The following is a 121526-nucleotide window of genomic DNA, read 5'->3' as shown; positions in this document are numbered from 1 at the left end:
TACTCAAAAAAGCACAATGATGCAAAAGCACGAGCACTCGCCACCACAACTGTTTGAGAAGAGATGGATTTCTGAGTGGGGCAAGAACTCAGACAGAAATTCTTTTCCAAGCCACATTGTCAGGACCTTTTTCCCATATTTTTAATTTTTTATTAATAACCCTTTTTTTTCCAAGCATCTTGGGAAAGAAAAAGAAAAAGAAAAGAAAAATAAAAAGAAAAAGAAAAAGAAAAAGAAAAAAGAGAAAATTTAAAAAGAGAGTTCTGATATCCAAGTCTTAAAGAATTAAATAACAGTAGAGAAGAGGTACTAAGGGGAGATGCTCCTTTATATGTTGCATTACTCATCAAGGTGTGCTTTACCAAACAGAATTAGGACATCACTTTCAGTTGCCTGATTGCTCAAAGAAAGTCTGAGTGATCAAGTCTGCTCAAGGAGCCTTCCTAGAGTGTAGTCGTCTGCAGAGGACCACAGCTCCCCTCTGGATGGGATAGCCAGCATCAGGCTGTTTGCCTACAGTTGCCTCCCTCTATGGCAGGATGACCTCCTGTTGTTAGCAAGTCACTGTTGGGCAGCATCTATCAGCTTATGTAGGTTTTGTTACTAATAAACACAAAAATTGCACATGCCCACTGTGCCCCTGCAAGTGACCTGTCTCATTCTTTCCCAGCACAATTTGGTGAGGGAGCTACTCTGCTCTTTGTCCTTCATCACAGGACAGCTTTGCTTTAAAATCCAGCCTAGCACTCTTCTCTTGGAGTTCTTCCACTACATTTTACTGAGGTTCTTTTTCCTATAAGGATGAACAGACTTCTATTCTAACCCACCTGATCTTCTTTTCCAGCTAGAGAGACAAAAATTGATGTTCTCTGATCAGCTAATCTCAGTACCTATGTTCTTATGAGATTATATTCCCCCTCCCCTTTCACCCACTACTCCATAACCTTTGCTTTCCCTTGGAAAGGGGTGATCATTGCTACTAAATGGTAAAACATCTCTCTGAGATGGGAGTGTGGACAGCCCTTCTACTCCTTGCTAACAGGCACACAAACCTTCCTCACATCCCTCTATAATGATGTTGCCAGCACAACCCTTTTTCATGGAGTTTTGCTTCTTGATCCAGAAGAGCAACCAGAAGAGCAACCACTTTCAAGCTATCGAGCTGTGGGATAATGGCATGGGGAATCTTTTGTTTCTTAGCCTCAGGGTAACTATAGTGGATGATGTACCTGAGCCAAAAACACAGTAAGGACAAATTCCTTGTAGATGGTGGCAAACCTGGGTGAGGTCTGCTCTGATGATAGAGGAGCAGGAATCTTTGTCAGATTTATTTGGTAGCAAATCAAAATGGCCTCGTCCCTCGTGTTTTTAGCTCATACACATCAGTTCTCAACTACAAACAAACCCTTTGTAGGCAATGCAGGCCAGGCTTGGTGGGGAAATCTTCCTCATTCCAGAAGCACAACCAGCCCATAGCTATGCACAACCCCTTCAGGACTTTTGCCCCTGAGAGGCTGAGCGTAAGAACAGAGGTAGCAGGGAGGGCAAGAACACTTCATCTCCAGTGGGCAGAGTCCCAGTTAGGCTAATTTTGCATTTCTACATGTAAGTTGCCTTTGAAATCACTCCTAAGGATTCCTTCACTACTACAGGGTCTGCCCAGGAGAGGAAGCAGTGTCTCTGCATGGATCCTCAAGGTCTGTTCAGGCCTGGAAGAAATCACTCTGTTCACTGAGGGTTGAATCAATGGTGTGTCCATGCAGAAATACTCTCTTTGAGACTTCTACAGAGATGTCTGTGGCGTTGGGAGGGAGGGGGTGGTTTTGTCCAGGGCAGGAAGCATGGGGAAGGGAAGGCTGCAATGTAAGAAAAGATCAGCCACAAGGGAGGGGTTGACTAAGAGGAATGACCATGTCAACTGTGTTACTGTCCCGTCATTCTCCTGAACCCAGAATGGAAACTTCCAAGTGCTCTTCATGAGCTTACGTTTATTAGAAAACTATTCCTGGGTGTTCAAGGTTGTTTTCTAATGAAAATATACATAATAAAAAAAGCTAATGAATGACTCTTGTTAATCTTTTTCTCTCATCTGTTAACTTTTAACACACTGTGAAACTTACCTCCTTTCTTGTTTGTTTACTGCAATAAAAATTCTTTCTTTCTGGTCACAGTTCACACAGGGCCTTATAAAGTAAGCTTTCATCTTCTGTCTACACATCAGAGGCCAAGAATTCACGTAAGGAGATTTGAACAAAATGCCATAGCTCAATGTGTTATCACTTTGACTTATCATTTGTTTATGGCATTAAACAACAAAAATCGTTCAGCAAACATCACTCTAAGGTTCTTGTGTAGTGCCTCCCCTTTGTGCAAAAGAGAAGCTTGAGGCAACCATGGTAAGTACAGGCAAGCACTGAAAAGTGCTGCTATTTTCAGAATACCCACTCTGGTGTGCTGGGTCCTTCCCAGGGACGGTACAGAACTGCCCTCAACAGTGGACATCTGTCTAAGCAGTGCTGGAGTCAGTCCTTACTTCAGGGCTTTATCTTCTACAAACTGCTACGTGAACTCCAGACAGGGAATGCTCAGAGCAAGTATGCACAAAGAAAGGGTGGACAGTGGATGCAATACCAAAGGTGATGGTAAAGAGCTAGGCTAGATCTGGAGCTCCTCTCCTGAATGCTTGGCACATGACAGCAACCTCTGCCCCAGGACATCTTCTGAGGCTGCCCCTTGCTTCTGTAGTGCCCACTGAATGCCTAGAGCATCACTTTTCAAGGTGCAATTCCTAGTGCAATAAACCACACAGCCAACCTGTCTCAGGAGGAAAGTAGGGGCAGTGTTTATCAGCCAAAGACAGTAACAAGAAGCTCTGAACACTACTTATGCTGAAGCATAAGAGAATTTTCCATATTTGCACATGTGAGGATCCTGCTCTGTAAGACAGGTAGAGTCTGTTCCTCATCCTTCCCCTGGAAACTGGTTAAGTCCTTTTCTTTTCTTTTCTTTTCTTTTCTTTTCTTTTCTTTTCTTTTCTTTTCTTTTCTTTTCTTTTCTTTTCTTTTCTTTTCTTTTCTTTTCTTTTCTTTTCTTTTCTTTTCTTTTCTTTTCTTTTCTTTTCTTCTCTTTTCTTCTCTTTTCTTTTCTTTTCTTTTCTTCTCTTTTCTTCTCTTTTCTTCTCCTTTCTTCTTCTTTCTTTTCTTTTCTTTTTCTTCCCTTCCCAAACCTTCCCTTCCCTTCTTTTTTGTTGTTTTAATATAGATCTATTCAAATAAGTCTATTGAAATACACAGAGAGACAGAAAGGGAGAGGGGAACAAATAGAGAAAATAAAATGAGTAGGACAAGGAGCTGCTCAGAGAGAAACAGCTGTGCTAATCAGAAATGGATGACAGAAAACAAGGAGAGGGGCTTTGGCAGTGGGAGAATGGATAGGACTGGCAGAGAGAAGGAAGATATGTGGTGTGAAGAGGCTGGTGGCAAATATTGATTACTGCAGCAAAAACACTGATGGTTTGGAATAAAGAGGACAAGACAGGCCCTAGAGGATCCTCAGGGAAGGGAGGAAGGAGCCAGGAAACATGGACAGAACTGGACTTCATCAAGTCCTCTCCAACCAGTCTTTCCATGAGTCCAGTATGAATACTGGGTCTTTCACAGACTGCAGCCTGACAACCAACCTTCTTGCTAGATTAACAAGCCCCTGATTAACAAAAAGCTGCATCACCCAGGCTAGGAAAACACAAATTACTGCACACATTAACTTACCTCTAACCCAATTATTTCTAACGAAATGTATTGTTCCTAATTCAAGGTGGCCTCCAAGGGCTAGTTTTATTCTGTGCACACAGCTACACTGGTAAAAGCCATCATGTTGCCTGCACATGCTCAGACCCAAAGTAATTTCCAGCACCAGCCAGCCAGGGCTCTGCAGAATTGTAACAGCAATAAGACAATGTGGTCTTCGCCAGCTCAGTGGATTTTAGGAAAACGGGAAGGCTGAAACACTGGGTTACTCTTCAGAAATGTAAGGTAGTCTGTTACACAGGAAGGTTTGAGTGATATTGCAGCCTGGATTCCCTCACACACAGACAGGAGTGTTGCCAAAACATTGGGATCTGAGCCCAAGCTGCAAAGTTCACAGCAGAATTGCAAAAATCACAGACTCTAGAGTAAACAGCATCTGAGGCAAGGTGGTGGCAGGAAGATGTTTTCACCGCTGGAAACATGAAACTATCTTGCTTTAGAAATGGGTGGAAATTTCAAAACCTAACCTACAATGAATGTAGGTGTATCTGAATGGGGAATATATTTACCTGAATCTTAAAGAGAAAATAATGTGGTTTGAGAATTTCAAGCAGTGAACCAGTGTCTCCCATCCAGAAATGGCCACTTCTAGAGGCTGTACAACAGCTGTCTGCTCAATGGCCAGAGGATCCAGTACCTGAAAAAAATGTCCAACAACTGTCTGCAATTACAGTGATAAAAATCCCAATGTAAAGTAAATCTATCAGACAACTAGTTAATTAATTTTGAATGAGAACACCTAAGGGGTTGACATAAACCTGACTGAAATCAGCAAGATTTTTCCTCAGGCTTGAGTGGGCACATAAGATCAGGATTGTGCCCTTGGGGCATTTTGTACTCCCAGCTCCTCAGGACTCAGTACTTTTCTGGTTTTGCAATCCAGAAGCAAAAGCACAGGAGAGCAGTTAGTGGATTGACTCTGCAAGGTCAACTGAGTCAGTCTTACTGCAAGATTTGTAAAAATTACTATTTTTACCACCCACTACCAAAAAACCCTCTCGTCTTCCAATGAACTAATAGCCATTAATCTTAAAGTATCATCTTTGCAACAAAATTTGTGTGAATCTGCACACCTACATCCAGTCATGCTTACATGTGTAAATACATGCCTGTGTGAGATGGCACTCACACTGCTATGGACACACACAGAGCTGGTGCAGGGCAAACCCAGGGGTGTGCAGCAGCTACACTGAGATGGCTGCTGGCATGCATTGTCCCACTGCCCCACGAACTGGCATCAGCTGAAGTGGAAATGTAGTTGCCCTGCATCTACAGGGGAAAAGAGCCTGTTCACAGGCGGTTATGGTAGATTGGCTCAACCGTTGTGAGTTCATTACCAAGATCAGTTACTTACATATCTATAAACAAAGCCTCACATCCCCAAAAATAGTCAGCAGTAGCCCCATGCATCCAGGCTAGACACAGTCACAGAGTTGCACCCCTTACAGAGAATAAGTATTCCACTCACTCTCATTTCGAGTTTAGCTGGGAGCACTGATTACTTAATGTAAATAGTGCCCTGGTTATTTAATGCACTAAATAACAACAGACATCCATAAACTCACTTATTTTATATACTTTTTTAATGCCCACAGCCTTCTCTAATTTGTGAATGCTGTCAACTTTATTGCACCACTAAAGCCTTATCAAACTTTGGAGCTGTCTCAGGTCAGACCGTAATGGATCATTTTCAAAGCTATAACTGGAGTACAGGGAGGCTAAATCATTTCATTGGAGTCCCACTTTCACATGCAATCCATATGTTTGTCTTTTCAATTCAGATAAGGTTTCTTGGTAGTAAAAGATGCCAGATATGGAGTTGTCTGTGTTCACAGCATATGGAGTGACCCTGGAAGCTGTGTCTGTCCTCAATCTCCAGAAACCACTTCTATGAGCTGAGCAATACTTAAGACCACCTATTTCAATCTGCCTTTGTATTCAACGTGGGCATCCACAGCTACAGCTCACCCAAATTTATACATGTAAAGGCCACTTGTCACGTTCTAAGCTGCCTTAGTAATCATCAGAGAAAAATAGGTGCCTCCTAGGAATTATTCATCCTGATTGTATTCACCACCAAACTGCCTACACAGCTGTCTAGTATGATTTGAGATGCTTGACTGGCCTCCACTGTCTCAATTTTAAATTGACACCTCTCTCAAAAGTTAGGAATAAAGCACCTGCCCCTCTTTGGCATATACTGGGTATCCAGCAGTCCCATCAGTCATCTTTCCCATGACTTTTTTTAATCAGGGGGAGCAGGTTAGGCTTCTCAGGCTGATATGAGATGGGGTCCCCAAAGCATTTGTTTCTTTGCTTATGTTACTGAAAAAGGGAGAAGAAACCTAAGGAACTTGTGAAGTTCCACCATCCACAGTCAGTATAAGACTTCAACTACCAAACCTCTTTTCCCTGCAGTTAATTGTGCTTATGGTCTATAGCTTGATACATCTGTTGCTTGCAATGTCTCCTATTCTTAACTTCTGTTCTGAATTTGCAAAAAGCATGGAATAAAATACTGTTCAACTTTTCCTGGAAATAAAAAAAAAAACCACTTTCTAAACCAATTTAGGGCCTTAAAATTACTGTTACTTCCTAAAAATTCAAGCCTGAATTTCTAAACTCTCAGTGGAAACCCAGCATTTTTTAAACAGCAAATTCTGCAAGGCTGTGGATGAAGCCTGGCAAAGAGCTGTTCTCTAAGCAAGGCAGCTCAGTCCTATGCCTGTCACCATTTGTGACTCTCATCATTACAGCATGTCTTGTAACAGAAGCATCTTTCAGAGCTTTGGGGAATTGTTTGTTTTCTTGTTTAAAGACTGCAGTAGAAGGGAGAAAAATCCTGAGAAAACAGAAAAGGGAAGGTAGAAAGAGGCTAAGTACACAGGCAAAATGGAGCGAGTACAGCCACCATAGCCAACAACTGGCCTGACGGAAAGCAGAATCTCATGCTAAAGGATAGCCCCTGGATTAGAAAGCATGCCTGAAAATGTTTAACTAAGGCATTTGCCTGATAGCCAAAGCAAACAAGAAGAGGCATACAGAAGTGTGTTGAGGCTTTAAAATACTATTTGCAAGATTGGAGATCAGAGACTCCACAAGCCAAAGTTTTTGGTGCCCGTTCTATTTTCCAAAGTAACAGATCTAAGAAAGGAAATCACTCATGACCTCACACAACAAGCAACTGATGTTTTCGGGGAGAGCTCTGCTCCCAGCAGACATTCCTTGGACTGCTTTTCTCAGCTACCCAAACAGTAGTACTCCTCTCCCCATCACTTGACCTGCAGCCTGTCTCAGAGCCCCCTTCAGGAAAGCCAAGACATGCTGTTCTTCTGCAGGGCAGGGGCAGATGTCACTGGCTTCAATTCCCCCCCAGCAAGTGGCCACTGGGCCTGTGCACACAAGCACCAGCAGCTATGGTGGGATCACTCCTATACTGCACATGGACACCATCAAAGGGACTGTTCCTTGCAGTGGACTTGATTTGAACCCATCAGGTTACACTAAAACTACAGCCCAGGAGGCACTGGAAACATTCACAGTACATTCTAAGCACCCTGTTTCTGAACATGCGTAAAATAATCCCATTACTTTACTACTCCAGAAAAAAAAAAATCCACTGTTGCCTTTGGCATCTGTCTTCACACTTCTTCCACACTCTTCTCTGGCATGTGATGGTGGTGGTATTTGCTGCTGTTACTGAGATGCACGAGATTATGCAACTGTCTAGCATTTTGATTTAATCAGCTAGGGGGAAAAAACCTGCTCCAAATTCTATTAATAACTAGCAGCCAGCTCCCTCCTTCCCTCACTCCTCAAATTCCCTTAGAGGGAGGATCACAGACAGATCCCTGCGAGCACAAACTAGCAGCCTGACTGGATCAATAACATTCACAGTGCCAGGAATTTGCAATGAATTCTGGGTAATTAATCTGCCAGGGAAAGACAACCTTAATTAAGAACAGCCAAGCTGTTCTTTTCCCAAACCTTTTGATTAATAAAGCCACAGTATTGGTTTGGCCAAGGATTTTGGTCTTAATTTTAACACGTTTTGTGTTCCTAACAAATGTTTTGAAAGCAACCATGCAGGCAGCAGTAAAGTCTTCACACAACAGTCAGAGAGGTAACCCCTTTGCCTTCTTGACACCACCCTAAAGGTGAATGACCTCATTATGTAGGATGGCATCAGTGCTGGGGAGAAGCACTGGCTTCACAGCTGGGATGGACAGTGCCATGGAGAGGTTGCCCCCATCCTCATATAAAGGGACAACAGTTGAGATAAAACTACGACTTTCCCTCCACTTCTTCTCAGGAAGAGCATCCAGGACAAAAGGTTTCCTCAGTAAACCAAATTCCTTGCTTTCATATCCCTTTCAGGCAATCTTGGAAATACCATTTGGGAGCAAAGGCAGCTTGCCAGCACCCGTATTAGGCTGCAAGCAGTTATTTGGATATGAGCACTTGTACAGGTCACTCTAAAGTTCCTGAAGCAGCTGCTGTCACAAGGCAGTGAGAAATCCTCCCAGGCATCACATGATGATTCAGGAGGAGTATTGATTACATTTCAGAAACATAGGATTTAAGTTCTTTGTTCTTTTGCTTCTGGTTCTACTTCAAATTCTTCATTTAATGCATGATAAGTATCTATGGCAACACGTATCCTAGTATGCTCAGTGCGCTCAGAACCTTTTTCTGGTGCTGATGCCAACTGGTACAGACTCAGCCATGTCCAAACTCTTTTTCCTCAGGGCAAAAAAGTCCAAAGGGTGGCCACATCCAAACTGCGTATTGCTTCTGATCTGTGTTAACTCCTGAGCCTTGCTGGCTACTCTCATGGAGACAGCCTGGGCCAAAAGCATGTCAAAAGCTGTGCTAACAACTTACCAAGACAATCCTGGGAGCGTTTCCTGGGCATCCATTCATGATGGAGGACATGTCTCAAACGACTTAGGTAGAGTATATGCAGAAAGTCCCAGGAAACTCCTCCCAAACTGGCACTATACCCCAGCAAGGACTTAGCTGAGAGCAAAACCCTCCTGAAGCAATTTGCACATCCAGTTTTGAGGGCCTAAAAAGGTGTGTTCTTTTTATTACTCCAAGGTAGAAAGGCTGTTTTGGTCTGTGAAACATGGAACAGTTGACTGCATTTCTGTCTTAACACAGTGCAAACAAGGAGACCAGACGGTTCAGGACAGGATGTCTCTGGAGGCACTGGGTGAGTCACAAAGAAATTCCAGAGACTTTCAAAGGGATCACTAATTTCACCAGCCCTACTCATCTTTGCTGATCGAACTCCACTCACCTATCTGAAGCCAAGGAGGGTCTTCATATTTATTGGGGAAAATTAGCATTTTCCCTAATAGTATCCTGGATACAGGGTAATTATGGTAAAGACTGATGAAAATCATTTAACTCCTACTATGGGGACAGCATGATGACAGCTAGATTAAAGATGTCCTTTATAAACCATCACAAAGCAAAAGAACATGATAATGAATGAGTTAATTACACCAGCATTTGAGGCTGATACTACCCATCTGCCGCTTTGATTAATTAAAACTCTGATGGATAACAATGAGGCCCTTCTCAGGTCTGAAGGCAATTAATTGCCAAAGTCCTCAATAAATCTAACAGCATCACTGCCTGAACTGGCAGAAGAGACCACTTCGAACAGGCCCAGAACAGAGGCAGCAGAGCATATCATGGAGTTCAAAGCATCCCCACCATGGTGCATTAATCTTTTGATGTAACACTGGGAGCTGGGGCCCAGCAATTTTAATTTCTTGTTTGATCTCCTTCTCTCTCCCCTTTCTTTCTCTCCTCTCAACATCAGTGGAAGGTGCAGTCTCAGTAAAGGACATGAACTGCTGAGGAAATTAAGGAGGCTTTGGCCCTTTCTGTCCTTTGTCCAGACTCTCCAAGCTATAATGAATGGGTTAAATATTGTTCTTGAGTCTCTGTTCTCCTTGGAATAGTTGTAACCAGTCCTAACAAAGCAGGATTTTGGAAATATAATGGGGACCCAAACTCTTCCGATGCTTCCCATGTTCATCATTCAAAGAATGACAAAAAGCATCACCAGTTGCTCAAAAAGTGGTGGCAAATTAAATTTTACTGTGGGAACCTCAAGGAAAGACTCAGAAACCAGACATAGACTGTGTGTCCTGACTTGGTCAAGAGCAAAGAGAGGGCGTGAGAGACAGAACCATAGAACATCCTGAGCTGGAAGGGACCCATAAGGTTCATTAAGTCCAACAAGATGAACCCAATCAAAGGACTTTCTACTGTGAGAAATCCTAGACTCCAGAACCACTTTCCAAAGAAGGAAAAAGAGGAAATCCCTAATGCACAACCATTTAAATGCAAAAGATGTTGTCTGTGTACTGCAGGGAAAAATGGCCACAGCCAGCAGGAAGGAATTAGTCTTTTTCATTTTTCGCCCTCTGTCTGCACTGATCATCAGTCTTGCAAACTAAGCCTGGCTGGAACACAATGGGATTTTGAGGAAACAACATAAAAGACCATTTTATTTTGCAGCAAACAGGGCTGGATGACACCAGACTATCTTCAAAGACAGTGCAGCTCACATGTGTAGTTTGGAGACCTTGCGCTGCAAGGTGCTGCTTTTTTCAGAGGGAAAAAAGCCTTTTCTTCCATTTTTATCCTACTTATGCATTGTTAAGCAGTTCTTGCATTTCACCTTGAACAGTAACAATTGAGGAACTAAGGCTTCTTCCTACTACAGATCCAAGACAATAATTAATAACAATTATCAGCAGTGATTAGTTAATACGACCATAATACAACAATCCCACTGACTGCCAGTCAATCTTAGGCATCAGTGTGTTGAAGCATAACAGCTGTTCTCATTAAACACTGCCTCTCTCCTGAGGACAAAAAGAGAATCCTCTTTGCAACAGCAGCCTCAGCTGAGCATGATGCAGGCTACAACTTCCCATAACTTTCCATGCTGGAATGGGGCATGAAACAGTGGGATTAGACATGTTGAAGTCAATACAGAGATCATTGCTCTATAATCATAGAATGGCTTGGGTTGGAAGCAACCTTAAATGTCATCTACTTTCAATCCCCTGGCATGATCTGGAACACCTTCCACTAGCCCAGGTTGCTCAGAGTCCCACCCAACCTGGCATTGAACACTTCCAGGGATGGAGCATTCACAACTTCCCTGGGCAACTTGTTCCAGTGTCTCATCACCATCACCTTAGAGAGAAGGTGATTATATTCTGGGTGCATGGCTCTTGCTTATTGCTGGGTCTTTAGTTCAGTAATTGAAAACAAACCACCTATCAAAGAGTAAAACAGGAGCAAGTAAGCAGAAGAAAATAAATACAGGGCTTTTGTTTCAAACTACAGTAGCTGGTTCTTAAAGTGTTTCAGAAGGGTTCGCTATGGAAAGGAACTTTTAACATACAAGTAGAGTAAACAACAGACCCCTTTTCCAGTTACATAAAAAGAGGTAAACAATCAAGGAAAGAAACAGATCTGAAAGGGCAGTGGTAGGAAGGCACTTTCCAACAGATGCAGCGGCCATTTCCAAATACTAATAACTCTTTGTCTCCATCTAAACAAAGGAGGGTGAAAGACAGATGCCACATACATACCTAGATTCCCCAGGAGAAGATTGGAAGAGAAATTAGGACAGAGCAGATGTTCCAGGATTAACATTATTGAAGAGTAACAGAAACACTCAAGGAGCTGTCATTGCTCAGGTGAGCCCCAGCTGCCCCAAGGTATGTCTGTACCACGCAGAACAGAAGCATGCAGGTGTGCCCTAGGCATCTCAGAAAAGTCAACTAGGTCAGAGTCATGTAAGTATCTCTTCAGAACACTGTGATCCCCTGAGCCCAAAGGGCAAGAGGAGGTTAATCTTCTGCCAGTGCATTTTAAGCCATCTTCAGAAAGCAGATAATGCAGCATGTCTCTGCAGATCAGTTGATGTGACAGATATGTACAGACGTGTGCATCCACTGTGGAGTGAATCCATCACTCAAACTAAGATTTGGGTCAGATTTTCTGACTCCACCTGCAACTCAGCTAAAGACCAGAGAGAGCAAGGATGGGGGGGGGGGGTTGGGGTTTTTCAATTCTTTTACTTTCAACCCCTTCCCAGTATCACACATTTAAGTTGTCTTATTCTCCAAAAGTCCTTCCTCTCTTGTCCAGCCCCATAAGACTGCACATTCAGGAAAGGTACCAAGAAACAGTTCTCCAAAGGCAGGGATATTTTTTTGTCCCCGTTTTAGGTTTAAGCCCATTTCACATATTGACTTTTAATGTTAAAGCCATAACTCCCTCCAAAAGATCAGGTTAGAAGAAACAACTTTCATAACAACAGGAAAGTCCTACAGCATACTGCAAGCAGAACCATCATTCCAAGCTCCCTGCAGCATCTGGCCATTACAAAGTAAGATGGGGATGTGGGTATAACTTTAGCTTCAAATTTCTTTCTTACCACTGTCAGTTCAAGGTAAGCCCCAATGTTATTTTTATCCAATGTATAAACCTAGTGCTACAGAGGTACTTAGTGTAACCTGCCACACTGCAAAACAAGTGTCATATTGAATTAGCTATTCTCTACTACACTTCTGTCCTGTTCATCCACAAACAGGCATGTAGTAGAAGTGTAATAAAAATCACTTTCTAACTCTCATTTTATAAATCAATTAATACCTCCAATTACACAGCACTATTGTCATGGACAGTCAAGAGAAACATTAATTAGACTGGCACATTAAACACTTGTTAATTACAGTCTCAGTTCTCAATGTCAGGAGAGTCTCCCATTTGTACCTTCAGGAGCTGTGAGAGGAGGAAGGGAAAACAAAACCAACTCTTCTCTGATGCTGTTTGGTTCTTGGCTAACCAGCTACTGCAGTGTAGCTGCCTTATTTTCATATATATGTATGCATCTGGATATGCAGAGGGACTGATTTTATCCACAAGAATATAAAAAATAAGCATCCCTCTGCTGAAATCAGTGAAACTGTATTGTTATGTAAACCAGCAAAAATAAAACCAAATGCAACACATTGCTCCCAGAATTTTGATTTTGGTCTGAGACCTGCAATCATAGATTACGTTTCAGAGTATTTCACTCAGGTCTGGAGTTGAGCAGTTTGGTCCAGTTCAGCTGATAAAAATGCAGTTCAAGAGACAGAAGCATCATCAAGGCTTGAACGAACTAGAGATAATAATGTTTGATTGAGGCTCCACTCTAACTTGACCTATCTTCCCCTCACCCATGTATATGGTACATCTTTTAATATCTTCCTCTCCAACAAAATTATTACACTTTTCTCATGCCTTTCCATCTCATGTGCTTAACACTGCATTTTCACACATCCTTCACAGGTGGCCTCTGAGCTAAATGTGCCTTCTGAAGCACAGAAAGGGGAAGGATGTCTGTCCAAGAAACTGTAAAAGATGTGCTGAATTTAGCAAAGGGCTCAAGAACTGCCCAGTAAGTTGCTTTCAAACAAAGGAGCACTGAAAGTGCATTGTCCCTCTTGCACAGAAACTGAACGAAGCAAAGGGTGTACCAGAAACAACAGAGTGCATGTGCTGAGCAGCACTGAAAACTGCAGTTAACGTCCTGCTTAAAGCTCTGCATGGACAATTGACCTAAACTACCTCCCCTGGGGTTAGAAACTCACAGCAAAACTAAAAAGTAGAACTCATAAGCCCTAATTACAGGTACCACCAATTAACTACCAGCACATAAAATATGGCTGGCAGCACACAAGATCTTTGAAATCTTTTCATATGCTTTGATTTGCCAGGCAGAGAACAACACCAACTCTGATGACACATTCCAGCATTGTCTCCTCCATCAGCCAAGCTGCAGCAGATAGCAAAGAGTGCACAAACAATCTCTTGCAGAGAAGCAATTTTGTCTGGAGCCCTCTTGCATGCTCCCACGGAAATAAGCATAAACAGATTATTAGATTCCTTTAATAGTTTTGCAAATGTTCTTTTAGACATTTTAAAAAGCAATCAAGGGAGTGAAGGCCTAGTTGAAAGGGAGTATATTTGTTCCATTTGGAGCGAGGATCTAAGGCAGCTGCATGAGACAGTGAACCCCTACACACTGGGCTACAGCAGTGTCCTGGTTTCAGCTGGGAGAGAGTTAATGTTTTTCTTAGTAGCTGGTACAGTGCTGTGTTTTGGATTTAATATGAGAATAATGTTGATAACACACCAATGTCTTAGTTGTTGCTAAGTAGCATTTACCCTAAATCAAGGACTTTTTAGTTTCTGATGCTCTGCCAGTGAGCATTTGCACAAGGAGCCAGGAGAAAGCATGGCCAGGACAGCTGACCAGGGATATTCCATACCATAGAACATCATGCTCAGTATATAAACTGGGGGGTTTGGCCAGGAGGCACCAACTGCTGCTGGCGAACTGGCTGGGCATCAGTCAGCAACTGGTGAGCAATGAATTGTACTGCACACATGAAGACATGCCACCAGCATCACTGCCACACTGGCTTTGACTTGCCCAGCTCAAGGGTGCAGAGTCAGTCCACAAAGATCTGTGGCAAGGACATGACTTGTCTGCCAGCCTAGAGCCCCACCTGAGGACTGTGCCTGCCCTGCCTGCCCTCCTCCAACAGACATGGTTGGGGTAACAGTTGTGCAGGACGACAGCACTGAATTTGTGAATTTACAGATCCCCAGTTGTTGCTTGTAACAGTGAGTAGTTCACAAGCCAACTTGGTGCCAACAAATAAGGTAAGTTCCACAGTGAGTTTTCTTAGGATACCAGACCACCATATCACACATTGCTAGACCAGCTAAGCGCAGGTGCTCTCTCAGCTGCACTATATAAATTCAGACACAGCTCCATCCACACAACACAGTGACCCCAAAAACCTCAGCAGCATGGGCTCATCTCAAGGCCATCTTTTTTTGCTGAGTAGGTGGAGCCAGTATCAGATGAGATGGCTGAAGCTTTTGCTTTAGGATCACGATTCTATGCTGACTTCTCTGCAGCCTGTACCAGCTTTTGGCCTTGAAAGCATACATGGGTGACACTCTTTCCTTCCTCATGCTGATCTACAGATCAATATGAACCTCTTTATTATCTAATTATAGCTGCAGGGGGCTCTTCGCAGCTCGAGAACATTTGTCTCCCTGTGATGTTAATACAATCAGGCACAAAGATCACTTCATTAAAAGATCATCTATGCTCGATCTTATCTGAGCTAAAAAAATCACTCCTTTTTCATACAAACTGCATGGAAAAAAGTGCAAAGCTGGATGATTCGCTGTAGCCCAGCGAGCAGAGTTCAGCTCCAAAGAGCAGCTGGAGGTGGACCTGTCACTAAGTAAATGCAGCACTTCCACCATGATTCAGATGGAAGATCCATCCACTGCACAGATAAATGGGCACTCTGCAATCATGTACGGTGAGGAAGTGAGGAGTACATTGAATGTAAGGTGCAGAGAATCTTTGGCAAAACCAGAACAAAGTCTAGCTCTCCTTTACTGTAAAATTATGTCTTTTTTTTTTAAGTTCACCTTCCTACTACATATCCCTCCTGAAGTGCAAAATAAAGGGTTTGTTTATTTATAGTGCAGTCAGATAGACACTGTCCTCAGAGCAAATAGGCTCTCAGAGCAAAGTAGCTGGTGGTCCAGAGGGGATGTTGTCTGCAAAGGAGGCTGAGAGTGTCCCAGCAAATGCAGTTCTAGGTTGGTGCTTCACAGTCACCTGATAGATGTAGCTTCCAGCTGGTTGCCAAGTGAATATTACACTTATACAAAAAAGCACATCTTCAGTGGTAAAGACTAAGATTAGAGATTAACAGCCAAGAGGAATCAGGTAGAGGAAGGATTTGAATTTGAAATTCTGTTATTGCTAGAAAATGCTTTAGCCTCTTGAGTAGGATATACAATAAGGGGGTAAGGGAACAGCACAACCAGCTTGCCTTCACTAGATTTTTTTCAGATCTAACCTATTTTTGCAGACATCATCTGAGGACACCTACCCTCAAGGCCTGTGGATGGAGAACAGTTTCTTTGTAAATTCTGCAAGGAAATCAATGCAGCCTTTGGACACGGTAGCATGCACAGATAATCTGCAGGCAGAGCACAGCCTTTGCTGCTGTGTCCCAGTACAAAATGGACATCTTAAAAATCCTCCATAGAAACAATCTTGCCTTGCCTACATCTATATTTCTACCAATACTAACCTGTGTTCATATTTCCCTCTACAATATAAATCACTCATCTGAAAAATAGGAGCAACACAATGTTCTTTTGAAAACCTCAGGATGAAAGTAAGTTATTACAGCACTCTCTGTGCCACTAAGTTATTAATAAACACATGAAGTTCTGAAATCTTTTTAGCAGATTCTCACTGCAAAAACCCTGTACTCTAGTACATGCTAGAAATTCAGCAGCAGGGAAACCAGAATCCTTGGTTCGTCATTTGTAGAAGGTTCTGAACATGAATTAAATACACCTGCTTAAGATCAGAATTGCTCATATAGCAGCACCATAATGCAAGTTGCTTTCACCTTCTCACCCAAAATAATTTTCAGGAACTAGTGATCACAAGAAGACTCAGGGAGATACAATTATAGGTCACCAGGTTGACACTGGCCTCAGAAAACAAAGATTACTTGGACAGCAGGAACAAGATGAAAAGCTATAATGGAGCACCCTAGTGCTAAAGAAAATAAATTGGCAAGAGGTCTACCATGCAGCACTGGAGAAATAGCTATATCCCCAAAGAATGGTGTCTTGAAACCTCCTTGGTATCCTTCTGGAGAGGTGAATTTTGAAAAGACACTAAGACAGAAGGATTTGAGGGATCTCATTCCAGCCCCCAAGGATCAGAATCAGATGGCAACTTCCTGCAACCAGTGGCTGTGACTCCCAAACCTGGAATGCAGCACACATTGCTGAATTCATCTGAAGGCAAGAGCTGAGACTGGAGCACAGCAGCAAAACAGACTGGAGGGAGCTGTCATATGGCCGGGATGCATCCTAGTAAGAGTAAGAGAGCAAAGCTGGACAGACACCTGTAGCCAAGTTCACAAGTGCTTTGTATGTGCATATGGCACATGAAGGAGGCAGGGGAACACATTGAGAAGGTGCCATGCATGAAAAGAGATAGAAAAAGAAAAGTTACAGTGCTCCCATGTGGGGTCCTCTCTCCAGAAACCATCACATCTTCACTTTCTGCTGACCAGTGAGGTAGAGATGGTTACAGCAAGAGCCTCCATACATTCAGCCTAAGGCAGTTTGTAAACCACCCTTTGCTTATTATCCTCTAAGTGTAAATTGGGACCTCTGCATTCTCAAACACATATGCAAAAGCAGTGGGACAGCAGTTGTACGAGGAGCCAAATGTGCTGAAGGTAAGAGATACACAGCAGAGCCATGGCAATGGTAAGGGAGGAAAGAGAAGACGCTGGATATAGCACACAGAGCCAGGCCAGCTCACTTCCAACACATCTCTGCTAGTTCACAGTGGTGGCATTTCCCTAACTCTTCACAACAAAGCATGAAATTCTGGAGCTGCTCAAACACCAACCAGCAAAGCCACTGTCACTCAACACAATGCCTTCCCTTTAAAATCTCACAGAGAAGTATCACCCAGTTGAAGGGATTGATTTGTTTTCTGTCCTATACACGAGAGGCAAAGTATGTGAATACATTTTACGCCCAAAGGCCTGCTGAGCTTGAGATGAGTGAGACTATCCCCAAGTTCTGATAATAAATATAAAATATACATTTCATCCTAGGGTGCTAACAGTCAGCTGGTCAGCAAATGAGCCTGTTAATGATCTCAGGGCACCAGTAAAAAAAAAAAATCATACACACACAGCCTATGACACCTCATAAAGCACTAACTACTTCTTGCTCCAAATTAAAACAGCATGCAAAGACAGGAGAAGGGCATAACCCATCTATTTCATATTTTAAAAATTAATTTGGAGGATGTCAGTGTTTGTTCTGTACCACTGTGAAACTGTGGGCTTGTATGGGAGCATCTGTCACTTGTGCACATGCGTTGACATGTTCACAGACATCATCACCACAGAAGCAACCTTTCCCAAAGGAAATGAAGAAAGTGAGAGCCTGACTCCGGGTTACCAAAAAGTTCCCACCATATTGAACTCAGAAAAAACAACTGCACAGGGAGTGAAGGCTGTTTACATCATCATTTCAATAAACCTTTTTCTATATGTTAGTCTTGTTTTGCTGTAGGTGGAGCTTCCCAAGGATGGCTGCATAGGCAGGCAGGAAGGATAACTATGATACCCCACCCTGGATCCCCATACCTGCACCCTTGATACAGACAGGCCAGATGCACCTTTCAAGGTGCACCTTTCAGCATTCTACAGGAATGCAGGCAGAAGTGACAAATTTGGCTTCAATCAGCCCACTGAAAAAATACAAGACAATGGAACTGTCTGGTCTGGAATGCATGACTGCTTATGAAAAGTTTGGTGTATTAGAGAAATTCTATAGCCCTATGTTGTGACTTCTTTTTTTTTTTTAAATGCCCTCAGTGAGCAATGCAAGCCTGGGTAATCATTGCTTAAAGCATTCCATTAAGGAACTACAGCTCTAAGACACCTGGATGTTACCTAGAAACAGCTAATGGGTATTAATACAGACTGGTTTATACACTACAAATATGGACAAGCTCCATTCATAGAAGCTACAAGAACTCTCTATTACCAAACAGCATTTTGAGCTGATGACACACAACTGAATCCCAAAAGCCACAGAAAGTCCAAGAAAGAACTTCTTTTTTTCCTTTCTGCAGTACCGTGCTGCTCCTTAGGATCTGGGTGTGTCGGTCTAAATGAATCCTAAGGGAATGTTCTTGATATGATTTGCTCTCTTCTCATACTAAATTATATCCTTATCCATTCGATTTCATCCCTCCTTGTCTTGAAGCACTATTTTTTTCAGTTACTATCCCAAACTGTGTATGTATATTTTGAGTTATCTTTCCCTTCTCCTCTCTCAGTTCCCTTAATGCCTTTAATTCATGCAGGGAGCAATTCGTGCTCTACAGACATGTCTGGTTTGCAAATCCCCAAAAGAGCGTAGAGGAACAGCATTCACAGCAGTCATGTAAGCTTTCCTGCACCCTGTTGTCAGAGCTTTTAGAACCTGAGCAACCAGGCTGCCAGTTCTTGGCACACCTGGTGATTTTGCCTCAGTATCCTCTGTGCAGTCATTGCTATCCAGAGGAAAACTGGTACAATGAAGACATCAACTTCTGCCCCATTGGCTGGTTTCATGCTGTCTCTGAGAGCACACAGGAAATCCCCAGAGATTTCAGAAAATCTTTGTACAATGAAGGCTACAGACACAGGCAAGTTATCTTCAGACGCATTTGTTCTTCTAGGATTTGGAAGGTGGGGTTGATTCTTTAAAGAAACATGGCAGAGTGCTTGGACTAGGTGGCCTTTAAAGGCCCCTCCCAACTCAAACTATTCTATGACTTAAAGCCAAACAAAATACAGAATTGCATTCTAACAATTCCGGTCACTCTGCAGCTACTGAGTGAATCATAGAAGTGTATTTTCTTCCGTTTCACTCATCCCATTGGAGCAGTTTTTGTACCACTCTCAAACCATCTACAGCCTGGCCCAGAGTAATTTTTTAGATACTGGCAACCTAAAGGCCAGATTCCATCACAAGGAAATTCCTGCACAAAAACTCCAGCAGTTAAACCTAAGAGAAGGAAACAATTTGTTTTGAATACCTAACATATATTTCTCCACATAGCTGTGATTTGTCTTTCAATTCTCTTTACCCCACAGTAAATCTCCGAAACTGCCCACATCTTTTCTGTGAAGAACTACATTTCACTGTCCAGAAGGTAAAGCTGGTCCTGCCTTCCAGCCCACACTGACTGCGTAAAATATATGCATAATTTTATGTTCCCTTGATTTCCAGTGGTCCCCTTGGGTATGTGTTGTTCTTGTGTTTCAAGTTACACTGAACTGCTGGTAGCAAAAGGTTTTTCTCTCTTAATGTTTGTTCTTTTTCACATGCCCTCTGTTTCATCACAGTTCTTACTTCTGAGTCATCATCAGCTTTAAGTTAACAGGGATTATACACAATCTCATGTGTAGACCTTGAGCTATGAGTCATTCAAATGCTAAAGCTCCCATTTCCTGAGGATTGCAGAGAAATCTCTTGCAGACAAGCCACAACCCAATTACGTATTGTCTTGCTGGACTAACCCTATTCCTTCCACATTGATTTTGTCACTGCTGCCCAAAGGGAACTTTGTGACCATTTGCATTTTTAAGTAGGTCAGTGTGTGTGTGTCTGGGAGAACTGTAAGTAAATGTTCATTATGTAAAACAGCTCATTCTTTCTGGACTGTGAAAGAGATATAGAAAGGCTGTTCTTTTTAATAATAAGCTTTGAAACCTCATCTGTTTCCTCTCCTTGCCTTTCAAAGTCATTAAGTGGAATAACTGATCCTCCATTTCTCCAGAATATCTCGATCTTTGTCTGTTTAATGTCTGCCTCTCACATATTCCTGCTGCCTTTGAGACACTTAATGGAATTCCCGCTGCTCCACTTCTCCTCAAGACTAATGATCATGTTCTCCTCGTGTCCCAGGGAGCATCACAATAACTTGCTTTTTTCTTCATTTACTCCCACCTCCTAAATCTTTTGCCATAAAACTTTTGCACTGACATACCCTCTCTATATGAAGTCTCATCCAACTGAAGTCCCTCAAAAGTCTTTCAGCTGCCTTCCCTGTGAGACACCAAAAGTAAACAACTTTTCCCAATTGCAAAGGGAGGATAATCAAGAGGCAGAGAGAATGAGTAAGTGGCCCCAAATGAGTCTTCTGCAGAACTAGGAATAAAACCCTACTGTTGCTGTCCTCTGCTAGTGAACCAGATTAGCTCTCTTACATTCTTAGGACATAAGACAATTAAAAAAATTTAATGGAGCTACAGGGACACAGCCTGTTTCTCTGTTCAACTTCCAGGTTGATTTAGTATTATTAGTACATTATTAGTATTATTAGTACATCACTGAGGATTCCACCTGTTACAGAACACACCTCATCTAGAGTACCTTCTTTATCTCCCAAGAAGCCTGGCCACCAGATCTCACAAATTTTTGAATCATCCCTTTTGATAGAGCCACAGGCCCCTTACAAACAACATGCAGCAAACCCAACCAGCTTAGCTATGCATATGGTCCCTGCAAGGGAAGGTGTCCTCAAGTTTTCCATGTTTGCTAGCCATCAAAAGTGCATTCAGATCAGGGCCTTCTGTGCTGCTCTGCTTGGGACCTAAGAAAAAAAATTTCTCCCTGCCACCCCCTCCTTTTTTAGTAAGTAAAGGGTCCCTAAACATTCTGATACAGCTCCTGTAACTCTTGTGAAAAGTCACAGAGTACGGGGGGCTATTTCTTCACATTGTGGATGCACTGACTCCATGGGGAGAGAACCTTTATCATTTGACTACTTGCATTAGCAAGCTGGAGAAGGAATTCTCATACATCCAGCCATGTAAAACTCCAATAATCAGGTATTAACAGCTCTTTTACCTTCCTTTACCTAGCATTATGTCTGATCCACATGCTTCAGGCAAAAATATCTGCACCACAGTTGGTCTCCTCAGGGGCTTGTTCTCCCTTTATGCATTGTCTCAGACAGCAGATAGAAAATGTTTCTAGTTATACCCTCCACTAGAGGTATTTCTGTTTTCTGTTAATATCTTGAAAGCTGCAAGATTCACTCCCTTCTGGAGGAAAAGAAAATGACAGTTATTACTGCCTATTATTGCACATTAAAATAGGAAGAAAGGATGAGACAGTTGGAACTCAGTAAGATTGTGAAGAAAAACAATCCTTTTGTTTGATACATTTAAAGCAACAGTAAATACATTTCTATGGTCAACCTACTAATTCCATCATAGACTTCCCAAAGTCTCACAGGAGTGCATACACTTGACTTGATGCATACAGAGGGGTCCTAAAAATTAGTACACCAGTAAATATATATATGAGTTTGAGTACTTTTTAGTGGTGTGAAATAATTCATTATTTGGTAACAGCAAGAAGTACTGTGAGTTGCTGGTAAAATAGGTTGTTTTGATGGTCAGCAGTTGAGACTTGTATTGGTGAGGCATCAAAAAGCTCAGAATTCATTTTACTATGTCTTAGTCATGCTGGCTTTGCAAAGTTATTGGGAAGAAGCAGCAGATTAACTTCTGTCCAACTTGAGTCACTGAAGTACAATAAGTATGGCCAGAGAAAGTCAGATGAGTGAAGGTTCTATTACAAGGCACTCAGCTCACAGATGCACTAAGGTTATGCCTCGTCCATAAAAACTAGAAGAAGGGACAGCTTTTCTAGTTCCTGTTTAGTTATTTTATTTTCGTAAATGCAAGCACTATTCCAAAACACTATAAGGGGGAGGTTAGAGTGGGATAATAACCTTTCCACTTAATCAAAACCTGCTGCATGGAAAAATATGATTAAACTTTAAGCTAAGCTATGTTCAAATGTTTTCCAAGTAATTTTCTTGTATAGCAAAAACTATCTCTGCCTCTATTCTAAACTTTTACGCAGAGTTCAATGTGTTTCTTCATCCTTTGGAAAATGGAATAGAGGCTAAAAATCACAGCCTTGTCTTTTTTAATGTATCTGTTTTAGTTCTCCATATTAGATTATGACAGTATCACAAAAGAAAACTATTCTAGTTTCCTTTATTTTCTTTAGTATGTGTAATCCATTCCTCTAAAACTTTCAGGTTCAGTAATTGCAAGAAAAGAAGAGTCCAAACTGGTGCAGAACTTCTCCCAAAGCTGCCTTCAAAACAGTGCACATAAATCCTATATATATAAACACCACTACCCAGAAAGACAAGTCACCTCTTGCAGAAAAGGCTGCCTTCATTTACCAGCACCTTTACGTGGTGGAGGCTTATAGAAAGAACTGTTCTTTTCTATGCAGGAGTTCTTCAAAGCATTTAGAAACACAAGTGTGGGTGGGCCTCCAGTCCCCTGCTAGTACTAGGAACATATTGCTTTTTAAATAATCTTTGTAACCTGCATCTTAAAAGAGGGACAAGAAAACTCAGAGGTTTTCCACATCTGATATTCTTAAGTGCTGCCCCGCACTGCACTCCATTACTGTCCTGGTAGCAAGAGAAGAAGAATGAAGACAGAAGGGAAAAGGAAACAAAGCTGAAGGTTTGATTTGAAAAGTAATTCTATCTCATCTGAGGTCTTTACCAGGATTTTCTCGTCATCTCTACAATATGGTAAAAATTATTTTATTGGGTTGTTGTGAAATTTAGAGTTTGTAAAGAATAGCATAAGTAATTACACTCTGATTCTGTAGAGGAATTTTGATATTCTGTGTTCGTATTGTAGGCCCAGGAAAGGGGCTTTAGATTGTTTCTCTTAGGTACTGCATTGCTGGTCACCTGATTTTAGCAAACACAGTTCTGAAGACGACAAAAAACAATTTTTAAAATATTTTTATTAAACAAACAAACAAACAAAAATGAAGTGTAAAAAAAACCCCAAACAAACCAGTCCATGCTGTACTCCATAAATTGGCCTTAAAAGACAATCAAAACACTGATCAAATATTTCTTATTTACAGTTGAGAAATATAAAATGCTATAAAGATCTGCAAAGATCACTAACTCCCAGCCATCTGCATTTGAGAAACCCTTTCAATGAACTCACCTGGGACAGGATGCAAGAGAGGGGAGAGCAGGCTGCTGTCAAGGGAAGTAGGGGCAAAAAGCAACTGCTGTTTCCCACAGGGGAGCTGTTGGTCAGTATGAAGTGCAGATATTCCACAACATTTTGGAATTACAGATCATGATTTTTTTCTTTTTTATGATCTTAATACTGTTTTTTACACTATGTTTATACATTTATCATAATGGAATTAATCTGGTTGTAACAAACAAGCCTGTGTGAAGGTGTCATTACTGTCTCTCTCATCTGTAATCAAATTTGAGTATCTCTTTCTAAGCAGTATTTGACCACTTTGGATTGCTCTTCTGGTTCCCAGTGTTAACTATTATCAGTTATCTGTCACAGGTGTCAGTGCACAGTTAGTACCAGGTGTATCTGCAGTAACTGTACTACTTAGAAGTCTAAACAAATCAAAAATCCCAGCACATGAAACAGGAAAAAGTATAACAGAAAGGGACAGACTTAGAGTTGCTGTTGAGCTGACAGAATAGAGAACCTGTAATATAGAGATGACCATAATTACTGATTTGGGTACAGTGTGGCAAAATCAGCACACGTGGCTCTGCTGTGTGCTTTAGATTCTGTTGTGCATTTCAAACTATCACTTTGTGAGTCCCTGGCCTAGAATTTCCTCCTGTTCCCCCCCCCCAGTTTGTTTTTTGTTCGTTTGTTTTTGTTTTGGGTTGGTTGGGGTTTCTTTAAAAGCATGAAAATAGTGACTTTTTCCTTTCTGTAACCATAATGCTAAGGGGTTACCTCCACTAAAGATTCAGTATGACCTGGTAACCTCACTGTGACATTTCTGTCTTCCTTCCCAGGCAATGTAACAAGAATTTCAGGCACCAGAGCAGATTCTCATTAAATTTAGTAGTGTTTAGCTGAAAGCAATACCAAGGACAAGCTAGATTCAGTGTTCTTAAAAAAAAAAAAAAAAAAGATACCTTAAAGCTATTATTACTTCCCAAACACTTCATTTCAGTCTTCTTTTCTAGTTTTGAAAAGTCAGATGATATTTATACCAGCTGGAAGTGTTTCTGGGATTTCTGCTCTCATTTGAGAAAATAAAGATGGATGTACTGTCTTCTCGTTAGCTTCTTTTTTTGTGCCCCATCTCACAGGGAGATCTCTTCCAAAACTTTGGTTGCATAGTCACCATATATTACCCAGTCACATCATGTCCAACTGCAAACAGAAGAAACAGATTTGAAGGGAGCAGCAATGAATTCAAGTTATGTCTTACATGTGTTTAGCACTTAGAATACACAGCAAATTTGGAAATCCTTATCATGTAACATAAATGAATTGCACAGAGCTTATTACTAAGTTTCTATAAAGTACAAAAGCAAACTTAAAAATTTCATCTTCCTATAAACATATGTGCAATTTATAAATTTTAAAAAGTACAATCTAAAAGTAGAAATCTGTCTGTTATTGAAGCTTCTTTAAAACCATCTACACCATCAGCTTAAGCCTTGGAGTCAGACTTGTAATGACTCAGTCTGTAAAAGATGGCTAAAATATTTATTAAAAACCCTCTTGAAATTCTTGAATTTCAGCAAGTCTATATAGAGAAGTTTAATTGAGAAGATTAAAACATCTTTTCTTAAACAATTTTAGTTTTCAACCCATACAAATAGCTGATCAAGAAATACAAGCTTTGTTAAATGCTATTATAGTAAATTATAACAATCCACCATCAAATGAGCAGCCTCACTGCCTGTTTTGAAACACACTAGAGGATACATTTTGCCTATGTAAACACCTATGTTATGTAGTAACATAGTATTTGCCATCATGAAATTACACACCTGGTTAACTTTTACGATAGCAAATAAGTAATTTCATGTGGCTCTTTTCTGACTCAATTCCTTTAGCGTTTTCTAAGCCTTTAAGAAGTACTCGTGCTCTCCCATTGCACCTTTCAGTTACAGTTGAACTCTAAAGCCACATCATATCTTTGCGGTACTCACCAAATCATCAACATCACCACCTTCATCTGTGGGAGGCAGAGTTTCATTTTTACTTTCTTTCGGAGCCAAGAACTGAAAATACAAATGTATTTATGTGATACTGACAAAGCTGAGAGCATTTCAGGCTATTTTAACAGAATGTCTCCTCTCTGTATCAAAATAAATCCACCTGTAATTAAAAATCACAAAGAAAGTTTTTTCTGGTTTCCCCTCTCCAAAATCATCTTAAACTACAAGAAATTTCCTAAACTTGCTTTTTAAGGATTTTATGGTGAAAAAAAACTAGACAAAAGGATATGGTTCTTCAGACAACATATGGTTAAGGCTGTATAACACCCTACAATAAGGATGCTGCAAATATTAGCCCCCTAGGTTCAGGGGGAGATGGGGAAACTTCACAGAAGAGAAATCATCTGAAATCTACTAAGTTCACAGAAACAACCTCAAGCATAAAAAGTTCTTGAGATATCAGTGGCTGGAGCCTGGGATTGTACACTTTCCCCTACCCATCTGTTTTTGTCCGCTGTCAAATACGGGATTCTGGGTTAGACAAAATTTTGTCCCCTACCATTTGGCCATGTTTATGTTCTTAAAAAAATATATTTTTTAAAAGTAATATTGTATGTAGCTACAAAATACTCAAGGATAACAAACTGGTCCCCACTGATATAAATACATACATGAGCTGACCAATGACTTAAGATATTTCCTGTGTACAACATTCTAGTTCTGTGTAGAGCACAGAACTAGTTCTGTGTAGTTTCCCTGCTTAATTCAATTAACATTTAACAAATGAACAAAGACATGAACTAAAAAAAAACAAAACACCCTCAAACATGCAAGATGGTTAGAATGCCAGTCTTTAAAATTAGAAAATTCATTATGTAAAATTGTATTGCTGTAGCTGCTGATACAACTCACCATATGCCCTTCACTTAAAGCATGACATTCATAAACAGAACAAAAAGGTATGTTGCTCAGACACTACAACAACTGAAATCAAACATATAGACAATACCTGGAGTACTGCTGCCTCTGAATTATTTTTCCCTCAGCCTAAAATAAAAAAATTAGCTAGAATGGTAGAAAAAAATACCAATACTTGACTCCTACTTCAAAAAGCATCCAGTTGTCTACAAGTTTTAGTTACAATCTTTTTACCAATATCCTTAATATAAAATAATATTTTTTCCTTATTAAAATACACCAGAACAAACATACAGAGCCAGGAACAACCCTGTCCAGGATAAAAGACAGATGCAAAGCAGAGGAGGTAGAAAAGCCACATTCTGTGACTTTGAGTTCCATCATCCTTAAGAAACAACCTCACTGTAGGTCTAGGTGATGGAAGAGAACAGCTAATTAGAAAATAACCACATTAAACAGGCTACAAATACCCTGCTTAATGTAACTCTTTTGTGCAAACAGATGGCTTCTGAAAGCAAACTGCTGTTCAGCTGAGGACCTGAACTGTAACAGCCACGGAGCTTGTGTAAGAGGCCATGGGATACCTACCAGCACCACCAACCTCTGAGACAATATACCTGTACTGTGAAAAGCTTAAATGCTATTTTAAACAAATAAAATACTCTGATCCTTCTCTAGAGGACTCGTGACAGCTTCAGACACGGGATAAAATACTATGACATTACCCACTGCACCCCACCTGTGGGAAAGAACCAGATATCATATGCACTAGGATGAAAAGCAAATACATTACATTTGGTTAACACCAAAGACAGAGGATGTAGACAACCTCTGCCTAGTTGCCTCAGAAGCCAAAGGTCAGACCTTTCCTACATCCTAAAGAGCAACATCCAAGAGGAATATAGAAAGCTCACTCCACAGACAACACACGTGCGGAGTTCAACTTATCATAGAGATTTTGTAGCTGAAAAAAGAGAATGTGACAAGGACAGAAGGAATTAGAATTTCAAGATGCTGTATGTCTGTGTATCTTTTTTGTTGGAAGAGTTCTTAATCTACTAATCTAGTAGTAATATAAAGCACATACTATGAAACTAAAAGCTAATGACATTGTCAGTTCTCGAAGGCTTTTTGTGCCAGATCAAATTTCATTTTTACACACTTAATTAAGAGTCAAATGGCATTTCTGAAAGCAGCACATTTTTCAAAGTTTTCAAAATTAGTTTTCTCACACTAAATTAGGTAAAGAAAGCTAAAAGCTAGAGAAATGTATGATGAAGATTTGCAATAAATTGAAACCTGAAATTTCCATCAAATGCTGAATACTGAAAGTTGGGGGTTTTTTCCAAAAACCTATTTTAAATTTATGCAAAAGGAAATTACATATAATAGCTGTGCTGAAATCCATTATCTTCCTCAATGCAACCAGAAAAAGCACTTGACATTTCTGCTCTTTTAACCTATCATCCTCATGCTCTAAAAAGAGTACCTCCACTATTACAAAAAAAAAGCAAAACCAAACAAAACTATCTAAAATCATTTTCTCAGTGATTGGAAAACATGTATGGATAACCTACCTTGGTACAGATGAAAAAAGCAGTTTCTAAAATACAACCTTTTCCTGCTCATTAACTAATTCATGGAAAACCTACTTCTACCCACTTCTGGCTATTGCTACTTCAAGCAAAAAAGAAAAAGGAAACTTTTACATGTTACCTCTCTAATAAGCAGCCTTCCTTTCTCCTGCAGACAGCAACCCTATAAAACCTGAAATCTTAAGAGCCTAAACAGTCCTGAAACTACTATCAGGTAAGAACCAAGATGTAAGAGAAAAGGTTTTTGTGTCACATAAGACCACATTGACAGCCAACCTCGTGATCTACAGGCTTGCACATGACTTATTACAGAGGTGAAGAAAACTTGCCTCTTACCCTATTGAGGGATATTTGAAAAATCCAATATAATCTTTCAGTGAAGGATATTGTCTTCAGTAAAGAAAAAAAATAATTAACCACTTCTGCAATCTACTACAGACCTACGAAAATGCTGACTTTGTATCACACAGCAAACCTGTGACTGGGTTTAACTGGACCAAAGAGGACTAGATTTTAGACCAGCACCATAACCTCAAGATAAAATTTTCTATCCCTGCGCATCTTCTTCCAAGAATACAGTATAAGTAAAAAGTCATATGAGCCCCTGATGGGGCAAATTAGCATTCTGGTTTTAGTTTGGACAATGTGTGGGGAGGTGGCTATCTAGTGAGTAAGTAGGACTGCCAGCTGCCTAGTTAGGAAAGAGATGCAACCCAATTACTCTGGAATTTAAGGTAAGTGCCATGTTAGAGAACTCTGCTGCAGCACTGATTTCTTGCATTCTCTCATTCCCCCAATTTAATGGGAACATATGCCTATTGTATGACCTTCAATCAATCACAAAATAGTTTCCTGTACTGCAACATGAGGCTGATTGTAGGATGATGGTAAACAGAAATGTTAATTTGAAGTCACTCTATAAATGCTTTGTTTCAGCTTAGTCTGGCAGCTGTAAATTAGTCCTTGATACTTTATATTTTGTGTTGCATTCCTATACAGGCATAGTATTTTTTAGCTACCACAAGCTCACAGTTAAGACAACAGTATGCTGTAAGGTCTTGATGGTTAGTAGAGATTTCCTTACGGAACAGCTATTTCACAGAGCATTAGCATATTTTTTGAGCATCAATGGTAGTTTCAGACTAGAAAGTAAAGTTCTCAAGAAGAATGTTGTCTTAAGAAGTTTCCAAGTAAATTCATAGCACTTGAAATAAATAAAAAACCCTGATACTCTTTAAAACCACCACTGGGGAAAAAAGTTGCTCTGTACATTTATGTCTAATGAAAAACAGCCATTAGGTCCTTCATGTCTAGAAAAATCATCATACTTTGTCATTTGTACCCTGCACACATGCTCAGCTTTCTGGACTCCTAGTCTGTTGGCTTTCCATTTTCATGACATTTCTGTGCCTTCTTCACCTTGAGGTAAACTGTTAGAGATGAAAAAAGCAGTTTCTAAAATACCACCTTTTTCCGCTCATTAACTAATTCATTGAGAACCTACTTCTACACACTTCTGGCTATTGCTAATGGAAGGCCTGAAAGCTGCAAAAATCAATGTGGCTTCTTTTATAAAAGCTACTTCTCTGCAAAATACTTAGTGATTTTAGCCACAGGTTTACCTTCAGGGGGTCTGTAATACAAGGACCTTCTTTCTCCTAAACTAGCAGCCTGATACAATAATCCCCATCTTACCCTCTCCACACAAATACAATTTTTGACAGCAGCTCTGAATTCTGCTTTATTCCAAACAGAAGGCAGCATTCTGCCTGTTAGAATTCAGTCATTTGTAACTGTGACATCCTTCATTCATCACTGCAGTTACTGAAGTGCTATGTATCTGTATGAATTATACCTGCAAGTACTCCAAAACTCTCATTTCCAAAAGGATCTAATATGATCACAAATAACACCAGCATCACCTATGTCATCCATCAATCACCAGGGCTGCATAAAGTGGAAAATATTGGTATCATTGCATATATTATGAAAACTAGCCATAACAACCTTAACGGCTGGAGTTCCCAACAAGTTTAGACAATAAAAAGTATTTGATTTTGGAGCTCGCGCTACCCGTGAGAAGACATTTCTTTCTATGAAGTTTAAACAGTGATCTTACATGTGTAAACAGTATACTGCTGTTCCACTACACAGAGTTGCTGAAGTTTCTACTCTTTGTAGAGGATATTTTCAGATAATGTCAATACACACTACTTTCTAAAGACCAATTAAAGTAAAATGTCATTATACATGCTAAAGAATTATTTTTGCTCTGAATTGGGGCAATTTCAATCATGTGGCAAAAGGACACTCTTATTCCTTCACACTGATCCTGTTTCATTCATCTAAAGGTTTATCCATGTAAGAAAGTCTTCTATTCCACTGCAAGGTCTCTATACAAACAGATGCTTATTAAAAAAATGATACCTTTTGAGCCTCTTCGCTGGTCACTGAACTTTCCTGTGCTTCATCTTTACTGATCAAAGAAATTCTGTCTTAAAAATGAAAAATATATATAAAAATATCATTAGAAGGCTTCCCAAAAATGCACCTAATGTTACAAATGAAAAACATGTTCCAAATTCCAACTTCTGAATGTGTCATCATTACCAGCAAAAAAAAAAAAAATATTGCTCAAAGGAAAATGTGACTTGCATAAATGAGTCAACTATGATATAAACTATGATATAAAAATAAATTAATGAGCATATTCATAAGCTTGTGGAAGTATCCATTTAGGAAACTGCTAATATTATGACAATCAAACTAATGAGACACTGAAATCATAGATCACAGATGAAATGCTGAAAATCTATTAGAAATTACACTTTTAGTGATTCACAGCATGCTCTTAGGTCCTTAGAAGAAATTAACTCCTAGCATACAGACGCTTATGCTGTGATTACCTCGAGTCTTAACTACCAAAGTGCTGGTCCTGGCCCATCTGGCTCCTTGCTTGTGCCAGTACCTCCATCCTGTGCAGTGAACCCACCCTCTCCCACTCCCCCCAGAAAATCTCCTCACCACTTGGCCACACAAATGCTTGTGCCTAATAAGCAGCTGTGGGTGTGAGAGCAAAGAACTGTAGATTCCTAAAGGTTCAGCAGCAGCACAAATGTAACACCCGTAGAACCCCATGGCAGTTCCATGAAACAAGTGAACTTGTCAAACAGACCTGCCTTCCTCTTGAGCTCCTAACTCATTAACTTATATCCATCCTCTTTTGGTGACTGCAGTCACTCATGACAAGGCCCAATGCGCACCACATTTGGTAGAAAAGAAGGGATGGGTCATGTGGCCAGATCAGGGAAAAGAGGACTTCTCCTCCTGGTAGCAGCAAGCAAAACACAATTTCAGCTGCTTACTGAGAGCAGTTGGATTATGCATAAAGCACCATGATTTCACCATGCTCTCAAAAAGATACCATATTTAATATGAAAATATCATGTCTCTTTGTCTGTGGGTTTTTTTCCCCTGAAAAATATACTCCAGGTCGTCAAAAACTTGGATTCGTACTACCTAAAAATTATTCCAGCATGGCTTTAAAAGATCTAAGTTTCCTGCTTTCAAAGTTTATTGGTTTCTTTTTTCTAATTTCTTCAGAGAAAGTCCCTTACAACACTACTGAATATAATATTCTTGTCAGTGTTGTCTTGTGCTGGTTTTTTTGCGTTACTAAACAAATTCCCATCCTCTATTTTGCAGAAGTTGGATGAAGCAGACATTACAGTGTGCCTGGAGTTTATCACTTTGAAAGGTACTATACAAAAGCACATCACTGCATTTTATAGCATGCACTCTTAAGAGTTACATCTGGGCATTTAACACATTTTCTTAGCATTGGCTCCAATTAAAAACATGAGTATGATGTAAAAGATTGTTTTTTTAGTCTACTGTGTTTCGTATTTGTGAAAATGCTCCTTTATTTATCACTTGTGTAGTCTCTGAATGTCTTTTAGAATGGCACTGCCTTGTATCTCCTGGTTTAATCAGGTAGGTGTCATATTACTACATGTTCTGTCTTTTAGGTTACTTAAATACATAATGATCAGTGACATATTTCAATGCTATCTATGACTTTTGTGAAGCTTAAATTGGAAGAATCTTTTTAGATCTTTGCTGCATGAGTTTCTTCCATTTATTCTGAAATTCAGCTGAAATTGTGTCTCCTTCTCCTTACCCCGTAACATTTAATTTGTCTCTCTTCTTCCACAATTAATCTACCATTGCAACAAGACTTGGCAAGGCATTATGAATATTGCTGATATGAAACTATTAGTGCAGAAAAGGAAGCTGCAACATGAAAGATTTTTTAGACATTTTTAAACAGGCTGCAGGAATGAACCATATCAAAATACTGCTGTGGGGTAATTTAAGCGTCCCACTGCTAACAAAGTTTTCCTCTTACATAACGGATAAATGGAAAATACAACTAGAAATTGGGGTTTTTTTGGTTTTTCTTAATGCCATCCTACCTTGTATCATGATCTCCCAGAAATCAGCTAAGGCTTTATCTTCCAGCTTTGATTTCAGGGCCCGCAGAAAGTCATTAAAGCACTGCACCTTGGACAGCTGAAAAAAAAAACCGCAATGGTAAACAAGAAATACTTAAACTACTAAGGAGCACTGCAAACTTAATTCTTCATGAGTCATCTAACACAGTGAACGCAAAAGTCACTACAGAATTTGGGTTTATCTCTATTAAAACTACAAGTTCTAAGGAAAGGTGAGCCACAAAAACTGCCTTTCAGAAAGCTAGAAAGAATTCCTTGTAAACAGCTTTATTGAAGAAGAAAATTGTAGGATTGCTTATTTTTCTTACACCAGCATCAGGTCATAGGCCTTCTGTTTTATGTTTAAAAGAAAATGAACAACAGCAAATAATACCAGAGAAGCCAGTCACCATTCCAGTAAGAATAAAAGCCTGCATAAAATGCAACTCTTTCTAAATTTTCAAACATACTTTAACCTAAAAATCAATTCTTTTTGCTGCAGCAATAAATTATCAAGTTTCTAATGCAGCAAACAGGCCTATCATGACTTTAATTTGAAAGAGATAAGAGTATTCACATATTAACATTACCTTCATGGCCTCCTCTCTGAAAACTCTGATACAATCGATCCCTTTCATGTAGTACTGTGAACCTTTATTTTCCAGGAACTGATCAATGCGGTTTATCAACTGCTGACTCACTGGAAGACAAGGAGAAATAAATAAATAAATCAAAGGATGCACACTTTCAAGAAAAAAACCCCCACTTTTACATGTCTCTTTCTATTCCACATGCATCTAAATAGTTAATCATACCCACAATGCCTCAAGTTATACAAGTTGATTATTGTTATCTCAGCTACTGAGAATTACTTCAGACTCTCTGGAATAGCTAGATATACTAGGAAAAACCCCAAGCATGTCCAAGACAAAAGCGTTTTCCCTGAAAGCCAAGGAAAAAAGCGCTGGTCTCGCTTGTTTGATAAAAAGTAAAACCAGAACATTCAGGATCCTAAAGCTTAGGGAGATTATGTTCTACAACACCAGCATATACCCTAAACATCCTTTGAAATAGATGCATATTTCAATAAAAGCATTAAATTTACAAGGAAGGTGTAATAATGTCAAAACAACATCTGTAGGGTGATTGCAGTTAAAAGACTACCTTATTGTTATTGACATTAGAGTATAACTTGTCTCTGTACAGGTAGTTCAATGATTTTTTCATCAGGGCAACACTGTTTATCATTATAGAGATAAGTATTATAAACTGTGCCTGCGTGACAGAAAGAAGCAGAGGTAAACAGTGAGACCTGTACCAAAAAGAAGGAGAACACCAGTTTTATCCTTATGTTCAGCTCCTAAAAGGTAAATAGCTGTAAACCACTGCAAACAAGACAAGTAAAAATGTCACTCAAGAGCTCTGCAAGCCCTACTAATTTCTACTGGATTTTATTACTTTACTTCACATTTAATTACAAATGAGGAACTGTCCAATTTTACCCTCTGGCAGACACCTCAGCCTGGGAAAAGATAAATGTGAGGAGGATACAACAGTGATCTATAAACTCAGAAACATACTGAAAAAGATGAATAGGGAGTTGATAGTTCCCTGCCTCTCTCAAAACAAGAGCCAAGAGTTGGGTTAAGAACTAAAAAAAAAAAAAAAAAAAAAGTACCTCTTTAAACATAAACCAGTTAACCCCCTTCACCACAGGCTGCTGTCAGATGCTTGAGGTTTTAACAGCTTAAAAAATGTTTGAACAAGTTCTTATAATTCTTAAAAGAGGATCTCTATCAGTGGAGATTAACAGTGATGTTGCCATTGAGGAAGAAAATTCAGGACAGCATTCTGAACAAGTCACAGCATCTGCCTGTCCTGTTCTCGTACTATTAAAAACCAATTACTGGATTAGCAGAACCTTTTGCCTGACCTACAGCCCTTCCTATGTCCAGATGTTATGGGCACAGTTGTCACTGCAAGTCTTTCAGCTAAGGACACATCAACAGAGAAAATCATCTGCCAGAGTGGTGGAAGAGAAGAAGAACTAAACACATGGAGACATTGTTTAAGTACTGTATTCCACTCTGCTCACTGTGAGCATACACAGCACAGGTTGTTATATTATTTTCTATAAAATGCCCAATTGAACTGAATTTGAAGGACAGTATCTCTGAAAAGAGCAAAACAAGGCATGTTTGATATTCTCCCACTAGTTTTTGACAATTTTTAGAAAAGGAGGCTGAAATGGTCCTGCTCAACAACAGCTGTAGCACAAGAAAGTGTGTTGAAGTGCCTACTGCGCCAGAGGTGATCAGCTCACTCTCTATTTATTTCACCAGTAGCTGACAAACTAAATTGAAGCCTCACTACTTAAGCTCCCCAAGTTAAGTCAGTCCATTTTTTTCATGGTTAATGATTTTCTCATTAAATGTTCTAATTTCTTATGAATTGCACTAATAAAAGCAAGTCCTGCTGGTGTTTTCAGTGGTGATGGTGGTTTTTTAAACACTGCCTTTTCATTGATGTGTTAAATTAAAACCCCAGGCACTATGAGGGTGCAGTAGAAGTCCTTATTGTCAGAATGATTCCAGCACATACTGTTTGAAATTATCAGACACTCTACTACTTCTTTTGCATTTATTTTTTTTAAATCCCTTTCCATTTGATTGCCCTGGCAGCCATCAGAAGAAAAGACGTCTTCTTGCTACTGACTGTGAGCCGCCTCCTTTTGAAATTTGTTGTAAGGAACCAGAGGAAACCTACAGTGTTTTACTAGGCATTGAAATACCATAATATATGCAGCAAACAGGTTACATGGCAACAGTATTTTAAGTCAGATTCCTCTAACATCTTGAAACAGCCTGGTTGTTTCAAGCTTGGCTAAAGCTGGTTCTGTCCATTGGTCTCCCTTAAATGACAGGCCAATGAATCTAGAATAGAGAAAATTCCTGTGTTCTGGTTAGACTACCAAATTATTTCAAGGGGTCAAAGACAATACCAGAGACAGTAGATAAGGATTATAACTGGAAATTTTCGAAGTGGACTCTGTTCCTTTACACTTCTAGGTCTGAGAAGTTTGTTGATTTCCTGCTGTCTTTTCATTAGTCTGAATCTTTGGGTCTGGGTGCTGCAAAAAATAGATGTCCCTGTTTTTGGAGCAAGGCATATTCTGCATAAAGATGTCTTTTCAACTAAGCTGTGATAAGCATTAACTCTGATGCATCCCAGACAAATTTCAGGCATTGAAGTTTTGAAGAGTAGGTCCTTGAGTTACAAACTGATAGCCTATTCAGGCCACTGCTGTATAATTATAACTTCTTTTCCTTCCCCCCCAACTTACTTCATTCCACACACATATTTAAGGAAGTGAACTAACAGACTTCTACATTTTGCATTAACAGGAATTCCAGCACTCTTAATAACCACCACATTCTGTAGAACATCCCAAGAAATTTTAATCTCCTGTTTCCTCCTTCTACCTTGCCTGACTGGTTAGATAACAAATGTAGCTATTAAAGGTTGAAGAATGGCAGGAAAAAAAAAAAATCATAGAAGATCTTTTAGTTCTAACAGAATTTAATCCCTTCCCCGCTGGCATTCAGATACATTTGCTACTCTAAAATACATTCAGTAGTGCTGTCATTTCTTGTGAAATATGTCATGAACAATTATATTCACTTGTTATCTCTGAACAGTTATAGTACAAAAGTGTAGTTATATTTTCATGTTTTTTCAGTTTAGTTCTTGGTCTTGATTACTATGCCAACCAGATGACACAATAATAATAGACAAAACTGTCTATTATTACAGTCCAAGTTCAATTCCTTGGGGATTTTTTCCCCCCCTACAAAAATAGATTAGGTTAAGAAAACAGTTCTTCCTTAGACAAAAGTCTCCTGTTGTTGTCAATCATTTGATTTATCTGCTGGTTGGTGGTAATGATTTGTATTCAGGGACAGGGCTTAAACTAAGAATCACTGACAAATCAGTTAAAACATCTGATAATTTTAAAACACCGCTCTATAAGTATCACCTTTTTATAATTGAAAAGAAGAAAAATTCTGAACTGAAAACTGTCCTAATTTTTGAGGACTTCCTTCATCTTTAAGCCAAGAAATATGAATTTTAACATTAAGACCTGTTGAACTACTCCAATATCCTATGAGATGCTGTTCAATTTTGAAATGATCTCTCTAAATAGCCTGTGGGTATGGATCATAATGATTTAAGCTGGATGTCTGAAGGACATATGACCCCAATTCCCACTCAAAACAGGTTGCTGTGGATCAGGTGGCTCAGTGCTCCACAGACTTAAGCTCTGCGTAGCTCCAAAGATGGAGAGTCTCCAAGTTCTCTGGGCCCCTCTTTCTTTGTTTGAGTACCATCATTGTGATCTTTATTATCTTTTCCCCATAACATCTAATTCAAATTCTGTTTGTTGCAACTCAGAGCTTTGAGTCTCACCCAATTGCTGTGCCCTTCAAAGTCGAATCTAGCTTCATTTTCTCTGTGAAGCAGATACACAGAAAACTTCAAAGTGATTCTGTATACTCAAGTATTTGGTTTGCAAATACTCTTCTGATGACTGAATCATTTTCAAACCAGTCTGGCCTACCTAGCAATAGAGCATGAATAGTCTCGGAAACACACAAAAACATCCAGTAAGATAAAAATGCAGACAAACTGCAAAAACATGCCAGCAAAAAATGAAATTAAATATTAGCTTTTCTAAAAACTAACTTAGGTCCAGAAAGGTAATTAACTATACCTATTTCTACAGAAAATCTTGCAATAAAGTATCATCTTTGTTCTCCTGCAATTACTGACCCCTTTAACTATATTTTTCTAGAAGTGCCTAGGAGTAAAAACATTAACAAAATTTCTATAAATATAAAAATGAGAGTTTGGTACAGTTTGTCTCTGGACATTTTTCCTTATGTCCATAAACCGTTGAGTTGTCACTGCAGATTTCTCTCCCTGCTGACAATCAGTAAAATAAATAAAAAAAAAAGCTTTTCAACTGCAGGACTTCTGGCATCATGTTCTCAGACAGGAGTCCTGTAAGATGCAATGAAATCTGGCCTATAAACTCACACAAATCAAAGGAAACACTATGCATGTGTCAATATCTTTTTTTTACTCCCCTGATCCTTCTTCTACAAAAGCCTATGAAAATACAACCCACCACATCAGACACAATCTGCTCTCCAGAGATGCAGACATGGATGGAAACATCTAAATAGTCCAACAGGATGAACTGGTAGTCATGTGGCTACTCCTTTGGCATTAAAAAGACAGCAATCACTCACAGCATTCGAGAATCCTCTGTGCAGCCACAGCAATGAAGAAACTCATTGTACATCCTCGGGAGCAATGATTAGATTCTACTCAGGTAAACTAATCTATTTTATGTGCATTCTTTGACAAAAACATCAAGACATCTCTTTGTGATGACTGTGTACTTGTAACCTGCTCAAAATAAGACCTGCATAAAATGACATCTCTCTGGCCCTGAATGCAAATATGAAAGTAAAGATATCTACAGGGGAACACAATTCTAGTTACATGAACATCAACATTAACCACTAAGTGACACCATATAACACAACTCATCATGTAACCCTTAAGTAGGTCCCTACTGTAATAAACTACAGTTGTCAGTTAAAACCAAAGTCAATTACTGTTTCAGGAATTGAGCTGCCAGTCTCAGAAAACCTATCCCTAAGATCCTTAACAATTTAAAAATCTTTGATTTTCTAAAAATATGCAGGTACATATTAGTGGTCCAGTTCTAACTAACACTGAATGCATCATTTCTCCTGCTCTGGTCTGCTGTGGGACACAGCATCAGGCATGGACCAACTTGCACTTAGGTTTCTCCTGGGAATGGCACAAATCCTGACCATCAAATCCCAGTGAGGGCATGGTGGAAATGTATTGCTACTCGTTTTTTGACAATAAATACACCATCAGGACTTCCTACAAACTGTTTAAAAAAGAAAAAAAAATCCCCTTGGCATCCTCTGGTACTGCTAACTTTACAGTTTTGGTGAGAGACTTGCTGTGGACTGAAAAGGATGTGTGCCATTAACCTGTTTACATAACCAGAGTGCAATACAACAAGCCATTAAAAACATCCCTGCAATGTTTTATGTATTGAGCTACCTAAAAGGCCCTAAAGCATAAAAAGGATTAGCCAAAAGAAAGAGATAATATGCAGAGCATGTTTTTATTTATAGTGGCTCCTATCTGTCCTTTAAATGGGTGACTGCATTACATTCTGTTTAACTACACCTTATCATTATAGAGCAGATCACACAGAATAAAAGTAAATTGCTCAGAATTTCAGAACCTTCCAAACATGTACTGCAGTTATCTATCTTGCCCAGCTACCAAGTGAACATATTTAAGCACTCTTTAGTTAAGCCATCTCCAAGGGTAATCACTATACTCATTTCTGCCTTAAAGCTTTCCTACATGATAAAACTTATTACTGTAATGAAGTAGTCAACTGTTTCACAGTGTCTGTATTCTAATATGTTGCACAATGCTTTTTTACTGCATCTTAATATGTTTGAGATTTAAGAACATAATTCCAAATATCTTTTCCATAAAAAATTTCTTCTGGATCTAATACAAAACCCATGTAAAAAGCTAGCTAGCTGGCTTACAGGTCTGGAACTTCTGGAGAGAAATGGTTGTGTAGGCTTTAACAGACTATATCCCAAGTCAATATACTACTCAACACACTCCTCAACTATGTCTAAAAGGACCAAATGCCTTATTGAAATACTTAGCACATCACTTAAGCACCTCTGCAAATCTTTCTTTGAAAAGAAACATGACATTAGTGATCAAGTTTACGTTGCCACAACCTTCAAACCACCCTTTAAAAGATAAAGGACCCCATCCATCTTGTGCATTCTTTTTAAGATACCTTTGGATTACCTATATCTCTACATAGCTACTCTTCTAGGGAAATACCATACAAACAAATGATAGTTCCATTGCATTTTCAGACTTAGGGCATGCAAGACGGTGCCTGACCTGTGCTTTGTATTCTTCCTCTCCTCTGTATCAAAACCCTGTCTTGCTGTATCCTGAGGATAGAGTCAGTGCACACAGAGCCTCCTCTCATCTTTCATACACACATACTACCTGCCTATAACACCCTAAAGTCACCTTTGCTTTCTTTTGCTCACAAGCAGTAAGAAATGATTTTTGCATGTAAAGATTTAAATCCCAGGCATCACAGTCTTCTTTTTTCTACATGGAACAGAATAAGTAGACTATAGAAGACAGGTTTCTCACCCTGTGCATACCCAGCAGCCCTCCACACCAAGCCAGAAAGATCCTGGGAATGAGAAGCTGAGATTCAGTTGGAATGAGGCAGTCAGTGAGTACCAAGGGATCTTCTGTTAGAAACACCTGTGGGGTTGCTCAGGTGCCTCAGTGTAGCTGTGTAGGGCTGTTTCACTCAAACACAGGTACCTGAGACTTTTAACTGGGGAAGGTGACTATGGAAATGGGAATTATGAGAGACACCTTTCTTTGCTAAGTGGCACCAGAAACTAACCTGTAAATTCCAGAGCACCTCACATAGCACTAATTAATCATATTGCATTTACTGAACCCTGAAGTTGCCAACAATATAATTAAGATGTAAAAAAAGTCATTTACCATCTTTGAAGTCAGCGTTTTTCTTCCTCACCAGAATTCGGAAATCTTCTGCTGGGTTAACACTTCCTACCTACAAAGGTACAAAAATGATACAATTGTCTGCCAATATCCATCTCTCTGTTCTTGCAGAGCAACAAGAATCTTGGCATTTCTTTTAGTTTTAATATGGAAACAGAAGTTCTACACTTCTCTGCATGCAGACTCATAAAATGTAAGTCTTCCAATGTGTGTTAATGCACAGTACTCCCAGCAAAGGTTAGTTATGACATGAGCAAGATGAACTTACACTCACTATGCTGCACTGTTACCAGTCAGCCACATTCTCTGGTGCTGAGAGGACACAAGGACAGTAATTCAGATTACCTGCTAGTTCAGCTTTGAGACCTTCTGTAGCACAGACCTCTTAGACCCCCCTAATCCAGCCAGATGCCTACTGAGGAGTGGGAGCTTCCACGCACATGAGTACAGAATCAGTGATTTGCCATTCGAATAAGAAGCCCAAAATTAAAAGCTTGCCCTCAAGTCATCTACCATTTCTGGCACAAACTCTAAATGAGCATACAAGTGCAGAAACCTTAGAAAGGAACTAAAACCAGGTCAAATATAAATTAACACTTACTGAAAAACGGGTGCATTAACTCTAATAAAAAAAAAACAAACCCACACTGCTTAAAATTTCCTATCAGGAATGAAAATTCTCTTAAGTTTTTTTTGAAATTTTTATGCTTTGCTGTCAAAGTAATTTGTGGACTTTTCAGTAAGTTTGTTTGGGCTCATCATGTTTCTTCTAAATCTGGCAATGCTACTTTTCAGGAAATATCATAAATTTATATTAGGAGTACAGAATATTGAAATCGTTTTAGATTTTAAATCTTTTATAAGTATCAATAACGTATTTTTAAAAATGAACCTTAAAGAATAGCATGGTTGAAAACAAGGGAAATTATCTCAATACGAAATCTTTTTTTTTTCGCATCATAGGAAAAAAATTCAAGTAAAGGAAGGGCACAGTCATGATACAGGTTTCACCTACCTATAGAATTAAGTTAGATCTAGCAGCGAGATTAAGCAAATTTCTGATTTAGAACCCCGACTAATGCAGAGAACAGTGTCTAAAATCTCAGCAATATCTTTAATTAACTATAAAGAGGTAACTTCTATGTTGCAGATTATATGAAAGACAGTAAGAACAAAATTCAACCACTGAACTCCAATTCTGTTTTCTTCAGATCCTCAGGCTTGCTTTTTAGAGTTCTAAACACCGGGAAAGAATTCTGTCCTAAAATATCCAAGACTGACAGAAACCTATGCTAACATATGCTTAAAGGCAGAGAAAGTTGTCTTTATAATCTCTAGCAGAGACTCAAATGTACAAGTAGACAGTATTTCAGTCATGTTTCAGCTAGAAACCCTCCTTTAATCAGGAATTCTGCATATTCACTATAATAGACTTAGAGAATTAATACTCCCCCTTCATAATCAGATTTGTAAAAATATGCTTACAGAGGTAATATTGCCTTCAGCAAGTTTTAGGATGCTAAAGCCCTCTTCCTCATCTTCAGTTTTTGGCTTCTTAAGGCGGGGTTCATCTTCGCTGCTGCAAATGAGAAGGACAAAACTGAATATAAACACTTGAAGTAAATTGTCCTGCCTACTAACTAGGGAGTCAGTAAATTAATGAAATATGCACTGAACTAACTGTAACTTCATTACACAACTGTTCCAAAACCAACACTAAACCATGCCTCATTTTTCCCCATAGACTGCACAAAGCAGACAGTAGAAACAGAGATCAAACTTTATCTTAGCGTAAAGCAAAGGCATCACTTGTTGAAGGTATGAGATTATTCGTGCTTATTTCAGGTGTAAATTTACTTATACACACCTTCACCTTTTTAAATACAAAATACCTCCAATCACTTTATTTGGAACCTGTATGTTGAGTTAACCTTAATAATTTACACTATATATACATGACATTTGGTGTTCTCACCAGACTTGTTTTAAACATGAAATGGCAATGAAAATATAACATTTAAGTAAGCAATTAGTTTACTCTTCAGTCACTACCTGCTAGTTCTTGTCTTGGAATTTATAGGTAATACAAACCTGTTTACACAGTGGCTTTTGAGTCTAACAACCCCTATTCTTCATCAGCACATGACAGCTTTATAAGATTCCACTTACAGTCATCAAAATCTGCTAGACAAGCCCCAATTAAGCACATCACAACTCTCTTATGACATTTTAAGCTACATCTCAAAATGCTTTCAAAAGGACTATTTGTTATTTTTAAAAAGCTAATTGTGATTTTAGGCTTCTTTCTCGCTTTGTCCTTACAGATAACATATACCAAAGTGTACGTTCATGTTAGGAACTTAACTGTAACATGGAACATATTAAACTTTAGAGCACATCTTGGCAACAGGAGAAAAATCCAGATAATCACAAAAGGGGAAGAAAATCAGATACTACATTCTGTGTCACATAATGTGACAGGCTACTGATACAGAAAAATTGATTTTAGTTTAAGAATGACTGAAAGCTACTCAGCTATCAAAACAGCAGGATTTGTGTTCAAGCAATCTCAAAACAAAGTAACAAGTTTTTATGAAAAATTCTACTACTGTAGGGAAAAACAGAAACTGCTTGAGGACACAGGGACAAAGCCAGAGATCCTGGACAAGGTGCCACTTTCTATTCTACAAGGTTAGAACTGATTGCAAAAATTACATTGCACGTTACAGAAGCAATCAACTATTGGAAAGAACTTGTACAGTCTTCCTTTTTGCTTTCTGTAGCACACTCCTCCCCTACTTTATAATCAGTGTCTATCTCACTTTGTTTCTGTAGTCTTCTCATCCTTTACTTTATTTTGTCACTACCGAAATGAAATCCCTTCTCCTCAGCAACTCCTGTCATTCAGCATAACCTTACTTATCACTCCAGGAGGAATGATGACTTTAGTTATGCCTCAGGACAAGGATAGGATACCCTGCTTCATTCTCAACTCCGCTGACTTTCTGACTAACCTTGAACAAGTTGTTTGATTGTTTTGAACAGCCTCTGTCTCTCTGTAAAATGGAGAAATTGATACTTATCAACATCAGTGAGTTTAGAACTTCCACTGAAACCAAAAATCTTGTATATTGACGTGGTTTGATAGAAAGTGCAAAGAACAATGAAAACTCTCTTTTAGAATATTTTTCTCCAAAAGGTGTGTGGCAATCAACTGGAATGTCCTGAAACCTTTTTCTTCCTGCGTTATTTTTACTGATTCAAAATGCTTTGGGATTGTAGGAAGGAGAAAATAAATGATGACGCTACATTTAACTGCCTAGGACCAGATCTACAGTTGTCATTAATCAGTGCAGCACAGCAGAAACTAATGAATCCATACCCATTTATACCAGCCAAGGATCTGACATTTAGAATATGCACTGATTAGCGGTATTTTTAAACTGTAAAACGTGCAATTACTATTTGACAAAAATTAATAAAATACAAGATTAATTTAAAACACCCACTTCTACATTAATATAGAAGCTTCTCACATGCTGCAAAGCTGGATGAGGTAATAGCCTCTCCACAGCCAACCTAAGAAGGAAAAAGTAAAATGCTTTCTTTTTTACTGGATTTTTTTTAACTAGAGAGCTTAGTAAAAGTGATACAAATGAATGCTGAATACTGAAATCTGTATTAAGGTATGATGTCTACAATTATGCTGCCTTAGTCTCATTAGACCTTAAAAATTAAGCAGAGAAGAATCTGGTTAATATGATGACAGGGGACACAGATCAGTTTTAGGAAACAAAAATAATGGTCAAGAGATCTTCTAGCCAACTTTTTCACAATACTTCAGCGTGAACTGCCTATATATGATAGTTTTAATAAGCTGAATCTCATAGAATACAGAATTTAGAATCACAGAATGGTTTGGTTTGGAAGGGAACTTAAGTATTACCTCATTCCAACCCCCTGCCATGGGCAGGGACACCTTCCACTAGACCAGGTTGCTCAGAGCTTCATCCAACCTGGTCTTGAACACCTCCAGGGATGAGGCATCCACAGCTTCTCTGGGCAACCTGTGCCAGTGCGCAGTTGCAGAGTGACGTACTTGTCTTTATCAAGTGAATATCACTCAACTTTTCCCCAAACACAGAACAAAACCATACAGTTAGCACTACTGTTGTAGCAATGACAATACTAATGCTCCCATTCATTACTACAGCAATACCATTTTTATTTGCAATGTTTTAAAATCTTATTACCATTCATTCTTCTGTTAATAGTTGAGTCTGTATTCTTTCACTGCCTTTACAGATTTTTTTAAAAATCATTTTAATGCCCTACAATTTCTATCTCAATTACTCTCAATTAATCTCAATTTCATAGCTGCTTTTATCATCTCTCTAAAGAAAAACAGTTTTTAAGCAAAATAGATTTCCTTCTTCCTTGTCAAATAGATGCTTTTGGGAAGATATATTTTTAAGCAACTACCATGAATAGGTCACTGCTTCTTGTTTAAATTCTCTCTCTAGCTTGCTTGAACCCAAATTTGCCCCCCTCCTTTCGTTTTTTAAACAAAGGGTTGTATCTCTTTTTAAAATACACATATAAATGTATGTACGTACACACACACAGAGAAACTGGGGCACGGAGTAAGGAAAAGAGAATTTAATCAGTATGAATTCACAGACACGCCAAGGTAACACAGGCACACACTGAAATCAACAACAACAAAAAGTAAGGTGTTTCCCAGTCTGTATGGAGAAATGTGGTCATTAATCTTGAGCAGCAAAGTGAGGAGTCTTATGTCATTTTTTTCCCAAAGATAACTGGGGAAGAGGCTCTAGCCAATCCAAGGTAAAGGATATATGACAGGCAAGCTAAGCAAGAACTCAAAACACCTCAACAACGTTGTTCCTAGTGCTGAAATGATTGAACCAAAAACGACAAAAAGAAGGGAGAAGGAGCTAACTGAGAACACTCCAACATCCCAGGGGCCCCGCTAGTTATATTACAGATTTCAATAAGTTAAGCTCTAAGAAGCAGATTTTGTTTGAGCAAATTGATTTGGCCGGGATGACAGTAGCAATGCAGTAGCAATTCAGCATTTATTCTTCCTATTTGCAGCACAAATAAACTAAACACAGTATATTCAACAACAACAAAAAAATCCTACCTTGAAACTGTTCAAACAATAGGTATTCCAGGAAGAGTCCATAACAGTTTGATTTTTTCCAAGAAAACCACATTAATTGTACAGTTGATAATAATGAAGCTGCTTTTCTTGTAATTGGTATTCAAAATGAAAGCTACAGAATGACCTAAATAAAGCATGCTAAGATGACTCCACTTTATGGCTAATTTAAAGCTTCATGGCATTTATTCTAAACTACATTAGACTCCCTTAGTGCTGTTTGAACTACTTTATAACCACCAGTAGGACAAACTGTCTGATCAGAAGACAGTAAGCAATGCAACAGGTTGCCCAGAGAGGATGCACAGTCACCATCGTTTTCAAGATGGTTTTCAAGACCAGATTGGATGAAGGCCTGTTTAGACCTCACAGGTGATCTTGCTTTGAGCAGCAGGTTGTACAAGAAACCTCCTGAGGTCATTCCAACCTGATGGATTTTGTGATTCTGTGACAGGAAATACAGACATATGGAAGTTACAAACCGGTTGCTGGTGTCTAGCACTGTAACAGTATGACCACCACTATTCACAAAATACTCCAGACACACTGTGGCACCACAATATTCTCCATCCATCAGCACCTTTTCCAGTGTGTAACTCATTGATTTTCTGTTAAAAAGACTCTGAGCCTGCTTCATCCAGCAAAAACAAACTTGAAGTGTAAAAAAAAAAAAGTTTCAAAAAAATCCATAAAACATCTCCAACTTACTTGTCTTTGAAGATGTCTTGAGCAGTCTTCTCTTCTTTTTTCTTGCCAACTTCCTTCAGGGGAAAAAGTGCTTTTACTCTTTCCAGAGGAGCCTGACACCTTTCTTTTACCACAGAGGGTATCTCCAGCATCTCTAAAAGGTGCTGCTCTATTGGCGGCAGTGGCTTGTCAGGGTGAAAAGCCTTATGCTGCAAACACTGCGAGACAAAACAGTTTGAGCAAAGTAAAACTTTTATGTGCTTTTAATATAATGCCCATATGCCTGACATCATATGGTACATGCAAAATATCCTCCATATTAAAGAAACTACTTTTGTATTGCTAGAAAATATTCCAGCTCACGAGTGCATTAAAAGTGATCAGCTGTTTAAGGAGATTAATAGTGATATTAAACAAGAATACTGATGCATATGAGTGTTTCCACACTCACTGGAATGAGTTCTACAAAAATTATTAGGAAAATCCCAGGAAAGAAACAATCATCTGCAATTGTTCATATTTTTAACTTCATACTACCTTTAAAATTCAGTTCTATTCTAGTCATTAGTAGTGACTAGAATAGTCACATAGGAAAGATTTCCACACATTCCAAAATTAGGCAATGAGATATATCTCAACCATGTATTCCAGTTATTGTCACAGTCCATTGTCCCTCAAAGAAAATTTTTCTTCTTAGTAAGTAAAACTTGGTATGCACACAGGAGAAACTTTCACCAGTTTAAGAGCAAATGCAAAGAGAGAATGCTAGATGTGCACAGGTGAGGCACAGAATATATGTGTGTTTAGAACTTAGCTCTGAAAGGAGAAGGGAATGAAGGAGACTGACAAATGTACATCAAAGTTGGAAGAGATGGAAGGAGATACAGAGGAGGTTCTTTCACCAAGTGTGAAGTCAGTGCACACACTCAGGGAGCCAGAGGGCGAGAGACGAGATTAATGAGGAGGGCTACAGAAATTCCATTGTGAAATTTAAAAGCAAAGTAGGTATCTTTACAACTTTGTGAAGTGTGGGATAGCATTAGAGAGGTGTGTGCATTTACAAATATATACACAGATACCAGAGCACGCATACACATACATCGAAACATGTGACGTACATGGGAGAAAAATTTTTTCCACTACCATTGCACTGGGTGCATTAGACACCAGGGTGAAGGTAACTATTCAGTAAACTAGGAATACAGTAGATTTGCTCCCTTGTTGGCTGTCAGGCATGACATTAATTCAAAAAACAAAATCAAAGCAAGTAAAACCCCCTATTCACTTTGAAAAGCTGCCAATAAAGAAAATCCAGACCATATGCTACACATCAATACTAATGTGTTTTCATGCTGCCATTAAGATTCCAATCCATACTAGAGAACATAGTGTCCAAAGGAGGCAACCGTATAAGGCTACCCATTTGGAAACACTTGTAATGATTTAGGGCATAATTATTTTGAAAGAGAGTAAAAATGTTGCTGGAAGCTGCAGTAATGGCTCTTCTGATACAACCCCCCCCAGTATTAAAAAAACATTAGGGAATTGAATTAAACTGACAAAGCAAACAACCTAATTACCCTGTTGTGAACATGTTTTTCAGGCTTTCATATCTGAAATCTTTATGTGTGCAGCTGTAAGAGCTGAGCAAACTGCCACAAATAGCCACAGCCTCCGCTTGTACCTGTTTTTAAAGTAGATGATCTGAGATAGAAGGTACCATCAAAACTCAAGTACTAAATGGAGATTAAGCTAAACAGACAACCTGGGGTTTCTAAACCCACACAGTCCCCCTTGACCTTGCTTTCCCTTCCTTCTGTGCCCAGCAAGAACTATTCCTACCTTCACAGGCTAGAAGGCAACCCACACTATCATTGCCTTCCAGACTCGCTGTTCTATTCACACATGTTGTCACCAATGCACCAGCTCCTCATTGCTCTTCTTAATTTCCTTACATTTACACTTTAGAGACATAGCCAGCTTTCAGGAACAGAGGTCACACTAAGATACTGGTCAACAGATGTAAAAGTAGGCTTTTCACATCATTAATTCCATGATAAGGAATGGCACAAAGGCACGAACAGGCATAAATTTACTGCAAGAAAGCATTCTGCCTTGTTTCCTTTCGAACCACATCTAGGAACATGCTTTTGTAGAACTATATTTTAGCAAATCTATAAATTCTACTGGAATCTGATAGTACTTAAAGCCTTAGAAGATGGGAGAGAGATTCAGCTATCTAAAAGATAAGCATTTAGTCTCTATCAGTTACCTACTCACTCTAAAAAACCACAACTATCATGTACTTTTGATCTCCAAAATAAGAAGGATCAATCACTTGGCCCAAGTTCTTTTTCATAATTATGGAGTAGATCTGGACAACTCAGTTTACACTGCTAGCTGGCTTTTGAGGTTAAACCTGTGTGAACTGAATCCCGACACAAATGTCTTCAGAGTTCAGTTTACACCCAGTTTGTGACGATTTCAAAATGACCTTCCAACAACAATTCAACTAAAGATAAGATTACTTGTGAGGGCTGAAAGCCCTCACAGACATCCATGAGCAACCTCACCTCCCCAGTTGCTCTGGGTTTTGAAAGAGAATATTCACACCACTTATAAACCAGCTTAATCCTCTAAGGTCACTTACCTGTGGTTTAATGAGAGCCATGATGGCACATTCAGATGGAGACTCTGCAACTGGATTCCATGAACTACGAAATGCTACAGGGCACCATCCCAACAAACCTTTCCCCATGTCTGTCTCTGCACAACCACTGCTGAACAACTTGTTTATTTGGTTAGCAAATAAAATGCACTGCATTTCCCAAATATCTTAGGTGCTTCAAATCCCTGTATTTAAGAGGGACAACTTAAACAATAACGTTGGAAGTCTGTCACTACAAAGCTCTGGAAGTTCACTTAGGCTTTTCTGGAAGCAAGGAATAAAAGTTGAAACTCTGGATATAGGATATTCCTCATCTTCCACTCCAGCAAGCAATAACAACTACTTTCCACCCACTCTGTCATTTCCTAATGCCTACCACTACTTCCAGAGATATAATTTAGCTTGATGTTTCTGTTTAAATTCTGGCTCTTGTCACTTATCATTCCAAATATCTTCATGAGGCAACAAAGCAAGGAAATGAAGGAGGAGTTCATCCTTTTCTTCAGAGTTATTTTTCAAAACCATTTATAGGTCCTGTTCAGCCCAATCAATTTACTGGCTATAATCAAAAGATGGTGTATAATTTTTCTTCATAGTTCTTAAGGAACCAGCAGCGGCACTTGGCCTAAGAGCAAAATACTAAAAATCCAGAACATTTTTGCAGCAAAGGAAAGAACAACTTATATGGATTAATAGTAATTTTGTACAAAGACACACAAATGGGGCTGCGCATAGCCAAAAGAAAGCACTAAGAGGACTAGTAATTTAGGGCTTTCTAAACAGCAAGCATTGTGGACAGAAACTGTATCCTACCTTGTACATTCAAACAGTCAATAAATACTTTTTCCATCAATAGCATTCACCCTTACAAAACCCCATTATCCTCTAAGGAAACTGGTGAGCTATGCAGTTACTCTCTTCTAGCAGCACTTGACTCAAATGCTGGGACAACATCATCATACCGTTTCAGAAGACAAACAGCACACCTATAAAATCCTCTCTTTCATTGATAGGTGGCATCCACTAAACCAAAAAAATGCAAAATTGCATCTAGCAATATAACACAGGAAATTCTATCCCCTATGTGTTTCATTTACAAGAAAAGCCATATTTGTTTTGCAACACCCAAGCTTAACAATCCTTCCTAAAATAAGAGTTGTGCAGAGGTCAGTTCATTTTAAGCTCTTGCCCTGCAATAACCTTCTACTGATCAAATCTTGCATTCAGTTGCACACTTGTCTTGTCAATATGACTGGCAGAATTTGAAGAGAACACTGAGTTCTTCAGGTGTCAATCAGAGTAGGATTTGAAGACTGGGCTTACATGTGTTCCTAAAACACACAATGACCTTCAGATCCTTTGGTTCTTTTGACAGTACGAGGTAGCAAGGCTTTGGGAAGTTAAGGTAAGTTTTCTTAACTTAAAAAGTATCTTCTTCCTACTTGTAAACTGAAATAAATAATTCAGAATTGCTGAGATATGATGAACATAGTTGCTATAATACCATTTTTGGTCAATTTTCAAAGAAGAGTCACACATTCAGTATATCTCCATGGTTCTGTATACTACACAATTCTGCAGCTGCATAAATTGCAACATAATTTTCCTTATTTTTAAATTTGCTGTGTCATTTTTTGAACACTTGAATTCCAATGTATAATTAAGTCTCTCATCCTCACAGTTGCAATGAAAGTCTTCATTATATGAAAGGGTGTAAATCAAAATGCAGACAGCTTGATACAATAACTGCAAGAAGTGTAAACCATTCTGCTTGCCCATAAAGTGCATCAGCTTAGACACCCAAATGGAACATTTTAAATGTCAACAATGTTAACCATTTACTACTGAACAAGTTCACCTCAGACTGACCTGGTTTGAAATCACTGCTAGATGCAACAATGCACAGAAAAGTGATAGGACACAGAATGAGAAGCTAAAGAGATCCATGATTTTCAGCTCATTTTTCTCTTTGCCCAAAAGCTGAAGACAGTCTATGTCCACACTGTGATCACTGCAACACAGTCTGAAGATTCAAGTTTTTATTTGTCTAGTCTAAGTGCCTGTGAATATCACTGATGCTGCTGCAGAGACCTCAGCACGAGTATAATTTCTCTTGCTTCCTGGGAACTGGAAATTTTAAAAATAAATCTATGTCAGGGACAACATAAAAGTCACCAGCTACCCCATACTTAAAATGCAGAAGATTTTATAGCTGCATCTTCACAATGCAGATCTTTCCAATGTGAATCAAAGAAAGACAGAAAGATGAAAAGTCTCAACAAAAGAAGTTTTTAAAAAATGTCAAAGAGTTCACCTCACCTGATATAACCTCTGAAAGTGAGGGTTTGGGATTTTGCTGGGCTTAAACAGGTCCTCAAAAGTTTCTCCATCTTCATAAACCAAATTCATAGAATCAATCAATGAGTCAACAGCAGACAACTGATCCACTAAGGTAGCAATTACATACAAAGAAAAATTAAATACACTTCCAGATGGATGCATTTCTTGAAACAATTTATAAATGAAGATTCGGTTCACATGAGATCACAACATGAGAATTTTACCAAGTCATTACACGCCACAGAATACACTGCAGTTTTAGATGTACCAATAAAGACTATGGATAATGGACAGAATAATAAACCCCTGCTGTATTTAAGGACTACAGTGTAAAGTCATAAAGCCTTTTCTTTTTTTCCCCAAGACCTCAATTATTGTTGCCTTTCTGCTTTAATTTTTTTTTTCTTTTTCAAGATGTTTTCATTTGCAACAGAAGGTTTATAGGCCACTTAGAAAATAAGGAGAACAGTTGGTTTGAAAAACTAAATGGCACAATATAAATTTTTAAAGTTATGACTGCAAATTAACACAGTTCGCAATAGCCAACTACCGCTTTGGCAAGACAGGTTTTAAATTTGTTCTTAAACTGCTGGTTACAGGCAAGAAAATAGAAACTGTTTGAGAAACAAACCAGCATGCTATGTATACCCTGATGTGCAGGTGCCCATTCAACGGATCTCATAACAACTGAAAGAAGTAGGAGTGGATTTTAAACTACAACCATTTAGACTCATTGCTATACAAAATTCTCTGAACAGTGAGTGAAGTTTTGTGTGGTTCAATGTCCTATGGTTCTCCAAAGATGCCCTCCATCTGAATCTGGACACCAGTAAGTGCATAGTTTAATAAACAACACGCCACAGAAAATACAGTCTTTGCCTTTGTGCACTATATTAACAGGCCACACTGCAACTGGCTGCAGGACCAAATTTACACCAATGGAGCAGCTGCCTCTGTTCTAATTCTAGCCTGATAATCACACACTGTAGATCCCACAAGGTTTGGCCATTTAGTCTCACAAATTAGTTCAAAGATCAAAGGACACAGAGGAGTAAATCTCAGATCTGTCATACAGATCCTGTGAGACTGATGATCCCACAACCAGAGCCAGAAGTCATTTAACAGAACAGTTTAAAGGACAGCCTGCAAACTTCAAGTCTGCTGAGCTTGCAACTTAAAGTGGCAAAGTTTGTTACACACTTACACTTCAAGATGACATCACCATAAATGATGCCCAAATGGCTGGGGTTTTTTTCCCCAAGGCAAAATAATGACAATAACTTATGTTTTCATTGGATAGCACATCTTAGAAGACGACAAGAAGGTTACTTTTCCAGTTGACCAGCAAATACCTCACCTGTAGGAATGCATTTTTTATTGTTTTTCAAGGATGAAAATATGTACTGTCTTAGGTCTTCCATGTAGGGTAGTTGCACATAGATGAGACACTGAGCAAGAGGAAAGAAGAAACAACTAAGCCTGAAGAAAAACAAATATCTGTATCCCCAGAGTGCCATATCAGGACAATATAAACATAAGAAAAATCTGAAGACCTAATGTTTGTGTGTATTAAAATATTTAAATAAAATATTTACAGAGCAACAGTTTTAATCAGAATAAAACACACCATTATATTTTATAAGATACTGATGGTTGCACTCCTCATTTTTCTACTGGAATAAAGACCTGCGAGACCATCTGATCCCTTTTTCTTGTGCAGAGTTTCAACCAGCCATGCTTTAAATAACCCATATATTGGCGCTTTGGGAGGTTTTATCATAGCTTACTGTGTTTCAAAGTCAAAAGCTGGTTTTGGTTTCTTAACATTCTCTGCCTCATTTTTTCTTTACTGAAATACCTCCTCCAGTTCATGCCACCCTAAAAAATTCCTTTCTATCCTTTATGTTTATACCCTTCAAAAGTCTGAAGATTGTTGTGTCCACCCCCACCTCCGTCACTGCTCAGCCATATACATATTTAGCTCTTTCAATAGTCTCTCGTAACTAAGATCAGTTGAAACATATGCTGCAAAAATTCTGACATACTGTGTTGCTTCTGGGTCTCTCAGAAGGCTCTCTGCAGAAGGGTAAGAGTGAAAAATTACCTCATATGCTTCCTTAATATACGGAAAAGCTACTCCAATCTGTGGGTTGCTCCTTCTATCATAAGCATAGCGCACGATAGCTACCACTTTCAACTCATCCAGTGCACGAACAAGGGCAGAAAAAGCAACTGCTGCATTCTAGGGGGAACAAAGAGAGACAACAGAATCATGCAAGTTCTTATTCATCTGCTGAAATACATCTTTCACAGTGAATTTAAAAGCACTTATTTAGTCAAGACTAGTTCCCATTTCAGCTGTAACTTGAACACAAGCATTTTTCACGTTCAAAAACTGAAGAAGCAGAAAGGTCAAATCTCATCCTGATAGTGGATCCATTCAAAGCTGAGTAAACTTCAGATCCAGCACATTCCACCTTTTTCACCAGAAGAAGAAGAGCTCTCAGAAGTATTACAAGAGGGAGGAAGTCAGACTCTGAAAGGTACTCATTAAAAGCACCACAGTGAGCCTTTTACCTACAATACTTAAAATAATTTGGAGGTCTGTTCTAAATAACACAGGACAGGACACACTGTTGCTCTACAGGAGAATGGACTTAAGCACCAATTTCAGGTTCCACATGCCCTTGCACAAACACAATACCAGTTGCTCATTATTCATGAGATAATGTATTCATTTGGGATCTAATCCAACTTATTTTCATCCTAATGGGCAATGGAACAAGACTTCTGTAAACTGCATTAAAAGTATTTATTAACGCAGAAAGACAGGACAATCTCAAGCGCCACTACTATTCTTTTCCATTCCACAGCAAAATACCTTCAGCATTAAACAGCATTTAAACTTCAGTTCACCTTACCTCATCACCTTTTGCTGCAAAGACCTTCAGAACCTGGTTGCCCATGTAGTAATGCCTCTGGATCTAGATACAAATGGCCAAAAGTTAGCTTGATGTAAAGAAAATGTCACTAATGCAACTGGACCAATTAAATTACAAAACAACTAACATCAAATTTTGTGGCTTCTCACTTGAATAATCACTGTGCACAGAGGTTAAAGCCTTGTATGTTAAAGTTCTGTAAGCCCATATCTCCATTTATCACACAACATGGATATTCAATCATATTGGGCAGGATATTCTTATACCTTCCTTCTGATGGGCAGGAATGAAAGACTGTAGTACCTGCAGCTGTTACCAGTCTGAATAATACTGCAGTAATTCAAAGGTCAGTGTGAAAAACCACAGTAGTTAATACAAGACCCAAACCCAAATGACACCACACCTATGCTATTCATTTTTTCTAGCAGAGATACATCAAAAAGGAGCTGAAAAAAGTCACATCCTTAATTAATAAACCTTCCTTGACAGTAACCTGGAGTATATATAGCTGTGCTGGCAAAGAAGCACTTCTGTTAGCAGACGTTTATTCTGTTCATGAACATGGCTGGCTCAGAAACAAAAAAACAAAAAATAGTTTCATGAAGGGACAGCACTGGCATAGTTGGAGCTACAAAGACTGAGACACAAGCACAGGTACCCTGCAAGAGTGGAAAACTTGTCACAAAGATTGCGCACTACTATGAACACTTGTTAAAATGACCTCTCTCTGTTAAAGAAAAAACTCTTCAAATTACAGTCTCAAAACTAACTTCATTATATTATTATTTTTTTAAAAAAATTTTTTTCATTCATTTCATCTTTTTATTATACCTTCTTTATTTAGCAAATTACTGTAAGTTTGTTGAAGTCAGTGACAACTTGCACCAGAGCAGACCTATTTACTGTTACAGCACGATTCTTCAGCTCAGATTATTCTACCTACAATCATTCTCTGCTTTCTGTCTTTAAAAGCTCAGGAAATTTTATGTTCAGTATAGCATAAATAACTAGATGTGTGTATCACTACACCTTTTTTGTTTGCAAAAAAAAAAATTTCCCTTTGTAACATTTTCAAGTATTATTTCTCAATTTACATGGCACGGCTTATAAATTAAAAATCAAAGTTTAAGCGCCCTCTGATCTTCTTTCCTGAGGGATGTGAATAACTCAGGAAAATAATATGAGGTGGTTCTATTTCTTCTTTAATTATGTATTTGGAGCTGTTCCAGTTTTTCTAGTTAATAATAAATTATCTTTTCTCCTAAGTTTTAAAAAGAAACAATTTTTATAAAACATATAGTTGAATAGTGTCAGTTTTATGATTCCAAACAATAAAATTTAGGAGCCAAAACTTAGTGAAAGCATAGGTCTTGAAAATTCCAGTTTTAGTCAAAAAAGTTCCTGATATCATTATCTATACACTTAAATTTTAATTCCACAATCACACCTGAATAATTTTATTCCACTGAGTTATATGCTTCTACTATTGGTCATAACTACTCACACTCCTAGCACCAGGACCAGAGCACACTTTAGGATATAATTTCTATCCATTATGAAATCCACAGACAAGAAAAGTATATACTAATCAAAAGCAACCAATATTTTGTGCATTGAAAAATAATAAAACCAAATAGTTAATTCTTCGATGCATATTTATGTGAACCAAAAATATTCCTAAAATTGATGGTATTCCTACAGTTATTAACTATGTAGTTGGAGGTATTACTGCACTATCTGACCAATGGTGGGAAAATAAAAACCCACGTGAAATAACAGCTCACTTACAGGAGCATGATTTACCTCATCCGTTTCCCTCTTCGTTTCCATTTTCAATAAAAGTCAGATTTCAAGTCAAAAGAGGAGGCCAGCCTCCAGTGTAAGAAATGAAGATAATAAGACTAAGCTGTAGGCTAATGACGTATGAAGAGATGCAAGAAATTGTCTCATTGAAACACTGGATTCAGACACATTTCCCTTGTTAGATCCAGTTTCTGGTGCAGGATGTAGCAGTTCTCAACACTTCGCTGGCCCTGGCCAATTTAGGGCACGTAAGCTCAAGCCCGACATGTTTCCTCCATCAATTACTTGCAGTACACAAGCTCCTGTGTTCCTTAACAACTAAGTTCTCAAAGTCCTCAAGGAACAATCAGGTTACACTTTCCATTTAGGCTGGCTTTGCATTTCAATAAATCAACATAACTTTCTAGCTTCTCAGTTAATAATATGTTTTTTGACACTGCACTGCAGTAGTCTAAGCACACATCCAGCAACACGCAGGAGTCTCTGTGCCAACTGTACTGTAAAGTAAAAGAATGTTTAGCTACACCTGTTTGGGAGTAAGCTCCCTCGGATACTTTCTATTTCATTAGCATATTTCCTTCCTGGTAAAGGTTATGATTCCTCAGCCTTTATCAAGGGTTCTATTTTGTTCAGGCATTGAGACATGTCAAAGAGCAGGAGGGCTGGGAGCTGTCAAAACAGAAGGCGTAGAGCTGCCCTATGATTTCATTTTAGTTTTGATTGGTGAAGAGAACTGGGTGCAGATAACTCCAAGAAGAGTAAAGTTTCAGTCACCTTGTGCTGAAATATCCAGGAGAAAAAAAGAGAGGGAGCAGCTAACATTCCCAGCAATTACTTGGCACTCACATCTCTGTACTTTCTCCTCATGTGTCCTACTTCAAGAATAGTTTTGTTAAGCCTTTGTCTAAGGCTTTCCTAATTCTTAAGTCCTGGATTTCCTGCAGGAAATCACCTTGTGCTGGCTAACTTTTATTAAGGTACTTGCTCAATGTAAGTTTCTTACAACTGTCAGGTAAAAAGAATAGCAAAGTCACTACCCCAAGTACAGGTAAGTGCATACAAACACCAAGCATCTCATGGAAATACGGAGAGTTTTTGAATGATATTATCTTTGTCTAAGTTCTAAGAAGTCTTCATGACATTTAGGGTTTTTTTTAATGGTAGAAACAAGAAGAAAGTTACGGTTCACAAACTAATCCTTATGAAACTGAGGATGAATGAATGGACTCAGTTCTCACACTTTCTTTAAAAATAATGTTAAGGGAGCAGCATCTTCTGTTAAACAGAAGCCACACTCGTGGCTGGACAAAGCCAAAAAGGCTGCTGCATGAGCTGAACAGAAGACAGACCATGTTCTGCTGCAGGTCTGACATCAGCATTTAAGTTTGTGAGATGAAATGACACCACAATAGCTCAGTCTTCACTTTGCAGAGATCTGAGTTCAGTGGCTCTGGCTTCATGTGAGGGTCCAATAGCCACATTTTTGAGCTTCGTTCCTTCACAAGACCACATACTGCTTACATGTACTAGACTCAGCAAGTAAGTCACCCCTGCATACCTGACTGTAAATGCCCAATTCCAAGTACTGAAACCCAGTACAATACCTTGACTTTAGTGAATTCAAACCAAAATTGATTGCACTGAATAATCCAGGAAGTTGAATAGGAAGAAATTTAGTACCATACCTGAGACGATCTAGTGAATCCCAAAACAGAAAAACATTTTCCTTCTGTTTTGTATTTCATTTGCTCTTCATCTTCCTTGGAAAAAGGAACTATATCGCTCCCATACCGAAAACCTGGAGAACAAGAGAAGAGCATCTGGTAAGCATATGGGCCTATGATTTTAAACACCAAAATTAGCTCTCTGAATATTTTAACAATGCATTCATGCCCCACAGCTACGTTCCACACATGCTCATCAAATTACTTTCCCTGTTAACAAAAAACACACACACCCATATATGCATTATGTACTTCATGAACAGCAGTTGCACTCCTTGTACATCATTTTATGTAACACAAGCACCCTCAGAGAGCAGGAAAGAAAATAAGGGAACCACACATCTTGCCCAAAGTTATCCTCACAGAATAGATTTCAGTAAACAGATTGCAACACTCCCTGCAAGTATAATATGAAAAACTTCAAACATACCACAAATCATACCACAGGAGATGACACCTGAAAAGATTCAGGGAATAAAATGTATTAACACTGGAAGCAAAATACACCCTCACACAATGGAAAACCAAATCACTCTTGTATGCAGAACTGGTCTTTCTATACATTTCCGTGTTTTACTTCCCATGCCTTACATCACAGGCGTATCTCCACTAAGCAGGAAGCTGTAATTTCTCAGAGGTATCATCTGTTCCAACTGCTTATTCCCCTACCTCAAGCTCCAATAACCTCACTGTAACATCATCACTTTATTGTACTGCCACAGACTAGGGATGATATATCCTCAGGTGCGAGGAAAGCAGAAGGAACAGAGGTAAATCCCTGGAGGAAAAACCTACAAGCAGATATATTTTCCTGCAAACTGAAAAGCAATGACACAGGCAGAATGAAAGAAATTTCACTATGGGTACTGCAAACACAAAGGATTCTCTAATTACAACATTTCTCAAAAGATCTGCAAAAGTCCAGGAGGCATCAGTAGCTCTTTAAGCATAAGAAATATCACACCACTGACAGGGAAATTTTTGGCCTCTTTTCTTCACACTAAACTTGCTTAACTTCTTTTTTACTACTATCCCACAACTACTTCCTAACATAAGCAGTCAGCAGATTAACTGAGAACAGTCACAAATGCTTCAAAATATATTCACTATAAGAAGTGGATTTTTTTATACATAGTTTTGAAGTTATAAAACATAAATAGACTATTAGCTTTTAACTATCATTTCCACTTAAAGAAAATTACACTGTCATTGGGACTTTATCTGATACTGCTACAAAACACCTCTATGAATACTAAAATTGAAAAAGATTAAACAAAAACCCCAGTATTTATCTTAATTTTCAATTTATGTTATTCATCCAACAGCACTTTATATACTGTTATCTGAATAGTTCTGCCCTTTATAGTTAATATACTTGCCCTACTTGTGTGGGATTCAAACAGCAAAGGAAAGGAAAAAAACTAGTAACGAAATACATCTATACAATTGCAAAAAATTAAACTGATTTGCTTAACTCCATTTTTAAAAATAAGTACATATTTCCTGCTGTTTCTGGGGCCTTAGTCTTCTAAGGAAATTAATCTGCTCAGAAAGAAGCTGTAGGTTCTAAGAGAAGTGTTCTGCATGCCACTACTTCAGATTGAACCTCTTAAAGCTAAAAGGCTCTTGAACACTAAACCTTCCTTTGATGGTTTCATCTTTCCAATTGCAGAATAACTAGAGCAGTTGCTCATCTAGAAAAAAGCAGTGCTATGAAAGCATTTGCATTATCAGTACAGCTGGAGATCTGAAAACAGAACAGAGGTAGCAGCACTACTCACTACAAAACTGAGGTATGGACCTCCACAGAGTATAGTTTAGGAAGCTGTAGTGCCTCCCAAGTTCCAGTTGGTGGTATTACTATAATTCCTAATACTGGCAAAAGTAAGAATTTCCAAAATATGTGAAGACAGAGTCTCACATAACAGTTGCTGTGTTCCATCAGCCTGCAGAGTTTACATTCTAAGATCACAGCTAGGCATCAAGGTATAAACTAAAAGGCACTCAGGTGACTTAAGAGTACAAGCCATTATCTTCGTTTTGTCTTCAGGGTGCACATAAAGATGCTGTACCTTGAATAGTATCATCTTTCGGAACCTCTGTCTCATCATCATCATTCAAGCAGTAAACAGTTTCTTTCTGCACATCATCTCTTCTAAGGGTTTTAGCATCCACAACTGTCCAAATTTTTTTCACCTTCTCCTCTGTGACCTTGATATCAGAATTCAAAGAAAAGGAATGTTTAACATTTCAGTAGGATACAGAGCACTTACCAGAAAAGGCAAAAAAAAAAAAAAAAAAATCTCAAACACAGTGCTGCACTGTTTTGCCAATAAGGGACCAATAATGACAGCCCCAAATACGCATCTCTGGCTGCTACCACAGTGCTTCCACCACACTGTTTCATCTGTACGAGACCTAACACATGAACTGTAGCATATTTCTGACTGCATATTTCTCTTGATTATTCATTAAACCCTTAGATTAAGTCATTTGTGGAAGTCTAAGTCACAGGATAACACGTAACTTGCTTGTTATGTATCTTACTTCCTATAGCCCTTTCTTTTCTCTCTACTTAAGTGCAATTGATGGTACAGTTAGTGCATGAGAAGAAAAGTGTAGAATAGGCAGAAACAGTAAAGACAGAATAGATTACATCAGCAGGGCTGCTGTATGACCTCAGGCCAGTCACTCAGTTCATGTTGCTTACTCTCCCAAACAGTTTACTTTCTGTGTAAGAACCTTTGGGAGGGGACTCTTTCTGCATATTTGAACAGGTCTGGCACAATAGCCTAATAAAAAATTATGAATAAGTATAAATAGAAAGCTGATCTCTTTCAAGGCTAGTATGCTTATCTGTCAAAAATCAGATATATTTCAATTTATATACCAGACTCCTAGTCCTGGGTTCAAATAACAAACCAATTAATCTCCATCTCACCAGATCCAGCAATACTGTCACACTATATAGTTACCTATTAACTATTCTATAACTGGACATTTACACGTTTTACGTGTTTAATTACACTTACTTCTTCCTAGCACTGTGTGAAGAATCCATATAAAATGTAAAGGAAACAGACTGGGCTCAAGCTCCACCAAACAGTACAAGAAAAACAAGCTAAAAAAATACACCTTTTTTTTTTCCAAGTCTGAAATAACAAGAGATAGGATTTGAAACAATGGCTGGTAAAACATTTTAAGCCACCATTTTACGTACTCATGTGCAAAATTCCTCTCATGCCTGGGCCTTAAGAGATATATGTGTCTCACTGGAGCAGCAGACATATCAGTGATGCTGAATGTAAAGCTTCAACAATCACAGCATTCTTAATCAGGTTCATCGACTTCAATACCATTAGGTGTCACAGCACAGACAGCAATTACTTCTATTTCTGTACATTGTAAATTTTAGTTATTTAACATGTATACAATATGGTGAAGTTAAAGTTGCTGTGGGAACCACAGTTTTAGATGTATTGGCTTCTAAGCACATAGAAATCTCTACCCTAATTATCTGGTTGTTGTTTTACTTTTTATTTTCTTAACTTTCAGGAAAAAAAGATGCAGCTGCACCTAACTTGCTGCCAAATTACATTAAAATACATGACTTTATGAACTTACTGCTTTGTAGGCCACAATCCTTATGGACAGATTAGAACCAATAGTGAGCTGGCAAGGCCAAGGCATAGGCCTTCTTTCAATTTTCTTAAACATTGAAAGACGTTCCAGACTCTCTCTAAAGGAAGGAATCAGGAAAACAAATGAACATTGGTGAACTGTAATAAAACACTATAGACAGTACACTGTCTTTAAGGAAATGCATAAGTCCAACTATTTCAGCTTAGACTGCACTAAGCATTAGAAAATAAACTGTATCATTAAACATTGTCACAAAAGAGAATGAAAAAAGAGGTGGTACAGTAGATTATACCCATGTTGAGCCTTTACAGTGGGTGGTGTGACATTAAGGCTCAAAGACGCTGTGTTAGGTCTTGTGGTGAAACTACACAATTGCTTACTAAGCATCTTACATTTATCTGTGCTCACCCAATTAGGACATGTAGCTAAAACGGAAGAACACAAATTAGAAAAGGGTCTCTAAGTGGTTAAAATGTTTTCTACAGTGAAGGTGAAGAATTCAGGTTCAAGTAACAGGATTTTGTTTCTGTAGAACTTCACTTTTGACACTTTTTTTAATACAGTACTAATGAACTCATCATTTTAAGGATATTTTGTCAGAATGAAAGAAGTTACTTTGATTATTTCTAGCCCAATCAGCAGACATACAAGTTCAAAAAACACACACAAAAAAGAACTGTAATGATTTTATACTAAAAAGTGTTAGCTTAATTGCACAGCTTTAAGCAATGGAGTCCAAGAATTAAAAATTTACAGTAATTTATAATATATCATTGTGAATTCAAATAGGTTGACACCTCAGAACAGCTTTCAGCTCGTACAAACTATATTGGCTATTTTGCTGTAAAATTCCAACACAGACAAAGCTTTTTTATTGCATGAAGCACAGCACAATGCTGACCTCATCTTTTTCACATTACGATAAAACCCGAAATCTATCTCTCTCTTGATTAAAGCACTTGTCTGGCAGAAATCAAGATCAACTGCTAAAAACTCCAGTACAAAATTCATTCTACTTTTCAGGTTTCTAAGGATGAGCAGGGTTTTTTTCAAATTCTAACAGAAGCACAATGAAAGGGGAAAATGCACTGGGACTTTTATAATGAGATAAACACTGAATTTCCTCTTTTATTTTTTTTCCTTACGGAAAGGAAGGGAGGATTTTTTTTTCTAGCAATAAAGACGCCAATATAGGATTTTTAAAAGGAATCTGTTACTACATCATTAAAAGTACTGCAACACATAGATTCCAGGATGAATGTGAAAATCAAATACGTAAGTGCCAAATGCCTAAAAATGTCACTTAAGCTCAATTCATTAACTCTATCCTTTAATTTCTTGTAGAAGAAAAATGCTGCCTGTTATCAAAGACAGCTCATAAAAATCAAACCCTAGTAAATGTACATTTCAACTTGTATTTTAAGAACATGTTCCTTGTCCTCTGCTCTCCATTCCCTTCCCCCAGAGGCAGGGGATATTCCTGTCCAGAATATCACAATTTTAAAAAATCACAACAAAATTTCCTCACTTACTTTCCTGGCATGGTTAATTTATTCTTACAAGTGCTGAAATATTTTTACCAGCAGGAATAACAACTCTTGGAAAATGAAGAGTGTATCTGAGTTGGTCAATTATCATGACAGATTTGCAAAGCTGGCTTCTTAAAGCTTGATAAGCAACTTAATTGCATCTAAAACCTCACATATTCTTAAACAACTTTTTCAACTAAAGCTTTAATCTATTAGCCAAATGCCTGTTTATCCAGAGATTTTGGATTTCCCCTGGAAGTATGGCACAAAAACAGCTTATACAGCAGCAACAGCCTGGGATAAAAAAAGCATAAAGAAGAAGCCAAGCCACATGGTAGCTTCATGCATATGGATTATCCTAAAGGATAAACGGTCCAGGAAAGATACCAATTTTCTGTGCAGTCTTTTGATGCAATGACAAAGCCTGCTTTTTTCTAGAGTCTCAGACTGTTCTCTTGACTAGTATGGAACACATATACAGCGATACATATTTCTTCACTAATGCACAGTAATGCTCAAGTAGCAGTTTAACTGGCTGCTGAGGTACAAAGCCTATCAGCTGAGTTGGGTGAGGAAAGGAAACCCCACAAATAAAATGATGAATAACAGCATGCAAACCTACAGGTACCACCCTCCTGTAAAAATTACATTGGATAATCACATTACAGCTATGGTCTGCTGAGCTTCCTGTGGTCTAAAAGACCACACTTCATAACTGCAGAAAAGAAACAGTAACATCAGACTTCAATAAGGCATGTAGATGCATTTTGCCTGTTGCCCAGCTGAGACAACACCTATGTGGAAAAGTCCTGGATATATCATTAGCTATATTTTTTTCAGAAACACATGAATTTTTATTCTTTCATTAGGGAAACAAGAAGCGAAAAATCGTCTTTTAATTCTTGCATTAGGAATGCTGCTGAAAAAGTATATTGTTTGTCACAGTGGCACAGCAGACTGTGGTTAGAGAGCAGGATTCAACAAACATTACTCAAAACATTTGTGGGAGTTTATCAAACCAGTGAGCTAAAAGAAGTCTGAGACCAAGGAACACAGGCAACCATGAAATACAAATGTTCTAGCTGTACTATGTCACAAATTTCATCTCTTTCCATAACATGCTTTTGAAATGCCATATATATAAACATTACCTCCAAAATCTTCCAACAATAAAGATGGAAGAAAAACTTTTTTTTCTTTAAATATAGATACAGAAAATTCATTTTCCTCTGAAATCTATAAGCTCTTCTACTTATTCTAAAGCTACTGAAGAAGCTGTATGAAAGGGACTAAGTGTACAATAAGTTATAAAATTCACTGACTTCAGTGAAACAGTAAGTCAAGGGATTGATTACTTAATTAATTTCATCTTTCAGAGAAGAAACCAGAAAGTAAATTTATAGTACAATAAACAGGATTAGCCAAGTTTACCTGAAAGTATAAATTTCTTCCAGCCCTCCTTCTTCATCCAAAGTATGCATGAGTTTCCTCACCACATCAATACCCCGTTTCTGTTGTTCAGTTAAACTCTTTATTGGAAATGAGTTTCTGTGCATATGAGAATGTACACTGGCAGTTGTATCTCCACTTCCATCATCAATACCCACTTGAAATGGCAGACTAAGAACACAAGCAGAAGCAGTTAGTTTGATTTTTTCTTTATTAAAATAACCAATCAAAACAAAACAAAATTTTTATCAGGATCAATAATTCTATTTAGCTGCAGTCAGATGTATAAAGAGTCACATGGCTTGGAAAACAAATGAAGTAGTATTTTGGGTCTAGTTAGCATTGGTAACATCTTGACCAGAGTGATGCACCGTTTCTGGGTATCATGCATCAATAAAGGCATCCACATACAGGAATGGATTAGATAGGAAAGTTAATGCTGATTAGAAACCAAGACCTATGAAAAAAGATTCAACAAAATAAAGCCCATAGAGAAGTGAATCAGATGGCAAGACAGCCTTACATATAAAAGGCTGTTGCAGAGAAGGAAACAATGAGTTCTTCATATTCAGCCTGCTCTGCAATCACATCATGGAGTCAAGTCAGATATTCAGAAACCTCATAAAGGTATTTCAAACCATAATCTCTAAAATCAACTGCCTGAGGAGAGAAAAGAGTCTCCACTTTCATGGCAAATCTTTACCGGAAGATTAGACAAACACTGGTCAGCGATGACATGCATAAAGCTGACCCAGTCTGAAGTAGAGGATTGCTCCAGATGACTTGTTAAAGGCCATTCCAGGCCTGTGATTCTGTATTGGTTCCAAATCCAGCAAATGGGACTGCAGTTCTCTGCAGTGAGGCTATTGAGTATTTCTGGAATAAATGTTACTCTTTGAGATTTTAATAGCTTACAACACTTGGTGAATTTCTGACTGAAGATGACACATTTTCCTGCACTTCATGAATCAGACTTAAAAATTTAGCCAAGGGTTATAGATAAAATGATTTTGCTGCTCTTCAAAATACAGGAGAGTTAACTAGGTATAATAAACACAGAAAAGAAAGATGTGTAAGATCCTCTACTCTGTGGCCCTCATAATGCCTGCAGATTTTTCAAGTCTTTTATCTGATTCAATTTTAAATGAACCACATGATGCCTTTTAGCACATTTCCACAAAGTAAAATAACTTTACCACTGTATTATGTTTCCAAAAAAGCAGCCTACAGATCTTTACCATACTTCCACCTCATTAGTCCTCACGAAACTTATCCATCAAGAAACATAATAAGCAGAGTTAACAATATACACAACAATGTCACATAAAGCAAAATTAAAGATCAAGCTTCAGCAAAGTGTTAGGTACCTTTTTAGGAAGCAGCATCCGCTGATAAATAGAGAAACTGTATTTTAAAGCTATTATTACAGCAAAAAGTTTCAATCCTCTGATACAAAAAAGTTAGGCTACTTTCACTATACAATGCCTAGAGACTACTGTGATGAGAACTGCATAATACCTAACCCTACACAGTGCTCAGTGTGTGCTTGGCACCTGATAACAGGGAGGAAAAACAACTATATGCCAGAAGTTACAAATCTATAAACAGGGCATAAGACATGGAAGCATAGGCCATAATAAAACTACAAGGTTCAGCAAGAAATTATTTTTAAACTAGTACCTCGAGTATTTTACATTTGTACATGTATTTCTTAAATCATCCTTTGCTCGTGTGGCTGGGAGATAGTGTGTAAATCTGCAGCCAGTGCTGTAACAGCAACATTTCCCTTGAGCTTCTCTTAGCCAAAGGGGTTTTTTTCTTTGCTATGTTACAAAGAAAATGTAAAGATGTATCAGAAATCTCACGGGAAAAAAACTGCAACATCAACTTGTGGTATCAGCATCTGTGCTAGCCTGCACAGCAAACAGGTATGGAAACAAGAGAGCAGGAGCTAAATACCGGGTCTCCAAAAGATGTAGTCTGACTGATTGGAGGATTCATGATGTTGCACCTCCACTGCTTCCAGTGCCAAAAATGGCTCAAATGAGCAGCAGGGTCATGTCAAGGCACATTACAAGCATACCTGCTTTTGCTGTGTAGACAGAACCTGACATTTTTACTTTCAGCCTCCCCTAAGCACAGGCAAAAAAAGATTTTTTGTGGAGGATCAGTCCATGATTTTCAGTCATGTTTTTCTACCTAATCTCTCTGTTATCTTGCAGATGGGTTGGCAAATGGCTTCAACGAATTTACTAAGTTCAAGCATTTTTCCTTACAGAATGCTGGATCCAGGTAAAAGTAAATACTAAAATGGCCTTAAGTAAAACTACAGCTTTAACTTTCTCCTGTTACATTATTTGTTATAAACAGCAAACACTAACATTCACACAGAGTTTTGCTTTTAAACAAATTTCTCCAGAAGGCCTATGGCTTCCTATGTTACCATCACATGCAACAGCTAATACAGATCTCAGCATCAACATTGAATCTTCAGATCAATGCCCATACCATGACAATCAAGGGACTCCTGTTATAACATGTAAGACATCGTTCTCATTTTCCAAGCCCATTGTTGTGAATAAAACCCTTCTCTTCAGACTTGCTCTTCCACTGACACCAGAATCAGGCTATAAATATCTGCAACACTACCTCATTAATTTTTCCCAGTAACTCCCTTACCTAAAAGGATCTAGGCTGTTGCTGTGATAAACCCACTGTTTCTGAGGTTATTTCTGGCTCATTGTTTCCCCTTTCTCTGCTTATACAGATCTTTTGTCTCCCATTTTAGACTGTGGTTCTAAGCTATAACCATAAGTGGAGAAGAAGCCATCATCTTAACATTTATTTGCACATCACTGAATCAAGAGGACTTGGTCCATAACTCGATTTCATGGCATGTAGCATTGATAGAAGTACTTATAATAATCATATTACTTACTGGTACACCTCTACAGAAACCATACACCAACAGATCACCAGCTCTTTCAAGATCATTATTAAGAAAGCATAACAGTTTCCCTTTAAAGAAATGGCATCGTGTATAACAGTCACTTTCATACTTACAAGAACTGAAGTGAAATTCCTGTTTTCTTCAAGTTAGCTATGATAATTTCCAGCTGATCCTCACTGACAGGACTATTAAGGTCTGTAAACAGTTCAATGTGTCTCTTCTCATATTTCTTTCCTCTTAAAGTACAAGAAAAAATACATATATTGAAAATATTATCTATAAGGCCTTTTGCTAAATATTTCCTTACAAAATTGATGCTTTACCAAAGTAATTAGCATGTAAAAGAAAAAAATCCAAACAAATAAACCTACTTGGTAGTAGCTATTCTATCATAGGTTACCATACTTATGATAGGATTTTTATCTTTATATGATTCCCCCTATTTCCTCCTATCCCCTAAAATTGAGGACTCTAGTCCTGTGACTGTATAAATCACTAACTACATCTAAATGAGTGGAATTCTGCCAATTTTCACCAATGTAGATAAAATGCTAACAAAATACGTTAGGTTTTTTATTGGTTATACTGGATATTTCCTTTGCAGCTGTAAGTATGTTCTTGTGAAAATGTATTTTAAATTACTGCTGCTGGTGGGGATTCCATCTCAGTACTCTAATTCAGTAGATTCAATGGATAACAGGGACTTTCAAGACCACTTAACACACTAAGAAGTAGTACCAATACACATCAGGAAGGTCTGCCAGTGACAGAACAAAATTCAGTTAAAATGACAGAGTTGTGACCTGCATGTTGTTGCATAAGGGTGATTTTCTTGAATTTTTACCCTACAGTATTTTCTCAGTTGAAGGCAAACTCCATATCAAAGGTTTTAGCGTATACAGGCAACTTCCTACAAAACAACAAAACCAGTTGCTCCATAGATATTTAAGGTTATACTGCCATAAGTACAGTGATTTTAATTCACAACTCAGTTTTAACCATTAAATTGATACAGCTTTCTACACTGATTAGACCTTATTCACAAAAATACAAATTGCATCACTAAGTCTCACCTTCTGCACTCACGATTAGATCATACAACCTTTTCAGCAACATGTTCAAGCTTCGCTTTGAGAGGAAGTACAGTTACCTTCCTTTCTCTGGACCATTAGTTCACTGAGTGCTAGAAACACCTTTCCAGCCTAAATACATTCACTGACAACTTCGTAACACTTGTCTCAATATTTTTTTTCACTTTAAAGTGTTTCGTCCTACAAGTTCATTTCCCGTAGTCTGCATATTTACAAACTTAAACCTTACCTCCAACAAGCTTCAAATTGCTAGGCTGAGCAAAGTCACCTTTCTTGTTTAATTTGTAGCATATGCAATATAAATTTGATAGCCCTTTCCTAAGCATTTTAACATGTGAATTTTGAAAACAGATTACAAAGAATGTGACAAAGTGAAGCCTTTGTGCCTTCTATAATGGCATTAATAGACTCATGACTGTACTACAAAGTTACCAGTCGCCTCAGAAAGCTCTCATATTGTCTAGAGAAGTCAGATGTCTCATGAGGACTCTTCAGAGATAGACTCCTTTAGTGTGCTGTTTATTTTTAATGTTTGGTTCTTTTAAAAAAGCATTTTCCATATTTACACATACTGGAAATATAATACTGACAATCAGATCAAATCAGCTTCAAAGTGCAAAGTCAGAATTCTGTAAAAGGCTTTGAGTTACATACTCACATTGTTTCCTTCTGAAGCAAGTCCATACACACAATAATTGCATCCAGAACTAAGTAAATTTAAGAAAAACGTCATTTAGAACATGAACCATGTCACAAGTGTTTTTTCTTTGAAACAATGTAATGTTTTCACTCCCCCCCAAACACTGACAAATGTGCATTTTAGTTAAGGAACACTCTTTTGAGACAAATACTTCTAAAGTGACTACTGTGCAAGAGGTTCCCACATAACTTGGTCTGTTTTGCGACCTTCTTTCTGCCCCATTTACCTGATGAAACAGTTAAAAGACTGCTTCAGACCCCAATCCTTTAACTGTCAACGAGAGACTCAAGTCCAATGAAGGAACAATATAATCTTTAGAATGTTCCTTTGAATCCACCAACAAATATATGATACCAATTTCTCCTGCAAGTTTTCCTTCAAACCACCTGTGTCTGATAAACTTTTGATGGTTTCTTCCTCATCACAACTGGGAACATGTGAGCCAGCTGACTGGCTGCACACTTCTCTGAAATAGCTCTGACTACCTGAGTGGAGCTCACAGCAATCATTTTATGGCCAGAAAAAGGGAAGACAATGCAGGAAATTGAACTGTATGTTCCTGAAACACACAAAGGAACACCATATAGATCACCTTCTTTTAAAACTCTACACCTCGTGCAACTAACAACAGAATACATTCAAACATGAACAACATTCAAACCAGGAAGTGATTCTGGCAATGTAAGAAGTACTTTATACATTAATCAACCTGATAAATCTGTATTCTGCTTTGTCTGGGGTAGAGTTAATTTTCTTCACAGTAATTGGTATAGAACTGTGTTTTGGATTTGTGCTGGAAACACAGATGATAATATAGAGATATTTTAGTTACTGCTGAGCAGTGTTTGCACAGAGCAAAGGCTTTTTCTGGTTCTTGTACCACACTGCAAGGGAGGAGGACTGGGGGGGACACAAGAAGTGGGAGGAGACACAGCCAGGAGACAGCTGACCCCAACTGACCAAAGGGATAGCCCACCCCACATGGCACCATGCTCAGCACATAAAGCTGGGAGAAAGAAGGAGGAAGGGAGGACATTCAGAGTTCTGGTGTTTGTCTTCCTAGGTCTAAGGTCTGATGGAGCCCTGCTTTCCTGGAGATGGCTGAGAAGCAGTAAATGAATTCCTTGTTTTACTCTGCTTGCATGTGTGGCTTTTATTTTACCTATTAACCTGTTTTGATCTCAACCCACGAGTTTTCCAGCTTTCACCCTTCCAATTCTCTTCCCATCCTGCTGGTGGGGAGCGAGTGAGTGGCTGTGTGGGGCTGAGCTGCCAGCTGGCCTTAAACCACGACAGTCTGGTTTCTGGTACTTCTGCTGATAGATTGCATAAATAATATTTTTTATTAAAAAGCATAAACCAAATTCTGCAATGCTATTTTTAAAAACACATGGCTTATTTGAGGCCTAAAATTATATTATCTTTGTTCTCCTTAATTACCAGAACACTTCATAAAAGCAATTACTCCCAAAGGCCAAGACTCCATCTGCTAGCCTAAAAGAATGTCAAAAAGCAGCTAATCTGCTTTTGGACAAACTTACAACCACAAATTAGCTTAACTTTGATAGTAGTTAAAGCTTGAGAGGCAAATCTGAGCCCATTTCACAACACTGGCCTCCTGTCTCCTACATAGCTGAATCTGTTCAAGAAGTGTTCTACAGCAAAAGGATACAGTCTGCTTGTTCAGAGCCTGGTTTAATCACATCTTGAATGTCTTCCAGCAGATCAAAATCTGGCAGCATTAGTGACCTATGTACAGTAATGTTTTGGTATTGGTCCCCACTGGCAAGACCATTCCTAGTACCATGAGTGCCAAACAAAACTACAGCGACCTCATCTTTACTCTCAGCAAAAACCTGGAGACACAGAAAATAAAAAAACAGGTAAAAAACACAGACAGATTCATACACAACTATGTTAGGCAGATTTCAGCAACCTGAACTAATGTGAAATACAATGGATTTACTTTTCCTTACTTTCAGTGCTAGCCTCTCAAAACATCATCTTACAGGGAGTTCACTAAGCGAGACATAATTCAACTAACAGATTGACATGAGGAGACCCAGGAAAAACAAGTAAAATTGGCTGACTTAGTACACAAAATGAGTCTTCAGGGTGCTACGTATTAGGAATGTGGGAACATTTTAGAGAAAGAGAATAGTACTTGTTTTCCCTAAAAGTTTCCACTACCCTGAAGAAAAAGAATGACCAAACCAATCTCATGCAAAAAAAATACAGCTGAAACAAAGAGCACTGTTACTCCTGCATAAAAAACAGACTAATTCTTACTAATTTCTCATTTATTTCAACTATTAGTAAGTGAGGAAAATCTTTCATAGATGCTATTGCCTCTTCTCCCTTTTTAACAGCTTTTTTTACACATATGAAGTCTCACATACCTGTCGTTGCACAAACTTTGTCATAACCTTCTTGGCTTGTTCAAGTGAGGACTCTTCACCAGGGGAAGAATTGCTCATTGTAAAGCCCACATCCAGGCACAGCACTGTTGCCACCTGGAAAGGAAAGACAATACTGAATAAGAATGAAAAAGGGCCAATATAAGCATAATTACTTAAAAGGTTAAAAGGGTACATACAAAACCTGAAAATCAAACTGTATCACTACTGGTTTCTTTTACAGTAACTGCTAACATGACACAATGGTGGAAGACAGAACTGGTATAACTGCACTGAACAGAAAATTATTTAATCCTGTACCTGTTCCAGACATTTCAGTGGAAAATAGAAAAAAATCCTTCTTTACACCATCTGTCCAGGGGGCAATTTCTGTAAAACCCTACAAATGTATTAGGGATCTAAGGTCTCTTCTACACTAGGAAATTAAACAAAGATATTTTAGTTGAAAATTGCAAGGATGAATTCCAATTTCAATTTAGGAGTTTAAATCCCCCAAGCTAGCCTATGTGTTTGTATTTCTGATCATCACTTTAACTGATTTACATGTAACACTGCCCAAGTCTTCCCCTAAATTGATTTATGTACCAGTATAAGAATACAGTAAAATTGCTTCTTGTCGCTTCTCTTGTTCAAGTCTTGAAAAGTTCCTCTAAAGTTCTTCCAGAGAAGAAGAGCTTACCTTGATTAATCTGAATAATTTTATCATCCATCTGAATGTAGTTGCAAGAGGAATTCAGCAAAATTATGTCCAGCACCACCAAGGCCAGCTCAAATTTACTGTCACTAATTAAACCAAGGTTCCCTAAATATACAATAAAATCTTGGTGGGCTGCCAGTGGCTTAAATTACACTGCCTGCAAAAAATTATTGTTTGGCAGAACACAGGAAAGTTAGGTATTACTTAGATTGGAACCAGTCACCTTCTTTTAAAACACAAAATATATCCAATTCCACAAGAAGCAAAGCTACCAAAAGGACGTGGGCAATAAATCAGAAGACTGTCAAGTGACACAAGATGCACAGTCTGCTTTTGCAAAGCAAAAGGGATGAACATAAAAAAAGGTGTTGGTCTAAGCTCTTTTGCATATTGCCTTGCAAGCAATTACAAGTACTTTTTCAAGCATCGACCAAAAGAACACGATACCAAAAGAACACTCCCCTGTCAGCTTAACAAACACTGGTTTAACTCCCTGCATCCTTTGAGAACAGGAAGGAGAAGAGAAAGAAAGAAAGAAGGCTGAGGAGCCTGAGTTGTCCAGGAGGTTATACTCAGTCTTGGCACTCTGTTCCTCACTTTGCCTTCACCAGTGGCCTGTCTGGGAGCTAGGAATGAATGCCTCTGGAGTCAGCTAGGTGTGCAGAAGCTCAGAGTGGAACAGAGGCAGTAAATGAGGCTGCACTTCACTCTCACAAGAGCCTTGTTGCTGCTTACCTGCCAGCCTGGGGAATTAATCTATCAGCAACTGCAGAGCCTTGTTTTGCTGCTGTCCTGCCTCAGGACACACAATGGCTGGCAGCTGAATCAATCCTGTTGTCCAAACCAGGTAAAATTCCATTCACAGCTGGCAAGAAGACAGCAAAGAAACCAAAAACAGCGCAGGAGTGAAGAGCTGCTGCTTCGTTTAAGAAAAAAGACGATCAAGTGGCAAGTGCTGACATGCTCTTCTGGGAGGCAGCCATCTCCCAGCTCGGTGCCCATTCGGGTACGTGGAATTCTCCTTCTATCAAGGGGAAAGAGGAACAGGAAGGAAGAGGGCCGGCCTCTCTTTTGGTAATCCTCCTCTGTACGTCTCTGCATCTGTTATAACCTCTGTGCTTCTTATCTCTGAGCACCCGGCAACGCCGCGTTCAGGTGACACTTCTGAGATGCTCAGCATGTGTGTCTGTAGGACAACACTGTCACACCTGAGCTAAACCAACCTGCTTTGCTCAAGCTCTGATAAGGGCGGACATGGAACAAACCTGCCTTTACCTCTGATCTCTCCGTGCCGAAGAAGTTACAATAAAGAGTTATTATAAGAGAGAGATGGCTACAGCAGCACACACAAAACCTGTGCTTAACAGATACCAAACTGCCCTGTATCAGAAGAGACCTTAACGCAGCTTTCACCAAAAGGGTTCCTTAAACATAACAGGCACACAAAACGCGTTTTCAACAGTTCTACTGTTATTTTAGCAAGACAAATGGCAATTACTGCTGCAGGAATACTGCATTCCCTTGGAGCTACTCAGCTTTGCACTGGCAGCTCGGAGGGCGGCCGGGGAGGAGTCACCGGAGCGAGGGATGGTGTTCCAGCCCCGGCGACCCCCCGTTCCCCTGCCCAGCCCTCCCCTGCCCTACCTTTCCGCCGGGCGCCATGGCGCTGCTGCCGGGACACGGTGCGCCGCGCTCAGCGCTCCGCCCGGCAACGCGGCCCCCCGGGAACACGGCGGTGGCGCCTCGCGTTCCGCGGCGGCGGCGCCGCCTGGCGGCGGGACACGGGAGGGCCCCCTCAAAGCGCCGCGGCGGCCGCGGAGCTGCCTGCGACTGTGGGCATAGCGAGCTGCCGAACATAAGCCCTGTTTGGGTGGCCTGGGGTCCCCGAGGAGAGGTGGTGGCAGAGCAGGTGTCAGCGCCAGAGGGTCTCCTGTGCTGCCCTGCCCTGGAGCGCCTCCCGGCTCACCCATTCCAGTTTAACCACAGCCAAGGCCCCGCAGCTGCTCACTCACTCCCCACCAGCGGGATGCGGAGAGAATTGGAAGCGGAAAAGCGGGGAAACTCGTGGGTTGAGATCAAAACAGTTTAATAGGAAAAGCAAAAGCCACACACACAAGCAAAATAAAACAGGGAATTAATTCACTGCTTCCCATGGGCAAGCAGGTGTTCAGCCACCTCCAGGAGAGCAGGGCCCCGTGGCTACTTGGAAAGAAAAATGCCATCACTCCAAACGTCCCCCACTCTGTACACTGAGCATGATGTCATACGGCTGGGAACACCCCTCTGATCAGTTGGGGTCACCTGTCCTGGCTGTGTCTCCTCCCAACCTCCTCGCCAGCCTGGCAGTACAAAAAGCGGAAAAGGCCTTGGCTCTGTGTAAGCCCTGCTCAGCAATAGCAAAAACATCTCTGTATTATCAACCCTGTGTTCAGCACAAATCCAAAGCACAACCCCATGCCAGCTGCTGTGAAAAAAATTAACTCTACCCCAGCGAAAACCATCATAGCACACCACCCCACAGGGCCTTTCCCCAGGGCTCTCTAGCCTCCTCCTCATGGAACCGCAGAGTCCCACAGGACACAGCCTGCTGAGGGAACAGCCATTCCTCGTCACCACCAGGACAAGGCTTTGGGCTGGCTGGAAGCGTTTCATGAGTTGCATTATGCCCATGAATCACCAGCAGGTCAAGATTGTTTCATTAAGCAGTAGATTTCCCCCACCATTAACAACAGAGAGAATTTCTGAACCACACTGCATCCAAGCTGTTTGATCAAGCTGGAACCCACTGACTCTAAAAATCCAAGTATAATACATGCTATATCTTGTATATCTTGGTGCCTGTTGGATATTAAATTATCAGAGATGTATGAGAACAGCAAATATTTCATCACATATATTGAGTACTTCTTGTTCTGCATTACTTTCCCTGTGTCCTTTGAGGGTATCGTTGCTAGTTCTTTCACTTCTAGGTATATCTCAAAACTCACATTATTGTCCATAAGTATTCTCAAAACAGAGCACAATGTGATGATACTACTATAGCTACAAAAGAGTAAATCTCACACAAACACTCCAAAAGCCTTTTACCAGGAGAACAATCCTGCAAACACAAGTGTTTCCTTTTTATATTGAGAGATGTCTGAAAACAAAAATCCCCTTTCCCTCCTTACTACATGGCCATGCTTTGGGAATATTGGTAATTGAAGGATTCTCTCTTCAAGGTGCTTTGCATATCAAAGGAACAGAGCAGCTTGGCAACATGACAAACATTTTAGGGGAAAATGGTATACAAAAAAACCCAGTCAGCTACTGCCAGAGAAAACCATGCATTGTCTTCCTGAATGTCTCTAAGGAGATTTCAGATTAATCAGCCAAGAAAATCAGGTCTGCTTACTATTGTTATTATTCGTGATGCTATCTTAGTCCAAAAGCCCTTCCTTAGGCTCACAACCAGGTGAAACTACAGTCCAACTGATTTCCAACATACCTTGCAGTCTAGGCACGAGACACAGATGTGCTCACACACACGAGAGGAACAGAGAAACAAGAACTGATCAATTTAATCAACAATGGTTTTTCGCACACCAGCAGAAAAGCATTTTGCAAGGCATCATAATCAATGAACATTTTATTTTTATGCCACCCCGATTGCTGACACAGAATATTGACACAAACCCCTTCATAGTCCTCTCTGAATCCTAGATTTGACATAAAAAGCTGAATCTCAGGCTTTGGTCCAAACTCTCACAGCTAGAGCAGAAATTGCCAATATTATTCAAGAAAACCCAATTTGGGCCAGCAGTGGGAACCTCTGCTTTGCAGGAGGTTTGCATGCCCAGCCCAGATACCAGCACCCTGTTCCTTTACAAAGTCTGAGCAAAACTACAGATACCTGTAACCATCAAACTCCATCTGTGATCTTCCTATCCTTTAACTTTCAGTCTGACATAAATTGGGGCTTTTAGCTCTCTGGCAAAACACACAAACAATAAACCCAAACATTCCCCCTTTGCACTTTCACGCTGTCAGATTTCCTCAGAGCTATTTCCACCATTCAAAGGAAAAACTGTCTAATCATTCCTGAAACAAACCTTAATCCCCATTTCCTTTTTCATTTACAAGTCTGCACAGAGCTCCCTTATAGGCAGTCAACAGATTTGACTAATCAACTCCATCTGGGGTCACTGGAGCTTGGTTAGCCTGGATGAAGATTTGAAGTTCTTTGCTTGCAAAAGCTTGCCAAAAGATGCTTGTGATTAATTGGCCATTTCCATTTTATAGGATGTCAGTCTCTGGTTATAAATAATAAATGTGTGATATCTCAGAGGACTCAGGATCCAGGGTGATCAGCTGTAATCTCATTTGCACCAAAGCGAGTCAGACCTCAGTTCCAGTTAGGTTCTCACTCCTTGCTCTGCTTACTCCTTTTTGGGTTATGTCTCCCCCAAAAAACAAGCCTGGATGAAATAAGCACACTCTTGGGAAGTAGCAATGAAGGGCTTGCCTTGTGTTTAACTTCATTCTATTCCTTTACAAGGCAGCAAGGAAAATGGCTTCCCTTTATTTCTTTTTTTACAAGAAGGAATGTATTATCCAGACAGTTACAGCTGAGACCCAGCTGCTTATGGCAGCTCTGAGCAAATGTGAATGGCTTCAATGTAAAAGTAGACTGATGACTTGGCCTTTCTCCTTCTTTACCCACAGGGTAAAACTTTGGATAAATGCCTGGTGGAAAGAAGAATACCACAGCCATATGGGATCTTGCCCAGTATCTTTATTGAAAGAGTTACGTGAAGCAGAACTTTCTACAGAAAAATAGTTTTAACTTTGCAATCATTACCTACTCTTTGCCTGGGTTCATACATAAAAGTGGACACTAACTGCAAACTTAGGAATTATGAACTGAATTTCCTACAGAGATAAACAAAGCAGGGCAAGGACACTGTGACACTTTGTATTTCCATCAGTACAAGCTTGGCAGCAAGCTGAAAGACAAAGTAGATGGGAAATTGGCACCCAAAACAAAGCAAAACAAAGCTTGGAAGCATATCTGTTAGCATCTTCCTGCGTTGGGTTTCATGAGGTGCTCACAGTTGTCTTCTCCCAAGAGGTCTTTCCAAACACCTGCTTGCAAGCATATGCCAAAACTGTGGTACAGACCACACTAGTATTTATTATGCCTGTTTAGTGATTCCTGATGGCCTTTCCCAAGGGATACAAGCCTAACACAATCTTTCCTTAGCTGTTTCTGTGAAATAGACCTGCAAGGAAAAGATCTCAGATGCTGGTTCCACTCTCAAAAGCAAAACTGGTCTTTGACTTTGAGGATCAGCAATAAGTGCACAGGGCTTATCCTCTGTCTGTAATTCATGAACACTTGGCACACTACAAAACTGTGCCTTTAACAAACTGAAAAATAATTTTAAAAAATCCTTCAGGGGGTTTAACAGTTCCCATCTATTCATCTGCCCATTTTCAGCCTAGCTCATGCAATGGAAGGAAATTAGTGTATTAGGAAACAAAGAAATCTCTGCAGTAGGAAAATTAGAAAGCTAAATAGGGTTATACTACACCATCCAACTTTGCCTGAAAACAAAAAAGAAAAACATAGTAAGGAGAGGTAATGGGTTAGGTGAGTATGTTGGTGCATGCTACCAGGGACATTCCAGCTCAGGGGCTCCTGAACAGTGACAAATGGGTGGATCACAGCTGATACACAAACTACTTCAAAGCAGCACACCCAGAACTCCTAATCCCACACTGCCACAAAGGAGAAATAGCTCCACAAATTCTTCTACATAGAGCTGAGAGACTCTGAGGCTCCATGTTCATAGTTCCTCTTCCAAAGAACATCACTGTTGCTTTTACTCCTCACCGTCCCCCACCCCAGCTGTTGAATTTCCAACTTCCTCTTTTCCTCCAAGCAGTCTATTTCTCTTCTCCAGACTATGAAATAAATACACATTTCTCAGGCAGAAAGAAAAAATTCCACTGGCTGTCATAGACCAGCAGAGGCCTTATCAAGTGCCACAGAGGGGGAAAGCAAGCAAACTGTGTTTACAACCATTTTCTCCATTCTATATTTACCTTTTTCACACGAGTCACAGTTGACAATCACAATCTTCCATTGCATGCACGTACTGTCCCACAGAATTACTGCCCAGCCGGTAGTTCTTCCACTTGCTGTTTGTTATTCCTTGTGAACTGAATGACACATTTGTCTAACAAGTTGAATCCTGGTTTCTTTCCTTCTTCAGTCCATTCATGAAATTGGAAATGATATTTTTTTTTTTAGTTCTACTCTTCTCAGTCATTGTGCTTACCATTCCCCTCACTTTGGGGACATTTCCCCATTTCCTAAGCACCATTTTGTCTTCAGCCGCATCATGAAAGAACAGTGTTCAGCTCGAGATGGCCACCCCTGAAAATAACCATTAGACATTCTAGATATAGCTCTAGACATATCATTCTAGCTGCTTTTGCAGCTCTTTTTTCATACACCAAAATATACACTTCCCAGCCAGCATATGAGAATGTCATTTAAAACGGCATCAAAGCCTCATTAAAATCAAGGTAAATAATTTCTATCTAGAAAGGCCCTTTCTCTCTTACCAAATAAAAAAAATAAGAAATAAAATAATAAAAAAAAAGGTGTGTGATTATTCAACACCATTTGTCCTTTAAAAAAATCCTGGTTTTCTTTTTACTTATTATCTTCTGAGCACCTATCAAAGGTTTGATTATTTGCTGTGCTACTTTCTAGCATCTGAAACACAAATAGCCTATAACTCCCTAACATCTTTGCACTCTCTCATCCTTTTTTAAAGTAGATGTTATATTTGTAATCTCACACATCTTTCCAAGGGAAATTATTAATGCTCCTGAGCTTGCTTCAGCCAGTTTTATATTTGCCTTAGAAGGAATTCACCTGGCTCAATTGATTTGAAAACATCTCTACTGTTTAAGCACTCTCTGACATTTCCTGTTTTATTTCGAGTCACTTTTTGCTGCTAGTGTTGTGTTGCTGCCTGATTGCAAATGACCTTTGGAAATGGACAGTCTTCCACAGCTGTCAATTATTTAATTAGCTCAAAAGGTAGAAGCATATGCTGTGGGTCCAAAGTTTTCCTCCCAGCTGAATCTCATGTAACTGTCAGGAGGAGTCTACATAAAGCAATTTCATTTTATTTACCTAATGTGGTTTTCTGTAAGAAGCAAACAGAACATTAAAGCTGCCAAAGTCCAGCTCCAAAATGAGAGGAAATTCTGACATTAAAGTTTCTCTTGTAACCTTAACCAAATACTTTGAACCTGTATGTTATGAGACAGGTTCAACAACAGGAACAGGTGTTTTTTGCCCTGCAATGTCATAGTCTATTTCAATCCATATTGGGATAAAAATAGGGCCTTGCATTGAAGGAGTCATGAGACTCTTGCCTCATTTGTTACAAAAACTGGGAGATGCAGAGTGAAAGAGGAAATTCTTATTATTTTGGTAACTGAATGGTATTTTAAGAATTAAACTCTCTGGTTTTGTTCAGCAGGTTGCCTGTAATCTGATTTACAAATCACTTGAACCCAAGTCTCACACCACTAAGTGCTCGTTGTGAGTCACATTTTCTTGGTGCTAAATTTGAGATGCAGTCAGATCTGTGTGTATGCCGAGCCCTCACAGGCATTCATGAATGGAGCTTCACTTTCAACACAGAAAATGCCTTATTGTGCTGAATATTCAAAAAAACCAGCTGCAAGGCATCTCCTTGGGGCAACTGAGACTTCATAGGCCTTTGTACCTTTTAAAATCCTTGTGCCTTTGTTGCCACATATTAGTTTATCAGCATTTATGTCACATGCCATTGGAAATAAACCTTAAGAGTATTTTTGTGAAGTACAAAAATACATGTTACAGTGGCATGTATTATTGAGAAATTGCTTTGCACGATCTGTGAAAATGGGGTTTGGCCACACTTTGAAATATAAGGGCAAACAAAAATGCTGTATTGGCTTCTCATTAAATGTTTTCCCATACCCCAATATATAAACCTGGCAAGCCAGAGAAAGAATAGCATCAACTCCCATGGATGAAGATTGTTCCAGATTGCATACCTACAAGGAACAGGGAGGGAGGGATTAATTTTATATTAATATATTAAAAAACAGTATGATATAATTTCTTAATATCGTCTATTAAAATCTCATGGTGTGCAGACTTTTTTTGGATGGATTTCTAAAGCAGAAAAAAAAAATACTGCAGTGGGCTTTTATCCCGGTTTTTCAGTTCAGCCACTGGAGGGCAACGTGATCCCAGTCACCGGGCAGAGGCAGCCCTGCAGCCCCCAGGATTAGGGAGCAAGCACTCAGCAAGCACCGCCGAACTGCAGAGGAATTTCTGCGTATGGCAGAAATGAGACAACAACAGCAGCAAAAAATACCCTCTTACATTGCACTTTTTTGGAAGGTAGATTTAGAAATTTCTTCCTACATCTAAAAACTGGGTTTCTACTTAGGATTGCTTCATGGGTTCTAAATCTGTGGATTAGCCAAGGGATTTCTGCAGGAGACAATGCAAGGCCCGCTCAGCCTGGTATCGCGAGAGGTGAAATATTTCCCACTGCTAAGTAAATGAAAACCCAAGACATGTTCTACACTTGAAATAATTCTGGCAGACTTTTCTGGATTAGTTGTTAAATCTGTTACAACAGATTATTTGTTTATTATGTTTTATAGGACTATGAGTGGTGTAGGGCTGATTTGCTTTAAAATTAATTAAAATAGTTGGGCTCAACTGACTGCAGAGCACCTGGGTTCCTGGAGAAGACCAGAGAGATAGTGTCAGATATGTTTGCTTTGAGGAAAACAATAGCCCAAGTATCAAATAGGGCTTGAAAAAAGTTAATACTGGTATTTTAGGAAGAGGTAGTAAGTACAAAGTAGATACCCATAAAATGAAATGGTACCTTAGAAGCTGCGGGGAAATGTATTATAAGACACAGCAAACCCACAACATTTTTCCCAGAAGTCATGTACTGGCTGCTGCCAATTTCAGATTGGGTTATTGCAGAAGCAGAATCTCATCCATCTTGATCTCCACATGCTCTTCGTTTCACAGTCTTTCTCTCTATCCCACCACTGCCTGTGCAGTAAGTCTTTGTTTGCAGCCATTAGCAATCCAGCTGTGTTTGCAGCATCTCTGGAAAGTGCTTTCATGCAGTGAGATTGTTCAGGACAAGACAGCCAGGATAACTCACTGTGTGAAGGATTTGCTTTGCGGATGTGGAAGGATAAGCCTTTCGTATCCTCCCCATTTCATCCTTCCCCCACCAGCATCGTGCACGTATGCATGCACACGCTGGCTAATAATCTAATTTAATCCTCACAGCACAGGATTTTGTTCCTTATCCCTCAAACTGAGCTGTGGGAGGGAATGAGGAGTCTTCAGCCACCAAACAAGGCTCTTTCTGAGCTGCAAGAGGAGGAGCCCATTTTAAATTTCTATCTGTTTGACTGCACCTGGAAGCAGATTGAAATTTGAGTGAAAGGATGAAATACTGGATCTTTAGAGAAATATGAACACTGATGCACTTTAAAAATGAGTCTCTGCAATGTGGAGGATGGGACATCAGGTTCTAAATCTTTTAATTCTTGTGAGTTGTCAGTTTGTACAGCTGTGGGGGACAAAGCAGCAGTGTGAAGGAGGGAGCTGCTATTTGAGAGGAAAGAAGGGATTAGATTTGGGTTTTATTTGTGTAAATTGCTGTTAACCCATGACACTAGCAGATATGTGACAGTGTCAGATGCAGAGGCAGGGGAAGAATAATTTCAATCTTTCCTTGTCAGTTATTTTTTGTAGTAATCCCTTGGAGGGAAAGGAGTCATCAGGACGGCAATGATTTCTGCAGGTTTTTTGTGCTAGACATTCAAGGCAAACATTAAAATTTTTACTACTTCCTATTGAAACAAATGGCAAATTTAGCCATTGAAAGAGACTTGGTTTTAGGGTGGAATTGGAGCCTCAGAGCAATCCTGCTGTAATTATGGGGCTGGCTGAAGTCACCACCATGTCATGAAACTTTTGCCTTAGAGCCTGCTTCAATATTAGAGTTCATCACTTCAGTGATGTTTAACCACATTAGAGAGGAGCCAGTGCTATTATTGCTTTGAGTCACTGAAAGTAGCTCCACCAACACGTATTTGGGGAGAATTGAGATGTCGTTTTAGCAATGACACTGTGTGTGCCCTGGGATGATACTGCTCATTATATGAACTATTTCACTTTTTTCTTTACTACATGCAGGTACTAGGAATTATTTCTGCTCCTTTCTTAAGTCACAGAGGAACTCATTTGAATAAATTAATGAAGGTTAAAATTGCTTGTATTTATATAATTCTGCATGCAACTTTGACATGGTTAAAGTGTTAAGGAAAATCTCCATTATGATGGAATTATATTCTAGTAATTGCCTGTAATTATAAGGGCATCTTGTTACAAATATATTTAGGTATATCATTATAAGCTGACACTTCCATACTTTAGGACAAGTAATGTATTTTAGAAAGAAAGACTGAATAAAAGGCATACTCTCCTTAGGCTAACTATCCCAGGAGCTGTTGTATTCATGCCCAGCACTGACACTGTAAAAGCCGTGCAGTTTATTTATCATATTTGTGGTTGTTCAAATCACAACTGCAGGTGAGTCAGATAATCAGGCTAGAATAAATTAAACTGTATTTGTGTTATATCCCAGTGAGTCAGTTTGCTGTTATTTTGTAGTAGAAATAATTGATTTCCTTACCTTATCACTGTAGGAGCAGAAAGCTCATAGTTTACAAATAAAGATAGTCAAAGGCACCTTCAAATATATTGGCCTTAATATACATCACTGATGGAGGAACTTGTAATAAACCAAGCCCTGAGGGAACATGTTGCCTGGGAGGTGGGTTTTTATCCTATTTGCAGGCAGAACATACTATCCAATTCAGTAGTTACCCTTTTTTATCTTGCGAAGTTAAATTTCCAGCTGGAAGAAATGGCTGGGAAAAGGAGCTCTAAGACAGGGAGATCACATCTAAGTTTTGTATATTAAAGGGCTCCAGGTCAAATTCATGCACTGCATATCTAATTTCAATGGATGCAAACCACAATGGATCTTAGCTGCTGTATTTTGGGGACACAGGGTTATGTTTTAGCACATTAAAAGCAAGGGCACTTTTTCAACATGAGGAAAAATGCATTGTTGGCCTGACTCAGACATTCTCTTTATTTTAATGCATTCTGACAGACTTCAGCTACCGTGTAATGACATGAAATTAGGAAAACTTAAACTTAATGGAACTCAGTGACCAAGGGGGATACACAAGAGAGCCTTAAGCCTCGTTTCTATGGGCTGCTTGTTTGCAATGCAGTCACACTTCACCTATTATGTGAAAAGATGTTTAGGGGGCTTTTTGAACCCCCTGGCAATTTACCTGGATCAAACACACAACCACAAGCCCTCTCTCATCATTAAGTTGGAGAGAAATCATGCTTTAGTAGTTAAGACAAGCAAACACGATGTCCCTTCTAATTCGCCAAATTGATTGAAAAGTTGTATTTCCAAGTAGATTAGCCCCCTGAATTTGCATCAACCTCTCTCTCTTTTTTTTTGTGAGTTCTCGTTTCCATGCAGGAAAAAAATGTGCATGGACTAATCTACTCAGAAATGAAAATATATTAATCCAACTGCCTCCATGTTGCCAAGTGTTTGGAAAGAAGCAGGAAGGGCACTGGTCCCACAGATGATTCATGGCCTGGGATAAAAAGAGCTTGCATAAATTTTGAACAAAATTGTGTCCATCGCAGTGTAGGAATGTGGGCTGTGCATCCTTACTCTCTCTCTGTAATGCTAGTGTAATTGCATGCTTCAGTGTGGAAGAGCACTGGAGTGGCTTTTCATAACTAGTGGTTGCAGCTTCTAGAAGGTACCCATGGGGGTGGTTACATGGATCCATGGAGCAGCCTCTGTTGATAATCTTGGAGGAATTGCAGGATGCCAGCCTTAGGATTCAAAGCACTGTCATGTGGGATTACAAGGATGAATTCAAGGGACTAATTGTGGATCCTGTCACACCAGGAAGCCAAGTGGCCTTCACTATGTTCTTCACTGGAGGTGGAAAGACCTCAACATCTGCCATACAGGAAATTCTGTTCCCTTGGCAGTGTTTGCAGCAAGTATGAAACCTAAAGCATCTTCTTGCTATTTCCAGCTGTTGCATTGGACATGGCACTGCCAGTTTGAGGAAATCACCTGCAGGTAGCGTTTTGGCTCAAAGAACTGTTACACTGAAGCTGTGCTAGCCCTCAGCTAGGAATTTCAGTTGGGTTTTGCAAAGACTCATGTCTCCTCCTTAGAAGAAAGAAGATTTCAAATAAGTGTTCTCCCTGTGCTAGCAGGAGGGTAGAACTGTAATCAGACTGCATGGGAGAGCACTGAGGGTGGCATTTAGTATTTTCACACCTTGAAGAACTCTACTGGTGGATTCTCCTTTGGCTGATCAGAGATACACCTGAAGTACTGAGGGCTTGTAAGAAAATCTACCCAGCACAGCTGTAAATAGCAGCTCCAAGACACACAGAGCACATTTGTAGAGTTAAAAGTACTTCCTATTTTGGTATAGAATTGTGTCTCTCCCTGTAGATCCTTGTGGCTAAAGCTAAACAGACACCCAACGAGTGAAATTAAATCAAAAGTTTTCATTTGTGCACTATGAAATAAAATCTAAGAACCCAGAACCAAAAGCTATGACAATTCTGGACAAGTACTGGTTAACAAGAGGTAGAACCGAGACCCATTTCAGACACACTTTAAAGTTGATCTTCAAATGTAATTAATTATAATCAATTATCAGCATAGAATGACTGTGTTCATCCCACAACACTGTTTTTAACACAAATTCAAGCAGAAGCATGAGAGCAACACTCTTGTAAAGCCACATACATCTTTATTCTCCACCCAGGCCAGCAAGGATGGGAAAAGGAAATGCAATTAAAAATAACAATCAGCAAACACACACTATCTTTACTTAAAAAAAAATCCAGACTAGAGCAGCCAGAAACACACTCAACAATCAGAATAACTGGAATTCCCTGCAGTTGGACAGTGGCACATAAGCAGAAATGACTTGTGAGTTTCTGAAAGCAGGCAGAACAAGACAAAAACTTGTGCTTTTTTCTATTACAATAATTGATAATGATTATATATTTTGCAGCAGGCAAACTGCTACAAGAGGATAATGGGCAAGAGAGAAAGCTATCCAGAGTTGTTTGGGGAAAAGTTTGAATTAAACTTCTACAAATAGCACCAGAACTAACCCCAAGCTTAAAATAGCCCACACCAAAATCAGTGGCACACCTTGACTTTAGCAGGAGCCAAGGCAAGCTTGGTTAAGTATAAACAAGTAGAAAACACACTATGGATTGTCCCAGTATATCCCCCAAAAGGTGACCTCCAAACCCAGAAGCACAGCTGCCATGGCAGAGGGAGGGTACTATGACTCCTCTGACGCTCCTTGGTGTCTACATAGCAGTAAGAGGCATAGATCTGTTTTTTTCTCCACTCCAGCGGGCTATTTGCAATCCTGAAAGCAAATCCTGCAGCTCAGCAGACATTTCACATGGCTGTATTCTGTAATGAGCTAGTATTTATCATTCAAGCCCTCTGTAAGCTAAAGGCTCTTTGTGCAACTGACCCCAGCCTTTCATGTAGCCTTGAACAGCTGCTGTTTGTCAGTGACAGCTGAATTGGGTTTTCTCCCTCTGCAGCAATGCACACTTGCCAGCCATCCTTTCCTCAAACTTGTTTGCTGCATGTGGGGGCCAAGATACACAATCCACTCCTTTCATGCCAGCAATGTCCCTTCAGGCAAAGTGTGAGAACGCTTGCCAGTGGACCTTCCTTCTCCTTAATGCTTGTTAAGAATCACTTCTTCCCACCCTCCAGCCATGTGGGAGCCTGTGATTTCCACGTGGAACACTATTAAGCAGAGTGGATGCTCTGGGTCACTACAGATTGCCAGCACTGGCATGACTTGTTCTCAGCTAATTCAGAGGCATATCAACCTGCCTGTTTGGGACAGACCTGTGAAAGGCATTTCACTGCTTGAACCAGTCCCAGGCAATCGTCAGCCTCTTTGAACCCCACTGAACTATCTGACATTGTCTCACAGGTTGGAGTCTGGTTTTTTTTATTTTTTTTTTTTTTTGCTGGAAGTTGGTCACTGCCTTGAAAGACTTCACCAGTAAAAACTGAAAGCAGGAAGAAGCAAACACAGCCTGGCTGTACCTGTGCCAGGGAGCACCTCTGCTTTGTCAATAAAGTGTAGGGCCAAGCCTGCCCTTGATATTGGGTTTGCACACTATTCACACTGTTAATCCTCCAGCCAGTGCTAAGAGGCTCTTTTGACCGTGCCTCTCAGGGACCAAGGATGCAGCAGGAACTACTTATTTCTCAGTGTCAGGCCTAGAGGATTGGATGGACTTGTTTATACATCACTGGTTCCCAGATGTTCTAACCAGGACAGATAGTCAGTGTAGTCTTGAGGTCATCCTTAAAATGCAACACAAAGCATTAGTTTCTGTGAAATTCAGCTTCTGAATGCTTCTTTTTACCATCCTAAAACTAGAGCACCTCCCCATCTCAGAGGGAGACTGGGGAAGTGAAACATCTACACAGACATGAGTGACTGTGCAGCTGACAGATTGCACACCACGACTTACCTACCTACACACATGCAAATGGTGGGCTCCTCTGGGTTGGGGCTCAGACAGACTTTCTAGCAGCACCAGCTGAACTACAGCACTCAGAAAATAAATCATGTTTCACATGTGTAACTCAGTGCCCATCAGAATCCACTAAAACTCTCTTTTTCTCATGTCCTTCATAGGCCCAAACCCCAACAGTCAATGCAGTAAAAAAGAACTTTTCTGCTAGCTGTTTTTTTAAAGAGACAAAATTTCTCCAGTTCCTAGTGGCCACATCAGCCTGGTCAGGGAGCCCACCATGACATGCAAAGTCCCAAACGAAGGGAAATTAATTAGGAAAATGAGACTTGAGGAGAGGAGGATGTATGATCCATTGCTCTTCCATATAATTAACCAGGAAGGGGGGGAGGGGAGAAGTGGACACAGATTTCCAGATCTGAGGCACTAATAGACATAGGCTCTGAAAGGCTCCCATTCTGTAAGGGGAGATCTGACAGCTCTCCCGTAAGAGCAACTTGAAAACCAGAATTACTTGTTTCATTGACACCTTCCCATCCCAAGTACCTTCAACTCCATCTCCCTAAATCCAGATGCTACCTGTCTGCACCTGCATTGCAGTGAGATGCAAACTGATCACCCTTCCTCAGAGCAGGTGTTTCTTCCCTATAATGCAACTGTTTGCACTGCACATTGTGTATGACTCCCATAGCTCAATCCTTCCTAGCGGTGCACCTACCAAGAGATCAAATGCAGGTGTGTCCCAAGCACCCATCTATGCACCTACAGCTACCTCAAGGTGCTTGGTGACAGGCTCATCAGGTCCCCACATGTTGCCTTACAAAGCAAGCCCTACTCTTTCTTTGTGTGATGGGGGTGTTTCAGGTCAGCACAGAGCTCACAGGCCATTGCTGGCAGCTCTGCTTTCCTCTCCCAGTGAAAGGCTGGGCATAACTATTCCAGTGGTCTGTTTGTCAAATTCTGACTATTGTCTAAGCAGTCAGTCTACCTAAGTTAGCTGCACTTGTTGGAAGGACTGGAAAAGCACCCTTTCTAGGAAAACTGCAGGAACACCACACATTTTGCAATTTAGCCTTCACCTCTGAATGGATTCCTACCTCCTGAAGTTCATCCCCTGAACAGAGACTTCTTTTCTGGGTCAGTGGGTCACTGTTATGCCCTATTTCTGAAAAGCAAAGTCTAATGTGACAGAAGCAGACTTTGCATCATGTATCTCTGCCACTCCACAAACAGCCTGAGCCCTGCAGACCTGGATTTTCTTACCATTCCCAGAAGCTGTAATTAGCCACAAGAGATGACAAATCCTTGGATCTCCCCACCCGGAGCACATGAAGCTAGCATTCCTGCATTCTGTGATATTTAAAGAGCACTCCCAGCCCAATATTTTATTCATTAAGCTTGTGTTTGAATATATACATATATTTGAAAAAAAATCAGTGTGTTATTTTCCAGGTGAAAACCACTCACATATGACCAAAATAGTCATCCAGGACAAAGGCTCAGACTGCTGAGGTTTCAACACCCTGCGCAGAGCTCTTGCCAGAGAGACTACCTGAGATATTGTCAGAATCTAGCAGCTCAACAATGCTGTATGGAGAACAATCTTCCAAGCCCAGCTTGCTGCAGAGCCAGCCACAGAAGCCCTTCTCCATATCCCTGACAGCACGCCACCAGTACCCAAAGGACCATGCTACCTGGGCCACAGCTGAATACAGGCCTAGGGAAAAAGAAACAACCATAATTATAATTGGGTAGAAGATAATCAAAAAGGGACAAAAGGTGATTTTGTGCCAGAAGGTCCTCTCTTCATTGTACACCAAGAAGATGTTGTACCATGTAATGGTTCCGTAGTAGAATGAAACCACGAAGGACACTACAAAAATGACGGGGAGGCAGATGATGGTCCAGAGGACAATGTGGGGTCCTCTGTCCAACCCAACATCACATTTCTTCTTCTTCTCGGGTACGTCCTCTTTAGGAGGTTCCTTTGACTTAGCCAGTTCCTGCAGCTCTTTGTCTGTCAGCGTGACATGGATGTCCACCATCTGACCCTTCTTCTTTCCCCTGGTGATTGTTCCAGTCAGGGTGACATATCGGCTGTCTAAAGGCATGTTCCAGACACCTACAACACAGATAAACTCATCTATATTAGATTTATTTTCTGTATGAAGCACTTCGTGTAAATCCCCAAACACCCCAAAGACAATTTGGATATGTGCATATGGAGTTATAATTAAAATAAAATAAAAAAAGATGGAAGGCAAGAAGCAATGCAGTATGAAAAAAACTATCGTAGAAAGAAATGGAAGAAGAGCTAATGAGGGAGAAGACAGGAATTCCAGATGATAGAAATCACAAGGGAGAATACTCCAACATCTCCACTAGAGACAATATGTGAAGAGAAAATGCTGTAGCAGTATATGAGAATGAGATGAGACAGAGTAACTGAACTAAAAATCATATGCCTGTTTTCTCTGTTTCCCTCATGGATTTATTCCTGAACAGCATGGACACTTGGGATGAATTAGATAAATGTGACTGAGACTCTCGTTCTGAAATAAGCACATCCACACATGGAGTTATACCTGAATAGCTAATATTTCACTTTACATTTGCACTGTATCTCAATTCAAATTAATTTTTGATGTTTGGAAAAAACTTACAAACTGTCATATAATTATATTTGCATTTTAAGAGATCCATAAGCAGGATAGTGATGGTATATGTGTTGAAGTTACAAATAGACTGCCTTAGTTTTCAAGTGACATTGGTATAGGATGGCCCCTGTAGTGATACTAGGCATAAACTCTTCCATGGGGATAAAATATGTTTCCTCCTGGTTTTAATTCTGACCAGCTTGACTAAGAAACTCTTAAATACAGGCTGAGCAGTTTGAAGTGGTCCACAAAAGGAAGGTAGCAGATAAGTCATGAGGATAGGGGTTGGGATCAAGGGGGAATCTGGTGCATCTGATGGACCAGGAACTTGCATTCACATTTAAGCCCCTCTCAGCCTGCACTGCTGATTCACAAAAGTATTAGCCATAGGCCTTGCCTTTCACAATTCTTCCCTTCTTCCCTGCAAGGGTGACCAGGACAGACATCAGAAGTGAAATGGGGCTCCAAAGTGCCCCATGAGGACCTTGCCAAATAATTACTCTTCAAGCGGAAGCTGTGCTGAGAGTATGCAAACAAAAAGCAAATCCTAGATAATAAGTAAAAATCCCTATCAGAGGTAGAGCCACTAAATCCATCTGCTTCCATACTTTCACTTAATAGGCAATTGTTCAGCCATGGACAGCAACTTGATCACAGAATCATTTGTTTAAAGCACGCACAGCATTTTTCTGGATCAACTTCAACCAGCACACACATTGAAAACTAAGAGTGTGGCAACAACCAAACTCTGCAAAGAACTGCGGGAGATATCCCCAATCAGCCTGTAGTGCTTTTTGTTCCAGAGCATTTTCATGTATGAACTCAAACTCCCTTTGCCTACAGTGTTGGAGAGAGTTCGTCCCCCTGTCACTTCCATTTGACCTTAAAGCAAGCTGTCACCAAAAAAAGTTTACGGGAAGTGGGTGTTCCCAGGAATACATACCGTCTGCCATAGACTGACCCAGGAACTTAGAGCCTTCCTCAGAGCTCCTCTCCCCTCCTTCTTCATCCGCCTGTTCTTCTTCCACCTTACTGTCACTCTCTGATCGATACACTATTATTGACTCAGGACGGGACTCCTTTTTCTTCTTTTTCCTCCGGTCCATAGTGGCTTCCCCATCAAAGGTGACGGTGGTTGCCACAGCCCTTTTCATTGTGCCAGAGCGAGGGCTCTGCCCTCCAGACTTGCTGTCTTTCTGCACTGTTTCCTCCATCCCGCTGCTGCTCTCAAGCACTTCACTTGGCATCTTGTAGCACCTGTTTCCAATCTAATAGCACCAATTCCTGCACTTACAAGTCATTGATTAGACAACGGTTCCATGGATGCTTTGTTTTGGTAAAATGTCCCACTGCTGACATCCATGCACTCCATTCCCAGCCTAAAATGAGAGAGAAGTCTGAAAAGAGTCTTTTTCTTACCAAGCAGAAAAAAATTAGCAGTATTTTCCTAAAAAGGGTTACTTCCAACTGGTTTAAATGTCATCTGAAGATCTCTACTACTGTCCTGAACATCAATTCTACTACATAGAATTTTTGTGGTATCTAATCTAATCTTGATTCTCAGTGCCCAATTTTAAATATAACAAACCAAAGCTACTGGAAAAGGAAACAGTATTAACATTTATAAGAAGGAAGTAATCAAGCACAGTTTGCTGGATGAATTTAACATTCCTCTGCAATGTTGGAAACAAACAGAAGACAACAGTTTTGGTCCAAATGAGAATAAAGGACTAAAAAAGAAGTTAAGCCATTTAAGGGACCAGATTAGAGACAACTGCAACAGGAACACTGCACTTGTCCAGCATTACAACAGCTATATTGGTTCCAGCCTTTCTCATTTTGAGCATCTTCTGATTTACTGACATTTGCAAGGATATTACAAAAATTAATCAAATTTTGTCAAAATGAATGATGTTTCAAACCTTAACAATTTAGCAATATTTAGTGTTGCCAAACTTGGAAAGATACAGTACATATAGTGGATTTAAAGCAAAATTATTATTAAGATGACTTTGCTAGGGAGGGAATTGGGTACCACAGCAGTCTCCTGATTGTGCAGGGAAAACAACACAAATCTTCGTACAAATATGAGGGCTCCATTTTTTGCTCCTCATTCAAGTAAAATTAACAGTAATACCAAGTGAAACTGTTATCTATGGGAAAGCTGCCTAAGTAAAAGCCACATAATTAAACATGCATCAAGGCAGACAAATCCTGCTCCATGAATATGGAAGACGCAGGATTAATGGTTCTCAGATTTCATAACATTTAGGAAACTGACTGTGTCAAGTATTCATGAAGTATTTAGGTACAAATCTGAATACATTGAATAATGCTTTAACAGCTCTGAAGAGCTCTGTTGAACATTTGTATTTAAAAGAATGCACGTGACCAATAATTAAGCTTCTACCTAGTAACTGAGTCATCTCTTTAACAGGAAACTAAGAAACACAGTTATAATTTGTAGTCCCCACAATGCTGGGGAAATTGTTTTACTTGAACAGATGCTATAAAAAAAGTCAAGCATTTTTATATTTGGCAATATAGTCCTGGTCTTCCCACAGATCTAAGATTTTGCTGGTCTGTTTTGAAATTTTGTGCAGAACTTTAGATCAATCATTTATGTCTCGTACACTCACACACAAAACTTCTAATTGTATCACTTTAACACCCAAGAATGTGACCGGTTGGCTCTATGGGGCTTTGAAGAACTCAACAATTCAGATTATTTTTTGACATTATAGAAAATAAATCTTCCCTGGTGATCAGAAGACACATAAAATGGAATTAAAAAAACCCCCAAGATTCAGCATACCCCAGAAATCAGACTCCTTCTAGATCACTGGGCAGAGAATGTCTTTGTTAGCTCTGCAGGAGGGCTGGGAACAGACTGTTTAGATTACCATCTCACGTGCCATGCAAAAATGTATGGCTGAATTAGCAGACATACTGGAAAACAGAAATTCACGTAAGCTTTTATTCGGGTTTTTTTAAAAATGCCTTTATCTGTAAATGGAATGAATTTATGCTATGGCATAAACTCACTCTTTGTAGTACATTCATCCAGGAGGTACAATATGATCTAACATTTTTCTCTGAAAATCATCAGTAAAACTTTATGTTTTGCATCTATGAAATCCTAAAATCACCTGACTGAGCCTAATGAGTCCCTGGAGCAACAGTGAGGTTCTGTTCCCAGAAGTGATGAAAACAGACCTGGAAACACAGAGAAACCAAAAGCATCACTGCTGGAATAATCTACTAAAAGCCTGGAGTCGCAGAAGTTGATTGGGGATTGGATTCCCAAAGTTCCTGGCTGTAGTTCCATGCTCAGTACCTACTAACTTGAGAAAGGGATGACTTGCAAGTAACATTTAAAAATAACACAAAGCTACAGGCAAAGATTTGTGGTTGGGCTTCTTTTTTTCTTCAAGTTGATCCAGCTGTGGCTTTGCTTAAACTCCCAGCAGATGATAAGATGACGTCAGTCTTCAGTGTGGTGCCAAAGCCTAAAGGACTGTGTCAGCCTTGACTATGCAAGGAGGAGCAAGGTTATATTACTTTTGACTGTGTCACAGAAATCTCTGGCACTGGAAATCTGTGTCCTGTTCTTGTGCTCACCAGTCAGGCAGAATGATGATTAATGATCAGAAGATGCCTATGATCCCCAAGTTATTTTGCTATGCCTGACATTCCCACCCCCACTATAGCAGCTACCCCCACCGTGATTACAACCAGGACTGTCAAAGGGTGGCAGCTCAGTTTCTTGTCTTGCTGATAAAAGGAGAGGGAATGGGCAATGGGGGACAAGCCCCTAAGAATCACTGTTCCTGCAGCTGAGTCAGAGCCCTTGGGATAAGGAAGCGAAGGAGCCCAGATTATTCCGTTTAAGGCACAAGAAGGTAAAATCTAATGTCAATCTGTCTACATCAAAAATAAAAACATAAAGGAGATCCCTCTGATCCAGCAGGTGAGGATGCAGCAAGATAAAAAGCTGCAAGATACAAATACAGGGCAGACATTAGGTAGGTGTTTCAACAAAGTGGGTAGGTGTCACTTGATATACATCACTCGATGGCTGATATACCATCACTGAGAACTTCTGAATCTGGAGTGGCTATCTTGGCAGCAGTTTGGTCACCTGTACTTGACTAAAAGAGCTGTTAGTGTGGTGAAGTCCTCTGGTTTGTATTAGGGAGCAGTCAGATGGGATCACAAAGATCCTTCTTGATCTTATGCCTGTTTTCACATCATGTTTATTTTTTTCTCATCTGTTTCCCAATGGAGCAGCTGGAATATCCTCTGCCAGCTGGTCCAGACTTTCTGAACACAGCACTTTGAAATACCACCAGCAGCCCCACATCCTGCAGCAGTGCTGGGAGTCAAACAGACTCGAGCTCCAGTCCCATGTTTCCTTGGAATATTTTCTCTGTAGCTGCAGACAAGAAAAGGGCTCTTGCAGAAATCACAGTAGTGTACTTAAAAGCCTAATTTTTCTCTCTTTCTTTTCTTTATAACCTCTAAGAACAAGGCCAGCCCTCAGCACTGCACGGCTGTCCACAGCACCAGTTCTTTCAGCCACACACCAAAATCTGCACCACTTAAAAGCCTTGCTGTGGAGCTGCAGCATGACAATTGCTGAGCATCTCGTATTAGTGATGGGTCCCATGTGGGAGCACAGGGACAGACAGGAATCTAATAACTGTCCATGGGAGGGAAGGGAAAGAAATGGTCACATTTCAGAGATAGCAGGGAGCAGTTTATTAGCCAAACAATTTATTATTAATCTCCATACAAAAACAGATGGAGAACCCTGGGGAGGCAGCTCTGCAAAAACACTCTGTAGAGGAATTTTTAGAAGCAGAATCTTCTGTTACTATGCAGGAAAGCTACTGCTACTTATGCTTCCCATGACAGTAATAGTCTTTGACACACAAAACAGGAGCCTAAAAGCTTGGCCTTGCACCATTTAGGTCAAAGGAAGCTTCTTCCATTGGTTTTCAGGGCTTGATCCTGCTGCTAACAGAAGAGAAATTATCCAGTTTGAATGCAGAAAAGAAGGAAGAGCCTTTCTGCAAGCTAATAAAATCCTTGATCTTAAATCCCTGCTACAGCACAAGTAACCTTTTTATGACTGCTCAAAGCAGACAGGAGAGGAAAAAATGTAGACGGTAAGCAGCAGGGAGCATCAATTTTTATTTTTATAGTCACATAAAATGTACAACACATAAGAAGAACTGGCACTGTATCTTCACTCACATCATGCAGGGGTTGTCTGCAGAAACAAAAAAACAACCTGGGCTTTAGAACTACTGTGAGTTACGCAGGATGGGAAAAAGATAAAGGGAAATTTACCCCCGAGACACACCTCGAGAGAGAGAGCTTCCCAGCCCTGGATCTTCCTTTGCTTGCTGCTTTTACTCCATAACTGCTGCACCCCCAATCCTATCTCCACCCAAGCCTGCCCCTGATTTTCTGCATGTGTGTGTATGTTTTTGAGTATGCATGTTACCCAAAAAGATCTTTTCCAATCCCTAGTAATTTTTAAAGGGGGTTATCTGCTGGCAGATTGTACACATGAAAAATAGATGGTATTAGATGCATCCAGCTGTTCAGTACAGATCTGTCTGTCACCAGTCAATTGTGTTATGACAAAGTGCATTGGTCTAATGCAGAAATGCAGCCCCAGACCCAATAAAAACATGTGCAAGACCTGTGTAAGAAAACACATTTAATTCAGAACTTATGTAGGGAAAGAGCCAAATGGTTGGGTTCCCTCGACAGTTTTGGATCTGTTTTAAATATCTAAATGACTCCATATTGTCTTTCACATATTCATCTTCACCTGCTGAAACAGAGGATGCCTGTCTTCTCTTTATTTCACAGTGAAATAGCTCAAACTGGATTGCACAGTTACTTGAATCTAGCAAATACTCGAGGCTGGGATGAATGACATACTAGAAGGTAAGGCAAGAACAGCCCCTCCCTATCAGTACTAGGGTCTGTGCAGCTTGTGGCGAGTTTGACAGGGGGATTTATCTCACAGAAAATAATGTTATTTTTAGCCAGATGGATTCCCTCATCAGGTTCACTGTGCAGCTCCTTCTAGAGGAAAGAATGTCTAAGCAAAGGAGGAAAAACTACCTCTCCTGGCAGTGGCCTGTTTTGAGGCTGCATTGTCTGTATAACAGCAAGAGGCACAAAGAGAAACATCCATTTCTGCCACCCCAGCAAGGTAAAAGAAAGCAAACGGCAAAGTTCATAGATCACACTTATCTTTCCCTCCCTGCTTAATCTATAGAGTTCAAAGCACTTTCATGTCTTGGAGAGAGAGACAAGAAAAATGACCATGGTCTGGGTGTGCATCCGAGCAGGAGCAGACTTCCAAGTTGGATGGCCAAAAGCAGAGAATGGCACCAAGCACCTGAGCAGAGGGGATAACACAGTAAGATGACTCATGTCACCAAAAACTTTATGGGTGTTTGCTAATGGAGCCCCCCTCTGCTTCATGCCTTCCCCTCAGGAGCAGAGGGTGCTAAAAGCTCAAGCTAAAAGCAAAGGGAACTGTGGGGAAGCGACACAAGACTGCTGCAGACAAGCACCGACAGACCCAAGTTTGCCCAGTCCTTCCGATTTATCACTGGCACATGGCTCCTGCCTGCAGACAGGTGGCATTAGTGCCAGCCAGCACCACACTGCTGAGCAGCTACTGGACCTATCCTGCTGGCACTGTGAGCTAGATCTGCATTGGCCAGCTCAGCTGGTCGACCATCCCTGAGGCTGCAGCAAGACTAGACCTGCTTAGGTGTGGATTAAGGGCTTGCTGGCTCCTGGGGCCATGCTGGGTTGCTCAGGCCCCCTGCTCTCCCTTCCATCCTTCCCTAAGACAACCAAATGCTTGCTGACAATATTCTACAGATACAACCAAAATACAAAAAAAAAAAAAAAAATGTAGTGGAGAGAGGCATTCCAAAGTATCACTATATTGTTTCTGAATGACATTTTCAAAGGATTTTTTTAAAAGTCAAGGACATTTTACAGAGTATATGTTATATGAATCAGTTCTTTTTATTTTCCTCTGCTGTTCCATAACTTTTCCAAATGTCACAGAATAATAATTGCTGTGTAGATCACTTATTACTGAAGACTGGAAGATACCATAAAAGAATAGCTGAGCATTTTTATTTTATATTACATGAAATGCCTAATCGATTTCTTACATACCAACTTTTTTTAAATCCTCAAACTGTACTGGTCTACCTCCTCTTAGAGCAAAAGCCTGAAGTGCTGTCTTGCCTTTGTCTTCCCACTTTTTTGTCCAGACTGCTAGAAGAAAGAAAAATTGAGACAAAGGACACAAAGCTTTCCAGTGCCTCCACATGGATCATATCTGTTTCTTTATTATACAGTGCTAAAAATGTCAAGAAATGACATGTACACATTAGCCTTTAAAGAGAACCAAGGCTTTCAAAGCAGCATGACTTGGAAATGGAAGTTGGTTTGAAATCTTCAAAGCAGACCAAGCATTTAGATATGAATCTTGAATAAACTCAACAGAAGTCCTTAAATCTTGTAGGGAAAAACATCTCAACCATAAAGTGGAGACACGCTTTCTCTTCACCTGCTCTACCCCTCAGTTCTGCATTTGCTAAAACAGGCCATCTTGCACCTCGAAACATCAGGTGCTGATTGTAATGCCTACCCAATCAACTAAATCACTGTTGGATTACACCATACCATAGGAACAGCTGAACAAAATCATCTCACCAATTTTAGTCCAATATCCTGCCTCCACAGCAGTGCCTTTAAGCTGGGATCATGTGTAGCATCTATTTTTATTGGTATAATACGCAATTTGTCCTCATTTGGGATTGGAAGAAGATGTACTAGGAACTTACTGCATACAACAAACTGGAAGTGTCTCCTCCCCTCTAGGCATCCAAGCAGATGCCTAGAAAACAGTAACAACAGAACAAGCATGTAGTACATGAAAATGGAGTTTTGAGCTCCTCACCTCCCTTACCAGAGTGCAGAGGAAACACCTTCTACACAGCGTATACACACACGGACGTTCAAGTAAAAAACACCAGCAGTTGCTGTGCTTGAAGCCTCCAAAGCCATGAAGAACCAGTGGTGGGTGTGACGCGCTTGTGCTGACGCAGGACATCTGCTACAGACTTGGCTGGCAGGTGACGTCCATCTCAGACCTCCATCACACACTGCTCTCAAGAGGATGTTTTAATGCATGCTGGACTATTGTCTGACCTTTACAATAATTAAAAACAAGGACCCTTGTTGCCACCTCAGGCTCTTTTTCCTTCCTAACTACTCAGAAGATCCCTGACCATCTCAGTCGCCTTTCTTGCCCTGCTCTGTGCTGGCAAGATCAAGCACCCCAGTGCTTTACTCAGACAAAATGAGGAGAACACACATCAAAATACTTGCAATTAGAGAGGAAGCAGTTGCAGTCATACAGCCTAATGGAGAACACGGTCAATTGTAAATCCAGCCTGGAAAGGATTATCTGAAAAATACTGAGACCAAGATACATCCTGTGGTTCTTATTTAAGCAAGATATCAGGGGGCTTCAAAACAGAACTTTCTCAGAGTAACACCTGGCTGCAGCCCAGGAGTTGCTGGAGAGCAGAACTACAGAGAGAGAGAATTGGAAGATTCCCCTGGGAGTGATCAGGATTGTTTAATGCACTGCACAGTAAATATAATCTAAGGTATTTAGACAGTATCTCCAGCAGCAGGAATTACTTGGCTCAGGGGACTTGCGACTGGATACAAGTGCAGATAGAGATCCACGATGCCAGGATATTAAAAATGCAGCACTTTGAATTGCAGACAAGTGAATCATTTAGTATCATTAGTATAGTATTAGCAGGGTGTGTGATTATTTATAAAATCTGTCAACATACCTGTTTCAAACTGTTTGATGCTGATATTCTACATCTTGTAACACTATGAACTCTGCTTCAAGTGGGATGTCTTTCTTGGTATCTCCTGCATTTTTTTTAATCACTGGAATGAAATTCCTAGGGATAATGATGAAAGGCTGTAAAATCCTGATTATCTCCTAATTAGACTGAAATCCCCCACGATACAGCTGAGAGTAAAGTACCTTTCCAGAGAGGAAGTCCCTAAAGAGATTAATTGACCAGAGAGCCTGAACATCAGCTGGGGCTGACCAGGAGGCTGTTCTGACATGGAAACCAGAGGCCACTAAACAGAAAGGCTCTCACTTGCCGGAGAGAAATGATGAAAGGAAACAAAGCCTCAGGAGAGAATGTACAGGAGGTGAAAGTATCAGGGATCTCCAAAGAGGCCTGTTGCATAATCCCACTGAAAGGTCCAGAGAGGTAAAGACACTGAAACTCAAACTGGTTTTCATTTGGTCTTGGCTCAATCCAGGCATTTCTTGTAATAGGTATGGGGAAGGAAGAAATTATTGTTGTTATACTTTGTGTAGTTTGGAATCCCAGGAGAAGATATGAACCTGGAGCACACATAAGAGTGGGGTCTGCAAAAGCAGAGGCTGCTGCAGTGCAACCATGTTTTTTTTGCAAAAACCCTCTGTCAGAAATGGTCTCTGACATTAAAATTTTGTTTCTGGCACTAAGATGCTTTTCATTACATCTCTTCTCCTCTCACCTCCTTGTCAGATTGCTGACTCCAGGGATACCTCTCCTGGGGTTTGGATCCTGTGGAGGTTTCTCTCTTGTTTGGAGCCATCTGTTTTCTCACATCAGGTTGGTATTTAACAACTGTGAGACCTTCCCCCTTGCCAAAAAGGATTACAAGCTATAGGAGGGCACAGACACCCTGAAGGATAGCACGATACAAGGAATTATTAAGGCAGTACATATCAGTGCCAGGATTTTTAAAGCATGGCAGAGTTCTGGACTGGCAGATGTCATCAGCTGAATAGCTGAGCCATAGGCTGGCAAAGCACATCAGCTTTGGACAAAAGTAGCCTTTTCTGAAAATGCAGAGTTTCCTATTCATCTCAACAAATTGAACTAGTTCATTCAAAGCCAAGATACAATCTGGGAGCTGTAAAAACAGGAAATCTAGTTTTTCCTCTTCAATATATAAATAAAAAAGTAAATGTTCAAGAATGATATCCCACAACTCCAAAGGAGATGACAACTGGAAAAAACTACAGATTAATTCTTTTTCCTAAATGTGTCATTTTGATTTTTGAATGTTTAAAGTGATAGATATACCAAGGCAAAAAAATTCCGATAGTTAACTTCAAAAAATGAAAATTATGACTCCAAGGCTTTAAATGCAGATTTATTTTCTTCCAAATTCAAGCTGACATATACTGAAAAAATAAATAAAAAATAAGCTGTCTAATCAGACACTATTTTCTAACACATAAAAATTCAGAATCTGAACATTAAGTTTATAGAGTAACATAAGTATGTAAGAGCCTTCTGCTTACTAATTTACCACTATGGCTGCATGTAGTAACAGACCAACATGTTTCAGTGCTACCAATAAAATTAACATTCCTTTGTGATTAAGAAAGAACAAGCATATGAGAAGATTAAAATTGATTTTAGTTAATAAGATTTTCTCCCTTTCATCTTAAATAATTTTGAATTTCAAGCCCTGGAGTAAAATCGAGTCACACAAAGGTACAGCTTGAATCCTTGGTTCAAAGGCAACCCACACAACAGTGAACAGAACCCACTGCCTCGCTGAAAATGTCCGTGAGCACTGGTTACCTCAGCTTTATTCTTTGTGGATAGATTTTGTACCAGAAGGGGCTACCCTCCATTGATGGCCAAGGAATGGATGTCTCCTTTTCTCTCCTTCTTCCTCTCCAGTCTGTATACCTCTCCCCTTTTACCTCCCACCTATCACTAAGAGAATCTTAACAGAATCTTAACTGTCCAGCCCTTTATTTATTGTATTTCTGCGTCTATTGAGAAATTCCAGAAACCAAGCAATATATCCTGATAGGGAAAAAAAAAATCATTTAATAGTGCTTTCTGGGAAGAATAGTGAAATTAAGGAGGTCACATGAGCACAGAGGCTCTCTAGATTTCCTTTGGAGCCCTGCAGCTCAGTTGGGATGGCAGGCAGGTTGGAATATGAAGATCTAATTCACTAGCACAGATGAGTGCTTCTCCCTGGGATTAATTAATGATCACTCTGATACAGCCTGCCTGAGATATGTAGGGCAGCCAGAGACAGTTAATAGGGATCTGTGAAGTCTCAGATTGTGGAAGATAATTAAAGGAGGGTAAATTTTTTTTTTTTTTTGCAGTGTCACTCACAGTGTTTCACGTTTTGCCTCCAGAAAGTGGAGTACTTTAAAACACTAAAGGATTCTACAAACATTAACTCACCCAAAAAAGGCAATTCTGTCTAACAGTTGTCTCACTGGCCTAAGCCACCATGCAGAAATCCACTTCTGTCTTGCCACCCTTTGCTGAATGAGTCTGGACATACTGTTAACTTCTCTATGCCTTCTCTTCCCTACACTTTAAAAGAGGATATACAGCATCTGTCAAAAAACACTGAACTTCAGGATAAAGATGTTATCCTAAAATTGTCTCAGATTTTAAGTATTAAACCTCAGAATATGTTTTGGGAGAGTAAATAAATTTGTTTAACAAATGAGAAAACCGCAACAGACTCAGTGATTCTCCCACTTTACCTATATGTGTCTTTTTTAAAAAAAAATTCTCACTGTCTTCTCATATTAGCCAGCTCTCCTAAGGCAAAAATAACGAGACAAAATTGAGACATACTTTCAAACATCTCTTCTATTGAAAAGGACAGAGGAGATGCCTGGAAAGACACTGAACATGCACACACACGCTGCTGGGCACATCAGCGCTGGTTAAAATCACCTGCAATGGACAAAGATGCTCTGTCACTTCACTGTAGGATAGAAAGGAATATAATGTTGGCTGTTCTCTGTGTCAACTGAGCAATTAATATTGTGCTTAGTTAGGGCGATTTCTGGGGCGGGGGGGCACACAAAGGCATCTTAGCCCAAAATGACTGTACGGGGGACCTGGTAAAGGCTACACCCTCAGCCTTCAGGGCGCGGAGAGAGCACTCCCCGCCCGCGGGGGTGCTGCACACCAGCACCTTTGCCTGAGCCCTGTGACACTCCATGGGCATTCTCCCGGCCGGGTCTCCGCTCCCGCAGATCCTGAGGGTGCCTGCCCGCGTCCATGGGGAAGGTGACCCGGAGCGGTGCAGAAAAACACGGCAACCCGACCGCGGGCGGGGGCAAGTGGGCGCTCGCTGCAGCGGAGACCCCGGGGCGCCAGCGGCGGCACCGACCCCTCCCCAGCGCTGAGCGGTGTCTCCCCCGCGGGGTCAGGGTCGGACCTGGGCGTTCCCGACCCCGCACAGCCGCCCGCCCTTACCTGCCGCCCGCGGAGCTGCGCCGCAGGACTCCGGGCACCGCCGGCAGCGCTGGTGCCGCCGCTCCGCCGCCGCCGCCGCCGTCCCCGGCGCTGAGCCCCGGGCGGGCGGGGCCGCGCGTCACTCGGCGGGGGCGGTGTGAGGGACGGAGGGAGGGAAGGAGGGAGGGGGAAGATGGCGGCGGGGCGAGGGCTGCTGGCGGCGGGGCTGTTCCGCGGGCGGGTCGCCATCGTCACCGGCGGCGGCACCGGCATCGGCAAGGCCATCGCCGCCGACCTACTGGCGCTAGGTGGGCGCGGGGAGGGGCGGGGGCTCCGCAGGGAGCCCCGGTGGGGCAGTGGGGCGAGGAGGGTGTTGGGGGTCGGATGAGGTTTGGGGACGGTCAGGGAGTGCCCGGTGGGCTGCGGTGCGTTTTGGGGGCTGGCGGCGCTGCGAGGATCGTGTGGGTGGGACGTTGTGACAGGGGCGGTGAAGGCGAGGGGCACAAGGTGAGGTTGGTGTGGGGCTGTGCCTTTGGGCCCGCTGGCACGTAAAAGATTTTAAACTCTGCGGTCACAGTTGGGAGTGTGTTAAACCCGGACCCCTTCTCTCAGACTCTCCCTTCAGTGAGTTTTCATCTTGAGTTAACTGGAGGATTTATGGGGTTGTTGAACGGAGCCTCGCGGAGCAGAGTTTTGAACTGCTGTCCACACAGTGACATTAGAGACGTGGCGCTTCTCTCTCAGTGCCTGTGACAGGAATGTCCTAAAGTTGAAGAACATCTTCACTGTGTGCTGCATGGGTTTTCTTTCCATGCTGAGTACAGAGAAGTGGTAAAACCTGGAGTGAAAGGCAGTCTCCTGACTCTCTGATATGAGGCCAGGAGAGGCAGAGGTGCCTCCTATATCCGCCTTGCAGCACCTTTCCTGCAGGTTTCAGCATGAGTGGTAGGGATCATTGGCATCAGACTGGTTTTGGATAGTTTATTATCATGATTGGACTCACTGTCTTCAAAATACCAACACCAACATTGTGCCCCTGGGTGCCACACTGCCTGTGGTTTGCACTGCTGGAATGTGCACTATACCATTGCACTGCATAGCAAACAGCTTTCTTTGTTAAGGCTGTGATGGGAGACATCTCTGCCTCTCCTGGCCTTTGTCCCCCCAGCTTTCTTGTTCTGTGTAGCTGAAAGGAGGATTAGTTCTGTTACCTTTGTATTACTGGGAACTAAACATTTCTCTTTGAGTGTCCTTACATGCTCCCTAAAAGAGGTTCTTTTTAAGCGTCAGCACACTATTGGTTGATGATGTTACCCAGTTACCTTAAAATTGTGCTTCATTTGATAGTCATTATTTTTTTCAAGCAAAATAGAAATACAGAAATGTGTCCATAGCAGGCTAAATAAAAATAAGGCTGCAAATGTCTACAAATCACTGGAGAGAAAATTAAGAAAGAGCTATGACTGAAGTCTGACTGAGCAACCTTCCTTACCTGTAGATTTGCAGGTTGCTATTGACAAGAAGATGATCAGGAGCTCTTTCCATGTATACCTTGTGCTTTAGGTATACGTGGGGGGCTGCTTCCTATAGGTGTAGGAGCAATGACAGATGATGCCAGTCATTATGACTGTCATGAGGAAAAATAAATGAAGTAGTGTCAGCTTGTGCAGTAGTTACCAAGTGTTCCTCATGAGTTATAATCTCCCCCTCTCCCAGTTAGCATGGTTAGCAAAAATATAGTCTTTTACTGGACCTTATTCTCTATCAGTTTTTATATTAGTAAGCACTTAAGTTGATAAATATAACTGTGCTACTCTGGTTCAGTATTTGTATTAATTGAATTGTGTGTGCCATTTTATGGACTCTGCATTAATCAGGTGGTTGTTCAAGTGATCAGAGTTCTTAATTTAAAAAAATCAGAAGACCTCATAGACTACTATCTTTACATATGTTGTTTTAAGATGGCCACTGATTAAAGGTGAAGCTCCCATTCCTAGCAATATGGAGTTGCAGCACTTCCTTCTGGAAGAATTCAACTTTTTTGTTGTTGTTGTTGTGGTTGGTTGGTTGGCTTGGGGGTTTTTTGTTTTGTTTTATGTATATTTTGACAAGATAGCCTGAGTCAAATGAACAGCTTGCTGCTTCTTCCTCCCACTAGTTATTTTGAGTTGATTCTGGTGTTTGATCACATGAGAGGCCAAATTTCACTTGGCAACAGAGGAGGGGGAAAAAAACCTTACACCTGGCAAGATGTGAACTTTTTTTTTTTTTTCTACAGATTGAATGTGTTGAATTGGTTTATGTTAAAGCAGATAAGCAGTTGACCTGGTATGAGGAAGGGATGACTTTTGCTGGGATGCTAAGATTATGGAAGCAGCAGAGCAAACTGGGAGCAAGACATCGTTGCCTGCTTGGCAGTGGGAGCTAGTAATTTGCTTCTCCATTATATGAAATTGCATGCTTGCTGGATTTGCACTAGGAATTAATTTGGTGTGCTTTGGTTTAGTCTATGTAGTAGCAATTGCTGAAGCCTTAAAGCTGTCCTGAGTCCACTGGTGTGACAGAAGACTCTAGGCTGATTGTAGTGTCAGTGCTTGCCTTTAATTTGGCATTAGCATTGTTCTTTTCTCTGTAGAATGATTCCTTCTGCCTCTAAATGCTGAAAAAAAACAGAATACTTGAGCTCCTGCCTATTTCCCTCTCCTTTCTGCAGCTAGGATTCTGCAGTGCCACAGGAAAGCATCTTCCTGCTGTCTGTAGTCTGCAGATAGGGATTAATCTCGAGGCTATTATCCTTTCCTTCAGTCTCTGTAGGGTTAAAAAGCAAGGCATTACATTTCCTCACTGCTAGTCAAAATTACAGCCAGTCACAGAGTAAGATTATTTTTGTGGGTTTAGAAGCAAGCATTTTTTTGTAATCAAGACCTGCTGAAACATCTTTAAATCACTTAATTGATAAATGAGGCAGCTGTGAGCAGAGGCAGCAAAAGTGATGTCTGAAAGCTGCTTTGCTGACTCTGCAACTCACAGGCTATCTTCCCCTCTGCAGGAAGGAGAGGGAACCTTGTGGACTTTTTTTTTTGATTGCTCTTTTCCTGGCACAGAGGGATCTTGTTGCTAAGAAGCACCTGACATCAGTCATTTCTCTCTCTTGCAAGAATTTCAACACTGTATCTCCTAGTCAGTGACTAATAATGGCACATTCTGCAAAATATCTCCATGACAGTATTAAAAAAATAGCATAATTCCATTAGCTGAAGGATGTTTCATTTTGTCTCTACAGGTTGCAGTGTTGTTATTGCCTCTCGAAAATTTGACCGATTAAAAGCTGCTGCAGAAGAACTGAATTACAAGTTTTCTTCCATGAGTCCTGCCAAAGTAACTCCCATACAGTGCAATATCCGCAAGGAAGAAGAGGTAGAGACTTGTGATCTTGTTCTGGGGCTTAACATGTCAAAAGCATATTGTGTATATAAATTCTCACATCTCCAAAGGTCTCTGCCCCCTCAAAAATAGCTTATATCAGAGTATGTGCTTTCCGAGGGAAGACATTTGTTAGCCACCTGAGCAAGAAAACATTTGTAATTGCAAGTGTTTTTCTGACCAGGCTTACGTATTTCAGAAATTTCTGGGAGGAGCAGGCCTTGAAACTGGCATGTTCTACAGCCGAGCCAGAGCCCACTTAGTGTGATTGTTTGTCACATTTCTGTGACAGAAGTGAGGGGGTGTAAACTTGTGAAGATGGAGACCTCAGAATAGTTCCTTCAAACAAGAAGGCATGGGATCTCAGTGCTTGTGACTTGACACAAGTTCCATGCATTTTCAGTTTAGCTTGTATTAAAGCCAAAAAAACCCCCACAGATTTATAATATTTTAACCATGTTTAAATTTTGGTTACAGCTTGAGGTGAGCCTCATTGCAAGCTTTATTACTATCCCAGTTAATTTTTTTTCCTTTTTCTTCTTATTCCAAAAAATGAAAGATCAAGAGCCAAAGTCCTTAATCCAGGTTTTTCAGAAGTCTGCATGCACCTCCTAATTTTTTATCTGCATAATTAAATATTTAAAAGTCCAACTTCAGGTTGGATTTTTAACTTATTGAAGACAGCTAGAAAATTTTCCAGTAACCACTGGTTGCTACATTTTTCTTAACCTCTCAAGGTCTCTGTTAAATAACTTACATATTAATGACCTTCAGCAGCTATGAAGATACTGGAAATAACCGAATATGTAACCATAAACCAAATAAAAAATAAAATTATTCTCTCCTGGAACAGTGCATACCATAAAATATTTATAGTGATATACTCAGACTTTCTCTCCTGAAGGAGATGAACCCCGGGGCTGTGCAGTATGTCACTTCACCTAGCAGTGAATTTTAGGTTTGTATTTACCAGCATCAGCAGTGCAACATAATAGGTTATGACAGATGTCAGAGGGCAACTTACATGATTAAAGCTACAGGAAAGAAAAGAGGTAAAGAGAGAAAAAAGGCTTAAGCCTTTTTTCATGTCTCTTTCTTGCAGAAAGTACTCTGGCAGGCTTAATAATCATCTGCATGTGAGTCTTATTTCTGTATCAGTTTAAAAATGATTTAGTGGGAACTGCAGTGCCCAATGAGATGGTACAGGGCTTGGATGGTGAAATGAGGTAGTCTCCACTAAACTGCCATTCCTTCTTTGTTTCCTGTGTAAGTGTGGCTAAATACCTATTTGACAAAACAGGCTTAAGGGGCTTAGAAAATTTTTGAAGGTGCTTTTAAAGCCTTCTTCATAGTGCTGTGTAAAGCATTTAGATGTTATTCTGTCTTACAGGTAGCCATCCTGATACTTGAAGAAACTTTTGTCTTTGCTATTACCGTGCAGTTTTATCATAGAATTGTCCTCTTTCCAGTTTAGTTTTAAGCCCTGTTAATTTAGAGACACACCAGAACTTTCTTAGAACTTTTCATATGATATTGGGTGTCGCCTGCCAGTGGAAGTTCTTTTTAACCATTGTCTTTTCAGGTCTGTATCTATTGAAGAAACGACTCAGAGGAATAAGGCAGATTAAGCACCAGTCTTCAATTTATCAGTCATTGATCCAGTTTTATAGTTTGACTCACTTCAGTTCTTCAACTGCTTCTGTTCAAGTCCTTTTCAGAAAAAAATCACTATGAAAATTTCATAAGCCCTTTGCTGAAGATTTGAGTAAGGAATGCAATTTCTGTTGTATGTTAACATAAGAACTTGTGTACCTGTTAAACAAATATTTATCCATTCCAGATGCCCATCTCCAAGACCAGATTTTTTTTACTGGTCAGAGATATCCTGCAATTTTTGTTCTTTAGCTCTTGGTTTTCTGGCTCTGTTCTCCTTTAGTTCTTCAGTGCTTGAAATTCTCAAAGATTGCTAAATCCCAGCCACTTGTTATTTAATTTCTAAAGTTACTGTTGGACCAGAAATATGTGGATCATGTTTTCAGCTTTTCCATTTGTAGTGAGGATAGCACTTCCTTACACTTAGGTATTTTGGTTTGTAAGTTGAAACTAGATAAGCTCAAATTAACAATCATTAACTTACACTGCTGAAAACTGTCAGCACTGAGTGTGGCAAGTTTTCCACAACCCACTGCTTACTATTGCTTATTTATTATATTTGCTAAGAGCAGCAATGGTGAATACTGTTTTCTAATTTGCACTTGATTGCCTTGTGGAAACTAGAGGAAAAGTACCTTTGGACATTACTTTGATTCAAAGAGCATTGTATATCCTCTTTCAAAAGCTAACCTAAATTTTGTGCCTGGGACTTGGAGGCTTAAAAACAGGGATCAATAAAAGATGTAGTGGAGGATTTTCTAGCCTCGGAGATTAGACTTAAGTAGAGGCAACACAGTAATATAACTCACTTCAGTATTTTCACAAATACAGGAGGAGCTTCCTCTTAATAGTGGAAGATGGGATGAGAGGGCATATATAATTTTGGGTTCTCTCACAAAACTAACAAGACTTGTACAACTGTGTTGGCTCTGTATGCTACACATTAATAGCTTTACAACTCATTGTCTGCTTTCAGCTTAGTATGAGAGAAGAGTATTTACCTCAGAAATCACGGAAACACATTGTTAGGTAGAGAGAACAGCCTCTGCAAGTATTCCATGTGAGTCTTTACGTCCTCTTTCTCAGCTCTTATACCAGGTACCAAAGAACTTCTGCAGAAGAAAAACATTATAAATGTTTCAACAAGGGAAAAAAAACTTAGGAGTTTAAGCCCTCTTAGACATCAGAACTGATCCATCACAAGCTACAAAGCCCAGGAAGCTTCCTGAAGAACTCCATAGTTCCTTTAGTATATCCTTTTCTCTGACATCTCACCGAAGTCTTTCTAAGAGTAAATCTTTCTTATTAAGGAAGCCACCGTGATCACCTGTAGGAACAAGCCATCTGTTCTTACTCTAGCATGCCATTTTTTTTTTTTCATCCCTCCTGCTCCATCAGTTCTGCATTTTTCTAAAGGCCTCTATGAATGCTGTCCTGGTTTTCATTTTATAACCAGGGAAACTGGAAGGAGGAACTTTGAATAAAGGAAATTTAAGAAAGATGAAGGTACTTTCAAATTGCCAGCTTATTATTTTTTTACCTTTATTTTTTTATCTTAAAGTAGCTGACCTACTTTGAAGATGACACAGTTCATGCCTCTAGTTTGAATCTGTGAAATTCAAGCATTAGAAGATTCATCACTCATCATATAGTGCAATATGTTAGAACTCTTTCTGTCTTAGGAAAAGTCAAAGAAGGTGCAGTGAATTAATTGCTGCAGAAGCTTGATGGCAGATATCATGGGAATAGCTTAATTAATTCACATTTTTAAGTCTCTAAATCTTCATCCTCAGAAGCCCTCTTGCTTTCTAGCAAATCTTACTTTTCATTTAATGTGCAAGAAATAATCCTGCTTGATGGAGGATTTTCAACCACTGTATAACCTGTCAAGCTTATTTTTGTCATGAGTTTGCTACTGCTTTTTACTAGTTTTCCATTGAGTGTTCTCTAAAGGATAAAACCCCATTTTTATTTTTTAAAATGGAAGAGTAGAGGATTCTGGGATGCCAGTAAGAGGATCTGAGGCTTCTATATTCTGTCGTTGTAAGGCCTTATCCTGGAGGAGTGGTTGTGCACCTCTCCCTTATCCTGTTGTCTGGAATATATATAGTGATAGATATTGCTTCTTAATGATTATTAATCTGAAGTGATTTTAATTTGTTTGCATATTTGCTAGCACTGCCCACATAATGTGTTGAGAGCAGGTCAGTTTGCTCTTGCTGAGAGGCAAACCAGACAACTCTGCTGTGTGTGTGTCTTTTCCAACCAAGCTCTTTGTCCAAAATCCAAGGACATAATTAATCAGTTTCACAACCTCAATGTAACGGTGGCCAGAGCAGAGGAGAGACCCCATCCTTTTGCCATTATGAAAAGAGCTTTCTATTTACCTCTGTATGTGTTAGGAAGGGGAAGCAAGTATTTGTGGGTCTTAAATGTTGAGGTACGACAAATCTATTGATGGGGCAAGACGTGAGGAACTTTTTACCCTTTTTGCTGTATGCTGTGGACAAACATTTCTTTAACTGGCACCTAGATAAGTAGAAGACATGTCTAGGTAAGTGGAAGATAAAACCTTGTACTTCTGGTAGGCGACTGCTGTTCTTGAAGTCAGCAATTCAAAATTCTGTGCACAGAATTTTCACACTCCAGCTCCAGCAACAGCACCTGCTGCTGGACCAGACCCTGAGGGTAAAACCTGTCACTTGGACATCTGACAAACAGGACTCCTTCAGACAGACTCCACACAGTACTACTTAGCACATACTTTGTGTCTGAGTTCACTAGTAGCTTTTCTTTTCCAATAAAGCTGTAGCTTAGCATAGGCTCAGTTGGTTTATAAATACTTAGTGCCTGTCTGTGTGAAGCCTGTAGTGGAAGACTGTGGCTTGGTGGGGAGTTGTGGGTAAGATATTCTTCTTGTTGTACTTTTAAATAACACAGCAATAACATGAAGTAAAAATGCCTGTTACCACTGTGCCAGAATGCCTACTAGTTCTAGTTCCCAAATAGCAAATCTCTAACACTTTGTAGTGGGCTGTTTGCCCATGAGTTTTACTTAAGTTCAGGGTGACCTGTGAATGCTTGTGGACATTTGTCTAAGTACTGTCATCTCGGTTATCTGTGAAAGTGTGCTACTGCATAATACTTTTGAGTTGCAGTCACACACAAATGTCCCTTATTGAAGACCTCCAGTGTTTTGGTTTTGTCAGAAATGCCTGATTTTGTTGTTTTCAGTCTTTTTCAGGAGAATGTCCTGCACTAGTAGCTCTACCTCATGAGGCTTTGCTTTGCTTACAAAGAGAGTCTTTAGTAACTTTTCTAAGTGGATTTTGAAATTATAGGATTAGAAAAGAATCTTCTTGAGTTCTTGCTGTGATTTAAATGTGTTCTACCAGACCCTCCTCCTCTCTTTGCTGGTGGCTGCTATCACTGTGTTTACTGGGTGGTGACTGGGAGAAGCACTGCAACGATGCTTCCTCTACAGCACAGAAGACATTGTGAAAATTGCTACAGTTGGAGCCACCTGAGCTGTCACTGGAGACCCTGCTGGCCACTTCTGGTTTTCAGAAACAGAACTCATATGTGTTTGTTGTTGTTGTTTTTTATTTATTTCCCCCCCCTTGAGAATATGGTGCAAGAAGCATGGGGTATGGAGCAGGGCACCACTTCACCTTCGTGAAATTCAAATAGTCCCTTCCCCCCAAACACACACTTCAGTTGGTCTGAGCCTGTAATTAGTATAATAATCCAGTGTATCACAGCTGTCACAGATGTTTTGGTTTTCTAGGGTTTTTTCCCCTCAGAAGTGCACCTCAAGGTGCAGTGACCAATGTTAGGAATAAGATGACATTCAGAATTTAAAGATGGTGGTTTAAGTATCAAAATTATTTTCTTGAGGCCTTCTTTCTCAGCAGGCATTAGTTTTTCAGTCAGGCTTCAGTCACTCTGTGTTTGTTTACATTTTTTTCTTCAGAGAGGTGGATCCTTACAGGATCCCTACTATCCTGTTAAATCAATCCCAAACTGTTAGCAACAAAAGATATAAAGCAGCTATTTATGAGTTGCTGACATGGTGAGATACCGATCGCGCATTGCTTACTCTTTTTTTTCTGACATTTTCTACTGCTAACTGTATGCTGAGAAAGGCTGATTGATATCCTTCCCCTAGTCCAATCTGTTTGAGCAGCAGCACCACTGCAACTGTTTATTTTTCTGGTGGTGTTTTGGTCTGTGTTTTATTTAACCACAGATGGTAGTAACTTCATGTATGCTTGAGTAGGAAAAACTGATGCATGGTATCTAGTTATGATTGATGATGTAAGCAGGAAACAGTCATGTTGTCCCATTTCCTATTTCTTGAGATAAAGGTTAAATTATTTCTTAGTTGCTATGGAGTTCTTATTACTATCTTGTAATAATATTTTTGCTAAAGAAGACAACTTGTATTTCCAGCATTTTTTAGAGTTCATGTTTTGCAGGGTAACTAACCTTCTTGGTCTGTGTAAGAAGATTGGCTGTTGCCAACTCATATGTCATAGTTTTAGTGAATGTACAAAACATTAAGGTAAGGATGTTAAAACTCCCCAAGATGACTTAGATTTTCTATTTAAAATGCTCAGGTATACTGGCCAAATAAAAAAGCAGTAGTTACACTATATGGAGCTCTTCCGACATGTGATGTGAACACCCCCACCCTTTTGAAAAATGTCAGAGGATTCTTAGTAGGACTTATGTAGCAGGCTTCTGTGTGTGTTTGGCTATACAAATTGTCAGCAGCATAAATCCCCTTCTTCTTTCAGTGCTGGTATTTTGTGTAGCACCTGCATTATACCAGCAAGATTTCCTAAATAAGCATGGACACAACCCAGTCCTTCTTGGCTGACCAAACCTGCCATAAGAATCTTACAGCCTCTTTGAAGGCCAGACCTCCTCTTGTTCCGTGAAGAGGATATGAGAGAGAAAATACTGAGAATGAAATTGGGTACAGGGCTTAATCAGCATATCACACTAACAAATATTATTTCAGGTAGAAGCTTTGGTGAAGTCTACACTGGGTCTGCATGGGAAGATTGACTTCCTGGTGAATAATGGAGGGGGCCAATTTGCAAGTCCTTCTGAAGCCATCCGTGCAAAAGGGTGGAATGCTGTGATAGAGACGAATCTAACAGGGACCTTCTATTGCTGCAAAGCAGGTAAGGTCTGAACATTAAGCTATTTTTTTGGTTATTTGTTCTCTTTTTTTACTGCAATACCAGAAGACAAGAAATATTTCTCTGCCTTCTTTTTTCCACACACTTATCTGACAAGTGGGTATTTGTTTTCATGAATCTCATCGAAAGCTTTGCATTAAATGGTACATAACATTTTTTCATGTATACAAAGATACATTTAGGCAAGTATGATCTTCTGGTTAAGGCCAGGTTTGGGGAGACAGTTGTCTTGGATACTCACTTAAAAGACTATAGGAAAACCACTTAACTTCTGGGGCCTGTATGCACTGTGTGTCACACAGGAAAATACTTCTCTCCTTCAGGGATATAAATTTAAGCTTAAATTTAAGTATGGCATGTGATTCTCAGATAATATTTGGGATGTAGAAATGAAAGTAATTTACATTACATAAAATGTAAAAACATGAAATCTTGATTTCCACCAAATGCTTCTTGACAATCATTGCACCTTACCTGTACTACACCTGTTGTCCCATAATCTCACCTCTGGCTGGGCAAGAGTGTGGTACAAAGAGCAGATTTGGGAAAATGTGTCATGTGATTGCAGTTAGGACTCCAAATTTGGCTTCCAATTGGCAAGTTCATTTGTATGCATTTCTTCTGATATTTATAGGTTATCTTCCTCCTTCATACAGTGTACAATGCCTGGATGCAAGAACATGGAGGAGCCATTGTCAACATTACTGCTGCCGTGAGAAATGGGTTTCCTGGAATGTCGTAATATATATTTTCTTTTTACATTTTCCTATGTTTTTCCTCTGGAAGTACTAGTTGCTCTTAAACACTTCAGAAAGGTGTGCACTGGGCAGCAGCAGAGTATAGAAATATAGCAGTTTGGTCAAGAGAGAGCAAGAGTATCACTTGGTTGAATGTGTGGGGTTCTTTTATTAATTCAGTAGGGACTACAGGAGTAAATGGCATCTCTGGTCTCTCTCAACTGTTTTGTAAGAAACTATGAAGCAAGACTTTCCAGTGAAGCTTTCATTGGTAATGGTGTACTAGTGGGATGGAAGTGCTCTTTCTCCAAATTGCTGGAGGGTTTTGCAAGAACTTGGCACCAGTTGCTTTTCTCTTCTGTGCTCAGTTTACAGATCTTGATGGTGCAATGAGTTATGGAAATTGGACCAGGAGTAGGGGAGTAGGAGGAACATTTCTAGTACGTTACCAGGTTTTGGCTTTGTCCTTCAACTCACATAATGCTTGCCTTTCCTGTTTTTCTTTTTACTCCCACTTTGTAGACATCTTTCTTGGAGAAGGTTTCTGATGCAAATAGAATCAGTTCTATTTTCTCTGCTCCTTTCTTGACTGGGAGAAGGCTCATGGCTACAAACATATTGCCATGTTTGTAGTTTTATACTGATACAAATGATTAGAGCCATGAAAATGGAGCATCCTGTCCATACTTGTACATGTACTATATTTGTTCAAATTCTTTACCCTCAAAATGTAGGTGAGCAGGAATTTTCCAATTTGAAACTTGCTACCACAAAAGTTCCAATTTGTTGAAAGGTAGTAATGCTCAGGAAATTAATTGTTTCAGCTATTTTCTTTTCAAAGGAAATTTGGAAGTTGTCAATGTGCTGCATGTTGACCGTTTCTTGAAAAAAAGTCTGAATTTCTTGTTTGAAACTTCCTTTTCCTGTTTTTTTTTAAACCTGGAAATTGAGTTTCTATTGAAGAAAATACAAAAAAATATACTTTGAGCAAGTATTGCATTACCTCTTTTTGTCCAGCATTGAAAGTGTTCAAAATTAAGAGGTTTTAAGGAACAGCAGAATATTTTCTCACTAGCTTGTTCTTGGCAGTACAGAATAAATTTTGAGATCCACAGGGTGGTGCTGAAGCTACAGTTATTTGAGTTTCTCCACTGTGGTAAAATCTGGCTGAATTGTCTTGTCAAATACGCTGAACCTGCATTTGAGAGTTGAACCATGAGAAAAAGCTAATTCTGAATAACAGTGGACAAGTTTTCCTAAATAACTAATGTGCATGGATGTAAGTGAATAGACAAAGCTACTTACAAGTCAAATTCCTGCTGAATTGATACTCTTTGTAGAAATGTACTATTGAAAAAGATTTGCCTTTACAAGTCCAGCCACCACTTGTGCCAAAAGTCCCCTGATACAGTTTTCCATCAGTATTAATTTTGAACATAAAACTTGTCAAGTTTGCTCATAGTGTGCTTGTGGGTTATTCATATGTTTAGACCAGAAAGAAATGAGTTATGTTTTCTTACATTTTTCTCAAGTTTTTTGTATTCTTTCCCTGGTATTTGAGAAGCTATTGCATCATCCCCTCTAAGTCTTTTTTGCTAGGCTAAAGAATCTAAATTCTATTTGTTTTCTATGAGTCCAACTGTCTACTATTCATTATTGCAGTATTTTTGTCTGCATTTGTTCAAGCTTGTAATCATTTCAGACTAGTTTCCTATAGCAGCATGGTGTATGACTTCAACTCTTGTTGTCTCTATCTCCATCCATCTAGAGTAATTTTTGAATAGTGAGTGATTTTAATCCTGTCTGTCAGAAGATTTAAACTATTTTTCAGATCACTATCCTTTCAAGTCTTGCTTTACCTCTGCAGCCTACAGGTAGTTTTACATAGCTTGAACTTTACCTCCTTGTTTCACATTTTATAAGCCTCTCTCTGCAGTAGAGTAGCTGACCTCATGTCACATTGGGGGAGAGACTGTAAGTATTTTCCAGCAATGACAGGAAATCATAGCATAGCTTGTTTACTCAGTGAAGCTATGGTCAAACTTACAAACTAGAGAATCTCTGTCTCTCAGAGTGCTGGTCCAGCCACAGAAAGCTACTCTGACTACCCCAGTGAGGCTGCAGTAGAATTAATATTAGGCACTCCTAACTGAGGGAACAGATGCTTCCTTTGCTTTCTTCTCTCAATAGGCACTCGGGAGCTGCAAGAGCTGCAGTGGATAACCTAACCAAGACTTTAGCAGTGGAATGGGCTCACAGTGGAGTAAGAATCAACAGTGTTGCTCCTGTAAGTATATGATTAAACTTAGCAATCGTATGTGTTCATAATTAAAGCTTTCAGGCCAAAAGGAATTTTAAAATCTATAACCTGTGACTGATTTTGGATTGTTTATGCATTTATTTATTTATAATCATCTCATCTGCATTCTTCAGGTCATTCGAGAGTGTTTTTTACTTTCTGGATGATGAGTCAGAGGATGTGGGATAAAATTGCTTCTGCTTTCTGCTTTGACTTGGCACTCGTGGTTGTTTTTTTTGTAGCTTAATGAAATGATACTGGTATGAGTTGGTCATCTGTTTTATAAAGCCTTGACATGAGATTACTGAATGCTTTGTGTTTCAATGATGGATACATTATTTCTGAGTTCATGAAGCTTTTTCTGTTTGAGGTTCAGGTGTGCTGATGGTTTCAACTTGTGTTTATGAAGTTAGTTTAAAAATCTCTGAATGTGTAACACAGTGCCTTTTACTTTGTGTTCTACATATTAGATTTGCTTTAGACATAAAGAGAATGTGTTTGGAGTGGACCTTCTCTCAGAGAAATCATATGTAAAAATGTGTGTTCTGATTTTTTTCTTATCAAATTCATGCAGACAGGAAACCACTGTCAGCTAAAATATGCCTGCCACATTTCTGAGGAAGTAGGCAGCAGGTAGCAGTTTTTTAAAACAGCAGTATGGAAAGAGCAGCTATATTTTGTAGTGGATAGTACTGCAGATACAGAGGTTATATTGAAGCTCTAGCTTTAACTTTTTAGATTGTGTGATCTGTTGTGATTTGTGTAGTCTGCTCTTAACCACAATTTATTTTGCACATTTACTCTCTCGCAATCAAAAGAGGAAATGTAAATTTTGTGCAGCTACTTCTACAATCAGGAATTATCCTACCCACAGTAAGTGAGTGTCATAAGTGAGGTGTCATATTTGTTTAAGTGATCCCTAGGAAGATCTTGCTAGTATTTTTGTAGAATGTCTGTATACCCTGTTGTGCCCCTTGTCCTAAAACATCTGGCTCACTTTGTTTGGCATAGCAGAGAATGCTTAATGGCAGATGTATGATGATCATAAGGTAGTGGCTTTTATGTAGCCTTTGTGAGACCCAGTTCATCTGGAGACTTGTTAAATATTAACATCTACTGGCTTCTACTTCCTGTTGATTTGTTTTTTCTGATTTATCAAGTCTTGGGGAAGTAAGTAATTAAGACAGCATTATTATGTGAATATACTTTTCAGGCATGCTAATTACCTAATGAATCATGCTGATTATACATTATAGCACATGTCAAAAGAAGTTTTTGACAAGCAAACACTTCAGGGGTTTGGCTCTTTCATAAGTATTTGCTAGCTTTGTTACTATGCTGGTAACAGAAGTCCATGTTGTAGTTACAGTAATACTTCTGTCACCTTTGTGGACACACCAGGTTTGTGGTAACAATATAAAACTGTTACTACTTTAGAGGAGCAGAGTAACCTGTACGGAATGGATACACAGAGAGGGAAACCTGTATTCTGGAAAAAATAGTTTCACATACATTATACAGATCTCTTAGAAATCTTAGTATGTGCTTTGTGGATGAATTCCAATTTTATTTGGTTTAAACTTCAGTCCCAAAGATTCTGTCCTGACCAATGGATGTAATCCTGTGTTCCCATTGCTGTAGCCTTCATCTTCCCTCTCAAGACTAAACTGGACTGAATAATCATCAGAGCAAACACAGTCACCTTTTTCTGTTTCTACAGCAGCTAAGTAGGGAGAGCTGGAATTCTGACTGAAATCTGTCTGCTTCCATAATTTGCGATAAATCCTTCTCGTGTTCTTACAGATGACAAGACACTGGAGAACTTGTTCTTTGGGCTTTGTAGTTTCCTGCTGTAAGTTAGCATGAAATACTTGTAATTTCAAAGCAGCCTCTGAGTTTCTTTATACTCCGTTTTTTAGTTATTGAAGTGACAGTGGAGAATTGGAATAATCAGAAGTATTGTGCTTGAATAGAGAAGTGGCTGGCAGCCAAATTACCTTCTTGTATAAATTATACTATTCCATTACATTTAAAAACTTGCATTCAACTGCTCTTTAGGTAGTTTAATCCCATAGGAAATCAGTGATGACAACTTCACAATTTTAGAATGATCCATTTAAACGTATGCAAGAGAACTTAATTTTCACTATGCTGTTTTGAAATAGGGACTAGTATTTTCGGAAACTGCTGTTGCAAACTATGGAGAGCAAGGTATAATGATGTGGTTAAAGAGCATTCCAAAGGTTCCTGCCAAGAGGTCAGCGGTTCCTGAGGAGGTAATGTGTTTCAGAACATTTGTGATATTTCTACTTCTGTGTCTCTATTTAGAAGCCATTTTATTATATGGAGAACAAAAAGACTTAATTCTGCACTGTGATGGAATATTTAAAAAGAAAAAAAGCTTGTAGTAATGTGTAGTCGTGCCAAGTGTGAGACTTAACCAGTAGTCACTGATATATGAAAATTTAATTCAGCTGCCTCTTACAGCTGAAGTGTTTCATGGTAGACATTAGTTCCTGAAGAAGTTGACTTCCAGGAGGAAGGAATGAAAGAACAAATATTAAGGTGAAAAAAATTGTATCTTAAAAGTACTTAGCTCTCTTCTACCAAGAATGTGCTTATTTGATAGATTGGTCCACATTTTTGTTTGATTTTTAAGCATTTGATGCTGAAAGTTTATTGGTTTTCCTCTGATAAGTGCTTGATGGTTATCACTAGGAGGATGGTTTTAAGATTGTTACAGTTTTTGCTGAGTGGAAAATGTTACTGTGTCTTACCTGTAAAAGTTTTTACAAGCCTCTTTGACATAAACAGTTCCCAGCGGTCTAAGAAAGATTAAAATTGTCATTCTTTTGACAGATCTCTCCTGCAGTGTGTTTCCTACTATCTCCAGCTGCTTCTTTCATAACTGGGATAACCATGGTCGTGGATGGTGGCCAAAGTTTATACAGCCATACCCTAGAAATACCTGGTAAGAAATGGGTTACAAAATAATGACCTTCAAGTGACTGAAGTTGGGCAATGGGAGGACACAAAAGTAAAATGCCTAGTTTCTCAACCACCTAAATATGTTCTTTTATTTGTTTTCCTCAGATCATGACAGATGGCCTGCACCACCAGAAGGAAAAAATTCTGAAATGCTGAAAAAGCTTCTTTCTGGCGAATTCAAGCCAAAGCTGTAAAAGAAGATTTTGCCTTATTCCCAGTTGCACACTTGATGATAATCTCACTTTATGATTTGAGTTTATCATTCTCTTTAATAATTTAATTTCCCATATGTAACTACATTGAGTGTCTTGATTTTCATTAGTTTATATTTAAAACTTGAAAGACTGTACACAGTAAATATCTTCTCTGGAAACACTTTCCATTCAGTCTTTTGGGAAGGGGAGGTATAAAAGACAAGTTGTCCATTTGCATAGGCATTAAGTAATGAAGAATCCCAGCCAGAAGTGAATAAAAAGAATACTTATTTTGAAGTGAAGGGAGCCGAGAGGAAATGTTTTGGAATCCTTCAGTTTAGGGAGAAGGTAATTTAAATCTCTTGTTATTAGTTGGATCAGTTACCATTGAGGTAACTGTTATCTCTACGCTACTTCTGTTCAGCCACACACTGAGTGCTCAACAATAGTTTTAAAGACCAAGTACAGTGAGTATTTCTCTGAAAATAATTAAAAATAAAGTGGAATACTGTTATTAATGTTTCAAATAAATTGGCATATTGTATTGGGAATGTTTTGAATTGCTTGCAAGTACAATTGCATAATAGAGCTGACTGCTACTTAAATTTGATAATAGAATAATCAGATAAATTTAAACTTCATCATACAGTTAAAGTTGGATGGAAAGCAGTAGAGATTCAACAATTTAACATGCAAAATCTTGAAGCAAAATCTGTGGTGTGTAATGCAGTGCTCTCTGCAGTGTGCTCTACTAGTAAAGGAGAGATTTGTAATCCTTTTTTTACCAGTTAAAATGCTTTATCCATACTGTGTTGTCTTACACTGTTAACAGAACTTTGTTCATTAGTGTCTCTAAAATAGATGTGATATTTGTGAATAATGCAGAGATGCCATTTAAGAACCAGAAATCTTGCAATGTATGACTTGGAAAGGCTATGTTCATAGTTTTTCTTATTCACTTTAAGGCAAATGTTCCCATGTCTTCCATCTCTAGTGAAAATATAAATAAGTAATGACTGTGTTTGCTGTAACAACTGAAAATTGTGGAATCAAGTTGCTGCTATAGAAGCGAACTTTTTATACTTCATTTTGGACTGAATGTAAGAGTCTGACAGTTACTTGTACTCTGCAAAGATGTTTGACCTTTATGTTTTTCAGTAAAATGTGGGTTCTTACATAGGTACATGTAGATTGCTTTTCATGAAAATCTGAATTCCATTTTTGGGTGGGAAGAGAGGTTTGAGCCTAAATATGTGCTCTTTCAGGTGTATCCTCCTTCCTTGATAACTGGATGGTCATTTATGCAGTTGTGAGAAACTTGTTCAGAGATAAAATCAGCTTTTTTCAAACCTCTTGTGAAAGGTATATTTTGATTATTGCAAATATTAGTTTAGGGTACACACAGTAAGAGAATTCCTGGAAGAAAATGCACCTGTTAGATGACTAACTCTAGGAGTCTAGCCCATTGCAGTGAATGAAATTATTTAGTTTATTAAGACATTATTTCTACATTCTTAACATCTTTCTGGAAGAGAAGGTTAAATGTGAATGTGTGTGCTTCAGACTTGTGGAATTTACTTTCTCTGTGTTTGAATGTGAGTTTCTATGGACTGTGAATTTGATGTGAGATGGAAGTGAATTGCTAAAACTAAATTACTTTTTATTATATCCCAGAACTGTTCACTATAGAATTTGAGTATAAACTTGGAAATAATAAATTTTTAATCTTGCAAATTTCCTCTTTAACTATGCTGGAGTGTGAATATTCATTAAGAGGGGACTTTTATATGTAGTGATGGTGAAATGCATCATTCTTCTCAGGAAATGGAATATTAGAAAGGTGGGCATTCACCTGTGTGGGAGATAGGTTCACTCTGCAATTAATAAACTCCTTCACAAGTAAGAACTATAACAAACCTTTCTGCTTGGGATGAATAAAAGGACCTTTTATTTGACCTCTCCTTCAACTTTCAGCCAAGCAATGGATGTACTACAAAGATGAAAGCTGACGCTTTAGAAGAGGCTGTGTGTGCTTTTTCCCTAGCAGGAAGTTGAAACAGCCAGCATTTGTGGAGCCATAAAGTGCTGCAGCTCAGTACAGTAGGAGAATATACTCAAAATGATCTGGTGTAAGAATACAGAAAATGCACCCTCGGAAGGAGAAGCATAAGTGTTTTCCACGTTTTTCTTTTTTTTTTCCCCAGTAATACTACTAACATTCCTCCTACTGTGCACAATGTTAAAATGCTTATCACAGTTTGTTAGATATTAGGATAGTAACTCCTTGCTGCAATGGTTTAGCAATAATCACAGGTGTTCTTGTTTGTTGGTTGGTTTTGTTTTGTTTATTTGTACTTGTTTGGGTTTTGTGTTTTCTTCTTGCACCCTGAAGGACATGAAATGTTTAATTCTCAGAACAGAGGTTTTATTTTGGTCTTGTCTCTTTGGTCCATTTTTATGCAGATTAAAATTATTTTAAAAGTTTTGCAGCACCTTGCAGGAACCCAGTGTTGTGTCAGCTGGCAGCATGAATGTTTTTGGTTTCTGCTGTTTGTGCTGCAGATGGTATCAGCTGCAGCAAAGCTCTTCCTATGCCAACAGCCCTCGATCAAAGGGCACTGAGAGGTTAAAAAGATGGGTGTGGTAGCAAAATATTCCCGACCTGTGTAAGATTTGGGTATCTGAAGTTGAGAGAACAGGGCTTGATTTGATTTTTATTTATTTTACAAGGAAGGTGAAAGCAACTGTAAGAAAAAGGCTGAGGAGTCAAGGAAATACCTTGACCAAACACTGAAACTTAAACATTTGCTGCAATGTGCAGTTGTAATTAGCAAAGAGAATACTGTTGGAATGACAGTTACACCTACCATTCTGTTAGAAATCTCTTTTTTTGGTTGCTTTAATATTTACCTCTGGCTAAACCTGCACCTATTCTGTCTATCCTTTACTAGGTATTCATTTGACTGATGAATAGGTGCTTATCAACTGCTACTTTGCTCCACTGTCTGGTGTTATATCTGAATATGTGTCATAAAACTTTACATTTGTGACAGCAGTGTAGTTCAACTGTCACCTGTACTTGCCTTATGTTTTACAGATATTCTGTGTGTTAAGCAGAATTTTGCTCATTCAGGGTACTTATTTAGCATAAAATGAAGTTTGATTA

The 121526-nt window shown here is 39.6% G+C and overlaps 3 protein-coding genes across 15 annotated transcripts; 1 reads left to right on the top strand and 2 right to left on the bottom strand.

Moving 5' to 3' along the window:
* Positions 1 to 23306: 23306 nt before the first annotated feature.
* Positions 23307 to 73790, bottom strand: XRCC5 (X-ray repair cross complementing 5). 5 transcript variants are annotated; one of them, XM_051786928.1, is made up of 23 exons: positions 73709 to 73726; positions 72800 to 72895; positions 71350 to 71463; positions 70623 to 70806; positions 68909 to 68957; positions 67273 to 67395; positions 64192 to 64380; positions 61214 to 61328; positions 59662 to 59800; positions 57551 to 57663; positions 54042 to 54104; positions 53225 to 53362; positions 52478 to 52568; positions 51100 to 51227; positions 46134 to 46330; positions 41726 to 41819; positions 40223 to 40292; positions 33130 to 33239; positions 32522 to 32618; positions 30474 to 30541; positions 26543 to 26580; positions 25525 to 25596; positions 23307 to 24736 (listed from the first exon to the last, which is right to left on the bottom strand). In XM_051786928.1, exons 3-23 carry the CDS (start codon positions 71425 to 71427, stop codon positions 24727 to 24729), a joined length of 2166 nt encoding a protein of 721 aa, XP_051642888.1. In that variant the 5' UTR covers positions 71428 to 71463; positions 72800 to 72895; positions 73709 to 73726; the 3' UTR covers positions 23307 to 24726. The 5 variants fall into 5 exon arrangements, with proteins under 5 accessions (XP_051642888.1, XP_051642886.1, XP_051642885.1 ...); XM_051786926.1 differs by lacking the exon at positions 72800 to 72895 and having other exon boundaries at positions 73709 to 73790; XM_051786925.1 differs by lacking the exons at positions 72800 to 72895; positions 73709 to 73726 and adding an exon at positions 72047 to 72141.
* Positions 73791 to 84713: 10923 nt separating this feature from the next.
* TMEM169 (transmembrane protein 169) lies at positions 84714 to 102016 on the bottom strand. 9 transcript variants are annotated; one of them, XM_051786970.1, is made up of 5 exons: positions 101878 to 102016; positions 100843 to 101349; positions 98401 to 98517; positions 90420 to 90855; positions 84714 to 88941 (listed from the first exon to the last, which is right to left on the bottom strand). In XM_051786970.1, exons 4-5 carry the CDS (start codon positions 90721 to 90723, stop codon positions 88319 to 88321), a joined length of 927 nt encoding a protein of 308 aa, XP_051642930.1. In that variant the 5' UTR covers positions 90724 to 90855; positions 98401 to 98517; positions 100843 to 101349; positions 101878 to 102016; the 3' UTR covers positions 84714 to 88318. The 9 variants fall into 9 exon arrangements, with proteins under 9 accessions (XP_051642930.1, XP_051642933.1, XP_051642931.1 ...); XM_051786973.1 differs by having other exon boundaries at positions 98401 to 101000; positions 101248 to 101349; XM_051786971.1 differs by having other exon boundaries at positions 98401 to 100977; positions 101248 to 101349.
* A 7-nt stretch (positions 102017 to 102023) lies between these two features.
* On the top strand, positions 102024 to 120106 carry PECR (peroxisomal trans-2-enoyl-CoA reductase). The gene is made up of 8 exons (XM_051786980.1): positions 102024 to 102164; positions 105140 to 105273; positions 111959 to 112124; positions 112799 to 112880; positions 115070 to 115166; positions 117344 to 117454; positions 118038 to 118149; positions 118272 to 120106. Exons 1-8 carry the CDS (start codon positions 102050 to 102052, stop codon positions 118358 to 118360), a joined length of 906 nt encoding a protein of 301 aa, XP_051642940.1. The 5' UTR covers positions 102024 to 102049; the 3' UTR covers positions 118361 to 120106.
* Positions 120107 to 121526: the final 1420 nt, after the last annotated feature.

Source organism: Manacus candei, unplaced genomic scaffold (assembly GCF_025592945.1).
Source record: "Manacus candei isolate 608988 ecotype Guabito, Panama unplaced genomic scaffold, ASM2559294v1 h1tg000023l, whole genome shotgun sequence".
Taxonomy (NCBI): Eukaryota; Metazoa; Chordata; class Aves; order Passeriformes; family Pipridae; genus Manacus; species Manacus candei.
Note: the sequence above shows the minus strand (reverse complement) of the source record. Positions and strands in the feature narration are given on the sequence as shown.

What these genes read in the sequence shown, in the direction of transcription:
- XRCC5 (XM_051786925.1), bottom strand. Translation starts at nt 72,073, where the DNA reads ATGATAAAATTATTCAGATTAATCAAG. An exon ending in AGGCTCTGAACAAGCAGACT is followed by an intron (nt 68,958 to 70,622) that starts GTATCCTTTTGC and finishes AAATTTACTTAG; the next exon opens with TTCTGGATGCAATTATTGTG. An exon ending in GGAATTTCACTTCAGTTCTT is followed by an intron (nt 64,381 to 67,272) that starts GTAAGTATGAAA and finishes TTGTGTTCTTAG; the next exon opens with TCTGCCATTTCAAGTGGGTA.
- TMEM169 (XM_051786970.1), bottom strand. Translation starts at nt 90,723, where the DNA reads ATGCCAAGTGAAGTGCTTGAGAGCAGCAGCGGGATGGAGGAAACAGTG. An exon ending in GGGTCAGTCTATGGCAGACG is followed by an intron (nt 88,942 to 90,419) that starts GTATGTATTCCT and finishes TCTGTGTTGTAG; the next exon opens with GTGTCTGGAACATGCCTTTA.
- PECR (XM_051786980.1), top strand. Translation starts at nt 102,050, where the DNA reads ATGGCGGCGGGGCGAGGGCTGCTGGCGGCGGGGCTGTTCCGCGGGCGG. An exon ending in ATATCCGCAAGGAAGAAGAG is followed by an intron (nt 105,274 to 111,958) that starts GTAGAGACTTGT and finishes ATATTATTTCAG; the next exon opens with GTAGAAGCTTTGGTGAAGTC. An exon ending in GGTCAGCGGTTCCTGAGGAG is followed by an intron (nt 117,455 to 118,037) that starts GTAATGTGTTTC and finishes TTCTTTTGACAG; the next exon opens with ATCTCTCCTGCAGTGTGTTT.